The sequence below is a fragment of the Mytilus galloprovincialis genome, chromosome 10 (genome assembly GCF_965363235.1).
Source record: "Mytilus galloprovincialis chromosome 10, xbMytGall1.hap1.1, whole genome shotgun sequence".
Lineage (NCBI taxonomy): Eukaryota > Metazoa > Mollusca > Bivalvia > Mytilida > Mytilidae > Mytilus > Mytilus galloprovincialis.
The window spans coordinates 5,902,787-6,012,483 of NC_134847.1; the positions used below are offsets into that span (position 1 = coordinate 5,902,787).

The 109,697-nt window shown below is 32.5% G+C and overlaps 2 protein-coding genes and 1 long non-coding RNA gene across 13 annotated transcripts; 2 read left to right on the top strand and 1 right to left on the bottom strand.

Annotated features, from left to right (window-relative positions):
* Positions 1-12,237: 12,237 nt before the first annotated feature.
* Positions 12,238-17,882, top strand: LOC143049720 (uncharacterized). Its single transcript, XR_012970297.1, has 3 exons — positions 12,238-12,385; positions 12,836-12,937; positions 17,458-17,882. It is a non-coding gene; the product is annotated as an uncharacterized LOC143049720 (long non-coding RNA).
* A 1,094-nt stretch (positions 17,883-18,976) lies between these two features.
* On the bottom strand, positions 18,977-32,461 carry LOC143049718 (histone-binding protein RBBP4). Its single transcript, XM_076223394.1, has 16 exons — positions 32,338-32,461; positions 30,832-30,979; positions 29,988-30,038; positions 28,852-28,857; positions 28,479-28,573; positions 27,646-27,819; positions 26,234-26,288; positions 25,171-25,231; positions 24,120-24,212; positions 23,712-23,779; positions 22,588-22,714; positions 21,973-22,050; positions 21,151-21,227; positions 20,870-20,927; positions 19,749-19,859; positions 18,977-19,147 (listed from the first exon to the last, which is right to left on the bottom strand). The coding sequence occupies exons 1-16, from the start codon at positions 32,399-32,401 to the stop codon at positions 19,079-19,081; spliced, it is 1,335 nt and encodes a 444-aa protein (XP_076079509.1). The 5' UTR covers positions 32,402-32,461; the 3' UTR covers positions 18,977-19,078.
* Positions 32,462-32,760: 299 nt separating this feature from the next.
* On the top strand, positions 32,761-83,414 carry LOC143049721 (ralBP1-associated Eps domain-containing protein 1-like). Of its 11 annotated transcripts, none has more exons than XM_076223396.1 (19): positions 32,761-33,033; positions 47,374-47,497; positions 53,318-53,362; positions 55,071-55,122; positions 56,284-56,482; positions 56,939-57,176; positions 58,048-58,224; positions 59,157-59,220; positions 60,352-60,497; positions 61,296-61,564; positions 64,704-64,791; positions 67,668-67,784; positions 69,839-69,976; positions 71,064-71,110; positions 71,572-71,769; positions 72,966-72,999; positions 77,093-77,130; positions 77,847-77,926; positions 79,309-83,414. In XM_076223396.1, the coding sequence occupies exons 1-19, from the start codon at positions 32,884-32,886 to the stop codon at positions 79,478-79,480; spliced, it is 2,376 nt and encodes a 791-aa protein (XP_076079511.1). In that variant the 5' UTR covers positions 32,761-32,883; the 3' UTR covers positions 79,481-83,414. The 11 variants fall into 11 exon arrangements, with proteins under 11 accessions (XP_076079511.1, XP_076079512.1, XP_076079513.1 ...); XM_076223397.1 differs by having other exon boundaries at positions 64,704-64,764; XM_076223398.1 differs by having other exon boundaries at positions 61,296-61,528.
* Positions 83,415-109,697: the final 26,283 nt, after the last annotated feature.

The window sequence follows — 109,697 nt, forward strand, 5'->3', positions numbered from 1 at the left end:
TGTCTGACTTATATACCTTTTGTCTTTTCCAGAAATAGTGCTATCATCAGCAAAAAGATCAAGATTATGATTAGGATTACACAAAGGCAAATCATTAATAAATATTAAAAATAATATAGGACCTAAAACGGACCCTTGAGGTACACCTGCTTTTAATGTAGATACATCTGAAAAAGTATTTGAAATTGATACGAATTGATGTCTATCAGCTAAATACGAAGTAAACCAATGAATTGAATTATAAGAACATTTATATTTTTGTAATTTTTGAAGGAGCAGTTTGTGATTTAGAAGATCAAAAGCTTTACATAGATCTAAAAATACTGTCTGGGACATCCTTTTGATACAACCATCAAATATCAAGAGTCTATCATTTCCTGCAATTTTAGGGACATTGAAAGACCAGGGGTATAATAGTCATTTCAGCGATCACAGGTAGGTATTTTGAGCTTTCCATAAATATTTATATTTAAAAAAAATCTTACGACGGTTTTCGGAAATAAATAACTTACTTTTCCGCGAAAATATGTAGTAACGATTCCGGAAAAAATAAATTATTATTTTGTCGAGAAAATAATTAAAGAGTATCTTGAACTTTGTCCTAAATGAAACCTGGAACAACCGTTGATGTAGTATCATGAAATATTTGTAACATCAGTATGGATTGCACATTGAAAGTCAATATGATCTACCTCGGGCTGGTGATTTAGTCACACATCAATAAGCAAATCCAACATTTTGATAAAAAAAAAAGTGGAAGTAACACAAAAGGATTGAAGACAATGGCAACACATATTTGTCAGCATACAAATCTAATTCTAACTCTGTTGGATTTAATTTTAAGAGTGAAACTATTCTAGGGGGAAAGATTGGCATGGGGGAAAAGTGACAATATGTATACATATTGCAAAATTTCCTCTGGGGAAAAAATGGGGATGGGGAATGACTATATAACACCGGTTGTTAAGTTCAAGTGACCCCAATGGCCATGTGGGCAACTTGCAATAATTTGGAGTACAACTGATGTCCAAACAATACTCTGCTTAACCTTCAAGATAAATTCAACCAAACTTAGACTGTATGATTCTTATATAGGTTACCTCGCATAAAGTGTGTGTTCCTAACAGTCAACCAAAATGGTCACAATGGCCTTACTGGTATCGACCTAGAAAAAACTTTAAACAAAAGTTTGAAAGTAGTTTGATTTTTAAACTAAAGCTAATAAATAAGTCTATAAGTATAAATGCCATATCTTGATTGGTGAGTAGTTTAAGCTATTATGAGCCTCTTGTTCCAGTAAAATAAGTAGATGATCACTATTGTAAGAGAGATAACTCTTGTAAAGGGCAAATCAGCTTTATTTTTAGAATGGGAAGGAATGATTAACACTGATATAAGTTTGAGGTCATATGTCTTTATTTGGTCAAAGTTTCCTCCTGGCAGTTACCCTAAGCTGGAGGAATATAACCCTTCAAAATACACTTGATGAAAATATAAAAAAACAAATCTGAAAAGGTAAGTTTCATGTTTTTGTTTTCAATATTTATTTAAAACCAGAGAAACTTAAACTTACAGTACTATTTTATATCAATAATCAAACAAAATTGATCATTTTTTTATGTTAAGAAAAGTTTAGAGTAGACAGTAAGTAAATCAAGATGAATGGTTTGTTTGCTATAAATAAACCTGATAAAAAAGGAGGGATGAATTTATTTTGTTATTTTAAATTTAACTGCAACATGTGCAAAAAATTAACTTCCAAGATGTATAATTTGCTTAAATCTAATAAGAAGTTGTATGTGTTCCAGACCATATGAGTATTTGGACCTTACGCGTATGGTCGGACCATATGAGTATATACCCGTTTGGTTATTAACTGGCCGAACCATATGATAGGTATTTTTCGAATAAATGCAAAATAGAGGGTAATGCTTTACGCAATTACTGTTCAACGTTCGTCGTATTAAAAATACTCAATACATGTACATATGGTCTGGAATATATATAATATACTGAGTGGCAATAAACAAGCAACATATCATATTTGAAGTTTGGATTGGATGCATCCAGATTTGTTTGAAACGGACATTGCTTTAATAACCTAATATTTTATATTTGTATTCATTTCTGAAACATTTTGAAATACTGCTAGGGATACATTAATCGTTGCTGAGATTTTCTCCGATTCAGTGTTATGTTAAATTTCAGGGGCGGATTCAGACATTTTAAAAGGGGTTTCCCAACCCAGAATAGAGGGAGAAAGGGGGTGTTCCAACTATATGTTTCCATTCAAATGCATTGATCGTCCTTAAAATGGGGATTGTAACCTCTAAACCCACTGAATCCAGATCTGCCACTGAGTTAAGTATTATAGTATGCAAATGATTTTATGTTTGTGTTCGCTTTACCATTATATTAAGAGCTGTAAGATTGCAACACTTCTACTAGTATTAGGAAAACCAACCTCCTGAGTATGTATATAGGTTATTTATCTGTTGTTTGCAATGTTTTTGTTTGGGTTTAATAGGTAAAATCTTTAACCTTCTGTCAACCCCTAATTTATTTCCAGTTTAAATAAAAGAACAAGTATGGCTTCTCTGGCAGAAACCGAAATAGACGCAACAATGAAGAGACTGGAACAGTTAGAATCATTAACAGTTAAATCAGCTGATGAAGAGCAGTCTGCACAATATAGAGATGAAATAAAAGTTACTAACTATCTCAGGGATATTAAACGTAAAATGGTAGACGAATGGAAACAGAAGTTCAGAAAATATGAAGATAGGGTGAAGGTATTACAGTGAAATCTGTGTATAAATAGAAGATAGGGTCAAGGTATTACAGTAAAATCTGTGTATAAAATAGAAATAAATAGATGATGTATGGAAAACATCAATGAAAGAAAGAAACGTATGTTTTGCATTTTTCAATTCCAATTTAAAGAAATTATAGAAATTTCACCAAAAAAATAAAAAATCATGAATCTATCAGTATCCATTTAAATGAATGAATCTTTAGTATTTGTATAAAACTAGTTTTAATACGACCGCAAAAATAAAAAAAAAATGTTGGTCGTATATTGGTATCACGTCGCCGTCGTCAGCGTCGTCCGAAGACGGATGGTTTCCGGATAATAACGTTTAAATAAGTAAAAAGAAATCGATTAAATTTTAACACAATGTTCATAAACACAAAACGAAGCTTGGGATTGATTTTGGGGGTTATGGTCTCAAAGGTTTAGGAATTAAGGGCCCAAAAGGGCCAAAAACAGCATTTATCTAGTTTCAGGACAATAAGTTGTAAATTAGTATTTCAATTCCTCTGAAATTGTACCAAGCATTTTTCTTATTTCCGGACAATGACTTGTGTCAATTATGTGGTCATTTTTATAAATTTCCTGTTTACAAAACTTTTGAATTTTTCGAAAAACTAAGGATTTTCTTATCCCAGGCATAGATTACCTTAGCCGTATTTGGCACAACTTATTTGGAATTTTGGATCGTCAATGCTCTTCAACTTTGTATTTGTTTGGGTTATAACTATTTTGATATGAGCGTCACTGATGAGTCTTATGTAGACGAAACGCGCGTCTGGCGTACTAAATTATAATCCTGGTACCTTTGATAATTATTGTGTGTAACTGTATGGATCTCTCGGACATTGTACTACAAGGTTCCATGTAAAACAGGGAAGGCTGGGATTCAGTTTGTGGTTATTTTTCTCAAATATGTAGGAATAAAGGGCCAAAAAAGGGCGAAAAAGAAGCATTTTTCAAGTTTACAGACAATAATTTGTGTTGAAGTGCATGGATTTCTATAGATTTTTACTAGTAGGTTCAATACCACTAAAGGAAGGTTGAGATTATTTTGGGGGTTATGTTCCCAATAGTTTAGGAATTAGGGGCCAAAAAGGGGGCCAAAATAATCATTTTTGTAGTTTTCAAACAATAACTTGTGTTTGGGTGTATAAATCTCTCTGAAATTAAACCACAAGTTTCCATACCATGAAGGGATTGATAGTATTAACGTTTGGAGGTTATGGTTCAAAACGTTTAAGAATTAGGTGCAAAAAAAGGGGGGAAAACTAGGTATTTCTGATCAATGGACAATTAAGACAATTCAAAAGCAGTGTAATTGGGGTAATTCTAAAACATTTAACATACAATGTTGGGTATGTTAGGATCTAGATCCTTTACACTACTTGCATATTATTTATAAAAAATTGTCAGGTTTTGGACTAATTGCAAAAAAAGGGGGGTGGAAGTAGTTTTCAATTATTTTTTTTCAAATTTCTCAAATTCCAAATTTTTTAAAAGTTAAAAGAAGAAATCTTTAATTGCACAATATTGCGCAATAGATTTGTCAGATCTTGACATCTGTTTTGTGTCAAAAACTTATATTATGTCAAAAATTTGATTGCAATCCAAATTCAGAGCTGTATCAAGCTTAAATATTGTGTCAATACTTGCCCCAACTGTTCAGGGTTCGCCTTCTGCACTCATATAAAGCTGGACCTTGCGGAGCACCTGGTTAATACATATTATTGGTTCTGCTACTATATAAAGAATAGAAACAAATGACCTATAAAATTAAAGAATACAGAAACCAGGCAGAAAACCTGCTTCATTCTTTTCTAACCAGAGTCGTGAGCTTGCTTATCCCCCTGTAATTGGTTTCAATGAAGAAGTACCTGTCGGTACAGGGTTGCTTTCGATATCGTAGAATCTATACATAGGACTACGTAGATTTTTGACTTCTGAACATGCATCTAGCCTAGCTGCTAAATAGTTTTTATTTATATTTCAGTCTACAGAGGGTGATATATTTGTTGGTGCTCCTGTAATAGATTTTACCATTAAAGTAGTACCTGTCGGTACAGTTATTGTGTTTTATATTTCAGTCTACAGAGGGTGATATATTTGTTGGTACTCCTGTAATAGATTTTACCATTAAAGTAGTACCTGTAGGTACAGTTATTGTGTTTTATATTTCAGTCTACAGAGGGTGATATATTTGTTGGTACTCCTGTCATAGATTTCACCATTAAAGTAGTACCTGTCTATGGCAAGCCGTTCTCGTCAAAACTATGCTTAAACCCTTTTTTCGACAAAAATACACACTGAGATTTAAAAACCTAAAATAACACACTGAGAAATCGAAATTACACACGGAGATTTAAAAAAAATAAAAAACACACACTGAGAATTCAAAATTACACACTGAGATTTTAAAAAGACACACTGAGATGAAATAAATTGAAAAACACACACTGAGAATTGTTAATTACACACTGATATTTCAAAAATACACACTAAGATTAATATGCAAATTACTAATGAATATTCATGAGATGAATAATTCAACAGATTAATATCTTGATCTCAAGAACTCTTGTCATTATAATGAAATGCGATTCCTTCAACCAACATTCGTAATAAATTTCAAGACTTAACATCGCTCATATTCATAAGTTTGTTGCCTATAATTTAGATCATTACTACTACCAGTAATTAAACATGGGTCCCTTTTCAAAAGTCTTCCAACTGTTTCCTTGATTTCGCTAGTTAATCTTTTATATTTTTGTTACGTTTATATGCTATAATAGACACTTGGGTAAAAATTTCACTGCATTCTTTTGCAGATTGTTCCAATGTTTTCTTATAATTTTAATAAAGTTTTTCACCATTTGGTTATATTTTGTAATAAGAGTAAGTGGGTATTTTTCTTGTTCTTGTATTTCTAAAGTTTTTTTTATTAATAAGGCCCAAGACCACAATTAATGACCCCGCTTTAGTTCCTTTTAATTAGAGTGTATTTTTCCTTATTTTTTTTTCTTTCCTTTCCTCACTCATTCCTTAAATCTTTTTGGGTGGAAATGAAAGAAGAGAGGTCAAATAAATTTTTGGAGGTTGTATTTTAACTGATTTTGATATGGAATGAGTGATTAGGTCAAGTGCAAAAAGGTGATATTTACAGTTTTCGGAACATCTCTTGACTTGTCAATAGGGGTATGGATGTGTATTGGCTAAATTTGTAAAAGTGATTGCTTTAATCTTTCTGAATTTTGGATATATATTTGGACTAGGACAATACATTACACACACAAAAAATTGGACAAAAGTGTATGGTGCAATTTTTTTAATGATGCAAAAGGTTATAAAGAACTGATAGAGGAATTAATTGTGGTCTGTGGCCATAATTTGGAACCAAATCGAAGGATTAACGAGTTCTGTCCCCTTGTTGTTTTAAGCTTGTAATAGATTCAGATTAAGTATGCTAATTAGATATGTGCGCATAAAAAGTGCGCACAAATCTCAGTGTGTAATTTTAAATTCTCAGTGTGTAATATCAAATTCTCAGTGTGTGCTTTCAGTTTATTTATTCTCAGTGTGTCTTTTTGAAATCTCAGTGTGTAATTTTCAATTCTCAGTGTGTAATATTCAATTCTCAGTGTGCATTTTTCATTTTTGTAATCTCAGTGCGTCTTTATGAAATCTCAGTGTGTAATTTTTAATTCTCAGTGTGTAATTTTCAATTCTCAGTGTGTAATTTTCAATTTTCAGTGTGCGTATTGAGGTTTTTAAATCTCAGTGTGCTTTGTTGTAATTCTCAGTGTGTAAATTTTTCGAAAAATGGTTTAAACGTAGTTTTGACGAGAACGGCTTGCCATCCTGTCGGTATAGTTATTGTGTTTTATATTTCAGTCTACAGAGGGTGATATATTTGTTGGTACTCCTGTAATAGATTTCACCATTAAAGTAGTACCTGTCGAGACAGTTATTGTGTTTTATATTTCAGTCTACAGAGGGTGATATATAATTATTTGTTGGTACTCCTGTAATAGATTTCACCATTAAAGTAGTACCTGTTGGTACAGTTATTGTGTTTTATATTTCAGTCTACAGAGGGTGATATATTTGTTGGTACTCCTGTTATAGATTTCACCATTAAAGTAGTACCTGTCGGTACATTTATTGTGTTTTATATTTCAGTCTACAGAGGGTAATATATTTGTTGGTACTCCTGTAATAGATTTCACCATTAAAGTAGTACCTGTCGGTACAGTTATTGTGTTTTATATTTCAGTCTACAGAGGGTGATATATTTGTTGGTACTCCTGTAATAGATTTCACCATTAAAGTAGTACCTGTTGGTACAGTTATTGTGTTTTATATTTCAGTCTACAGAGGGTTTGTTGGTACTCCTGTAATATATTTTACCATTAAAGTAGTACCTGTCGGTACAGTTATTGTGTTTTATATTTCAGTCTACAGAGGGTAATATATTTGTTGGTACTCCTGTAATAGATTTCACCATTAAAGTAGTACCTGTCGGTACAGTTATTGTGTTTTATATTTCAGTCTACAGAGGGTAATATATTTGTTGGTACTCCTGTAATAGATTTCACCATTAAAGTAGTACCTGTCGGTACAGTTATTGTGTTTTATATTTCAGTCTACAGAGGGTGATATATTTGTTGGTACTCCTGAAGTGGATGCTGTTGTGAGTTCTAATACTAATCGGAATATATATTACTTTGGTTTGTGATGTATCGGTTATGTTCCTTCACATGCATATGTCTTCCATTTTTCAATATAACTTACATTTTGTATCAAACCATTTCAGTGTAAGGAAGCAAATGATTATTGGTTGCTCATTTATAATTAAAGGATATGATGTATCAATTTAAAACAGTCACTATGCATATTAAAAACACAAAAGTCACAAGTTCAGTGAGGCCTTTAACATGGAGCAAAACCGCTCACCTCAGTGGAAATTCAAGGAGTCCCACGCAAGTACATATTTAAGGATATTTTTGCTTGAAGTGCACTCGCCTCACAAAAAAGAAAGAAAAAATTGGTAAACATAGCTACGTAGAGCTTTTTTTTATGGAAACAGCTGTGCATGAATATTTAAAGACAGCTAAGTTTAAATTTCTCAGTGCCGAAAGGTTGATTCCAGTGGTGCATATTAATTTCCGTTCTAATTCAATAGGTCTCTCCAGCAAATGCCTTTGGATTTATGGATGGAGGGATAGATCGAGTGTTTTCTGAGCTGTTTGGATGGCAAATGTGAGTCTGGATGCATTTTCCTTCATTTACGACAACGTATTGTCAAATATTTACTTCTAAATTTTAGTCAAAATCAATTTTAACAAAAAAAAAATGGCATACATTTAAGTCGTGAAATTGAGAATGGAAATGGGGAATGTGTCAAAGAGACAACAACCCGACCACAAAACAGACAACAGCAGAGGATCACCAATAAGTCATGAATGCAGCGAGACATTCCCGCACCCGGAGGCGTCCTTTGGCTGGTCCCTTCACACATATATATACTAGTTGAGTGATAATGAACGCCATACTACACTCCAAATTATACGCAAGGAACTAAAATTAAAAACAATACCAGACTAATAAAGGCCAGAGACTCCTGACTTGGGACAGGCGCAAAAATGCGGCGGGGTTAAACATGTTTATGAGATCTCAACCCTCCCCCTATACCTCTAGCCAATGTAGAAAAGTAAACGTATATTAATACGCACATTGAAATTCAGTTCAAGAGAAGTCCAAGTCTGATGTCAGAAGATGTAACAAAAGAAAATAAACAAAATGACAATAATACATAAATAACAACAGACTACTAGCAGTTAACTGACATGCCAGCTTCAGACTTCAATTAAACTGATTGAAAGATTATGTCTTCATCATATGAATATAAGGTACAATCCCTCCGGTTAGGGGTTTAGTATCATACCATCATAACATATATGAGAAACTGCATGAACTGGACAATAAAAGACTGCCACCGTATGCTTAGAAAATTATTATGGCCTTCAATTTGTTTCTACGAGTTAAAATTAAGTTCTATGCTCGTTTCATATTCAATCGAGGTGAATTCCTAAAAATATAACGAATATAAAATTATAGGTGCAGGATTGATTGATTTTTGGTTGCTTAACGTCCAGTGGCAAATATTCCATCCATGTTCAGGGCGATATAAAGGTGCAGAATAAACTGCAATCATGCTATAAGGTATTTAAGAAGATTTCAATGGTTGATATCTGCCGGAAATCCGCATCATATTAAAGGAGTGAATATAATATGACTGAATTTAAGACAGCAACCCGATGATTCATCCTTTGTTTGGGAAGAGGTTGGCTAATTTTTTCTCAAGACAAACAATATTTTCATTAGTTTTCAATGTTGTGTCATGTGTATTATTATTGGTCTGTTTGTCTGTTTCATTTTTAGCCATGGCGATGTAAGTTTATTTTTGATTTATGAGTTTGACTCTGGTATCTTTCGCTCCTCTTTTTCAATAATAAACAAGAGAAAGACATTTTTTCTATCTATATTTAAATTTTTATGTGTCTAATTTTAAAAAGAAACAAACTTTTTTTTTACCATTCTTTCAGAAGTATTCATTTCAAGAAGATTTAGAATAAAAAAGGTTTAAATCAAAAAAAAAATTTAAAAAAAACAACAACAATGTGGCTCTCGCTTCTTGAAGATGAATGGGCAGTGCCAAAGCTCTTTACCCGTCATAATATACTGCTATCTTATGATAGGTTTACTCGGGAGACAATTAGGGGCCCGTTAGTATAACTTTCATTACTGAGTAGCTGTGAATTATACATGTTTACCCTAATTCAATTAATACATTGGAACAGGTTTTTTTTTATCGTTTCAGCCCATAATATTACTGACCATTGATATAATTTAAAATATTCTGTTTCTAACGTTTCCTTGAATCAAACTACATGTCAAGTTCGTTAAAAACTTCCATCATCGTCATATACATTAGTTGTTATATATGTATACATGTGTATATGACAGTTGATTAATGGCTAATATTTTACCTTTTCTTCAGGCAAGAACGGATACAGAAAGTAATAAGGGATCAGTATGATGGAGAAAACTTTGTGGTTAGTAGAAATCAACTTTGTTAGAATTATTTCATTATATACGACAAGCGGATCCAGAGGGGGGGGAGGTCCGGGGTTGGAACCCCCCTCTTTTTGGACGATCAATGCATTTGAATGAGGACATATAATTGGAACCCCCCCCTTTTTGTCCTGAGTTAGGACCCCCCCTTTTTAAAATGGCTGGATCCGCCCCTGATGAAGGACAATGGGAAAGATGCCCCCGCTTGAAATATGTACCACAAATTCTACATTTTTTAAAATTTACAAATGCTAGTTTAAATGGACATCTACACGGGAACCTTAGTTTATTCAAATTTTGAATTTTGTAGGGAAACGCAATCATTATTCCAGCCTATGACAAAGATCCAGACAAGGAACACATTCAGAAGTTAAAGACCATTATATAAGTAATGGTAAACCAATCAAGTACCTCATACACGTCCCTACTATGAGAGTACCAAAAGATGTCATTAACTCCACTAATGCTTATCTGTCTTTTAGAGGAGTCATTTTGGCAGGTATTAACATATCTATGTAAATCATTTCTGATTCTATTACTTTGATTATTATGCTTTTCTTTTTTTAGTACGTTAACACGGATTACTTTTCATATGTTATGATGGTATGATACTAAACCCCTATCGGGAAGGATTGTGCCTGATATTCATATGATGAAATCATAATCTTTAAATCAGTTTAATTGAAGTCTGGAGCTGGCATGTCAGTTATCTGCTAGTAGTCTGTTGTTATTTATGTATAATTGTCATTTTGTTAATTTTCTTTGGTTACATCTTCTGACATCAGACTCGGACTTCTCTTGAACTGAATTTTAATGTGCGTATTGTTATGCGTTTACTTTTCTACATTAGCTAGAGGTATAGGGGGAGGGGTGAGATCTCATAAACATGTTTAACCCCGCCGCATGTTTGCATCTGTCCCAAGTCAGGAGCCTCTGGCCTCTGTTAGTCTTGTATTATTTTTAATTTTAGTTTCTTGTGTATAATTCGGAGTTTAGTATGACGTCCATTATTACTGAACTTGTATACATATTTTTAAGGGGCCAGCTGAAGGACGCCTCCGGCTGCGGGAATTTCCCGCTACATTGAAGACCTATTGGTGGCCTTCGGCTGTTGTCTTTTCTATGGTCCGGTTGTTATCTCTTTGACACATTCCCCATTACCATTCAAAATTTTAGCATATTTTAATACATCCAGTGAGCTGATAAAGGTTATGACCCTTTAATTCACCCAATCATCTTCTGAGACCACACGTTGATTAAATTTTGTTATACAATAGGTTCAGAAAAGTAACCAGGTGCTCCGCAGGGCGCAGCTTTATACGACCCCAGTGGTCGAACCGAGAACAGTTGGGGCAATTTTGGTCACAATATTCAAGCTTGATACTGTCTGAATTTTGATTGTGATCAAATTTTTGACATAATATAGGTTTTTGCCACAAAATTAATGTGGTTCAAGATCTAACACATCTATTGCACAAAACTGTGCAATTGAATATTTCTTATTGAGACTTTTCAAAATTTGAAATTTGAAAAATGTTGAAAAAAAAATCCCTTAAAAAAATGGTAAACTGAGATCCCCCTCCAAATTATTGAAACCCCCCTTGGAGCAATAACCCTTAAACTCAATCCCATGCTTTCCTTTGTAATATTGAACCTTGTAGTACGATTTCAGAGAGATCCATACACTTAAACACAAGTTATTGTCATGATTGTTTGGAAACTAGAAACATGCTTCTTTTTGGCCCTTTTTTCCTACATATTTTGGGCAATTAGCACAAAACTTAATCCCAGCCTCCCCTTTGTTATATGGTACATTGTGGTACAATTTCAGAGAGATCCATGCAATTACACACAAGGTATTGTCTGGAAACTAGAAAAATGCTTGTTTTGGCCCCTTTTTGGCCGTTAATTCCTAAACTTTGGAAACCCCATAACCCCTTAAATGAATCCAAACCTTCTACTTGTGATTTTAAACATTGCAGTATACTTTCAGAGCAATTGAAATACTGGTAAACAAGTTATTATCCTGAAACTAGAAAAATGCTTGTTTTGGCCCCTTTTGGGCCCCTAATTCCTAAACGGTTCGGACCATCATCCCCAAAATAAATCCCAACCTTCCTTTTGTGGTATTGAACCTGAAAAAATTTCATTAAGATCTATTCACTTAAACTAAAGTTATTATCCGGAAACCAAAGTCTCTTCGGACGACGCTGACGACGCAGACGACGACATCATACCATTATACGAACCCAAAATTTTTTTGGGGTCGTATACAAATGACCATAGAATTAGAGAAATACATCTACTCATGAGTTTGTATATTCCATTGCAGTACAGAAGCACAACAGAAAACCAGAAAATCAGCCAATCAGAAGGGTTCTTTGTCCTGGTCTTGGGACTGCTGTTGGTAGAATGCCATTTAACAGATGTGCTTTTCAGGTTTATATAATTACATTTTGTACTTCATATGCAAGAATTGAACTCAATTTGTAAGACCCTACAGGGCATGGTCAATACAATTGGATTCACACGAGCAGGGCCTGTAAAATATAACTGATATTTTCCTATATGCTTGTTTTTGAAGAAAATATTTCCTCTAAAATGTCAAGTTTGACTTTTAATTAAGTGTTAATTACAAAAAGAAATAATATATGTCTACAATAAACCAACTTTTGTTCAAATTTATCCATTTCTATCTAAGTTTTCATGATTTCTTAACTTTGCTGATGATCCAAGAGTTAAATGAAATAAAATGAATGTGTTTACCTGCAGAAAGCTTGTTTTGATATAAAGTTTAAAATTGGTAGAAAAACTTTGTTTTAATGGTGTAGAAAAATAATTGAACAAGACAGAAAATATCAAGGTATAATAAAATTAATCTTTTTCCAGATGGTTCAAGCTTTTGAAATATTCGACTTGAGATTGAATGACAAACTTATGAAACCAGACAAGTTATGGGATGTAAGAGCACATGACAAAATGATGCAGGAGGTATGTGGAGTTAAAATTTACTTTATTAGGTATTGGCTTTCCTAAATTAAATCTAAGGCAGCAACCATTTGATTTTCTGGGGGGGGGGGGGGGGCTATGGTTTTTTTTCTGTACAAACTTTTTTCGCGACAAGTCAATTTTAGCATTACATATAGTGGCAGCTGAGGGTGAAACAAACAATTTTTTTTTCTCAGAATCAAAAACAAATTATTTTTTTCTCCAAAAACTGGAAACAAACTTTTTTTTCCAAAAAAAACCATAGCCCCCCCCCCCCCAGAAAATCAAATGGTTGCTGACTAATGGGGATTATTATAATACTATTAAAGGGAAACTTCGCAAAATAATCAAAAATTGATATTATGTCCATTCTGTATAGAAATGCTCAAATTTATAGATATTAAAGTTTTATTCCGCTAGATAAGAGATCACCATCGATTTTAAATTTAGAGTATCAATTCTCTGCGTTCCGCCATTTTGTCGTCTTCCCCGATTAAAAATCATGATGTGTCTATAAACCACAAAGGACTCAAACTACAGTAACCGATGTAGTCGTAATTACGTGTCGATATCTTGTCAATCGTACGGTTGTTTTATCTGACAAACTAACTTGATACGGAAAATGTTCTTATTTTTTTTAAATAACCATAGTCTGTTATTTTTAAACTGTTAATATTGGAATTAGTTAAAAAGTCAAAGTTTAAATCATAAATAAGTGTTCCGTGAAAATTTCGTAAATCTAATTCGTTTATAATTCTTTAAAGTAATAAATTTTATTCAAATAAATTCGGATCTTCCCTCTGATCACCAGAATGACTAAAGGTATTACTCCCAAAGGTATTGTGAGGGGTGTGAGGTGACACGTCCAGGTATTCAAGCGATTTCCTGTCGGGCTTGCAAGTTCATGCATCGTTTCACTTCCGTAGGTATTGATCAGTGTACACAGCCGGTAACTTATAACTCTCCATTTTGAACTATCAGGTGTATAAAATACATCTCTGTCTTGCGTGTCCGAAAGTGATATGATATACTAGTCATTACTAAACTCATACGCTTGTTTATAAATAACATTACTGGTGTAAAGAATATTATTTATAAAAATATAAATAATATCAAAAAAAAAAAAGATTTGATGAAATAAAAATCTATTTACATTTTTTTTCCAAGGTTTAATTTGGGAAAATGTAATATATACTCGTTGTCAATAGTAAAGGACAGATTGGAACATACCAGAAATATTGATTTAAAAAAAATGTACGCACTTGTCGACGATTCGTTTCTACGCCTGGATAGAAAGTTACGGAGCTATATCGCAATTTAAAATATATACATGTATACATTGAACATAAGAAAGAAACATACATTTTGTGTAAATTGGGGTAACAGTTTTATAAATAGACTAGTCCACGTATGCCAACAGTATGTAATCATCGAATTTGATAGACTATTGTATACCAAAAGAAGAAGAAGAAGAAGAAGAAGAAGAGGACCAATTTGATTTAAATACAGGTCGATATAATAACTTGCTTCAGTTCATCGAAGTTATGAACATAGTAAATCACAAATTTATATATCAATTAGATCGTTCTCCAATAAAGGAAGAAATTCGACATCATCACAATTGTTCCGACATTCATGTAAAACATAAGCAACTGGACGTACACTAATAAACCCCAAGGGATGTGAATATTTTCTAGGAAAACTTTTGAGTATTAAAGTTTCAAATTGATTTCGGGATTTATTTTCTTTCTTGATATTCAATGACAGTAATTTAAAGAATAAACTGCTTGTCCGCTTTAGGGGTATTCTTGCCAGTTGAACATACTTATAATTACATTCAAAAATAGGGAAATTAAGATGACATTAAATTCGTTGTCTTTTTTTTTTAAACATCGTTGGTCAAATAGCTAAAGTATTATTCGTTGTGAGAAGAAGACTATTTTAATAAGGACGCTCCCGATTATGAATAAATTTGGTTGACGTTTTTCACACTTGAAAAGAATATCTATTCGTAATTTTTCGATTCCATTCCAAGAGGATCCTTAAATTTCCTGTCAATTTTTTAAAACATCTTTTTTTTTCAAATATCTGAAGAATTCATGCGTTGTGAGATTTAAAATATTTTGATGAGAACATTAATTCCTAAATAGGTAAATAAAGATCGCTTTGGATGGACTAAATTATATAATTGCAATCTGTTTGAAATATTAAAGGTTGGCGATTTTAATTTAAAAAAGTACAATTTTTAGTTCATACACTCGTGTTTAGAAGGCTATTTTTATTTATAAATTTATTCAATTAAAATAATTCAGTATTTGATCGTTACAAAACTAATCAGAAGTCATAATTCATTTAAAAGTGAGCTTATGCAAAATATATAAAAATATACAACAGCTATCCAGTTATTGTGCGACCTTATTTCATAAATTCATTTTAATTCCTTTTCTTACATTTCTGTGTCTAAAACTATAACTGACTCCCGTATCATTCATACGAAATGTTGTTCGCACCTGAAATGCTGAATCGTGACGCCTAGGTGTCACTGAATGAAGATCAAAAGATTAGAATTACATAAGGCTAATCTTTTAATTACCTTGAGTTTAACTACGCATTCAACATTCACTAAGTGTCACAAATTAATACACATTTAATTTCCATAGTACAAGCAAGTGAAAATGTTTTCTGGAATGAAGCAAAAAGTTCAGAATACAAACATGTATTTTTTAATACACTATCGATCGTGTCAGTTTCATATGTTTGTTTAAAGTATTTGAAGAAAAAAAAATCATAAAAATGTTCTATTGTATTATTTACTTTAATTACTAGAACTTGTATAAAAAATCCACACATGAATCCTACAATCTAATTTAAAAAGTTGCATGGCTATCACTTACTTTTCGTTGGTTAATAACTACACCAAAAGTCGTCGATGCGCTTTAAATAGCGTTATTAGATGGTTAAAGAACAAGACTTAAGGTTGCATTTCTGTAAATATTGACAATGCAATTTCCCATAGGAACTTCTTTTACGGCTAAAACTGTACCACTTTTACTATGAAGTTTTGAAAAAAATCTTATCCTAGAATTGAAAGTTCATATGCACCACAATTTTTTTCAAAGGTCAAAATATAGGGCTGTGCGGCATATTTTCAACGTTTATATGCCATGAACTTCTCAGAGTTTAAACTTACACTAATTTTCTTAAATACTCCTACCTCGAATGAAAGGTTACCACAGATTTCAATGTAAACAATATGCACGTGTTTATTTACTGGTAACATTCCCAAGTTCTGTCTCTGCGTTGTTCTACATGCCTTAACGGTGTGGTTGTCCTACAAAGGATGTGAAGATTTGGAAGAAGAAGAAGATATGGAACACAGAGAGCATAGCTGGGAACCAGTATGTAAACAAAATTAATTTTCTATGAATATTCAATTACTCCCCAGAAGAGGCGTGTTTTGAGAAACAGCTGTATTTAGACTCCCCAAAAGAGGCGTGTTTTGAGAAACAGCTGTATTTACAAAGTGCAACCTTAAATGAGATTAATTTCACTCCTGGCATGCTCAAAGATTTAAACTACGTCACATAAGTCAGGAAGTTTGATAAAATAAAATTAAAAATTCCCAATTTTCTTCTTTGTTACTTTTCATATCGAAATAAAACTTGGTGAATATGTTTTTTATGGTATTATGAACATAATATGAAAAGTGAAAAATCGCGAATTATCCCTTTAAAGAACTTTTAAAAATTGATTCAGTTTCCCACTTAACCCTACCCCCATACAATTCAAGTGCCAATATGTCCAAGAATCAGGCTTGGTGAAAACCTGACGAAAACAAAAATTCTACTCAAGTTGACATTAATTTATGTTCAAATTGTAGTGTTTCTATGAAAACTAAATTGTTTCCTATGATTGTTCTAGTAAATCAAGATATAATTCGGTTGAAAGCACTAAAAAATTACAATTAAGGGGAGATAACTAAGTATTTGCTAACATTCAAGCTAAAAGTTATATAGAGATTTCTTGATTTACCAGATGTCCGTTTTAGCTCAAGGTGTAACATTTTTTAGACAACAGTTTTTTAACATGCAAAATAATACTGAACTTTCTAAACAAATTTCATATTGATGGACTAAAGATAAAAGTATGTTTTTCAAATTGTAATGCCGTTTTATCAGAAATGCCAAATTTAATATTCTAGTTAATTTCCTGAGTATGACATTAAAATAGTTTAGGTACTTTATGTAATTTACCATATTCAGAAAAAATATATTGACATCAAATGAAAGAATTCTTGTAATCAACATAGTAACCAACATTAGAAAAGTGTGCAAGAACTTAAATTTGCCTTACAAAGTAAATATTTATCAGGGGCGGATCCAGCCATTTTAAAAAGGGGGTTCCAACTATATGTCCCCATTCAAATGCATTGATCGTCCAAAAAAAAGGGGGGTTCCAAACCCCGGAACCTTCCCCTGGATCCGCCACTGTTTATGATTTAATCAGATTATTTGCCATTTCAGTACAATGAATGAATACATCCCAACTGAATGAAAAGGAGGCACCTTTGTTCTAGCTTATTGGGAACAACTAACCCGAAAGGGCAAAGATCTTCATACAGACTACTTATTTATTAGATTGATATGCTATGGAGACCAAACCAAATGAGTTTTTATACAGACACTTCAAATATAAGTGTTGAAAATAGTTGACGCAATTTTAACACCCAATACAATTTATAAACGCTGAAGGACAAGACAGCTATTACTAGTCCAATGCCAAAACATTGTCAGGAACATTATAATCGAACCTTTTTTTTTTAGTTTGTATTCTTTGTTTTACCCAAATATATATGTAATGGTTTTTTTTATAATTTGTATTTAATACATTTCTATACAAATACATACACACATGTTATTTTTACCAATAAAGAGGAAGGTATAAGTGAGATGTCAAATTCTTATCATGTTGAGCCAGATCTTTGAACATGCTAAATCCCAAGGCAACAGTCCTCAGGAAGACATGTCACCTTATACTAGACGCATTATTCCAGGTCAACCAGTCTTTGATGCAGAGAAGCAGCAAACACTAATTTTCTTTTCAAGTCATTAGTTTACCCACCATAGGTTCAAACCTTACACTTGATACCAATATTGTGTCAACCATCATGGAGGTTATAACTATAAATGTTCCATGAAAAAATGGTCAAATATAGATGACCCTGGTAAAATAAAATCAGTACCTTACTTAATCCTTTTATGCAAAGTGTTCAAGTCAAAAGATCACAAGCTTTGTTGTGTTAAGCATATGCAACTCATAATTTAAAGTATCAGAGTGTAGGGAGTATGTGTTTTAATAATAAGAAAAGCCCTCACAATACATTTCATCATTGCAAAGCTGAAAATATGAGGTTCAGTTGTACTTTAGAAAAGTGACAAAAAAATTTAAGTATCAACAAACAGAAAGGAATCCAACATATACAGAAAGTCCTTACATTTAACAGTCACAACATATACAGAAAGTCCTTACATTTAACAGTCAAACTACTAACAAAAGTGTGACTAAAATATTTGTTTGAAGGACAAAAGGACACATGAATAATTCAACATGGCCCCCAAACTTATGTGTAATAACAAACATATAAACCAAGAATGAAGTTTTCTGGCAAAAAGTCTTGTTGAATTTACATTTATAAAACATTTTTATCTGAATGTTTCAAATAATAAATGGTCCAAGTTCATTAACTCTGGCAGAAATGATAGAATCCAAATGACAGTATAGTATGGTTAACATTTTTGAGTCCATCTACCGGTAAAGTGATGTTGGATCGACAAAAACTATGAATCAGTCCCCCACTGTGGGAGATATAAGCAAGGTTTGAGGATAACATTACACAACAAAACATTGTTTTACAACCACAAGGTATTTTATATACAAAACATAGATGATTTTATTTTACTTTTAGTAGAATGAAACTAAATGTAAAACTTATTTGATGTTTAACCATGGAATACCATGTCTAGTCTTCTACAATAAGACTGGTAAAAATGTAGTTTTAATGACAAGATTTACATGAATAATTTATCAGCACTGCTATCTAAAGTCAGTATGTTATAATGTTTTATGATTCTGAAGTCCTACACATCATGATGCAGTGGCCTCTAATTCTGTTGCTGGAGTATCAGGCTCTTCATCATTGTAGATATTCTCAGCCTGACAAATAAAAAACAGCAAATATTTAATGACGAGTTACAATAGAAAAAAACATTATACAAAGACAGCTCTATGCTAAATGTGTAGATATGAAACCAAAACCCATACAAAACTCAATCTGTAAGTGGCCACCATCAAAATCTGCCAGTACAAGGAAACAAAAATCAAACATTTATCTAAATTTAGAATGACTATGTTGTAAGAGCATCAAATTAACAACTCAAAGGACAAACAGTGAAATCTTGTTAATTGTTCAGTCATGTCTTCCAAATCTTTACAAAGTTGCTGATCTCGTCAGATAGTCTGTTAAATTTATTTACTCCCTTGCCCCTTGGGTAAATTAAGTGTATTACGTGTTGTACAGACACTTGAAGAATGTAAACTTAAATCTTTTTCCAACTTTAATTTCTAGTTAGGTTTTCTATGTTGTGTTTTGTGCATTATTGTTCTTCAATGGTCTTTTTCTTTTCTAGCCATGGCGTGGTCAGTATATTTTTGACTTATGAGTTTGAATGTCACTCTGGTCTTTCGCCTCTCTTTTATAATCCTTGTATTCCACCTTTCTGTTAATTTATTTTATACAATAATTTATTAGACTTACCATTTGCCAGACCTGCATAATGTTATCTTCTGATACAGAACATATTACCCAGGGTTCATTTGGGTTCCAAGAGAAGTCTGAGATCTTTGCTGTATGTCCTCCATGTATAAACTAAAATAAGCAGGTCATAAAATATAATTATGTCACTATTTGTGCAAACAAAACAACCTCACTTTCAGTAACTGTATTTGTATATCTGTACTTTGCATGTCTTAAGTATTATTTCTAAGTTGTTTTATGACAACTGTAACCACATATCCTTATTTAAATATATTATTCCTAAAAATTCATTTTAAGTATGAATAATATTCACAAAAAATTTGTTTTTATCAAAAGAAATATTTAGTCAAATGCAGTTCAGAACTGCAACTCAATACAGAGTACAAAATTACATTTCTTGTAGTGGCAATATAAACTTACTTGTTGCAATATTCACAAATAAATCCTTCTATATATATAACAATTCATGTTTGAGAAAAGAATGGACAATAGCCTGTAATTCAGTGGTTGTCGTTTGTTTATGTTTTACATATTTGTTTTTCATTCAATTTTTTAAAAATAAATAAGGCCGTTAGTTTTCTGGTTTGAATTGTTTTACATTGTCTTATCGGGGTCTTTTATAGCTGACTTTGTGGTATGGGCTTTGCTCATTGTTGAAGGCCGTACAGTGACCTATAGTTGTTAATGTCTGTTTCATTTTGGTCTTTTGTGGATAGTTGTCTCATTGGCAATCATACCACATCTTCTTTTTTATAATACCTAAAGTTTTTTAACAAGAGGCATAAAACAAATTTTGTTTCTATATGTCTCCAGTTGCATTTGTTGTGACATTGAAAATTTACACACTGAATTGTCTCCCCTGGTTTGTTGATTAAACTGAAACTGAATTTGATGTTGAATATCCTGGAAGTCTTACTGCAGGTGTCATATAAACTTTTTTCAATAATCTATCAGAAAAAAATGTCAGAGGGACTTGTCAAACAACATGTATATCTTAAATGTCAAGTGTTTCAGCAATATTGGCTCAATGTTGTGGCCAGTTTTCATTGGTAGTGTGAGCAGTATAAACCACCATACGTAAGTGAGGTCATCAGTCCAATAAATTAAGAAAATAAACATACCAATAATTCTGGTGGTCCATCTTCAGCATCCTCTGCCGACTGCTCTTCTCCTATTTTACTGTAAATATATAAATTAATATGTCTCAACTGAGTTTTGATTTTAAAACAAGCATAGTCAATTTTTAAACAATTCTTTAATTATCAATTTGTTAAACAAAATATTAACAACCCTATCAATAAAAGAAAAGAAAATATATGTCTATTCCATAGGAGGATAGATACAGGGTGAATGCAATATAGCCCCAACTTTTAAGAGCTATAATAAGTAAAATAACACCAACCTGAGATCCCATACATGGAGTCTTCTATCTGTTCCACTGGAGGCTAGAATTGTCTCATTATGTGGGGACCATTGAACCTGTTATCAAATACAATAGTTTTATTAATGACAAAGAAATAAACGGGTTTAAGTCAAAAGCACCAAAATTTTTCTCTTCAATTTGTTATAAATTCTTTTCTAGACTTCATTTTTTTTGTAACTTTTAGTTTACAGTATTTCAGTTACTCCCTTTATGTGCCTCTCCATAAAAGTGACTAGCAGTTCTAATGTATCAGTTGATTGATTGGTGTTAGATTTACACTGCATGAGTGCTTAAGAGCTAATTTAAATAAAGTTTATTTTTAAAATCAGACAAAAGGTCCTCCAATAATGATGTGATATATTAATTTGAACATAGTTTCACTCATACAGTTTTTTAGTTTCAAGTTTGATTATTTGATTGATTGATGATTGCTTTAGCTGAATCAGATTTCAAGTTGGAGGTTTTAATGCAGTTACATTCAACTAGACATAGAATTATCGTATCCAAAACTTAAAGCTATATGGAAATAACTTTTTTTCAATTTAGCATATCAAAGAGGGCGAGTGGTATCGATTTCCATACCAGTAATCTTTCGACTACTTTTTGGGACAAGAATATTTAGAAAAGATTGATAACACTGAGAAGACGTTATTCTATACAAAATTGTTGAAAAATAATTTCTTGATGTAATTTTAGACGTCTCAATTTTCCAGGCAATTAATTTTTGAATTTAATGTTTTCTCGGCCAGGAATCAAGTGTGTTGTCAGAATTCATCCTCAAAGGTCAAGGGTTATACTCACCTGGAATATTTCATCTTTGTGCGACTCAAATGAATGTAACTTTAACTTTAGATTTCGCAAATCCCATAATGCAACAGTCTACAAAAACAAGATGGTTATCAATTATTAACTTTTTGTAGCAGTAATAGTTAACCTTATATTTCCATGTAGAACTATTATTATAATTTAATAATTCACTGATATTTCATTCTATATAGGATTATATGTCCAACTGTCTTGGAGAAAAATACAAAAGAGTATTTCTTTTCAATATTCAAGATACAAAACTGTTGCTTTTCAAGGAAGTAAAAAAAAATATTCTCATTAAATAATTATGAAAAGTTTAAGTGTTTTCCAGATTTCAGTTTTTATTTTCTCAAATTTAAATCTGTTGACTGTTTTGAAATGGTATTCTACAATTATAAAGTATTGAAAACATTTGACCAATTTCCTTGTTTTCCAAGGACACATTTCTTGACCACATTGTCCTCTGTATATGAAATTCAGGCAATGTTTATATTTGATTGCCAATGAGACAAATCTCCAGGAGAAAAAAAAACAATCGAACAATGATATAAACCACTGCAGGTCACTGTTAAACCTTTATATGATCAGTAAAAAGCACATTTAACTTACTTTATCAGCAGAACCTGTGGCAAGGATATATTCACTGTAAGGATTAAACGACAAACAGTTGACTTCAGCTGTGTGGGCGTCCACTGTGTGACTGGGTTTAGATGTGCTTTTAGATCTGGTATCCCAACTGAAAACAACGAGAACACATTTAAATGAACATAAACTACAGTCATATTAAAGCATGGTATGTAACATCCATCATTACTTCAATCATTGAAAATTTTTCCTTTCAGGAACAGCAGAAAACAAGTTGTTTGTCAAGTTTAGTGAATTCCAATAATATTAGAAAATTAAATTTCTAATGCATTAACAAATAATAGGAAATAACTACATGACTGAAATTTTATATTTCAACAATTCTGTGTTCATCATTTTGACTACTATTGGAACGAAACTAAGCACATCTCTGGTGGATTGACCAAGTTTTATAATCAAACAAGAATGTGTCCTCAGTACACGAATGCCCCACTTGCACTATCATTTTCTATGTTCAGTGGACCGTGAAATTGGGGTAAAATCTCTAATTTGGCATTAAAATGAGAAAGATCATATCATAGGGAACATGTGTACCAAGTTTGAAGTCGATTGAACTTTAACTTCATCAAAAACTACCTTGACCAAAAACTTTAACCTGAAGCGGGCCAGACGGACGAACGAACGAATGGACGGACGAACGAACGGACGCAGACCAGAAAACATAATGCCCCTCTACTATCGTAGGTGGGGCATAAAAACATTCAGAAAATCTGGTACAGGCTACTAATTTTTTTACAATGTTTTTATTAAAATTACAAGGAAATTTTTTGCAAAAAAATGGGAACTACTTTTGATAGCATTTATTGTATACAACAATTCCTACAATCCTTTTTTAATCTCACATTGTTCAACAATAACAATTAAAAAGAAAATCAAAAAGGTATCAATTTGCAGTCTACTAATTTAAACAGGTGGAAGTAAAGGACTTTCAATATTCCCCTACAACCAAAACAAGGAGTAAGTAATGATATACAACCATTTATATGACTCAAAACCCATGTTCACATATAAAACTGTCTTTCTTTTCTAACATATCATTTAAATGGTTTACATTTCATTTTCCTGTGATACAAAATAGTAAAACTTACATCAGCAATTTTTGATCATCTGCTACTGAACCAAAAAGACTTTCATGTAATAAATGCCAAGCTACATCCTATAAGGACAAAATGTTTATTATTTCTTCATAATATGCTATAGGTTTGAAACTTTTCAAACACATTCTTTAAGCATCCATGTAAGTGTAATTTTCATATTGTTCCAACTTTATCAGCAGTTTTTTTTTAAATTTATTTCTTGTTTTCATGTGCTTAGAAATGTGAAACTTAGATGACCAAAGTGATCAGAAAATAACAGACAGAACAAAACTTCTGATTTTATGAGTAAGATTTATGAATGCATAAAGAGTTTTAGTGTATTGACCTTGTAGTATTGTCCTTTAAGCATAATTTTCATAAACAATTTGTAGTTTTTTTAAACATTTATTAGTTACTTACTTCAACAACTGAAGTGTGTCCTGTAAAAATTGTCTGTGCATCAACTAATTTTGTATCTCTAGGTGTGGCATTAATATCCCATAAACAAATTGTCTGAAATAAATAAACAGGTAAAATATACAACACTAATGAATTATAAGGGCTATTCCATTACAAGGTGACCTACACAGGCAAGTTTTGTTCACGTTTCACATGAAATTCACCTAAATCAAGCTTATACATGAAACTCACGTGAAAATTTTCATGTGAATTTCACTTAAATTGAAATTCACATGAATCTGATGTGAATTTTTTCACATGAATTTCACATGAAATATACAACAACAAAATTTTAATATTTTTCATGATTTTAATTCAATTTGAAAATATAGATGTTATTTGAATTACTTTATTTTAAAAATTCATGTGAATTTCACACGAGTTTTACATAAGATTCACGTAAAACTCGCAAAAACTGATTTCACATGAATTTCACAAACAAGCTGGTGAAATTGATGTGAGGGCTATTCCAGAAAAAAATGTATGGGGGGTGGGTTGGAAGGCAGTTTTTGTCAGCAACCGCCACCGAGACAATTGTAATTGAGAATTATAGTGCATTATAGTGTAAAAAGTTGCTCTGATACCCATCACCCATGTATTATTAATATAATGTGCCTTCCAATCCCCCCCATACATTTTTTTCTGGAATAGCCCTGAGTGAAATTTGCCTGTGATATAGCTGTTAATTTTTGTGTCATTTGGTCTCTGGACTCTGGAGGAGAGTTGTCTCATAAGCAATCATACCACATCTTCTTATTTTCATATTAACAATTATAGTATACATAAAATTGAGAATGGAAATGGGGAATGTGTCAAAGAGACAACAATCCGACCATAGAGCAGACAACAGCAGAAGGTCACCAACAGGTCTTCAATGCAGCGAGAAATTCCCTCACCCGGAGGCGTCCTTCAGCTGTCCCATATATATATGTTGAAATCTTGCTTTTATAGAATTCAAGGTAATATCTTTCAAAAGCTGGAAGTTTTTTTCCTTGATACTATATTAACTTACATGGTCATCTGATGCACTGAGTAAATGTCCATTTAAATTGGGGTTCCATGACAAACCATATCTACAATCATATAATTTACACAATTTATGAAGGTCAAATACAAATTTCAGAGTAGAATAATCAATTTATAGAAATAACTGATGACTTCAGTAGAAAATGAAATAGCAAGATTCAAATCTGCCCAAATAACTAGGGCCTATGGACAGTTCCCTTAAAACATAAATGGCGGTAGTAAAAATGTAAGTGAAATTGGGTAGAGGAGGGGAGGTTGCGCATTGCACAACAAATTGAATATCTACAACTAATCCCACATTTTAAGTGTACACTTTTAAATATTACCTATAATACAATGTAATACATTAGATCCTGAAAGAGATGGGAAAGGTATCAAAGGGATATTTTAATGCAATTTGTATGTAACAATATTTTTTATTGGCTAAAAGTTGCCGTCAAATCCACAGTTGACCAGGCGTAACTAAGGATAGACCCGCCATTTTGAATTGTTGAATCAACAAATGTTCGATTACTACTATATAATCGAAAATAAAACAACACCTACCTCAAATATGACGTTTTAATGTAATTCTATCCGAATTTGAATCGTACAGGTACGCGTAATAACCTCTAGTTTGTAAGTTTTCATTTATATGACGTCACTTTTAACCATGACGTCTTTGCGCCTAAATCATTCATGAAGTTTCGCGGATTTTTTTTATTTGTTAAATTTAGACCTTTTTTCAAGTTTTATCGTATTATTTCTTTTTGTAATGCATTAGAATCGGAATAACAGTACTGTAGTTGAAGAGTTGCCACCGTCAAATTTACAATTGACGGTGGCAACTCTTCAACTACAGTACTGTTATTCCTGAATTCAAACTCATAAGTTGGGGGAAAAAAAACACCTGATAATGTCATGGACTTTATTTTAAACGAAGAAAAAGACAAACAAAACATGCAAAATGTCTTTTTTCATAAGGTTGGAAAGCTTTCAAACCAAAAAGCTGATCCTCCATTTCACTGTCAGAACAATTTTACATAACATAAATTATTAAAGATTCTTACCCTTCTTTTTGGTGACCTTTTAATCTCAATTCTGGATTGCACTCTCCACTGGGATCTACAAAATAAAATTAAGCTTATTAAAATATACTATCAATATGCAAACTGCTTGACAAGGCTATCTAGATGATTTAAATAATGTCCACCTTGCTGCACTATCTTGTGTACTCACAAAATGCAATCAGTGAAGAGGTTGATATAAAACTTGCAATCTAATAAAATAAGGTGATATATAACATTTGAGCAGTCTTTACCTGACAGTAAGGGGTACTATTTGTACAAGTAATCTTTGTCTACTTGAAGTAAATAATACTTATACAAGTTAATTATAATATTTGAATAATCTCCCCTTAATTTTCTTAAAAGTACTTTTTTTTACAATCCTACAAAAATTCTCAAGTGTTGACACGTAAAAACATGCCCTTTACAACTTTTCTCAGGTTAGCTGATAATTCTTTATTAAATTTCAATGTTTCATTAATTCAACAAAGAAACTGATTGTGCAAAGATCTTAAGTATTTGTGCACAGTCTTCAAAAAATTGTCCCTTGTGGGCTTGTAAAGTTCCTTGTGTGCTTGTAAACGAGCAGTGCTATGAAGATAACAAACAAATGAGTATTTCATTGTCCATAAAATTACACTTAAATGTAAAAGAAATTCAAGCTTTATATAATTATTGTACAAAATATTAAACTTAAAAATTGTTCCCCTTCTTTCTTTACTATATAGTTTCTGAATGAACTTGACTTTTGCCCTTAATACCAATGCAAGATATCAATAAATTGTATCTTTGCAATTCTAACCAAATTTCTATGGGCTTGAAATATTAAAACCTAATTTTTTTTTCTCTTATAAACAAAATTAATACATGTATATGAATTTACTGTCAGAATGATTTTGGTAGCATGGTCAAATAACTAGAAATATCTTATAAAACAAGAATGTGTCCATAGTACACGAATGCCCCACTCGCACTATCATTTTCTATGTTAAGTGGACCATGAAATTGGGGTCAAAACTTTAATTTGGAATTAAAATTAGAAAGATCATATCATAGGGAACATGTGTACTAAGTGTCAAATTGATTGGACTTCAACTTCTTCAAAAACTACCTCAACCAAAAACTTTAACCTGAACTTCACACTATTATTTTCTATGTTCAGTGGACCATGAAATTGGGGTCAAAACTATAATTTGGCATTAAAATTAAAAAGATCATATCATGGGGAACATGTGTACTAAGTTTCAAGTTGATTGGACTTCAACTTCTTCAAAAACTACCTTGACCAAAAACTTTAACCTGAAGCGAACGGACGAACGGAGGCACAGACCAGAAAACATAATGCCCCTCTACTATCGTAGGTGGGGCATAAAAATGTTGGAATTTGTTTCTATGGCTACAAGCATGTTACAAACCTGGTTTTGAAGGGTGTTTTGTGTAGTCAAAAACCAAGACATCGCTGGACGGCGTCTTTGTGGCTATTATACAGGGATTCTGTGGCATATATCTGGCTCTGTTCACCTCGCCTTCATGATTTATTTTTATTTCTATTTCAATTTTTCCACTAACAGATCCAAATCCACCAAATTCTGAAAAAAATATAAAACATTTTAATTTTTGAGATTAGATATTTCTGTACTGCCTATTGCAATTGATTTTCATGGCTTCTGAATTCAAAGCAAAGGAACATGTGTCAAACTAAATGTTAGTACATAATACATAGCAATACGTCTAATTTGGTCTAAATCACGTATTATGTCTTTGACTCATATTCGATGCAATTAGTTTAAAATTAACATTGACCTATATTTCCCTATATCCACATCCACATCATTTGGACTCATTCACCATCTTATTTTTTTTCTTGCATACTGTGCAGGTATAAATTTTAAACTACCCCTAGTCAGATAATCAAGCACATGAAGCAGTGCTGAAACCAACTGTAATTCCCCAATCCAACTGCAATAACCATGATAACAGTCTGCTTCTTTGTTAGTTTTGTATTATTTTTAATTTTAGTTTCTTGTGTACAATTTGGAGTTTAGTATGGCATTCATTATCACTGAACTAGTATATATATTTGTTTAGGGGCCAGCTGAAGGACGCTTTTGGGTGCAGGAATTTCTCGCTGCATTTAAGACCTGTTGGCGACCTTCTGCTGTTGTTTGCTCTATGGTCGAGTTGTTGTCTCTTTGACACATTCCACATTTCCATTCTCAATTTTATTCTGTTCTCATAAGATAATTACCTCCTTTTTCACTGTCGTAATGTGATGCATCAAACTGTGCGTTGTCGTTGGGTAGCTGTACACTGGCTATGAGTAAATGATTCTGTTCGTCTGAGCTGTAAAAGTAAAGGCCAAGGTACCGCCACATTTAATTTAACAAAAAGGTCTGGTCAATTTTGAATATAAAATGCCAAAAACACTTGAAAAATATGAAACTGGTTAAATTCATTATCTTTAAATTTGTAAAATTAGCAGGGTAAAAAGATTTAACAGGAATGAATTGAAAAGCTGAACAAATAAATTAAAACTATGATACCCTCTCATTAATGGATTTCTATTTCTTTTTTTTATCTATTTAATTTTCATTTTCTTTTTATTATGTGGAAATTTTTACCTTGTCCTTTAAGTAAAAGAAAAAAAGAAAAAGACATCATTAATATTTATTTTCATAATAATCAATAAATTTCTTAAGTGGTTTATAGTCAAGTCCTTAAGACGAGACAATAAACCACTCTTTATAAGATGGCATGTATTCATTAATTAGTATAGTGTTAAATTTAATGTACCAACACAAGTCTCGTACAATTCCACCAGGTAGGGGTTTACCATAAACAGAAAATAAAATCTACACTAATCATCTGAAAAAGAGGAATAATTTAAGGCAACTGGTATTTGGGATGACTGGTCCCCTCCTTGTTACAGATTTTTTATTACTTCACTGCCATCCTACAAACAATAGATAACTTGATAATTCGAATTATCTCCGTCCAAAAAAATAATAGGTCTTATTTTTCAATTCTTTGTATTTCTTCTGAAATAAAAAATAAATAAATATTATACAGGTCTATTATTCCAAGATCGATACATATTACAAGATCAAGTAACAATATCCAAGGAGCAACATGTAAATAATACCTGAAATAACCCTATCAGGCTATATTAATCAGAAATTACAATTTTTATTGAAAGGGAGGCAACTCATACAAATTTTAATAGTAAAGTTTTCAGTATATCTGTCAATGTATACTCAAATTAGCCTGATGTGTGAAACATTGCAATGATACTTTGGATGTGTATTCATGGTATTAGTTAAATATTTTGGCATTGTAAAAGGTAATTTTTTTCTCGTAAAAGTTGCTCATGTCTTTACACTTAAATATACTTCATGTGGACTTATTGATTTCTAGTAACATTTGAAACCTGATTTTTTTATTATTTGCATTTGGACCTTAAACATGGTGAATTAGCTTACAGTACAAACAGCAAGTACTCTAAGATCAGTACTCAGTCTTGTTTGAATGTGTATTTCTTTTTTTTCTCATTGTGCTGATCTGATAAAATTTGCCTAGATTGCAACTAATTTTCACAGTTTTCTATATGTTGTGCAGTTACATCACTCTGTCTTTAAGATCAAAATTATCATCCAATAATAAGTTGTGACATAATCATGAATTGAAAAGATTCTAAGACAGAGTGTCCTTTCTGGACAATTCTCATGGCACCATTTAATATTTACAATCGCATACTTACGTGTGTGTTCCTAAAATTAATCTGTGAAGAGAATAATCTTTTCCTTCTGGCCTGAAAAAAAAAGAGGAAAAATATCTTCAATTTCCATGGCTACAAATGTACATATACATGAAGTAAAGGTATATCTATACATCTATACAAATCAACCAGACAAACAAAAGAAATATGTTCTCACATGTGTACTAATAACACTTCTGATTCATATTCTGATTTCTTCCATAAGTATCATACATAGTTATTATTAGTAAAGGCAACAGTAGTATACCGCTGCTCATAACTCGTAAATGGATGGACAAAAAACAAAATCAGGGTAACAAACTAAAACTGAGGGAAACGCTAAGGCTACACTTGTTCATTATTTTTGTTCAAATTTGGCAAATCAATTTAAAAGAGACATATCAAGGGAACTAATAAAAGTCAAGGGAATAAACTTGAATGAACTCCAAAAGGATTGAGACAGTGTGCATCAACATAGTAACAGTTCTAATAATAAATTTGTGTTGGTGTTTTAATAAAAGTGTCACATTTGGCTCCATTGACTTAATCAGTTTTTATAGACAGAGGAAGCTGGAGATCACAATATTACCACATGTATCAGCAGAAAAGCAAGCATACATTATAAATTAAGATCAGAGTCTAAAGAGCCCCACAGTCGCAGAGAGCAGTTTTTACACATAGCCTCAGAATTGACATGTTAATGATCTTTGTATCATAACAAGATCCAACTCACAACAAGCAGGGTTCAAACTCGCAAACCCATAATTGACAGACTGGTCATCACTATATATAGACTACTTAAGACTAATCAAACACCAAGGTCCCTTGAATATAATGAAAATCTTACCTTGTGACATCAGGTAACCATTGTGCTGTAAGACTGGGCCATTCTAAAGCATGTGTCATTACCAAATCATACAAAAAAGGGGTGTTTTTCTTCCATATTTTATATTCTTCATTGATAACTCTTTCTTCTACAGCATCATCAAATCCTTCTACAATAAAAAGTATTTTTGTTTGTAGACACTCAAAAAGTAGATCAAAAATGATTTGTTTAGGTGATTGCCTTTTACAAAAATGTACATCTTATATCAAAAATTGTATTATTTCCTCTACTCTTAATTATTCTATTTAGTGCCATTGGTTTGCTACCTCAAGCCTAATAAAAATACATGTGTGATTCCAGTTACCCGACTGTCCCTAGTTTGAACCCAGCGATCAAATTTTGAGGATTTTGAAATTAAATAACTAAATTCAAAGACTTCTATCATCTGCATTTCCATCAGAAGTATCCACTTTGGCTAAAATTCATCAAATTCAGAATAGAATGAATCAAAATTAACTAAAAAAGTAACATGACTGTTTATTTTTCAACTAAAACATGTAAAATGACGAACTTCCGGTTTTGGCTTATATAATATCGGAATCAATTTCCAAAAAAAAAAATTGCCGACCTATTTTTTAAAAGGATGTAACTGGAACCACATTTATATTTTTATTTGGCCTCAGATGTATACAAGTACTCCTCAGTTTCTTTCATATTTTGGCAGGTTCAGTCCTGGATGCAAAAAGTTATTTTTTTACCCCTGTATATATATAAATTTCTGTTATCAATTCATTTGTATTTCGCTTTGATAAAAGCCAAAGCACAGAATACTGCCAATTAATAATCATTTGATTAATTAACAAACAAACAAAAAAATTCTGGAACAAAATTTTTAAAATGAAAATGAAAATAACAGAAATATAAATTTTAGTGCCTTCAAAGTTTTATCAAGAATAAACATAAACAAGAATTTTGAATTATTCCTGGACTTATATCTTATCTTATATCTTCTGTATTATGAAAAATAATGGGATCCCTCTTTTACAAAAGTTGATCCAAATATAATGACCCCCCCCCCCCCCACTTTTCAAGTTTAAGAACTTTAAGTTTTTCTGTATTCTTTTCTGCAACATTAAAATGCCTGCTTAAATGTGTGCAAATATTGCTTGGAGTCTGGGAACCACAAAATTATTTGTCAAACAATTTCCTGAATGCATGCCATTGACATTGTGTAATACTAGTCACTGGACATTCATTCCATCCAAAATTATAAGAATATAAGGTAGGTCCAGATAGCTACAGTTCTATAGCTAAACAAATGACTGTCGAGAGCTCTTGTCAGAGACTTTAAGGTCACCTCCCATTGTTTGTTAATGTTTTGTAGACCGGCCGGTCATTCCCCCTTTTTTGTTTGTTTCCTTGTGTCAAGGGTAGTTGCAGTCTCACTTAATAGCAGAAATAAGTAAACAGCTTATGAAAGGTATAATAAAAATAGCTCATTTAAGGCTTCTGACAGACAATGTTTACCACCGTCTTTTTCTGTCATTTTCTTTCTTTCTGTTGATCTTTCGGCACAAAGACTCATGCGCATCAATGGCGCCAAATTTTTAATAATTTACTGCGATTCATTTTCTATAGTAAAAAAAATAAATTAAAGAAGCTAGCAGTTTTTACTGATAACTATTGTAATATGATAAGTAATTATTTTAACTTTATTTCAATATGATTATATAGATAGCTTATTTCGAAATCCAAGTAAATAAAGACAATATCGAAATATATTTAATTGATGCGCCACAGATTATTTTTTTAATTATATTTTCTATTAATTCCGAAATGATCGTTTTGTACTCTGAATATTATATGCTAAACTTTGCATTATTTAAAAATATTTTATTCATATTATTTCATTTCTAATTTTGTAAAGTGTGTATCACACTTGTAATAAATTTCCAACATGGTGGATAATCGTTGAAAACTTCCTGACTAAGTCTGTTTCACAAAATCTACTTAATTGTAGACAACTGACACTGTTAACATTTTGACATAGTACATATATGTGTTTATTCTGGCATGGAAGTGCTCAAACTAAGCCAGCAAGAACAACGAAATTATGGGGAGTTGTTTCAATTATGTGATGTTGATGGGACTGGCAGGATAACTGGGATAAAAGCATCTGAATTATTTCTGTCATCTGGTTTAGGACAGGATGCACTGTTGCAAGTAAATATACAATAGTATAAAATGTTAGCTGATACATTTAGATAAAGATGTTGCTAAGAACTAAAAAACTTGCTTTAGCCTGATTGTGTGACAAACATTATTTCATAAGTCATATGCTATGCCCATGGCCATGGTCAAGATTCACAGACATAGTGATACTGATATAGCCTCAGTCATAGTGTAGGATTTAATAATGTCTCCCATGAAAAAATGTCCACCGGACACATTTTCATAGTAAATACTGTCCATGGACACAATTTCCTATAAAAATATGTCCTCAGGTATGAAAAAGTGTCCATGAACATTGACAGTATTCACTACCATAATATTGTCCAGGTGGACATTTCTTCACAGGACATTGTGTCCACCATTGCATTTTTTTTTATATGATTAAAGTATTTAATGATTTCCTTTGCCTTGTTATTACTGGACGCATTTTAACTTTAATTGCAAACTTTAACAGTTTAATTAATTGTTACTTTGACATAGAGTTGTCTCGCTGGTACTCATACCATCCTTATCTTCATATCTATATCTTTTAATATAATATATACATGTATAACTCAAACACAAATACATTTTAAGTAACAGGTGCTGTTCAGTATTATTTTCCTTGGAGGACACAATTTTATAACATTCACTACAAAAAAAATTGTACTGTAGATGGACCCTATTTCATAACTGTTGCTGTAAAATGCTGTCCACTTAGGAGACAATATTTCATGGCAATGGACATTATTTATTTTCTATTGCCTTCTTCTCTGACATAATAAATAAAGTAAAAATCTTCAGATTTGATTTGACATTCCTTCTTATTGTTATTCTTTCATTGACATTACCATTTGCTGGGGATTTCTTAGAACTTAAATTTCTCTATATTCACTTCCATCCATTATTTGTTTGTTTAGATTTGTATATTAATCAATTTCTCATCAATCCTTCATATTTTAATAAAAATTCAAGTATAATAAAACTTTTTAATGACCTTTGTATTACTTCCCTTAGAGGACACAATTTAATAGCAACTATTATGAAAATTTGTCCTATTGGTGGACACTATTTCCAATCTTTTGCAGTAAAAATCTGTCAATTTGAGGGACACTATTCCATGGCAATGGACATTATTAAATACCAAAATTCTATGAAAAACTGTCCATGTGGACACTTTTTCACAGGACACTATTATGTCTTACAATAGAATACTCCGTCTGATCATTCTGATGCATCAAATCTTCTGGGCTCCAACTAGTTCCAGCTTCATTATAATAAGAATAAGAAAGTTCTAGGTGATTGCATAGTGAGAATTCACATCTGTCTTTTAATACCATGTTTACTCTTGTTATCAATTCTGGTAGACTTCTTTCTACTCAATTTCATTTAAATAATACCCCCCTAACGAACACAAAAAATTATACCTACTTGGGTGTCAAATTTAGTATTAATGGCAAATTTACAGATGCCCAACATGAAATGTATAATAAAGGGTTAAAGGCCTTATTTAAACTAAAAAAATGTTTCTCAGGTCATAAACCAAAAATAAAAACTCTCATTCATGTTTTTGACCATACAGTTAAATCCGTCTTAATGTATGGCAGTGAAATATGGGGTGACATTAACTTTCACAAACTAAACACTCAAGGGGATAACTATTTCAAAAAACTATGTGGAGACCTGGCAGTAGAGAAGGCTCATTTAAGCTTTTGTAAATTTATACTTGGAGTAAGTAAAACAGCAACAAATATTGCAGTTATGGGTGAACTGGGCAGATATCCTCTATTTTTGGAGGTTTTGTTAAATATGTTTAAATATTATATACGTTTAAAAAATCTGATGACTTATTATTAAAAGAGGCTTTCAACCTCTCAAAATCTCTACATGATGAGCAGAAAAAGAGCTGGTATACCAGTATTCAAACTTTATTTAAATACTTTAGCATCAATGAAAATTATGTACTTAATTTAAAGACGAAGTTAAAAAACTATTTATGCAAAAAGATGCAATCAAAATATGATTTAATATGGCAAACTGAGCTTAATAATGATTTCAGAGGCAATAAACTATATGGTAACAAGCTCAGATCTTATAGACTTTTTAAAAGCAGATTTTGCTTAGAAAATTACCTTTTGCAGAAAATTTTTAGATATAGACATTATTTAACAAAATTCCGTATCAGTGCTCACGATTTAGAGATTGAGAGGGGAAGGTACAAAAATCTGACAGTGTCAGAACGTATCTGTAAATTGTGCGGTACTGAGGTTGAGGATGAAATTCATTTTATTCTTCAGTGCCCCAAACTTTCAAATATTCGTTTCAACTTTTTAAATGAAATAAAACAACAGTTTAAAAATTTTAGTGGTTTAGATATTAAATCACAATTTATTTGGCTAATGTCCTCTGAAGATACTTTCATACTCCAGAAACTCGGAGAATTATTGGAAAATTTATCCTCATATATATAGGAAAGTTTCCTTAAATGATATATAGATATAGAAATGCCCATTGACCCCCCTTATATTGTTAAACACTGTACTTGTTGTATTCTTGTACTTATCTTAATAAATATTTTTTGGTTTGGTTATTTTTTTTTTTTTTTTTTTATAACATTGTGTCTTAATCATATTGAATCACTTGTAATCATTTGTATGTAATTAATGTTGATTGTTCTGCTCCTTGTGGGCGCTTTGATTAGCAATAAAATATATTTGAATTTGAATTTGAATTTGTTATATTTGCCTACTAGAGTAGAGATGATAATTGTTGTGAAAATCCATGAATGGAACAAGCAGGATATGAACCCTCAATCTCGGGGTCTTAAGGCAGCGCTCTTACCAATTGAGCCAAAGAAGATCCTCCCTTAGGGAACTACCATTTGATTTTTATGGGGGGGCTAGGATGAAATTTGAAAAAATAGGCAGGACAGGAGTTTTGAGTAAAAAAAAGGCAGGATGAGACACTTGCAAAAAAAAAAAAGTCAGGACGACAATTTAGATAAAAAAAAGTCAGGATAAACTAAAAAAAAAAAGGCAGGACCGAACAGAGTGAAAAATAAAAAGGCAGGACAGAGATTACAGCTAAAAAAAAATGCAGGACAAAATTTTTCATCCTAGCCCCCCCATAAAAATCAAATGGTAGCTCCCTTACACAAAAACACCTTATCACTATTCCCGGCTGACCTAACTTTTCCATTGTGGTGTCAGATATTTTGTATTGGGCCGTCAAAATTTTAAGGGAACCTGTGTGATGTCCAGAAATGGTGGACAAATAGTGATAAGGTGTATTGTTCATGCATGTAGTTAGACTACCTTTATACATTTGTATCTCCAGGTCTTCGACATTCTTCCCCCTTTTCTTTTTTCGGGCTGTGTTCAATTCATCCGAGTTAACAGATCTCCACTACTGTACAACCCCGAGACATCTACTCAGAACTCCTCTTACCAGTTCCCTGCATGTCACCTAGACATGTACATGTATCTGTCATCCTATGACCTGGTCAACCCTCATGACCAAACCAAACTGCCAGGCACTTTATATATACTTTTATGTACACATAGTAATTCACCTTTTCAGAATCCTAAGGACTATGGGCAGTGATTGGTAATCTCATTGTTTTTACACCAGAATGAAAATAATGTTACGTCATTAGTTGAATTTCTATTGTTTATCATGTTTTTTAAAACTAATCGCAATGTTTTGGTGTATTCTTCTGGAAATATTACCTAGCATTCTCCTTGCATTAGATTTTGAAACAGCGAATTGCTCGCAGTACCATTGTTGTGAAAATTGATGAATGGTAGCTATATAGTAGTGGAATCAAACCAACGATATCAGGATCTTAAGGCAGCACTCCAACCAATTGAGCCAAAGAAGATCTTTTCTAACTCAACTACAATGTCATGAATGTAGTTAGACTACGTATACATGTACCTTTGTCATGTTTATATCTCCAGGTCTACAACATAATTATAAGAATATGAATATTTTATTTCCAATTAAAGGGCCCTATAAAGAGCTTTCATCACATTACATACAAATACAAAAGTTCTAAATAAGAATTAAACATGTCAAATGGTAAATTATTTCCATAACATGATTAACACTGTGTGCAGGGATATCTGGTCAGTTCGCGCCAAATACACTTTTGCGTCCTACACATACCCCTCTTGCAATTGGTCTGTTTCTGCCCTACATCATTTTTTGGAAAGTTTGCTATAGCTTGCTATAGCAATAAACTTTCTTTAGGCATTGGCCTCTAACCGGAAAAGAGACAGACTATCTTACTTTAGGAAGTGTGTCCTTTTTCTTGATAATGTAGTACTGATGTTTGAAAACTAATAATAAAAAGATGCTTTTGAAATTTTGAGCTCTTCTATACAGCTTGAATTAAAATGTACTGAGTTTTCATCAATATATCAAATAATTCAACTTCTTTTCGAAAATGACGAACAAACACTACTTCGCGGATCTACGCTACGCCGGGAAAGTAAAATCAATACACACACGAGACAGCAGTTTCTACGTTATGATTTTATCGGTATTCTCCAGACATGCGTCAGATCCATATATGTGTGCCTCCAAACGGGAGTACTATCATCCCGGTTTCAAAGGTTTCCTACCTTCCTCCGGTTGAAGAGAAAAATTAATACAGTGTTTGAAATATTTCATGAATGAACATTTTTCGTCGCTTACTACGATTTTTACAAAAGTTTGTTCAATAGGTAAAAGCCCAAGAGTATCGGGAGTATCATGGTATCTCATCTTATCTCGGCCCACAACAAACTCGAACTATAATAAACTCGGCCTTTTACATATTCGGCATTAGAAATCGAACTATATATTAAGACTCCTAAACAAAGTTTTTGCTCAGTTCTTATTATTTTTCTTCTTGGGGTCTATTTAGTTGTATTTTGAGGGGCCATCAGAAGGGAGGAATTTGCTATAGAACCCTATGGGATTTTTTTTTTAATTTTCAATAACAATAATAAATTTTATAACTTAAAAACAGTAAGTGACAGACACATCTGGTTTTCAGTAATGATCACAGGACCATAAAACAAGTCAAATTAATTAAATTTAGGTTGAATCCATGGTGTCACTCCCAACCCCTCATGTTTGAGAACTTAAAAACAGTCAGATCCCCACACCTAAACCATATATTCTTATACGTTACGATAAAACAAATCAAATGAAATAAAAGGCGAGCCCCTGGGGTCACTCTCACCCCCTGGTTGTTTGAGAACTTGTTGATAGTATATACCATATGTATTATTGTATGGGACAATGAAATAAACCAAATGACATATATAACTCCAGAGGGGTCAGTCACCCCAGCCCTGTCTTTTTGAAAACTTGTAAACAGTTGAGATCCCCACCCCTAAACCATATATATTTTTGCATGTGGCAACAAAACAAATCAAATGAAATAAAGTGGGTGTCCGTTTGGGTCAGCCCCCACCCCTCATGTTTGTGAACTTGGAAACGGTCAAGATCTCCACCCATAAACCATATATATTTTTGTATGGGGCAACAAAACAAATCAAAAAAATAAAGTGGGAGTCCCTTTAGGTCAGCCCCACCCCCCTCATGTTTGAGAATTTGTAAACAGTTGTGATCCCCACCAACAAACCATATATATTTTTTTATGTGACAATAAAATAAATCAAATGAATATAGAAGAAGTCCACAGGGGTGACCCCACCCCCTTCTTTTTGAAAACTTGTAAACCGTCGAGATCCCCACCAACAAACCATATAAATTCTTTTATGGGACAACAAAACAAAACAAATGAAATATAGTGGGAGTCCCTCTGGTCATCCCTTACCCCTCATGTTTGAGAACTTGTAAACGGTTGAGATCCCCAACCCTTAACCATAAATATTCTTGTATTGGACAATATAACGAATCAAATGAAATATAAGGAGAGTCTCTCGTTGTAACCCCACCCATCCTGTTTTGAGAACTTGTAAACAGTCAAGATCATGCACCCCCTACTTTTCGAAAACTGAAAAACTGTCGAAATCTCCACACTGAAACAACATGTATTCTTGTACCGAATAATAAAACAAATCCGATGAAATAAAAGGCTAGTCCCCTAGGGTCACTATTACCCCTACCACCTGTCTGTTTGAAAACTTGTAAACTGTCTAGATCCCCACACCGAAGTCATGAATATTACTGTACCATACATGATTTCAAGAAGATTTGAATGACATACAGGTGTAATACCTAGACGTCACTTGTGCATATCACTTTAGTAGAGACCAGACGAATTTGTATTGGACTTTGCCTAATGTCAGGCGACCGTGGGAATGACTAATTTTGAGAGCTTTGTTTGGGAGACTTCGTAGCAGCATTCTGTTACAATTATTTCTTGATAAAGTTTTTTTTTCTTTTTTTTAAAAGTAGGAAAAAAAATTAACCATGCAATCTACACATTTACAATCTATTTAAAATATTACAATCTACCGTTGCAAACTTTCTACAGGTGCTATCCAGCACTTTGATTGTACATGTTCGCATCAAATTTTTATTCCAACTCCAATTCAATTATTAGATATTTTTTTATATGTACATGTATAACAATGTCTGATTTTAGCTGCGGGACTGAGATTTGGTGAAAATGAATATGAATTCACTAAACAACATTAATGATACCAAGAAGGATAGATAAATTTCATCTTTGCTAAAAATAAAGAGGTGGAAAAACCATAGATATAGTATATATATAGCTCAATGAGCAAACTTCACACTCACCTGAAGATAATCTTAAACGTCTTATCACTTAGATGACTTAGATTTACATAATGCACATTTGTACCTGTGACAATTTAGAATGATATGGATATAGGTAAAATATATACATAGACATACTATTGTAGGTTAGTTACATTAATATATATCCTCATTTACATGCATGTCTGTATGAATAATCATGATAATGAGATCCTGGCAATGAATCAAAGAAGTTTTGAATTGGAATTAGCAAATAAATGAACAATTTGTAAATGAAAAGTGTAAAGGATTAAAAGGCACAATTGGAGTTATTGCCCTTTGACAAAAAAATATGTTCATCGTCAGATGCTAATACAAGGGACCTTTGAAATGCACCAGACAACCTTTATTGATATCTACTTTTGAAACATATCAACAATTGCCCTGTAAAGATCTGTTTTCTTAACTACAATAAGCATATGACAGTATTATACAGTTGTTATGATATTGTAATTATTATGTTTATTTATGTTGGCCTAATTTGTGTTGTACGGCCTGATAGTTGTTTACCAAATAATCTTATAACTGTGCAGTTTAGGAATCACTGGAACAATCACAGAATGATTGGAACTTTCTAGAATGATCCTTATAAAAGATGCGTAATTTAAACTTCTACGTTATTCCAGAAACTTCCGTTGTAACTTTCCAGGATTTTCCACAATGTTCCATTATAGAGTGTTCCAGAATTTTCCATGACAACACTATATATACAGACACTAAAGTTAAACTCTCATAATTAAACTTGGACATAGACATTGATAGACATTAGTATTCACAGCATTTGGATTGACACTTTTATTCTACAAACAACATCATACTGGATTGTGACATTAGTAGTGAACGTAATATTCAAATTGGATTCCGAAAGATTTCCGGATACAGATAAAGATAACAGATTGGACTCATATTTTGACAGTTAAGTTAACAGTAATATTTGTGTAATACCTTTTGTAAACTTTTGTATATTAAATATTGTTAAATTTTACTATTGATTTGTGTCTTTTGTTGGCTACAATTTAAAGGCGATTTCTGGCCGTAACAGAAATTGGGGGCTCGTCCGGGATACTGAATTATATTATTCAAAATTTGTTTAGTAATTTTTATTATAACTAGCCAACAAAATTCTACAAAATGGCATTTGATGCCGGTAAATTTTTGAAAACGCCTGACCTGGAGGGGTTTGATAATTTAAAGAAAGAGGAATTAGTGTTGCTTGCTAAACATCTGAAATTAGATTTTAAAGTATCTATGAGAAAACAAATTATAAAAAATTTGGTTATAGACAAATTAGTTGACGCAGAAATTTTAGGTGAAGAGGCTCTTGAACTTAAGGTCGAAAATATTGACGCCTTTAAATTTAAACAGCTTGAATTAGAACATGAACTCAAATTAAAAGAACTTGAGATAAGAAAAGAAGATGAACTTAAATTAAAAGAAGATGAACTTAAATTAAAACAAGATGAATTAAAGTTAAAACAGGCAGAACTTGAAATGAGGGAAAGACTAGAGATGGAGAAACTAAAACTTGAAATGGTCAAAGAAGAAAGCAACACTATAGTCCAGTCAAAATCAGAATATTTTGATGCAGCAAAAAATATACGTTTGGTTCCCAGATTTTGTGAAAAAACAGTCGATAAATATTTTCCACAGTTTGAGAAAATTGCTCATAATTTGAATTGGCCAAAGCCATATTGGACTACAATGCTACAAAGTGTTTTGGAGGGCAAGGCCGCTGAAATATACTCCGCACTTCCATCAGAAAAAAGTTCTGATTATGACACGGTGAAACAGGAAGTTTTGAAAGCTTATGAGCTAGTACCAGAAGCATATAGACAGAAATTTAGATCTTATAAAAAGTTTGATTCGCAAACCTATGTGGAATTTGCTCGGGAAAAAGAAGATCTATTTGATAAATGGCTTACTTCAAAGAAAACAGATAACAATTTTGATAACCTAAGACAATTGATGTTATTAGAAGAGTTCAAACAATGTGTTCATTTAGACTTAAAAACACATTTAGACGACAAAACTGTTGGGACAATACATGATGCAGCTGTAATTTCAGATAATTATACCCTTTCACATAAAAGAAGTTTCAAGGGTCAAAATGTTAATACTCCAAGTGGAAATTACAAAAACCAAAGCACTGAGCGTACTGATAGTAAGCCTGTTCCACAGAATAAGAGTCAGTCCAGTTATAATATGTCTAGTCCAAAATTTGATACTTTTGAGAAGAAGTCACTGACTTGTGCTTATTGTAAGAAGATTGGTCACCTGATGGCTGATTGTTTTAGACTCCAGAAGAAGAATGAACGAGATAATAAGCCGAAGACCAGTGCTTGTACGACACCTTATATTACCAGTACATTGGAATGCCCTGCGCGTCAGGCTTTTAAGTCCAGTTTTTGTGATTACATGGAGGAATACAAACCCTTTATGTCTGATGGGTTTGTTTCTATTGTTGATGATACCACTCTTCAGCCTATTAAGATTTTACGGGACACTGGAGCTTCTCAGACTTTATTGTTAGAAGGTGTGTTGCCTTTGTCCGAGAATACTTCTGTTGGTGCCTCCGTTTTGTTACAAGGTGTAGAGTTAGGTTGTATAGATGTTCCTCTCCATCGTATTTATCTGAAGTCAGATTTGATAACTGGACCAGTTGTTGTAGGTGTTCGTCCTAATCTCCCTGTTGAGGGTGTTACCTTATTGCTAGGAAATGATCTAGCTAGGAACAAAGTGGTTGCTGAACCAATTGTTACCAGTGAACCGGTGGTGGATGTTAAATCACCTGAAGATGATGCTGAATTGTATCCAGCTTGTGTTGTTACTAGGGCGATGGCTAGAAAACAACAAAATGAGAATTTGCAAGAAGACAAGTTTGATTACATGGACCTTTCTGACACTTTTATAGCTGATATTGAAGATCCTGGTAACTCAGAAAAGGCTATTATAAAACCACCTAGTGTTAACAAAAATGTTATTATGCCATGGCCAGATGTAAACAGCCATTCATTAGACCGAAATAATTTACTCGAAGAACAACATAAAGACCCTGAGGTTCTTCAGCTCAGCCAGAGGGCTCAACCACAGGAGGAAGCAGACAAAGTGGCCGAATGCTTTTACCATCAGGACAGTATTTTAATGAGGAAGTGGAGGCCTCCTGATGCTACCCCAGAGGAGGAATGGAGAGTGCTATACCAAGTGGTGGTGCCTAAAGTTTATAGACAAGAAATTATTGGTCTTGCCCATGACACCCCCTTGGCTGGACACTTAGGTATAAGGAAGACTTGCCTTAAGATCTTGCAGCATTTTTACTGGCCTAAACTTAGAAATGATGTTGCAGAATACTGCAAATCATGTCATATATGCCAGGTTGTTGGTAAACCTAACCAGAAAATACCACCAGCACCACTTCTGCCTATTCCAGCCTTTGACGAACCCTTCAGCAGAGTTCTAATTGACTGCGTTGGACCTTTATCAAAGACCAAAACTGGAAATGCGTATTTATTGACAATCATGTGTACATCCACACGCTTTCCTGAGGCTATTCCGCTAAGAAATATCAAGACACCTACTATTGTCAAAGCTCTTATCAAATTTTTCACGTTAGTAGGACTTCCTAAGTCTATACAGTCCGACCAGGGATCAAATTTCATGTCAGGTCTATTTCAGCAAGTCGTGTACCAGTTAGGGATTGCTCAGTATAGATCAAGTGCGTACCATCCAGAATCTCAAGGTGCCTTAGAACGTTTTCATCAAACATTGAAGAACATGATTAGAACTTTTTGTCTTCAATTTGACAGAGACTGGGATGATGGAGTTCACTTTCTACTTTTTGCAGTTCGAGAGGCTGTTCAAGAATCCCTTGGATTTAGTCCCTTTGAATTGGTATTTGGCCATACTGTAAGGGGACCGTTAAAATTGATTAAGGAAAAATGGCTAACTGAACATACTGACTTGAATCTTTTAGACTATGTATCTAGATTTAAAGAAAAATTGTATACTGCTTGTCAAATTGCTCAGAAAAACTTAAAAAATGTACAGAACAAGATGAAAATATGGTATGATAAAGATGCCAGGGACAGAGTTTTTGAGCCTGGTGATAGGGTACTTGTATTTTTGCCAGTCCCTGGACATCCTTTACAGGCTAAATATTGTGGTCCTTATACAAAAGAGAGTAAAATCAATGATTTGAATTATATTGTAAAAACTCCAGGTCGGCGTAAACAAAACAGAGTGTGTCATATTAATATGTTAAAACCATATTTTGAGCGTATTAATGAATGTGAGAGTAAACCAGTTGCCACTTTAGGCATGGTTAAATTTGAGAACAATCATGACAAACCAGATGTAATTGAATCACCTTTGAGTTCTAAAACTATGGAAGAGACAGTTAGATTGAAAAATTCAGAAATTTTGTCAAATTTAGACTCAAAACTTGCACATTTGTCTTTTGATCGTAGAGAAGAAATAAAAACTTTGGTATTTTCTTTTACAAATCTTTTTCCAGATGTGCCAAACAAAACCACTGCTGTTTGTCATGATGTTGATGTAGGAGATGCTTCTCCAATTAAGCAACATCCTTACAGGCTCAATCCACTCAAACTTGAAGTTATGAGAAAAGAAATTAAATATATGCTTGACAATGATATTATTGAGCCGAGTAACAGTGAATGGAGCTCTCCTTGTCTCCTTGTGCCAAAACCAGATAAAACCTTTCGTTTCGTGACTGATTTCAGAAAAGTAAATTCAGTCTCAAAATCTGATTCCTATCCGATTCCAAGGATAGACGATTGTATTGACAACATTGGTCAAGCAAAATTTGTGAGCAAATTTGATTTGTTGAAAGGTTATTGGCAAGTTCCATTGACACAGAGAGCTCGTGAAATATCAGCTTTTGTTACACCAGATGGCTTATTTCAATATACTGTAATGCCATTTGGCATGAAAAGTGCACCAGCTACATTTCAAAGAATGATCAATAATGTTATAAAAGATTTAGACTGTTGTTATGCTTATATTGATGATCTTATTGTATGTAGTGATAGCTGGGAACAACATTTAACACATTTGTATGATACTTTTGATAGATTGTCACATTCAAATTTGACTGTTAATCTTGGTAAAAGTGAATTTTGTCAGGCCACTGTTGATTATTTAGGGCATACAGTTGGCCAAGGTCAAGTAAAACCTATTATGGCTAAAGTGGAAGCTATTTCCAAATTTCCACCTCCTACAAATAGAAAACAACTTATGAGATATTTAGGCATGATAGGATTTTACAGGAAATTCTGTTCAAATTTTGCTACTGTTGTTCAACCATTGACTCATCTTTTACGAAAAGATTCTAAATTTATCTGGAGTGAAAATTGTCAAAAAGCTTTTGAAAATAGCAAATCACTTTTAATTAATAGTCCAGTTCTGATTACTCCAGACTTTGAAAAACAATTTAAACTTGCCGTTGATGCAAGCGATGTAGGAATAGGAGCTGTTTTATATCAAGAGACAGATGATAATGTTGAAAAACCTATATCATATTTTTCTAAGAAATTAGATAAACATCAGAAAAATTATTCAACTATTGAAAAAGAGTGTTTTGCAATGTTGTCAGCACTTCAACATTTTGATGTATATTTGAATCCCACTGTATATCCTATTCTTGTTTATACTGATCATAATCCTCTCACCTTCATGCATAAAATGAGAAACAAGAATCAGAGGTTGACTAGGTGGAGTTTATTGTTACAGGAATATGATGTAATTATTAAACATATTAAGGGTAAAGATAATGTAATAGCTGATACTTTATCTAGAGCTTATTAAATCACTTTGTATATATTATGTATTTTTGTTCATATTATTCATGATAAGTTTTTGTTACACTAAAACTTCTTTTAAGGGGGGAGGTGTTATGATATTGTAATTATTATGTTTATTTATGTTGGCCTAATTTGTGTTGTACGGCCTGATAGTTGTTTACCAAATAATCTTATAACTGTGCAGTTTAGGAATCACTGGAACAATCACAGAATGATTGGAACTTTCTAGAATGATCCTTATAAAAGATGCGTAATTTAAACTTCTACGTTATTCCAGAAACTTCCGTTGTAACTTTCCAGGATTTTCCACAATGTTCCATTATAGAGTGTTCCAGAATTTTCCATGACAACACTATATATACAGACACTAAAGTTAAACTCTCATAATTAAACTTGGACATAGACATTGATAGACATTAGTATTCACAGCATTTGGATTGACACTTTTATTCTACAAACAACATCATACTGGATTGTGACATTAGTAGTGAACGTAATATTCAAATTGGATTCCGAAAGATTTCCGGATACAGATAAAGATAACAGATTGGACTCATATTTTGACAGTTAAGTTAACAGTAATATTTGTGTAATACCTTTTGTAAACTTTTGTATATTAAATATTGTTAAATTTTACTATTGATTTGTGTCTTTTGTTGGCTACAATTTAAAGGCGATTTCTGGCCGTAACACAGTTTTAATACTACAGTAATGACAGGTTTTTTTAATCTATAATACAAAATTTAGTAGACCTATCAAAATCTAACTCACTGCACGAGTTGCTTAATCTATTTATATTTATGTTTATATTTACATCGCGTATATGGTCATAGAAGGTCAACTCGAAATTTAATTAGATGGCGTCATTGCTAAAATTCACACGAAACGAAGCTAAATCTTATTGAGACCATGGCCTGTAAATTGTTTATTTTATACTTTTGATAGTTTGGAAAATGCTTTACATTGTTATAGATAAATAAAATATGAGAATTTGAGTCAATTTGGTGAACATGAATTTGACAGCTAGTGCCCCTTTAACAACAAATTAATGTAATTAAAAGATTTGAAAAACTTATAGGTTACTCACATCACTCACAGGTAAATTTGCTCTTTCTGCTAGCTCTCCATTGTAAATAAAAATTAATGTCCCTCTTAAGGTGTCACACCACCAATTACTCCCTCCAATTTAGAATGCATGTAAAAGTAGCCCTACTCTGAAACAAATAGTGCTTTTGATGTCCTTGTTAACTTGAACTAACCAACAAATTTGCAGAAATGAAACTTTTGGTGAAAGAGAAATATATCTAGACCATTTTGAGCCAAAATTTACTTGTCTATGAGTTTGCATTAAAAATTGAGGATTAATGCGCTCCATAGTAAACTAATTTAAGATTTCCAGAAAACCAGGGGTAATTTTTGGAGTACCTCTGTTCGAAGGTCAGTTATTTTGTTAGAAGGCTTTAAAGGTATAGGGAAAATTGGCATGTAGAAAGCTGATACATGTACAATTCAGGATATACCTGGTTTCTATGAAGGTAAAATATTTAGAAAGCTGTGAAAATTGCAAAATTTGGTTGACAGATAGTGATTTTTAATTGGTGGTCTTGACACCTTAAAAGGCATTTAAGGGAGACAACTAAAAAACTGATCTCTAAATTTATACAGGGTCAAGTATGGGAATTGGCAAACAGTAATTCTAGTTAACAAAGTTATGAGCATGCTACATACAGATATGTTTGTTTGACCATTTCAGATATCAGAACTCTGTGGAGCCAAAAGACTTGGACATTTTGGAAGGAGTCAGTTTTATATTGCTTTGAAGTTAATAGCAGCTGCACAACAGGGAATGCCTTTGAAATTGGATAGCTTAAACTCTGGTGAGTTCATTTAGTTAATAAAGCAATTATAAAGGTCACAGAATTTAATACTCCCTTCAATGGTGGTATTGCAGGTACAGGAGCGGATCCAGCCATTTTAAAAAGGGGGGGTTCCTAACCCAGGACAAAGGAGGGGGTTCCAATTACATGTCCCCAAATGCATTGATCGTCCAAAAAAAAGGGGGGTTCCAACCCCCGGAACCACCCCCCCCCCCTCTGGATCTGCGCCTGATGTAGCAAAATCATGTGCATGCTTGACCTAGATTGAACATAGTGTTTGAGGTCAATGGATTTATAATAGGTCAAACTATAAACTTTAGGATGAGTATTTACTGCTTCATCATAAGGCACACAGATTTGAAAGCTCAGATAGGTAGGTTTGGGTTCTGAATACATGCTGAATATTATATTTAGAAAGATTTACATGTCTTGCAAAGTTTCTGTTGCAGTTTCCTTGTTAGCTAATATCTAAATTTTGATAAAAGTAAGTAGTGTAATATAAAAAAAGATGTGGTACAATTGTCAATGAGACAACTCTCCACAAGAGACCAAAATAACACAGAAATTAACTTCTATAGGTCACTGTACAGTCTTCAACAATGAGCAAAGCCCATACCGCATAGTCAAGCTATAAAAGGCCCGGAAATGACAATGTAAATTTAAAAACAATTCAAACTAGAAAACTAACGACCTAATTTATGTACAAAAATTGAAGGAAAAACAAATATGTAACACATAAACAAACGACAGCCACTGAATTAAATTCATTTCTGATTCACAAGTTATCATCCTAAATGTTAGTCATTATGTAATACTTGCCACGGGCCATTAAGCATCCATACATCAAGAATTATTGGAAATTGGGTCTAGTCTATGTTTAACAACAATATGTTATACTGGGTAATAGACATTTCATGGTATACAGTCACTTGGTACAATCTTTTGTGGCTATGGTTATTTCACAATGAAGATTCAGTATCCTCCTTCCAAACTAACATATTGTGTATTTATGCTGCATGATCTTCTAAATAGGCCCCTTTCCATCAGCATGGTTGTAACTGCCATTCAGGAAAAGATATATATATTATGTATATGACAAGAAGTAAAAATTATAGAATTAAAAACCAATTGTTCAGAGAACCATTGATGGTCTTTCCACCAGTAATGATTTTTTTTATATGAAAATATTAAAATTTGATTTTAAATGTCAATTTCAGCGTCAAATGACAACTTATTGTACGCTGATTCCAAAAATATAAGGTTTATATACAAAAAGATATAAATAAGGGAGATAATTTTCTACTTCCGGTTCAAAATATGTTACTTCCGGTACTGTCCTATAGATTACTTGACGCTGATTCCAAAAATATATGGTTTTACATACTTTTACAATAATTTATTACAAAAATTAGCTACTTCCGGTTTGCAAAAGGTCACTTCCGGTTAGCTTTTTCAACATCATATGCTTGCAACCTAATGCAAAAAGTCTAATAGCTTTAACATGAATACATATGAGATAAAAGCAAAGGTCAAAATCTTGAATGTTAAATTAACATATGACCTTGAGCTCAATTTCAAGGTCATAAACCAAGGACCTCAAATCAACTTTATATTGAGTTATATTACCATACGACTGATATTAGATTTAAAAGGGTGAAAAACTAACATCAAATGTTTACGTACCCTTTTGACTAAAATTTATGTGTAACTACATGTTGCGACTAACAATTGTGTGAAAATATTTTGTCGATATCTTATAAGATTTCTGAAAATGAGAGCGATAACAAGCCAAAGTCAAAATTTTGAACATGACCTTGACCTTTGACCTTGACCTCCTTTTCATTTTTTTGAACCAAGGACCTCAAATCAAAAGACCCTAGACCTATGTCACTTATCGTTTACCAGTTAGAAATGCAAATCAGTTATATCATATACAAAAGGGGGGATAACTCTCATATGGAGTCTCCGGATAGCTTCGACTAAAATTATTCATTTCATCCTGAGGATATAACGAGCAATTTGGTAAATAAATTTGTCGGTTTCTTATACGGTTGCGACATATAAGTGATAACAAGAAAAACAGTGTTGGGGAGATAACTCTTACATGGAAAAGATTTTTGTTACGCGGTGTCAGTTTCAAAAGCGTATTAACTCTTCGATATCATATACAAAATATCTAAGTGACATCTTGTGAAACAAAAAGTTAGCGAAGGAAAGAAAATTAGGCGGAAGAAAAAAAATAATAATCAAGAAAACCAATAGGTCTTTCCATGGAAAAGTGGAAAGACCTAATTATTAGATTTTCTTTACAAGAAGAACTAAACCATTCCAATTATAATATAAATAAATGGAATTGTCAATGTCAAATTTTTTGCTGTAGGGTATGTTTATTGTTTAGATCATGGTTTTAGGGGTATCCAGGCAACACTTTGACTCTTTACAAATAGTATGTGATTTAGAGGTTTAGGTGTTTTTGAAGAGTTAACTCCCTTATGTATTATGTACAAACCTTTATTTTAAGGAAGGGATTGTATTATTTCGAGTGAAATGAGGAACAACTGTTAAAGTGAAGAACCATGTTTCCTATTTATCATCTTTTACTTTAGTTATGTGTTTGATTGTCCCTTTGGGACTTTATTAATTTTTTTTACTAAATGATTTGGAGACCCGGCTCCTCAAAGATTATTAATTTGTTACAAGTTGGCATGCTGTTTTGGGATATGTGCTGGGCACAACACTGTCAGAAAAGTTCCTGTTAAGGTGGCTCGGGACTATTCGACTGCGCATAATTTCATGCATGAATTACAAAAATATTTGTCGGAATATTTTTTAATACTTTGATTGATTAGAAATATTAAATCATTGTAGTTATGTGACTAATAGAATATTTTCGTTATTATCGGTATTTTTTAAAGGGTCAAAATGACATTTCACCCATTTTTTACTATTTTCCCGCCAAAATTTGGGTTGTAAGGCAAAATTATTTTTTTTCCTTATCGGTGACCTATGTTTTTTATTGGCTCATTCTTTGAAGCTGTATTCCAGCTTTTCATATTACAGATTTGGAACAGTTGTCATAGAACGTTTTTTTGATATTCCGAAAAAAAATATGTCAACACCTCCATTTCCCCTATCATTTCATTGAAAAATGGTCCCTTTTACATACCTGTTAAAAAGTAAAATTTTGAGCTTAAATGGTCCTTGACCCCCTATTTTTTTTCGACCAATTTGATTCATTTTCTTTAAAGAATAAAATAACCAAAAATACGGCACTTCTGAAGTTCTGATAGAAACTTCGAATACGCCCGAGCCACCTTAAGTGGCTATGATGTAAACAATGGAAATACAATGTACATGATATATACAGTATATAAAATTATCATTTAGCCAAAAGATATTCTTAATTCTTATTGATTTCGAAATGCAACAAAAAATTACAGGAAAAAAATCCTGAAACTTGTGATATTAGCCACTATAAAATGATACTTGCTCCATACATTTTTTCTGTAAATAAGATTATCACTTTATAAGTTTGACATCTTCCCCTGTACTGTACATCACATGTTTATTGTCAACATGATTAAAAGAATAATGTGATGGCCTTTAAGGTAGAAACTGATCAAGCAATCTTACATCGTAAATTATTTAATCTGAACTCAGATGAGAAAATATCAGCTGTATAATTAATTATGAAGGAAGAATGGAAAACATTGGGTAATTGTATTGTGGCGTGGGTTGAGAGTTGTCTCATTGGCATTCATACCACATCTTCTTATATCTATGTATAGCCCTAATAAGTAGTGATGAGTAAATAGATGGATAAATAAACACAAACAATATTTTTTAGGACAGACGACCTTTTAATTGGTTTTAAGTGGTTTTATCTGGAAAACAATCCAGTTTTACAATTACTGTAAACACCATCGTCATGTTAGATAGGCTGTATAGAATGGGAAAATCTAGGATTTTTAAGAGAGAGAGAAAGATGGGGGGGGGGGGGGTCATAATTCCGAAAAAGTGAAAAGAATTTTGACAATTTTATGCAAAAAAATATATGCATTCCAATCAAAGGGTGCCATGCCTTCTATACCCATTGTTGATATATATCCATGAATATATATTATTTATAGCTATTAAGATTAGAACTGCTAAAAAGAATCAAACATGTACATCATTATTAAAGCAATCCATTTACCAGTACTTGTAGAAACAAAAGAACTATAAGATCTATCTTGTTTAATTGCCTTGTTTATTTAAGATTGTCTCTATCTCAATAACGGATATCATCTTGATCATTGAGATCAACACTTTAGTATCAGCAGCTAAAAATCAATGTATGAACCAAATCTTTCTGTGGTCAAATAGTTTTCATAATCAATTTGTGTGTGAGATGTTTGACATTTTATCATATGAAGAGATATTTACATATTTTTACATATGATTGGTGTAGATCAATGGATAGATCATTGAATTATTTTGTGTGGTGTAGATCATGGAAAATAGCAACTACATATTGGTGGATTATGAGACGGGAATTTAAGAAGTTTTATAAATGTTTGAATTCAAAATGGGGATGGCTAAATTTTAAACACATACATGTACAAGATATGTAAATTTTATAAAGATTTTTAAAATTAGAAATAACCCCTGTATGTTGGACTATAGGCCCCTTTTATAAAATATTACACTGTTCGTTGGACCATACCCCTTATTGCTAGTTAGATGTTACTAAGAACAAGGATTTTCAGAAATTATATGTTTCCTGGAATGTCAATATTTTAACTCCCTTTGACACTCATTTCCCTCCCTGCTTCCCGCCTTCTCATTCCCATGTTAACTTTTCCATGTACACCACTCATAAGAGGTCTTATAGTCTATATTATTTTACTTTCATCTCAAGAACCCAATGTTTAGCCTAACAATGTAAGGGGCCTAAAATGGATTACTGTAAATACCCTTTTTCATTTTTTTTTCTAACTGATTTGGTTAATTCATGATCAAGTCAAAAATTTACAAATCTTAGTTCTCATACCAACAAATTTTTAACCCTGTTTAATTGAAATGGCTGAGAGTTTACTGATCTTCACTGTATACCATTATTAATTAAACATTTTTATACATTTAAACACCAACCCATCCTTTGGCTATTGTAATGTCACATTATAGACTAAATATTTCTCTTGATGAAAGTCAATAGCTGGCGGCTTTAAAATATTGTAGCGACTAGACTGTTAAAATATCTACATTGTTCAGTTGTATGGTCGAGAAAAAATTTACACACTTAAAACATGAGGTATAATTATTGTTTTTTCTTGTTATAGTTTCTTGACTCTTTATGCTGAAGAGTTTTTATCTATTTTTCTACCACATACATTTATCTTTTGTTTTTGACCTCTTATTCATGGTTCATTGGTGATCCCAAAGATTATATTATGCCCCTGCAGCGGCAGGGGTGCATTTAAAAAAGTGATAGCCTTGTATGCATGTCCCAAAATTAGTTTTCATTCTCTAGAAATTAGCTTACTTCAAACAAATGTAATGAAACTTATTCACAATGCTTATAACCATAAAAAAAACAAGTTGATTTTCCACTTAATCTGTGATAATTATTAGAAATAAGAAGATGTGATATGAGTGCCAATGATTCAACTGCTTCATCCAAGTCACAATGTGTAAAAAGTAAATTCAATTACAGGTCAAAGTACCGTCGTCAACATGGAGCAATGGCTCACACCAAACAGCAAGCTGTAAAGGACCCCAAAAATGACTAGTGTAAAACCATAATTTAAATTTTCATTATTTTCTCTCATTTAATTTCAGGAAAAGACATGCCATTACCAAAGTTTACAAGGTTACCAGAGCAAGGTACAGTTAATAATTTCCCCCTTTAAAAAAAATGACTGAGGTTTTGACAGTGCTGAGTGCATTTTCCCTGGTTAGCTTTATGAAGCTTACACATGCACAATTAAAGATGATTAATATATGTGAAAAAAGTTTTTTTTTTATTGGATGCTATTACTACTAATTTATAACATTATCAATTATTTTAAAATTATCACAATGGAATTAAGTGTTTTTCTAGTCTTTATTCTGTGTATTTCTTCTAAAAAAAAAACAGGTGACTACTATTTGCAAGAAAATAGCTATAAGGATGTCTATGCTGTATTGAAACTAATCAGAAAGACAATATATTGTTACGTACATCCAATATTTAGTCAGCCTTGAAGTGAACAAAATGCTATTAACTTATGATTGTCAATTGCAATAGCGTTACATTTAGTGAAAAATATGATTATAATTATATGTAGATTCCAGAGAAATATAGATTTTTGTTTGGTAGTAGGCCTGGCTCGTAGATTATATAACAGAGGTCAAGTTAGCATTACATTAAATTTGAAAGAAGGCTGTTTCAACATTTAAATCAATTATTATGATTAATGGAATAGATAGTTTTGTTAGCTTTTTCTCCGATGATTTTCTGAAATAAATTTAATTGCATGAATCAAAATTGATAAATCCTTGTGCATGTCTGATTAAGATAATTACAATTTGTAATAGTACAAATAATTCATAAGATGAATTGTGGATTCATTATTATTCCTCAGAGGCAGATTTAGGGGGAGCCTTTTCTGGGATAAATTTGGTTGATTATATAGGGAATCACTGAAGCATGACCTTAGCGGCCCCTTTTTAGGCAGTCAGTGGCCCCCCACATTTCTGGATCCACCACTTGTTCCTCAATTTTCCTTGATTTCCTGGTTACTAAGGACAGTTGATTACAAATTTCCTATTAGAATGTATGAAGACTTTAGCAAATCCCCAAAATTAAATATCCAAGAAAAGGCAAGTTTGCCACAATCAATGAAAATTGGTTCTTACTAAAATAAATGAATTCACCAAATGATGGGGCAGGACATTACAAGAATGATGGATTGTTGATTGCTAATTAGTGAATGTCTAGTGGCAATTATTTCACGCATATTCAGAAGAAGAAATAAATTTACAATAAGAGGTCCAAATTGGCAATGGTTAGGTTTTGAAAGGATACCAAGATCAATTGGTATTTGAACAGAAGTTTTTCTACCACAGTCAGTGAGTGACCAGTAAATTTGGGTGTAGTGGTTATTAGATACAAAATAGTTGTGTTACATCAGGTCATCTATGGACCCATTAGAGAATGGTTCCAAGTTTTTTTAAGTGCTAGAGATCTTTGCACTCCCCTACACAGTGCTTGCTTGGGAGTTAACATCAACATTCTGAATGGATGTTATTGTGTACAGGTATCTGTATGTCCCACAAAAGCAAAAGGTTGGAAAGGTGTAATTCACGTACATTTGTATTTCTATATTCCAGTGGAAATCCTTTGGTCTCTGATTTTACATGTTGCTTTATATTTCAATTTCTTAAGCTATGTAAGATTTTGTGTTCCAAGCAAATGTCAGTTCTTTCATAAGTCTGGTACTCTGGTATCAGGTTGAAGATGAGAACTTTAAAATTATGAGATCCTTATGAAAAATTTACCTATTAAATGTAATTATTTTCAAACTAATGTAAAAACTTTATTTTTTTGTAGAAAATATTGGAGCCTCGTATAATTCCCAAACAGATGGAGTCCCTATAGAAAGGTATGTCAGTTTAATTGAGTGAACAATCTGATAGATAATCAGAAATAACTCAGTATTTTAAGAGAAAGTAAATTGATTAGTGTGTAATAACAAAATGATTTATTGAAACAATTTCTCAATTTCAATGGTTTAAACTATTCAATTAAAACACAAACGCTGCTTATTTAACAAATTTAATGATTTATATCTTAAAATTATTTTTAAAATGATTTCAGTACATATTGTCATAATTTTGTTTCTTTATCATGTTTATTGGATTTTGTCGAAACTTGATGGTAAGGGTTCATGGTGTTTATTGGTTATTGGTTGGAGTGTCCTTGGATAAATCAATGTTCTTCAACTAATTTCTGACTAACTTTTCACATATCATTAAGTAATGATCACTTTGTATTTTGTTTAAGCGACTGAAGAGGCAATAAACTTAAAGTGACCTCCACAAATAGATATGGTCCCATTAGTCCAACCACTGATATACAGTGGCGGATTTAGAGGGTTTTTCAGTGGGCATGGGCCCCCCTTATGAGGGAAAAAAAATTGTTGATTATATAGGGAATGACTGGAGGGGTCCCCCCTCTTAGGCACTCAGTCCCCCAACCCCCACCCCCCAACCCCATGAAAGTTTCTGGATCCGCCACTGATATAGATCAAATTGCCACAAGGTGTCTGACTATGACTATATAATTATAAACAGACAACCTGTTCTCATTAAGCATCAATGTATACTAACCTGTGAACAATCATAAACTTTCTACAGCCTTCATCAATGAGCAAAATCTATAACTTATTGTCAGCTCTAATAGGCACTGATATGAAAAGCTGAAAACATTCAATATATATGAAGAAGAAAAAAAACCAATAGCTTGATTTATGACTAAGCAACTTGAACAAGACAAAATATGATATACAGCAACAAAAGACTACAACTGAATTACAGGCTCCTGACTTGGAACATATGTCTATGTTAAATGTGTGTGGTAGCTCAACCCTTTTGTAAGGAAATAAATGGTTTTCTTTCATATTTTTCCTCTCAAACAATTATGAACATTTTTGTTCTCCTTTAACATCAAAATAAAGCACTTTAACAGTATTAAGAAAAATTATTTTATCATACAAAATATTGAATAAAATACATCTATCATGTTTATTTTTTCTTGTATTTAGATCTGGTCAGGCGATTCCTTTACAGCAACACCCTCCTGCTGGTCAACTCCCACCCCCTCCAGTTACACGGAAAACACATACTCGAAGAGATTCTGGTCAACAAAGGGCATTAGTTGATAGGGACCCTGGACCTGCTGGACCGCCTGGGCCAACTGGGCCATTACCTGCTCAGCAACAGACACAACAATCAGTAACTCAGGTAAAATATCAGTTAACAGATTAAGTTTGGTTTTGTTTTCCTGCAGTAAAATCAGGATAAACTAGCAAATGATTTACCTCTGGTTATGGCAATACTATTGTTAAAAAAAATATATCTTTTTTAATGTTAAATTTTAAAATTTATTGAAGTGGATTTAAACTGTCATTTCAGAAATTTTTGTGTGCATTTGTTTATGCAAATAAACAATTGATTTTTGTGATAATGAGATTTAAAATGCAAAACCAATCATACAAAAACACAACCAGAGCAACAATTGACAGGTGTTGGTTAAATATGTCAAACTCTAAATTACTCTGAATGTAGGTGTGTGACTGTGTATCCAATTTTTGTGTGAGATGTACACTTATATACATGATATTTTTTTAAATCAAAAAACTAGTTGTAGGCTTTTGTAGCTATTAATTCAAACAATTATGTATTGATTTTCTTTTTCAGACACTTACTAGAGAAGAATCTCCGTTAAATCCCAGATCACCAACTCAAAAAACATCCCCTCCCCCTCCATCATCCCCACCCCCTGCTCATCAGCCAAGCATTCCAACCGTTTCCATCACTAATCAGGTTAATCCACAGAAGCCAACACAAGGAACAGCTCCCCATCATGGAAGTTTTAATTCAATAAATTCAACACATGATGTCGGCTGGGCATCCTTTGAAGATGAGGAAAGTCATGGTAAGAATATGTGTTAATATGACCTGAAATATTGTTCAAACTTAGATATATATATAGTAATACTTTTTAATTTTGTTATAAAGGGTCAAGCTAAGGTCAGGATAACCAAATTAGTTTAAAAGGTAAACGTTCAAAGGTAAAAATAAAATCATTTTCAGCATGAAACAGGCTACCTTTTATTAATTTTTAATCAGATTTTTTAAGTGAATGCCAATGAAGAGAAGAAAGTCGAACTTTTTCAGGTTTTATTTTGAATTTTTCTTGTCCCTGTTTCTTATTTTCTTAAAAGTAAAATTTACACTAACAATAACTAATCGAAGAATCCAAATAGAGAAAAATATTCACCAAATGAACAAACAATACATAAATTCACGAATGCGCGTAGCACATGAGTTAATTATCAGTGTTGTTCGGTCACGAGTTGAATATTTTTTGATATTTGAATTCTTTAATTAGTTATTCTTTTATTACATTGGCAAATGGCTTCTTTTTTTTTTAAATAATGTAAAACATGTAAAGATCTATATCTTTTTTCTACGCATTCACAATTTGTTTTGATCCGCCATTATGGACGTCTTGACAACGCCTATTGTTGTATGATTTCAGAGAGTGAAGTAAAACTGGGAAATCAATATAATGTAATAATAAAGGATATTTTCATAATTTTATCTTATTTTTGTAATTAGCAAAAAAGAATCCTTTCAACTATTTTTCATTTTACAACATATGATAGAATAAATCATGACCCTTCAGTACTTTTAATTTACCTGTATTCATGGTCAAATGATAACAAATGGGTCAGAGCATAAGATTTTAGAGTGAAAAATAAGTCCTCAGACATCATCATTAACATTATTTTCTATTATTTTAGGTTTATTAGGAACTGGTCCAAAGAAATATAGTTTAGAGCCCCCTGGTTTTGATTCATCATCCATTAGTTCAGACCCAGAGAGTGTGGATGACGTTTGGGCCATCAGTGACGAACAAAAAGAATATTACATCAAACAATTCCAAAGCATGCAACCAGACTTACAAGGGGTTATAATAGGTAAGAATTCCAGAGCATGCAACCAGACTAAAATGGGGTTATAATAGGTAAGAATTCCAGACCTTTAAATGGATGTGGAAAGGGGGTGGGGGGTTGTAGTCAAGCAGACATTACAATTGATTGATTGGGTTTTGTTTGATATATGTCAAGTGGCAAATATTGGATAAATATGTAGTTCTAGTATTAGTATTAAAGAAAAAGCCCCAAAAAGTGGTTTCTATAAATGGGATGAATTAGGTTTATCAGGAGTTCTTATATCCTCCATGGGAGACAACTCAGATATATTAGATATTTTATGCAGATAGAGAACTAGAAATTGTAACTTCAATTCAAAGATCAGAATATTTGTGAACAAGATGCAGAATTAATATATGGTACATTGAAAAGTGTAGACAAAACAGTGACACAATATTCCACATAAACCTCTACAGGTTAGAAACAGTAACTCCCTGAAAATTTGTCAAAGGGACAGTTAAAATCATATTTTGAAAAAGTAACAAAACAAAAACATTGCTTTTAACCTAGGAACAGGAAACAACAGTTTAAAAAGTATTACACAGACATGACAGAAGACTCCCCCCCCCCCCTGAAAAAAAGAAAGAGAAGTGTAAACCAGTATGAATTTAAATAGGTGATACAGAAGTGTTATTAGTAGCATGGACAATGTTAAATCAGGGGTTGAAGTCATAAAACTGCTCAGTGCTTGGAGCACAAAAATCATGCTCCAAACATGAAATCCAGCATTTTGATTTGTTGATTTTCGAGTATGAGTACAAAAAACTGACTCAGAAGTTTTATGACCGCAAGGCCAGTTATTAACTGTTGATGTACATTGTTTATATTTCAGGTGGATAGCATACAGGAATTATTTGTAAAGTCTAAAAATCTGTTCATAATTATTATGCATAATTATTAACATGTAAAATTTTTAGGTGGAGTAGCTAAAGAATTTTTTGAGAAGTCCAAATTACCGGTCAGAGAATTATCACAGATCTGGTAAGCTGTTCTGTTTCTACAAATATTTACAAGTAGAATATCATCAATCATTTTTGAACCCCTTTGCTGATCTTCACCATATAAGTTTGAAATTTAATCATATTTTTTCGTAGAAGTTATAAAACTTGAAAACTGTGAAAACCTTTTGAAATTATTAAGTTTTCAATGAGCCTGTGCAGTAGAGAAAATGTGCGTAATCTGTTTACGAACTGGTTACTTGATAGGATCTATAGACAAATTCTATATGTATATGATATACCAGGAACCAGTCTATTCATCTCCGTCATTCAGTCACTTGACCAAAACAGATTCATTAACATGTTTATGTGATCTTTTTTTCTCAAGCAAAAATGAATTGATTTTATCTGGACATGCATTTCAACAACAAAAATCTCAATATAAGTTATCTACGTTCATATCCGTAACAAACATCTCAATATAAGTTATCTACGTTCATATCCGTAGATATGGATAACACCCTGAAGTACCCCCAGGCCCGTAGCTAGGAATTTCCAAGGGGGGGTTCGTTGGACTCATGAACTCGACTTTAACAGTCACAATTTGAACAAAACGTTGACTTTAACAGTGCTTATTTGATTTCAAAAGGGGGGGGGGGGGGGTTTCGTCCGAACGGTATGACCCCAGTACACCATGAGGCGTACATAGATCAACAAGAAAGAAGAAAACATTAAAAAAGATTTACTAATCATGATTTAATTGCCAAATAAACCTAAAATATTTCATTGGTCATTTAAATGTATTGAACAAGGCTTGGAAGAGGAATAATAAAGACAACCAAGGTTTAAATATAGATTCTAAGAAGATGTGGTATTAGTGCCAATGAGACAACTCTCTGTGCAAGTCACAATTAATAAAAGTAAACCATTATAGGTCAAAGTACGGTCTTCTACACAGAGCCTAAGGCCTACAGCATAAACGAAACCTGAAATGAAAATAACCCTATTTAATGTACTTTCAATTTCAGTCAGAAATTGTAGAGTATCAGGTATTAGTATGCCTGTGGTCTTCATTTTAGTGTAATTTGTGTTTTATAAAGTAAGTTATTCATAACCAGATTGCATGTAGGGTATGCTCAATTTGCTATAACATTTATATATTTTATAATTACAGGAATTTATCTGACATCAATAAAGATGGTGCTCTGTCATTAGAAGAGTTCTGTATAGCTATGCATCTGGTCGTGTTACGAAGACATGAGATAGAACTCCCAGAACGACTACCTCTCTCTTTGATGCCCTATACAGCATTCACAGATGGTAAGATAAACATGCTAACATCAAATCTGAGAGATTCCTTTTACTTGCAAGGACACAGAGATGTTATATCTGAAAATTCTACTTTTATTTATTGTAAATTCAGAAATTATTGCGAGCATTTATTATTGGGATTTTGTCATTTAAGACTTAATGCGATTTTAATTTTTGCAATATTGAGAAAAATCCTGCTAATTCATATAAAAAGATTCAGAATGGGAGTTTAAATTATTGCGATTATACCCTTGTCATATTTCCTGCAATAATAAAAACATTGCAATAATTTCTGAATTTACAGTACTTTGTCCGAAAACATTTGTGAGCTCTTGCCAGGTTCCTCTCCAAAGCAGTATAACAATATTGCAGAATCTTGCAACTGATTAAAACATAGGTACTGTGTCCAAGTTTTCCTAACTTTGTTATTGATGTGAAATTAAAGTTAAGTTTATTTAATTTATATTTATATGTGTTGATTGTTTAGCTTTAAAAGCTATCCAGAGTGTCGATGTTGTTTGTGATGTAAATATACATTCTTGCATATTTAATCAGATTGTTTCAGCTGCAATATAAGAAGGACTGACTATCTATCTTTATATTCCTGCAATAAATGTTTCAAGATGTATTCCCAAAAATATCTAATAAATGTAATACTATATCATTGTATATTGATGTATTTCATAACTGCATTACATCAAAAAATAAAACTAAGTACGAGTTTCATTTCAAAAGAAAACAAGCTTCCATCTTGAAAAAGTAAATAATGATTATTTATATTTTACAATTTTGTTTTCTGTATTGTAGAAGAACCATTCAGTGCAGACCTTCCTAAAGGAAGTACATTGAAGAGGGCCAATTCTCCTGATCAGTCAACATCGCCACAGGCACAACCACAGTGGGCACAGTCATTAATCCAAGAGTCCCCCAGGGTGCCCAGTGATATGTCATCACCTAATCAACCTGTACAGTTTGATTTCTCTAAACCGGTTCCTTCAGATCCAGTAAGTCAATCTACTGGACTGGTTTCTTCAGATCCAGTAAGTCATTCTACTAGGCCGGTTCCTTCAGATCCAGTAAGTCATTGTTATGGACTGGTTCCTTCAGATCCAGTAAGTCAATCTACTGGACTGGTTCCTTCAGATCCAGTAAGTCATTATACTGGACTGGTTTCTTCAGATCCAGTTAATTTATCTTCTGGACTGGTTCCTTCAGATCCAGTAAATTAATCTTCTGGACTGGTTCCTTCAGATCCAGTCAGTTATTTTCTAATCTGGTTCCTTCAGATCCATTCAGTCAATCTTCTGGACTGGACCAGACTGGTTATTTCAGATAAAGTTAGTCAGTGTTCCTTCAAATCCAATTAGTAAATCTTCTGAACTGGTTCCTTCTGATCCAGTAAATCCTTGGTCTGGACTTCTTTCTTCCAATCAAGTAAGTCGTTCTGGACTGGTTCCTTCAAATTCAGAAAAACATTATTCTTGACTGATTCCTCAAGATTCAGTAAGTATTTAGATATAGGAAGATGTGGTGTGAGTGCCAATGAGACAACTCTCCATACAAATAACAATTTAAACCATTATAGGTTAAAGTACGGCCTTCAACACGGAGCCTTGGCTCACACCGAACAACAAGCTATAAAGGGCCCCAAAATTACTAGTGTAAAACCATTCAAACGGGAAAACCAACGGTCTAATCTATATAAACAAAACGAGAAACGAGAAACACGTATATATTACATAAACAAACGACAACTACTGTTGTTCATTTATTCATTTATTGATATCAATTTTATCATACAGTTCTTTCAAATATTTGCAAAAGTATTTGAAAAAACAAATGTTTGATTTTTATACGACCGCAAAATTTGAAATTTTTTTTGTCGTATATTGCTATCACGTTGGCGTCGTCGTCGTCGTCCGAATACTTTTAGTTTTCGCACTCTAACTTTAGTAAAAGTGAATGGAAATCTATGAAATTTTAACACAAGGTTTATGACCACAAAAGGAAGGTTGGTATTGATTTTGGGAGTTTTGGTCCCAACATTTTAGGAATTAGGGGCCAAAAAGGGCCCAAATAAGCATTTTCTTGGTTTTCGCACTATAACTTTAGTTTAAGTTAATAGAAATCTATGAAATTTTGACACAAGGTTTATGACCACAAAAGAATGGTTGGGATTGATTTTGGGAGTTTTGGTTTCAACAGTTTAGGAATTAGGGGCCAAAAAAGGGCCCAAATAAGCATTATTCTTGGTTTTCGCACAATAACTTTAGTTTAAGTAAATAGAAATCAATGAAATTTAAACACAATGTTAATGACTAAAAAAGGAAGGTTGGTATTGATTTTGGGAGTTTAGGTCCCAACAGTTTAGGATTAGGGGCCAAAAAGGGACCCAAATAAGCATTTTTCTTGGTTTTCGCACCATAACGTTAGTATAAGTAAATAGAAATCTATGAAATTTAAACACAAGGTTTATGACCATAAAAGGAAGGTTGGGATTGATTTTGGGAGTTTTGGTCCCAACAGAATAAGGGGCCCAAAGGGTCCAAAATTAAACTTTGTTTGATTTCATCAAAATTGAATAATTGGGGTTCTTTGATATGCCGAATCTAACTGTCATGACTGTGTATGTAGATTTTTAACTTTTGGTCCCGTTTTCAAATTGGTCTACATTAAGGTCCAAAGGGTCCAAAATTAAACTTAGTTTGATTTTGACAAAAAATGAATCAGTTAGGTTCTTTGATATGCTGAATCTAAAAATGTACTTAGATTCTTGATTATTGGCCCAGTTTTCAAGTTGGTCCAAATCGGGGTCCAAAATTAAACTTTGTTTGATTTCATCAAAAATTGAATAAATGGGGTTCTTTGATATACCAAATCTAACTGTGTATGTAGATTCTTCATTTTTGATCCTGTTTTCAAATTGGTCTACACTAAAGTCCAAAGGGTCCAAAATTAAACTTAGTCTGATTTTAACAAAAATTGAAATCTTGGGGTTATTTGATATGCTGAATCCAAAAATGTACTTAGATTTTTTTATTATGGGCCCAGTTTTCAAGTTGGTCCAAATCAGGATCTAAAATTATTATATTAAGTATTGTGCAATAGCAAGTCTTTTCAATTGCACAGTATTGCGCAATGGCAAGAATTATCTAATTGCACAATATTGTGAAATAGCAATTTTTTTTTTAATTAGAGTTATCTTTCTTTGTCCAGAATAGTAAGCAAGAAATATCTAATTGCAAAATATTGTGCAATAGCAAGATTTTTTTTTAATTGGAGTTATCTTTCTTTGTCCAGAATCAACTTAAATCTTTGTTATATACATTTGTACAATATACAATGTATATTCACTTTTTACTACCAACTGATAAATTAAAATAATCTTTACCATTCAGTGATAACAAGCAGTTTTTTTACATCTTATTTCCTTATCTTATCTAAAATGTTTTTAGATATGTATGTTGGACATTTGCCAGACATGACTATGATGTCATTTTCTATTTTTATTTGCCAATAACTTTATGTAAATAACTTCATTGGAAATTTGCCAATATAAAATGTTGCTGATGAAGTTTTTTTTATTGTTTTATACAATAAACAATGTATATTCACTTTTACTACCAACCAATCTTTACCATTCAGTGATAACAAGCACTTTATTTTACATTTTAATATTTTATGATGTATTTAAAAGAGTAGTTATTGTTGCAAACTCCATTAGAAATTTGAATTGATATCAGTTTTGGAAAAAGGGAAACAGGGATGTGAAAAAAAGGGGGGGGTTAAATTTTTCTCATTTCAGATTTCATAAATAAAAAGAAAATTTCTTCAAACATTTTTTTGAGAGGATTAATATTCAACAGCATAGTGAATTGCTAAAAGGCAAAAACAAACTTTTAAGTTCATTAGACCACATTCATTCTGTGTCAGAAACCTATGCTGTGTCAACTATTTAATTTTAGATTTAAAAAGTTTGAAGAAGAAATCTTTAATTGTAAAATTTGTAAAATCTTGACATTTGTTTTGTGTAAAAAAAACCCATGTAATGTCAAAAATTTGATCACAATCCAAATTCAGAGCTGTATCACGCTAGAATGTTTTGTCCATACTTGCCCCAACTGTTCAGGGTTCGACCTCTGCGGTCGTATAAAGCTGCGCCCTGCGGAGCACCTGGTTAGAATTTTAAACTTTACTCAAATATTTGTTTTGCAGGAAGCTGTCATAGTTCATCCTGTGCCTATGAGAGCATCACCAGAGACATTAAAGAAAGATGGTAGGGAAAGGGTTAGGGCGTTCTCAGGTAGAGCTAATAGCATGCTTACTAACGCATCTTGGTCATCATGGGATATCAAGTCAAATACCTTTATCCAGTCACATGACTGTCATGTGCTGAAAAAAAATTTAACCGTGTGATTGATTGTAAACTTTGTTTGTTTTGTTTCAATTTGAAAAAAAAGAATTATTGAAATTTTCTGTTGAAAGTTTTATTTATTTTTTTAAATTAAACTGATTTTAATGTAAGTGATGTTTTGTTCCACAACATTTGACATCTGAACCAAATTTCAATAGAATTATAAGTGTTGATAAATTTTAACAGCTGAAGGGAACCTTGCCAGTGCTTTGCAATTACTTGTAACTTTTTAGGAGAAATGAAATTATGAATTAACTATGTAATATATCCCATGATGTCAAGATCTTTTCTGTGAAGTTTATGGTAACATTGCAATTGGGAGTTTGCAGTTTATTTTTCACTTTACCAGCTATTAAAAAAAAATTTAAAATAGATTTTGTGAATTAAAATTTTCTGACTAGACTGTTAATGAACTGGAAACTCTCAAATAAAGCTTTGGTATTAATTATAAAGTGAAATCAGTTGTATGTAGAGTAAAATATTAACACAGTATATTTTTAACATGAACTATCACTAACACTTAAAAAACTTGTTTATATGATGAAATTTTAGTTTAAGGAAAAGATATTAAAACTATTTACTTTAATTATGACCTTGTATACATGATTAGAAATTTCAACAAAGATCAAGAGTTGTATTCTCTTCTTTTCTTTTTTTTATTTTAATTTGTTTTGTGAATTTTTATTGAAAATCCCAAATATTTTTTTCAATTTCAGTTATATTTTTTTTTACATATTTTACTTTATCTAGACACATTCTAAAACACACTTTCATGTTTGTAACAAAAATAAAGCTAAGGGTATTCTTATGTTAACTGCATGTGTGAATGGCATGAGTGTTTATGATCATGTGATATACTAGCATGTCAGAATACAAAACATGTCTACCATGTATCTATCCTACTCAGCTTCTGCATCTTAAATTTATCATATGCATGATCAGGGCTGTTCCAGAAAATTACTATGTCCCCCCCTCCTTTTGCCTCAGGGACAGCACTTTTTGTTAACCCCCACCACCCACAGAAATAAAATAAACTAGAACAAAACTCCCTTTGCATTCTGGTATTTCAAATCAAACCGCCCTCAGAAAATTAAAAAAATAATACCTTCCCTAAGAGGGGACATAGTATTTTCTGGAACAGCCCTCAGAAAACTTTTAACATTCTTGTTTATATGCATATTCATAATGTGAACTCATACAAAATTGAACACAACACAAAAGACACCTTAGTTACCTGCCCTAAATTGTACTTTGCACAAATTGAATTGAATTGTCTCCCTTGAGCTCTTTTCATAAACAATATACATCAAACAAATAATTATCAGTTGGTTGTACCTTCTGAAAATAGGAAGATTCTGTTTCAATTGAATAAATGAAAACTTTGATCATGTCTCCTAATTAGTCAATCCTTTTTTTTATAACATTGGTTGCATGCATTAAAGATGAAAGCCCTCTGCTTACAAAAATTTGTTTCATCTTGAAAATAATTTTAATTTCAAATTATATTTCATCATCATAAAACTTTGAAGATTGGATTTTAATAAAAAAAAAATTAGTTAATCATTCTTTAATTATCTAGCATGTAATGATATTTACTTGAATTGTTTACATTTAGCATGACCATTATTGATTGAGTTTTTATGTTCAAAATAATAGGAGATACAGTTTATCTCTTGATATTGTACCACAAGGTTCCATATCTCAACAGGCAGGCTGGACCACATTTATTTTGTGTCAGAAACCTCTATTTATATGTCAAAAATTTGATCACAATCCAAATTCAAATAGTTTCAAGCTTGAATATTGTGTCCAAATTTGCCGCAACTGTTCAGGGTTTCAACCTTTGCAGTTGTATCAGGCTGCGCTCAGCGAAGAATTTTTTTATTTCTTGTGGTATAAATGTAGAGTAATTTGAATGTGAATCATAAGATGAATCTGTTGTATGTGTATATTAGATATAAACACATATATCTTTGTCATTGCATTAAAAAGTAGAAGATCTTGCATTGTATTTGCATTAAAATAATTAAATATACTAAATTCTAAATAACAACATTAAAAGATTGTTGTAAACCTCACTTTTAATGTAAAGTGGTTATTCATCACTATCTGCAATCCATTTACTGTAGATACAATGCAAGTTATTTATAGAAGAGGCTATTTTGATAGTAATGGGTTGAAGGCACTCCAGGAAAATATTCAAAAGTGGTGAATCTGAAAGTTTAATGTCGATTAAACCCATATTCTTCCTCCCTTTGTATAAACTTTGGATTCAGTTTTATAATTGGGATACCAATTATCCTGGATTTCAATGTTCAATGACTTATTATTATTTTGTAGACTTTAAGTTAAGAAAATCAAATTACTAGGATTTTTTCTCAATCCAGGAAAATTGGTACACACTGAAATAATTGAATCCACAGTATAATGTTAATTCAGAAATTATTGGGAAATTTTTATTATTGCGAAAAATGCGAAGGAGTTGTAAAGGCAATTATTAAAACTCGCATTTTGAAATATTTTATATGAATTAAACGGGATTTTCTAAAAATCCTTAAAAATCGCATTTAAGTCCAAAATGATAAAATCGCAATAATAAATGCACGCAATGATTTCTGAATTTACAGCTGAGAGTAATTAAATTAAAAATAACAAGCATAAATGACTACTACACTTTGCAAAGAGGAGTGCCTTATAATCTGCTATATAACATTCCTAGAATAGCCACATAGTAATGGCTGCATCAATGTTGCTTATGTTTACAGAGCCTGCACCTTTAGTAGACACCTCAATACCTGTACAGCCATCCTCGCCTAGTCCTCCAGTGTCTGTTGAAACCAGAAATCTAGGTCCTTCTCCCATACCAAATAGACCAGCACCAGGTATACAGAAGATGTGTGTGGTTATCTCCCTTGATTGAGTTTTACTAATTATCTCCCCTGATAGATGTTACTTATTACCTCCCCTTATAAATTGTCTCAAAGGAAATAGTTGCTGCCAGTCTCCCATTTTTAACATGTTTTAAAAACTCAAGAAGTTGGAATTAAAAATAATGCCCTTGTTGGGTTTAATATATTCAGTTCATATAAATGTTAGGGTTCAAATGTAGGCAAATGAAATGGAATATTTTGTAATGACCTGGTTTCTTTACTCTTTTTATCTTATTTACTGGTATTCTCTTTTTTACAAATTTTCATTTTAACATTATAATGACATAAAAGATGTTGGGATTATAATAGTAAGAAATTATCTAGGGGAATTATGTTTTTCAGTCTGTGAATTCATTCCTCTATCCATCTGTGTTTTTCCTGATGTCTGTCCTGCTTCAGGTTAAAGTTTTTGGTCAATGTATTTTTTTTTAAGTTGAAGACCTATTCAACTTGAAACTTATCACACATTTTCTTTTTGATCTTTCTAATTTTTATGCCAAATAAGAGTTTTGACCTCCATTTCACAGTCCACTAAACATAGAAAATGATGGTGCGAATGGGGCATCTGTTTACAATGGACCCATTCTTGTTTATTAAAAAACATGCCTGTTTAGTCCCTTTTTTAGGCTCATTGATTTTTGGAGACTGGCTGTTACTTATGACTTAACAAATATATCTCTAATCAAAAAATTAATTATTAACAATCACTAGAATTTAGTTACATGTTATACATATTTATGAACTTTCATTATAATAAGCATTGCATACACTGAAGTTTCTTGATGCTCATTTTTTATATCACATGATTTAGTACCCTGTTTTATGATTTATATTGAATCTTCGTCCTGATATTGTAAAGTAACCTACTCACAATTACCAGTACATGTATTCATGTTAAGTTCACCTGAATTATCCCTTGTTTTTTGTATAACTTCAGCTTTAATGGAGCCTGTCAGAAAATTTACATAATATTAATTTGAAAAAGCACACATCATAATAGAACATTGAAACATAAACATTGTAAAAGAACATTGAAACATAAACATCATAAAAGAACATTTAAACAATAAAGTAGAGGAAACTTCATTTAGTTGGAAGTGAAATCAACAGTCATATAAAACATTATCATTGCTGCATTGGTAATTTCTGAATCTAAAAACAATCGGGGGATTTATTAAAAGCGTAAACCAAATTGTTTTGATTTGTAAACAGATTTTAACCAAATTGATATTCAATAGTGGTATTCCTTTATTTTGGTGTATAAACAGTTGAATTACCCATAAGTCTTTAGATTCTGAAATGGGAAATATATATGTGCATGTTTAAGGGGCATGCTGTGGTGAAATGTTGTAAATGTACCTGTAAGATATTATAGGAAATAATACCTGATGTATTTCTATATACTGTAAATTCAGAAATTATTGCGTTCATTTATTATTGCGATTTTGTCATTTTAAATTAAATGCGATTTTAATTATTACGATTTTGAGAAAAGTCATGCTTAATTAAGTTAAGATATTACAAAATGCGAGTTTTAATTATTGCGTTTACAACTCTGTCGCATTATTCGCAATAATAAAAACCTCGCAATAATTTCTGAATTTACAGTATATGTTTATTGTTAAATTTTGTTTGTATCATTGGATGCCAATTTTATGGATTTAATCTTAAAGTTAAAAAAAACATACTTACAAAATTATCATTGAATTAGAAAAGTCTATTATATTATATATTCAGTTTAAAAAACAAAAGAGAATTTAATAAAATAGATTTTTTTTGACGGAATCATAAAGTCTGGCTTCAAGAGAAAAACTCCTGTTATATGTATAGATATAAGCATGCTTGTATATTTGTCGATATAAAATTCTTATCTGAGTCTTTTTTACATGCAATTTACAAACATTAAGCTGAAAATTTGAAACCACTGTTTTCATCTAGTAAAATATGTGACCAAGCTGTAAAATCCACAGTACATCATGCTTATCATGTGACAATGTTGTTTTAAGTTCCAGGAACAGTAACAGGATTATTAATTCCAGTTCAAGCCTCTAGTCAAGCTGATGGTATGGGACAGGAAGAACCCCCTGCTCCACCACCAAGACCCCCACAGCAACATGGTCGTAGTCTTTCTGTTGATCTCCAAGGTAGGTCCAAGCATTACTTTATTTTGTAAGATTCTCCAACAAAATTCTACTGAGACTTAGATCTATCCAGACATCCGCTAAAAATAGATGGTCTAAAGGTAAACAACCATCCACAGAACAGCGAGTAAAAAAAAGATGACCTGGTTTTAATTCTCACTTAGTTTCTTAGGGTGTCATAACGATTTATGACTGTCAACCGCGTGACCATGACCCACATATTGTCTTATTTGTACATCCTGTGAAGCATAATACTTCTTGGAACAAAACTGCAATGTACCAAGCATGTAGCACTTTAATAGGATTAAGAGCAAAGAATGGTGAGCATATAGATTAACATTGTCCAGGTTTGGGCGACATGTTTTCCTTCAGGCTGTTACCCTGTGAGCTGGCTTGTCAAAAATGTGCATCAGCACTCCAGTGAAGTATAATATTGTGTGCATGATCATAACATTTTCTCATCCTGAATATGCATTTAACCATCCAACATTATGCCCTTTTCCATAGATAGTTTGATTATCTAATTTTAACATGTAAGGCTCCCTAACAGTTTTAGATACATGTATTTGAAAATTTACAGATAATCAAGTTTTCTGAATTACATGTACTTTATATTATATGATATAGTAAAATCTGTTGAATACAGTTGAACCTTGTGTTGAACTCTATTGTTGATTCGAAACCTGGGTTTAATCAATTTTGTTTTATAATTCTCTTGAAGCAAATGCAAATGAATTATATAAAACCTGACGTGTTGAAGTATGAAGAACAAGAGAAAAATCGAAGGAAATAAAACTTTGAAGTTCGAAAGTCTGATTCAATTATTAAATTTACTTGCTTAAATGAAAACTTTATATATAGCTTAGACCATTAGTTTTCCCTTTTTGTATAGTTTTACACTAGTAATTTTTTGGGGCCCTTTATAGCGTGCTGTTTGGTGTTAGGCAAGGCTCCATGTTGAAGACTGTACTCTGACCTATAATGGTTTACATTTACATATAAAAACTTCAATGGAGAGTTGTCTCATTGGCACTCATACCACATCTTCTTATATCTATTTATTTGTAAAAATGCTATTATTTATTTGTAGGTCTTTCACAGCCACCAGCTGTTCCTCCCCGTGCTTCTCCGAAAGACGTAAGTCAAACTGAAATTTTTAAAACAAAAATATTTGAAGCTTGCTGCATCTGTTCATGCTCTGGAATTTCTTAAATAGTTGTCTTTTGTTATATCCTTATAATCAAATTTTTGGTGTAACACTTCTTCTGATTGGAAAAAAGTTTTTGTCTATCAGCTCATAATTTTGTCATGTGACCTTGACATCATTAATATTTTTCATGTTTACTCCTTAAAAACTGGAATTTAGAATTAAATAATAAGGAAAGAATGTAATATTTTTTCTGCATGCTACTTTTACAAATTTACAAATATTTTTGTATTTTGTAGTTTTATTTTCAATTGAAAGTGGTTAATGCTAGTTTTGGGGAAGTAGGGGTATAGGAAAGTGCACTTTTTGCAAAATCTGGGAAATTTTTGACAATTATTTAAGATCCTGAAGCTACTATGTTTGTTCTTAATGATTTTGTTTTAAATTTTAGAGCCCAGCTGTCAAAAGAGGAAACATTACTTTTAGTGCAATAGGTTCAGAAAAAATAAACAAATTTAATAAGTTTGAGCCGATTCCTTCACAAGAAGCTCTAAACACCATGGTACCTGCTGAGGTAGATAATCGTTTATCTCAAAGTGATGGACTAGATAAACACAGGAGAGCTTACTCATTAGATTATAATAATTTGGTAAGTTTATCTTCACACAGGAGAGCTTACTCATTAGATTATAATAATTTGGTAAGTTTATCTTCACACAGGAGAGCTTACTCATTAGATTATAATAATTTGGTAAGTTTATCTTCACACAGGAGAGCTTACTCATTAGATTATAATAACTTGGTAAGTTTATCTTCACACAGGAGAGCTTACTCATTAGGTTATAATAATTTGGTAAGTTTATCTTCACACAGGAGAGCTTATTCATTAGGTTATAATAATTTGGTAAGTTTATCTTCACACAGGAGAGCTTATTCATTAGGTTATAATAATTTGGTAAGTTTATCTTCACACAGGACTCATTAGGTTATAATAATTTGGTAAGTTTATCTTCACACAGGAGAGCTTATTCATTAGGATTTAATAATTTGGTAAGTTTATCTTCACATAGGAGAGCTTACTCATTACAATTAATAGTAAGACTAGATAAGCACATTTTTTTTCTTCAAACAATTCTCATCAATCCAATAGACAGTCAAAGACTTGTAGTAAGTGAACCCACAATTCAATGTGATGGTTTTAACTGAAGCATACTTCCAGGTATGAGATTTTATGGCTGTATTGATTGGTGGCCTGCTGTTTTCTGCTTTTAATTACATTCAAAAATTTTGTAAGTTTATCTTCACATAGGATGATGTGATGGTTTTAACTGAAGCACACTTCCGGGTATGAGATTTTATGGCTGTATTGATTGGTGACCTTCTGCTGTTTTCTGCTCTTAATTATATTCAATAATGTGATGGTTTTAACTGAAGCACACTCAAGTCGGGTTGTTGTCTCTTTGATACATTCCCCATTTCCATTCTCAATTTTATTTGTTGTACATCAAAGGTGGGAGCAGTTCTGGTAGCAGTCTACATGTCCGAAACAAATAGGAGATATATAGCATGTATCATCTTTAACTACAACAGCTTCCCTCCAACTATATTCAAACTATACATGGTGAACAATCAAATATTGAAGAAATGCTATCGAATTGTTTATCCTAGATTTTCCATGTGTGTGAGATTTTATTTGATGGAAGTGACAATAAAATCTTTAACCTCTTAAAATATGTAATGCTTGTATGCATTAATGTTAAACAAGTATATCTTTGATGCATGTTTTTTTCATTTCTTAACTTGTATTTGTTGTTTTTTAACCATCAGTGTATTTTATAATTTCAGGGACCAAGCAAAAGTGTAGGTGCTGAAGCTGGAGGTAAGTTTAGCTCACCTGGACATAAGAGATTGTGTTTAGCTCACCTGGACATAAGAGATTGTGTTCAGCTCACCTGGACATAAGAGATTGTGTTCAGCTCATCTGTCTTGTGATGGCATGCTTCTCTCATGATAGGGAGGTCTTCATGCCATTTACAGTAGTGTAAAATGTAAATCTTAAAATCAATATTTCCTGATTCTATGCCCACCTCAGAGTATTTAGATTTTAAGAGTGAAGATTATTTTATGCTGATTGGACAATAATGTGTGTTCCTATAGACTACTGTAAATTCAGAAATTATTGCGAGGTTTTTTAGCTCACCTGTCCCGAAGGGACAAGTGAGCTTATGCCATCACTTGGCGTCCGTCGTCCTCCGTCGTCCGTCGTCGTCTGTCGTCGTCTGTTGTCGTCGTAAACTATTTCAAGAATCTTCTCCTCTGAAACTACTGGGCCAAATACTTTCAAACTTTAACTGAATGTTCTTTAGGGTATCTAATTTATAAATTGTATCCGAAGTTTTGATCTATCAACAAACATGGTCGCCATTGCTAAAAATAGAACATAGGTGTCAAATGCAGTTTTTGGCTTATAACTCAAAAACCAAAGCATTTAGAGCAAATCTGACATGGGGTAAATATGTTTATCAGGTCAAGATCTATCTGCCCTGAAATTTTCAGATGAATCGGTCAATCGGTTGTTGGGTTGCTGCCCCTGAATTGGTAATTTTGAGGAAATTTTGCTGTTTTTGGTTATTATCTTGAATATTATTATAGATAGAGATAAACTGTAAACAGCAATAATGTTCAGCAAAGTAAGATCTACAAATAAGTCAACATGACCAAAATGGTCAGTTGACCCGTTTAGGAGTTATTGCCCTTTATAGTCAATTTTTAACCATTTTTCGTAAATTAAAGTAATCTTTTACAAAAATCTTCTCCTCTGAAACTACTAGGCCAAATTAATCCAAACTTGGCCACAATCATCTTTGGGGTATCTAGTTTAAAAAATGTGTGGCGTGACCTGGTCAACCAACCAAGATGGCCGCCACCGCTAAAAATAGAACATAGGGGTAAAATGCAGTTTTTGGCTTATAACTCAAAAACCAAAGCATTTTGAGGAAATCTGACATCGGATAAAAATGTTTATCAGGTCAAGATCCATCTGCCCTGAAATTTTCAGATGAATCGGTCAATCGGTTGTTGGGTTGCTGCCCCTGAATTGGTAATTTTGAGAAAATTTTGCTGTTTTTGGTTATTATCTTGAATATTATTATAGATAGAGATAAATTGTAAACAGCAATAATGTTCAGCAAAGTAAGATCTACAAATAAGTCAACATGACCAAAATGGTCAGTTGACCCCTTTAGGAGTTATTGCCCTTTATAGTCAATCTTTAACCATTTTTCATAAATCTAAGTAATCTTTTACAAAATCTCCACTGAAACTACTAGGCCACAATCATCTTTGGGGTATCTAGTTTGAAAAATGTGTCCGATGACCTGGCCATTCAACCAAGATGGCCGCCACGGCTAAAAATAGAACATAGGGGTAAAATGCAGTTTTTGGCTTATAACTATGAAACCAAAGCATCTAGAGCAAATCTGACAAGAAGTTAAATTGTTAATTAAGTCAATATCTATCTGCCCTGAATTTTTCAGATGAATTGGACAACTGGTTGTTGGGTTGCTGCCCTCCAATTGGTAATTTTTAAAGAAATTTTGCCGTTTTTGGTTATCTTGAATACTATTATAGATAGCGATAAACTGTAAACAGCAATAATGTTCAGCAAAGTAAGATCTACAAATAAGTCAACATGACCTAAATGGTCAATTGACCCCTTAAGGAGTTATTGTCCTTTATAGTCAATTTTTAACAATTTTCATTAATTTGGTAAATTTATGTAAATTTTTACCAAATATAGTTCTCTGTTACTAATGGGCAAAGTTCATTATAGATATAATTGTAAGAAGCAAAATCGTTCAGTAAAGTAAGAACTTCAAACACATCACCATCACCAAAATAGAATTTTGTCATGAATCCATTTGTGTCCTTTGTTTAATATGCACATAGACCAAGGTGAGCGACACAGGCTCTTTAGAGCCTCTAGTTCGTAAATCTTAGTAATCTTTTACAAAAATCTTCTCCTCTGAAACTACTGGGCCAAATACTTCCAAACTTTAACTGAATGTTCCTTAGGGTATCTAGTTTGTAAATTGTATCGGAAGTTGTGATCTATCAACAAACATGGTCGCCATTGCTAAAAATAGAACATAGGGGTCAAATGCAGTTTTTGGCTTATAACTCAAAAACCAAAGTATTTAGAGCAAATCTGACATGGAATAATATTGTTTATCAGGTCAAGATCTATCTGCCCTGAAATTTTCAGATGAATCAGACAACCTGTTGTTGGGTTACTGCCCCTGAATTGGTAATTTTAAAGAAATTTTGCTGTTTTTGGTTATTATCTTGAATATTATTATAGATAGAGATAAACTGTAAACAGCAATAATGTTCAGCAAAGTAAGATTTACAAATAAGTCAGCATGACGGAAATGGTCAGTTGACCCCTTTAGGAGTTATTGCCCTTTATGGTCAATTTTTAACCATTTTTCGTAAATCTTAGTAATCTTTTACAAAAATCTTCTCCTCTGAAACTACTGGGCCAAATACTTCCAAACTTTAACTGAATATTCCTTAGGGTATCTAGTTTGTAAATTGTATCCGAAGTTATGATCTATCAACAAACATGGTCGCCATTGCTAAAAATAGAACATAGGGGTCAAATGCAGTTTTTGGCTTATAATTCAAAAACCAAAGCATTTAGAGCAAATCTGACGTTGGGTAATATTGTTTATCAGGTCAAGATCTATCTGCCCTGAAATTTTCAGATGAATCAGACAACCTGTTGTTGGGTTGCTGCCCCTGAATTGATAATTTTAAGGAAATTTTGCTGTTTTTGTTTATTATCTTGAATATAATTATAGATAGAAATAAACTGTAAACAGCAATAATGTTCAGGAAAGTAAGATCTTCAATTAAGTCAATTTGACCAAAATTGTCAATTGACCCCTTAAGGAGTCATTGCCCTTTAAAGACTTTTTTCACAATTTGTTCATCATGTTGACTTACTTTAAAAAATCTTCTCCTTTGAAACTGCTGTATCAATTTCAGCCAAACTTAGGCTAAATGAGTTTCAGAGTATCTAGTATAAATTTTATATTTTATTTCCTTGTATGTCAAGAAACATAGCTCCTATGGCTAAAATAGAACATAGGAGAAAATGATTATTTTTTTTGGCTTTTGAAGAAAATAGGACGATCCAAAAAACATTTAAATAAATTGAAAAGCCAAAATAATCATTGATGAGAGATTTAACCAAAAGAATTAAGGTGAGCGATTCAGGCTCTTGAGAGCCTCTTGTTATTAATGCAAATATTGTGTCTGGTTGAGTATCGCTATAATAAGAAATTGCATTCTCTTAGCTGCAACATTGATTAGGTTTAATGAACTATGTATGTATATTTCTTTCTATTTTGTTCACCATTGTAAATTATTATTTGTATCATTTGTCTACCTTTTGTTACAGTGTAAACTGTCAAGAGTGTTAATTAAGTTCTAAGATATGTATGCAATTTTTTTCAAAATCACAATAATTTAACTCGTATTTTTCTTCATTCTTTAAAAATCGCAATAATAAATGCACACAATAATTTCTTAATTTACAGTACTTCCTGATCATCTTTTTCTCCAATTTGCTGTTTTAGAATCTAATGCATCCTGGGTAATATTTTCAAAAGTGTACACCAAAACGTCCTGATTGGTTAAAAATGTCATAAACAATGGAAATTTAACAAATGACGTGATGTCATTTTCATTTTGGGGTACGAACAATGAAATTACCCATGATGCTTTAGATTCTGAAACGGCCAATTGGTATTCAGAGGGAGACAAAGTATTTTGTTCAGGAACTACTTTTATCAGAAACATTGACAGATATGTATTTATGATTTTCACAATCTGATGTAACATATGCTTGTTTGTTACAATTAAAAATCCTATGATAAACTGCAGATGGTTGTTTTATTTACTTACAGATGCTAGTCTAGTGATACCTGGGTCCTCAGATCCACAGGTAAGTCATATATTGTAACAAATTACGGCCAGGAGGATTTTGAAAATAAATAACTCAGCCTTGATAATCACAAAAATAAATGGTTTGTTCTGTGGTAGTTTGAAAATAAATTACCTGACTTGCAATGTATTGAAAATAAATAACTCAGCAGGTCTAATCGAAAGTATGAGATGGCACCAGATTCTTCATAAATTCATCTTTTTTCCCAAAAAAAATCGGGAAACACTTCCCAAATTTTTTAATAACAAAAGTATAAATATTATTTGAATATACTTGAAATGTCTGAAAATTGGTTTCATTTAACTTGAGGTATATTGTCTCAGGAAACCTTACCTCACTTTTATTTTAACAGGGCCGTAACTACATGTAGGAAATTTCAAAACCAAACGCTTGTCTCCATATCAAATTGTGTTCACGGCCTTGCAAGAAGAAAGTTCTGTTTTCCCTCAGACTTATTATATAATAAATTTGCCATTATGCAAGTTTGACCATTACAAGTTATATAAAGTCTGGGAGAAAGATAATTCAAAAATTAAATGTGTGCAAACAGGTTTAAAATATGCATGTCAATGAGATCTTGAAAAATTGTATATGTCATCTGACAAATTTCTTTAATATTTTATGTTGACCAACAATTTGCCTAATTGGGATTTTATTAGTTTTATATATAACCAGATAACCTTTGACTTGATTTGTGATATTTTATATTTTTACAGACGATATCACCGACGGTGACTTTTGATATACCTGAAAATCAGGAAGAAGGTGCTGGGGAGAAACAAAAATTACCTTACAGGTAAACAATTTTAATGACATGTATACATATATACACTGCATTCAGGTATTTTCGTTGGTACCAAAACAAAAGATATTGGGTATCCATTCATGACACAAAATCAGGACATGCTCAGTGAAAAAACTTAAAAAGCAAAGGAACATAGCTGGTCTGCATCTCAATGTCACAGAAAAAAAACCTGTCATATTACTGCAAGTTTAAGATGACTCCAAGCACTGACTTGAGGAGAATGCTTTGCAAAATTAATTTGGATAGACCTTGTAAGATGTGACACCATGAAATCAGGCCTGATAAAAAAAGAGCATGCTTATAACAGGGATAGACTTTGGCAATGGTAGCCCACAGCTTAAATTTTGTAGCCCACATATATAGTCCTATACAAGAAAAGCAGAAATTTAAGTAGCCCACACCAGATTTTAGGGGCCATTGGCCTGTGCTTATAAGTTGAAAGCTGTTTGTTGACTCAAAGATGTTTACACTGTTCTGCTTTGATTGGTTATGATTGGTGGTGGCAAATATTAAATGCACATCAGGACAGAACATATTAGTTAGAGTTAAATAGGGATCCTGCTTTGTACTAGACCTATCAGCTGAGCAGGATTTTTATCATGAGAGTTAACAAGTGTACAGGAAGACATGTCACCATAACCAGACATAATACTCTGACCAAGAGACAACCAATCTTTACGCCTCCTCCTGGGGGGTTACTGACTATCCTTTCAGGTATAACTGTGCCGACTGCACTTGCCAAATCATACCCTGTTCTAACCAGAAAACATTGAAAAACATACCCTGTTCTAAACAGAAATATTGAAAAAACATACCCTGTTCTAGACATGCTCAGAAAATGTATCCAGTTCTAGACCGTACAAAAAAGAGTTGCTGTTCTAGACCCGGGTCCTAGACTGTACCTTAAACAATTAAATAAGCAATCCTGTTCTCGACAAATACTTTGTTTAAAAAAAGACCCTGTTCTCACCAGCAGGACATGAAAAGGGGACCCTGTTCTAACCAACAGGGCATGAAAAAGTGACACTGTTTTGTGGCACACTCATAAAAATATAGGAAGTAACCCCCCTCCCCAGGCTCTTCCTGTACTGTATATTCCCCTTTGGTCTTCAGGCTATCAAACGAAATTCTGGCTGAGCAGTTGTATGAATAAAAGAAATTGTAAGCCATATGTCAATGAGATAGCAACCCCCCCCCCCCCAAAAAAAAATAAAAGCCAAATACATCCATATCTCATTTCTAGTACTAGCAGTACAAAGTTGGATTCACATTCATATCACATTTACATGTCGTCAATGAATACTGATGAAAATAACCCCTTAGCCTTTCAGTCAAAGTTTCAAAAATTTTTATATAAACTGTTTTATTTTTAGACAAGTTAGTAGAGATAAAAAAGATTTACAGATGGCAATAAGAACTCATAAAGAAAGGAATTCCATGTTAGAACGATTAAGTAGTGAATTAAATCAAGAATTACAAGAAGTTATGGAGCAAAGGATAGCATTAGAGATTCAGTTGGAACATTTGAGACCAGTTTACAGCTAGTGAACTGATACCTGGAATTGATTTTTAAACATAAGGAACCAGTCAACAGCCATCAAAGTATCAACTGGTACCCAAAAACTAGAAATTTTGGGGACCAGTCTATAGCTAATATAGTTTGAACTGGGCCCCTGTTATGATGTGATATTTTAAACAGCGATCCCCATGTAGTCATTTATCAGTTAATTTATGAATTTGAAGCTTAGTTGTAAAACCATGATGCAGTTGTATAGATATCTGAGTGTCTAACTTGCCTATCAGCTGAAAATGAGGGAAATTGTATTTGAAATACATGAAAATTTGTTTCATACTAGTATCTGTATGCCATGCACTGTAAAGATGGGCAATTTTTGTGAGGATTTTTTTTTTACTGATTTCGCAATTTTTATCACAAAAAAAATCTCTTTGTTTTAGGTTGATCATTAAGGATGATCAGAATCTAAGACCTGAAAATGAAAGAATAGATATGAACAACTTTCAGTCCAAAAACTGTAAAATTTAAATTGTTCAAAAATATAAAGAATTTCCAATATAGATGATACATCATAAGGGGTATATCTAGTCTTGTATATACACCAAAAATTAAGTAATTTAGATAACATCTAATTGTATTTAACATCAAATAGTCTATTGAATGTGTCAAGCTTTTAATTTCCAGAATAGACTTGTGTAGGAAAGGGAAGGCGGGTCTGAAGGGCAATCAAAAAAAATAAAGTCTGGAAAGACAGACAAAATAATGATCAGAAGGAAAACACTACACAGAAAACTGAATATTAAGCAACATGAATTATGTCAAAAGGAGGGACGAAACACTAAGTGCTGAAGGAGGGTCAGCAATTCATGCTCCAATAATAGAATCATTCCACAAAAAAAAAATCTGTGCTAAGTATCACATATTATATTAGATTTGTGAATTGTGATGATTCAATATTTAAATATTTGCATAATAATTTCTGTCTGTTGAAATAATGAATGTAGATTCATTGCCAGTGTCATTCTTTTAACAAAACATAATTTCATGTAATGGGAGTTAAAATGAATCATACTGTATGTAGTATGAAGTTACATGTAATAGAATTTATGTCTAAATTTATTAAAAATGCATGTTTTTGACATATGACTGTTTCATTTAAAACATACATGGTACCCAGGGAGGCATATTGAAAACGGGACAACCACCTATTGAGGTAATTTTCTGATCTCTTATACTTTCTCTTTTGTGCTAATGTGCCATTAAGTGAATTAGGAAATCTTTTTCAATTGTAAAGCCTGCTTGTTGAAGTTTAAACTAATATAGTCATACATTTTCTTTAAACTCATTTCTGGCTAAACATTAAAAATAGAGGTTTGGTTTTACCTAGTCAGGTGAGAGATGTTGAATAACACCTCATTAATGAATTGTTTACTCTGTTTTACCCAGTCAGGTGAGAGATGTTTAATAACACCTCATTAATGAATTGTTTACACTGTTTTAGCCCTTGCTTGGTTTGAATTAAGTATTACTTTTACTACAATGTTTCCTGTCTGCACCATTACCTTTTTTGTGTCTCTCTTCTACTGTCATGCTTTAATTGCTTTGAAATTTTGGCTTTGCTGTTACTCTCTTTTTCTGCTCCCAGAAAATATTTTTGACTCAGTGTAAGGGTTTGTTTTTACGAGTTAGTTAGGTGAAGCATTATAACAATTTGAACGTAGGCAATTTATTAATGGCATTAATGGTGCATTTTACACTTAATCTAAAAATACCATTGAAAGTTCCTTATCTGATAACAGAATGTGGAAACATATTATATTAACATATTTTATCTTACATTCATTGTGAGAAACATTGTTGGATAAAAAGATAAAAATCTTTTAATGTGTTAAGTACCACTGTAATCAGATGGTGATCTTTTTGATGGAATTTTTAAACATGGTGTAAAATATATTTATCATTCCTATTAAGCATTTTTGTGTAAAGATGAGACATTTTTTAATACAGTGGGTTCATTTATTTTAGTGATACCATACATTAAAGGGCATTATAAGTTAATTTTAGTATTGTATTGCAGTACAATTCTGCACGCCATTCCAATGCAAATGTAAATACAATGTATAAAATAAAGGAAAGTGTATGTAAAAGATAATTTGTATGAGTAATAAATAAGGTTAAAAATTCTATGAAATAATATATGTACGGTGTTCTGAAGACATCATTATTCATTCAGATATCATTCATGATTTATAAAATGTATCATTTATTTTCTGTCATCATTTAACTTCTTTTCTGTAAGCGAAATAGCTGTTTCTAAGATATAACATTTTTGTGATGATGTGGCGTAAAGCAATCACAGATCAATCAATCTTTTATGTAAGTAAAAAGTACCAAAAAGCCAGAATTGCCTCATTTTGAAATCCTTACATTCATATTTAGATATTGATTAATTGATGGGTGGTTCATGCCTTTTTCAACACTATCCTGAAAAAAAGTTATTTGAAAGACATGATTTATACAAGTTCTACAATTTTTTATCCGAAGGAGTTAAATACCAACCTTTTTCGTATGCAGACAAAGTTAGTATTCTAATCTGATGGTAAAATTCCAATTGTTGGTTTTATTCAAGTTATAGAAATTTAAACACATGCCAATATGACGGATCATTATGGATTCATCCAAAACAAACTGGTACCTTACTAAAATAAAATATTCTAAATCCAGTCTACAATCAGGTTTTACCAAAGAGAACATTTATGCTAGTAAGTGGCAGAATAGTTTATATTCCTTTAAAAAAAGTGACAAGTTTTTTGCCAATTTGTTCACATTGATTTTCACAATATGCAATCTCATTAAAATCCGATGTTCTGATACGCTACCCTCCACTAGTGGAGTTTAGCGTATCAGAAAATCGGATTTTAATGAGATTGCACAATATGGCTCCTTTGGGTGCTTTTGAATCCACAGAAATAAAGATCCTGATTGGCACAGACTCCTATGTCTGTTATATGTGTTGTTAGTTTTCTTTAGTTGTGTTATACTGGTTGGTTAGTAGAAATTTGGTGTTTTTGTCTGTTTTGTTGTGTAGTGTCCCCATTAAATGAGTCTTGAAGTCGAGAATGAAGTTTGCTTACAATACCTACCAACAAGTCCACCACATATTTGGATAAGAAGAATGTGTTTGTATTATGCCTATTATATATGAAGGATGGTTGAACATTCTGAATTCAGGTTACACCAACATTGTTATTTTGTAAACTTAAGAACTTTAAGCTGTAAGATTCTTGGTTTGTGCAAGTCCTGAATCAAAATCAAAATCTTGAGGATATTTTTCTATAAAGAAACAGCAACCCCCTACCCCAGTAAAACCAAAACAGATAAGTCATGGTTGTTGTTTATTTGCAGTGTAGGGGAATAACCAATCTGTAAATCATTAACTTTGTCCAATCAGAATTACAGAGTACATGTAAAATATGAAATTTGTACTCTAGTGTTCACTCCCCTGTAGTCTGTATCATAATTGTAAAATTTACCATCAGTTTTTATTTATTTCCACACTATCATCATTTGAAGGTTAAAAGTGACTTTTAAGTCATACTTCGTTTCGTGTTATTGCAGTTTCATGATTACAATTCAAAATACCTTACTTATTATCATATGGTGTATGTGTGTATATTTATATAGTGAGCATTTAGCTAAAATATCACTGGCAATTTATATATACAGGGTAAATTTAGACTGGTACCATGACAAAATTCAGAAGAACATGGTACCAGGCTGAAGCCTCAGTTTTGTGATTTTGCGTGCTTTAAAATGAATAAAAAATGCTATGTTGGGGCATGGTGTATCATATTGTTATGGGGATTTTAACGGGGCATATTGATTGATACAAATATTGTTAATTCTGTATTTATAAACTGTACAACAGCTATCATGGTCAACAATAAATTATGCTTATATTGATGACTGCTTTATATTTCTTGACATTTAGGGAGCTACCATTTGATTTTTATGGGGGGGGCTAGGATGAAAAATTTTGTCCTGCATTTTTTTTTAGCTGTAATCTCTGTCCTGCCTTTTTATTTTTCACTCTGTTCGGTCCTGCCTTTTTTTTTTTTAGTTTATCTTGACTTTTTTTACCTAAATTGTCGTCCTGACTTTTTTTTTTTGCAAGTGTCTCATCCTGCCTGTTTTTTTACTCAAAACTCCTGTCCTGCCTATTTTTTTCAAATTACATCCTAGCCCCCCCATAAAAATCAAATGGTAGCTCCCTTATTTACAATAACGAATGCCCACATTCCTTCAGATGTAAAGAAGAATAGCTAAAATACCAAACTCCAAGGGAAAACTCAAATCAGAAAGGCCTTTATCAAATGGCAGATTGAAAGCTCAAAAACCTCAAACAAATGGAAAACAACTGTCAATTCCTGATTTGGTTCAGGAATTTTCTTATGTGGAAAATGGTTGATTAAACCTGGTTTTATTGGTAGCTAAACCTCTCAAGTGAAAAATATTGGGCAGCTGGGCACTGACTAGTACCTGTGAGGTGCAATTGTCTTACAGTTCAGACTACAGCCTTTAAATGAATGCAAATTTATTTACACATTCAAGATTTGCACCACACTTTAGTATTCAATTAGAAAAAAAAAGATTTTCCAGGTTTAAATGCAGGGGAACAATATTCTCAATGAGAAGTACCCACGATGGATCACTATGTGTGCAATCAGCTCCCATTGTAGTGTTCAAGTCATAGCATTCAAACTTTGGTTAATCTAGATTGAATGAGCTCTCTTGCCTAAACACCTGAAGAATATTTTGCATTTTTCCTCTCAAAACTCCCTGGAGAATATACTTTTCTACAGAAATCAGGTGAGCAGTAGATAGTGCACAATAAGAAACTTTAAAACTAGCGACTTGGAATATGATAGAAATAAGAAGATGTGGTAGGAGTGCCAATGACACAGCTCTCCATCCAAGTCACAATGTGAAAAATTATATTCGAAGTACTGCTTTCAGCATGCAGCCTTGACTGTCATCAAACTGCAGGCTATAAATGGCATCAAAAAGACTTGTGTAAAACAATTCAATCAGAAAAGCCATAGGTTTTATCTATATATATATATCACGATATCACAGTAGCATGGGTTCGAATCCCGGCGAGGGAAGAACCAAAAATTTGCGAAAGCAAATTTACAGATCTAACATTGTTGGGTTGATATTTAGACAAGTTGTATATACATTATGTACACAGCCATGTATCACCATCATTGATGGCGATCCGATGGATACATCTGTTGTAGAGTTGTCACTGACTCAGACGTACTTATAAATATAATTATTTTCTGTGACTGTATATTACATTAATTTGTAGGATCCTTTACTATAGATAATTTAGCTGATCTGTAACAATAACATCTTCATGCCTTATATATCATGTACTGTAGTACGCCGCTAGATTAAAACTGACGTGGAAAGGTAACACACGGCCAGCGAAAGCTCTTTTTTCAGAGCCCAGGTGGTCGTGTGGTCTAGCGGGACGGCTGCAGTGCAGGCGATTTGGTGTCACGATATCACAGTAGCATGGGTTCGAATCCCGGCGAGGGAAGAACCAAAAATTTGATCTAACATTGTTGGGTTGATGTTTAGACGAGTTGTATATATATATATATACAAAAAAAGTTTCTTTTCAAGCAGTGTACAGAATTATATATTAAAAATTAAATACACAAAAAGAGTTTTAAAAGCAGCATTGTCTAGCGCTTTCATCCATCTTGGGACTTTTCAAGACTATGAACGTCGTTTCTTTGTCCCCATAACGACGTTCATAGTCTTCAAAAGTCCCAAGATGGATGAAAGCGCTAGACAATGCTGCTTTTAAAACTCTTTTTGTGTATTTAATTTTTAATATAACCAGAGACATATAATACAATTGTATTATATGTCTCTGATATAACATATATATAAAAAAAAAAACGAGAAACAGTTATAAACCACATTAACATACGACAACCACTGAACAACATTTTCCAGTTTTGAAAAAAAAATGCTGTTAATAACAACATATTAACCAAGGAACAAGTTGAAGCAAGACCTGAACTTTTAACTGCCTCTTGTTATGACTCAATTGTAAACATTGATTTAATTAAAAAGTATTATCATAAAGACGCATGGGTAGCTATTCAGAGCGTGTTTAAAGAGAAGAAAACGAATTCTATCTACATATGTAACTTAAACATATATGCACACATGAGGCAGATTCAAAAGAAGCCAGTGTAATGTGTATTATAGTTCCTGTTTGGAGTGGCAACATTTATCTTGTGCTACTCTAAAACAACTTCCAAAGACAAAGAATTGGTTTTGTAACAAATGCAAATGTTAAATCATGTGTCCATTTGAAATGTGTAGCAAACAACATATAATTGTCTGTTTTGTGGTGTAGCTTTAGTACTATTTTTATACGACCGCAAAATTTGAAAAAATTTTCGTCGTATATTGCTATCACGTTGGCGTCGTCGTCTGCGTCGTCGTCGTCCGAATACTTTTAGTTTTCGCACTCTAACTTTAGTAAAAGTGAATGGAAATCTATGAAATTTTAACACAAGGTTTATGACCACAAAAGGAAGGTTGGTATTGATTTTGGGAGTTTTGGTCCCAACATTTTAGGAATTATGGGCCAAAAAAGGCCCAAATAAGCATTTTCTTGGTTTTCGCACTATAACTGGGTTACACTAATGACTGGACCGAATGACTGGACCGAATGACAGGACCAAATGAAAAATGCTAATAACTTTTTCATTTCTCAAAGGATTGATCTCAAATTTGAAATATAATAAGATTTCATCATTTGATATATAGATTTTAGAAAAAAATTTAAAAAAATTTGTAAGAAACTTTAGAAAACGTGACATGACCAACTCTGATAATGACAGGACCAACATCGACAATGACAGGACCAAATAAAAATGCTAATAACTTTTTTATTTTTCAAAGGAATTATCTCAAATTTAAAATATAAAATGATATGTCATATTTTGAAAGCTAAAGGTTATAAAAAATGTAGATTTTATTTCAAAAACATTCGAAAACGTGACATGACCATCGCTGACTGACAGAACCAACCTCGACAATGACAGGACCAAATGAAATTGCTAATAACTCTTTTAGTTCTCAAAATATTTTTCTGAAATTTGAAATATAATAAGATTTCATCATTTGATATATAGATTTAAGAAAAAAAATTAAAAAACTTTGTAAGAAACTTTAGAAAACGTGACATGACCATTTCTGATAATGTCAGGACCAACATCGACAATGACAGGACCATATAAAAATGCTTGTAACTTTTTTTATTTTTCAAAGGTTTTATCTCAGATTTGAAACATAAAATGATATGTCATATTTTTAACCTAAATGTTACAAAAAATATAGATATTGTCTCAAAAACTTTCGAAAATGTGACATGACCATCGCTGACTGACAGGACCAATTTAACCTCGACAATGACGTACAGGACCAAATGAAATTACCAATTACTCTTTTATTTCTTAGAATACTTCTCTGAAATTTGAAATATTAGAAAATTATACCATTTTATACATGAATATAATAAAAAAAAAAAAAGAGTATTTAAAGCTTGCTGTAATGTGACCTGGTCAACGTTGTCAATGACAGGACAATCCTCGACAATGACAGGACCAAATAAAATTACTTATTTATGCTTTATTATTTGTCAGAATATTCCTCTCAAATTTTAAATAATAACAATTTAGACCATTTCGCACATCATATAAGAAAAATATAGAAGAAAAAAAAGTATTGAAAGTTGTTGCGGTTATGTGACCTGACCAACATCGGCTATGTCCTGGCCGATGAAAAATCATAACTTTGATTCTTATTTTACTAAAATTTTTCAATTCTGATACATAATTAGTAACTTGGGAAATCTTGACATAGCTGCAAAACGTATGTTGGCGTACAGAGAGTCACAGGACAAAAAGACACGAATGATCAGTATATCTGAGGGGGAGGACAGGGGGTACCCTTCTCCCTTCTCCCACCCCTCTTCTCCTTTCTCCTACCCCCGTTCTCCTTTCTCCCATTAGAATAAAACATCTCCTTTTGAGATATTTTTTCTTGAAATATTAGATCATTTTTTAAAAGGAGAGATATTTTATTTTTTCTCCTTTCTCCAACTTTTTCTCCTTTCTCCCAGCCTTCCTCTCCTTTCTCCTTTCTCCTACTGTTGAGAATAGTTCGAAGTTATAACGTTACGTTTCCCGTATTTACGTTCACATGTTTGTGACGTTTCTTACACCTTGTATGGGCTTCGCCATTGTAAATATTATACGCAAAGTAAACACAACGCAAAGTACATATACGACTTATTTAGTTTATTCCACACATTTATGGTGCCGTGACCAGGATAAGATGGACAGCAAGCCAAAAGCAGTCAGAGCTGGTCACAAAAGTGCAGTAAAGAGACTTTTACGGAAAACAGAAGATGATTCAAACTTGGACAATGAAGAAAGTGCTGAACTTTTAGAAACATTAATTCAAAAACAGAAAATTATTAGTGCATTGGACGAAGATATTATGAATTCTTTAAAGGAGGAGGACATCGAGGAAGAAATTCTAAATGCAGATGAGTACAAATTCTTTTTGAACACCAAAATACGACATTTACGGAAAACATTCGCAAACAAATTATGTACTGATAATGATATCCCACAGCATGATCACGCATTACCTTCTCACACTTTTGAAAACATTAATCAACACAGTTCTGTTCCGTACACAACACAAATGTATCCCGTTCAGCAACCTAACAACCAAAATCACCATTTGCCGAAACTTACACTACCCATGTTTAACGGAGAAATTCTGACTTGGCAAACATTTTGGGACTCTTTTGAATCTTCCGTCCATTACAATGTAACACTCACAGACGTACAGAAATTTAGTTATTTAAAATCCCAACTTGTTAATGATGCTGCAAGAACTATTGACGGGTTACCGCTCACAAACTCAAATTACATGGAAGCTATTAAACTTTTAAAGGAGCGTTTCGGACAATCGCATAAGATTACAAATGCTTATATGCAAGCTATGCTAGAACTTAGAGCACCACAAAACAACCTACTCAGTCTAAGGGGTTATTACGACAAGTTAGAGGCATACATAAGAGGTCTTGAATCGTTAGGCCGCTCCGGAGAATCGTATGGTGCATTACTTATTCCGATAATACTGAACAAGCTTCCGTCAGAAATACGACAACACTTAGCTCGTGAAAACGGTTCCGATAATTGGGAATTGATTGATTTGAGACGTGGAATTTTGAAAGAAATCACTATAATTGAAGCTGGACAACGCTCGTCGTCGTTTATGGATTCAATGCAGCCTACTGCAATGACCGCATCGTTTTTGACAAGCGCTAATAGAAAAGGTACACCGAGTAAAGAAGTTACATTCGATAACCGTGAGAGACAAACACAAAATATTCGACAAAAACCTTGCATATTCTGCCAGAATTTACATGACCCTGCAAAATGCCCAAATGTTACAGATAACGACACACGCCTATCAATCGTCAAAGAAAAGAAGTTATGTTTTAACTGCTTAGGATCACACCGTTCCGTAGATTGTAAATCGAAATTTCGTTGCCGCCAGTGCCATAAAAAGCACCACACAAGTCTCTGCCATGAAAATACATGTACTAATGATAAGCAAACGTCAGTAAATGCCGTCGTTGATGATAGCGAAAATACATTGATCGCCGCAAGTTTTCATTCGTCTGAAGAAAAATTCCGTTCGAACGTGCTTCTAAAAACTGCCGTTGCACCAGTTGGGGGAAATCGATATGTTGATACGCACATTTTGTTTGATGAAGGAGCACAGCGCTCTTTTGTTACCGAGGAGTTAGCGTCGAAAATAGATTTAGAAATACTAGGAACAGAAACCATACATTTATCGGCATTTGGAAGTACCGACAGCAAAGTCCGTCATTTGTCAAGAGCACGCGTATACGTAGAGTCGATAAATAGAACGAAAATTCCAGTTGAGGTTCTAGTAGTACCGAACATCGCCAGCCCGTTAAGCAATTACATCGGTAATGGCATACGAGAATTCAAGTACCTGAAAGGATTACGTTTAGCTCATCCGTTTACAGAAGACAACTCTTCTTTTGAAATTTCCTTGCTCATCGGAGCTGATTTCTATTGGGATTTCGTAGAGGATACAATATTAAGAGGAAATGGTCCAACCGCCGTAAAATCCAAACTTGGTTATTTGTTGTCTGGTCCAATTCCGACGTCTAATCGTCAACAGAGTAATGTAGGTTTGTACAACATATTGACATCGCACAAACCAGAGGAGTTCAATTTAGAAAGATTTTGGAAATTAGAGTCGTTAGGAATAGATAGCAACACGACAGATGTTGAAACGGTAGACTATATGGGAACATATCAAAAGTCAGCAATCGAATTTCGAGAAAATAAGTACATAGCAAAGTTGCCATGGAAACCAGATCATGAACCCTTGCCTACCAACTTCTTCGTTACGAAACGAAGAACTGAAAACGTCATTCGAAAATTAAGTCAAGATCCCAAAATGCTTAAGGTATATGGACAGATAATCAATGATCAAGAACGCAGAGGATTTATTGAGAAGGTTAAGGATCCCGATATTAGTAAAGGTATTGTACATTATATCCCACACCATCCCGTTAAAAAAGATTCAACAACTACACCAATAAGGATAGTTTACGATTGTAGCTGCCGACAGTCATCCCAGTTTCCGAGTCTTAATGATTGCTTAATGAACACACCCCCGATTTTAAACGACCTTACAAAGATTTTAATCAGATTTCGATTGAACCCGGTTGCCATAGTAACTGACATTGAGAAGGCATTTTTACATGTCGGACTGCACGAACAGGACCGTGATGTCACACGATTTTTATGGTTAGATAACCCTGTTGATCCACAAAGTGATTTAGCGACATATAGGTTCAAGTCTGTACTATTTGGAGCGACGTGTTCGCCGTTTATCTTAAACGCTGTCCTGCTAAAACACTTACAGCAAACAGAAAATGAAACTACTAAAATACTGACAAGGGATTTATATGTTGACAACATTTTATCTAGCATTTGCAATGAAACTCAAGCCGTAACTTATTTCAAAGAAGCGCGACAATTGATGTTAAATGCAGGATTTAATCTTCGCTCATGGACCTCAAACAACGAAAATGTGAGAAATCTAGCTATCAAGGAGGACGTGTTAGATACCGACAAAGAAGCAAAAATATTGGGAATGCGTTGGAATGTCGAAACGGATGAATTATCTTACGCAAAACGAGTTTTACCGTCTGTATCGTCAAATATTACAAAACGAGAAATTGCGGAAGGCATCAATTCGTGCAAAGGAAAGAATAAAATCATGGACTCGTTAAAGTTTAATTCAAATTCCTATTTTTGTGTTTTGAAGAGACAGTAATTCCTGCAAGTGTAAAAATTTCTTTTTTTCTTTATTGATGAACATTTAAAGTAATATTCTATTGTTTTGTACATAAATACACTTTGCGGGCCCCAGTATGTTGAGAATAGTTCGAAGTTATAACGTTACGTTTCCCGTATTTACGTTCACATGTTTGTGACGTTTCTTACACCTTGTATGGGCTTCGCCATTGTAAATATTATACGCAAAGTAAACACAACGCAAAGTACATATACGACTTATTTAGTTTATTCCACACACCTACCCCCTGTCTCCCTTACCCCTGTCCTCCCCCTCATATCTAAGAAAGAGATCTTGAAATATTTACATGTTATTACATATAATCATTGTATAGTTTAAGAGATAGTTCATTAAACTATAGATAAATTAAGATTTATTGAATTATCATCATAATATTTCTTGACATCATGCAACTTTGGAAAGGTATCAAACCTTTTAAAGTAGTCGGTGGAAATGTGTGCTTCAGTATATTTTATGAACAAATATTTAAAACTAAAAAGAAATCATGCATGGAAGGGTCGGACATACTTCAAGAAATGGTTATTTGTTACTATACTATATATAAAAATATTAATTTTCGCGAACCATTTAGGTCACGGAAATTCCAAAATATGGCATCAGTAAGGAGAGTTGTGCAAATAATGTGAATACACAGAACCCCCATCCAAATTATCTTTAGCTAAAAGTATTCATCATTTTCTATTTTATATTTTCTAACAACATTCCATTTTTCTATAATTTCGATTAAAATATTCCAAAATCTGAGTTAAAAAAAGTCAAATGCCCAAAATAAACATTGTCTGATTGGTTGAAGTACTGTGGCGTCAATGATAAGCATAGCAAGCCTCGATGTAAAGCACACGCTTCACATGAATAAGGAGAGTTTTACAAATAATGTGAATACACAGATCCTCCATCCTATTTATATTTTGCTGAAAATGTTGCAATGTTCATCATTTCTGTTTTGATTCTGCTAACAACATTCCATTTTTTCTTTAATTCCGATTTATATATGTGGAACCCGCAATAAAAATAGATGGCCTCAATCGTTGACCCTGAATTCAACGGATCGATAATAGCATCATCACCATCAACAAAATGTTTACCGTTATCTTTGTGAAATTTCAGTTATATAGTTCTTTAATTAGAGAAATTTTGGTAAGTATTACTTATTAATGTTAAGGTTCTACTGATGTGCTCCTCTAGACCTTTTTGACGGTCCGTTTTATCCCATTTATCTCAATATTATCTCCGATGACAGTAATGTCAACCCGACCTATTCGTGTCAAAAGTGAAAATCGCATCGATTTATTGAACTAATTTCTTCTTAAACTGTGCATGCATTATTTCTGTATTATATGATAACCAATCACATTCACGTTGCATGTTTGCATGAAAATGGTCATGTATTAGTGAATTGTAAGGGCGATGCAACTTGAGGTCAGTGCGCGATCACGTGACATTATTATTTGTAAACAAATTTAAAACATGCTCCCCGCGTAACACGTGTCTGAATTATCCTTTCAAAGTGTTATGAATCTTTCAATCACTATTTTATGAAATATTTCTAGGTTTGCATATCAGTAGTCAAAGTGAATTAAACGTAGTTCTTAGTTGTGTTTTTTTTATATAGAATTAGAAGGTAAATCTACATAAGGGGGTCTCATTGGGGGAGGGGGGGGGGGTGTTCTGATCCCAGATCCCACTTACTGTTTTGTCAGATTCCCATATCCCGCTTACACTATGTACATGAGCAATTTTCATTTTTTTGTCATTTCCGGGGTCCTGCAGAACCCCATTTCCCGTTTTCACGACAGACCTCATTTCCCGTTTTCATGACACAATAATTTGACTTTCACGTTTCACGCTTGCGAAAAATTGTCAATATTGGTCACGCTTAGACCCAATGAGAACCACACACTAGTCAGTATTTAACTTCACCCAAAAAGATGACTCAACTTCCCTCTATATTTAAAACCTGCATACTAATTTAAATAGCATTTGCTCCCCTTGAACACTATTTGGCCCCTTCCGTGTCATTTCCCTTTAAATTTGCTGAAAAGTCATACTTTAAGTCCATTTACAGTAATGGCTAATATTTGATTTTACCATCTTAATTTCAATTTTCATATTGAACACATTTGACCATTCAATATGAGTTCCCATGTATATTTGTCATATATGAAGGAGGTTTTAGGTCATGTTTTCCTAAACACCTTATTGCTATTTGTCTGTCTGGATTGTTAAAACCACAAAATCAACTATTGATGAATATGCAAGTTTTCAACAATCCCGGAACATTAACAAAGATGTGTGTGAGAGGGTGAAAATTACCCTTCTGATGTACTGATATTTTTAGCACCCCAAGTGAGAATCTAACTCAGGACTTTCAGCACTGTAGCCATCAGTCTTAACCACAAGATCACGAACTCACATTTGATGAACTAATTTCTTCTATATTAACTGTACGTGCATAAATTCTGTATTATTTGATAACCAATCACATTCACGTTGCATGTTTGCATGATAATGGGTTCTGTATGAGTGAACTGTAGTGTATTGCAAAATTAATGCAAATTGTGACGTCAGTGCGCCTTCACGTGACATAATTATTTGTAACCAAACCGGCTTCTCATGTAATGTAACGGTTTATTTCGTCCTCTGTGATATTTTATCCTGAGGATAATTTGTCCCGGTAATTTTTTTCCAGGCATGGTATTTCATTTCACAGGTTGATTTTTCCCAGAGGAGTGAAAATCTATCAGATTTCTGTGTTATGCGGATAGTATGTACAGGTATATATTTGCCGTATTATATTTCACAGAACCGTGTGAAAAAGAGTCCCATTAACTACTATGTAAGTTACTCTCAATCAATATATACCTGACTATAATTATAAAATGTTTACAAAGGTAAGCAACTGTCTAGGGCCAGGTAAGGGAGGGGAAAAATTAGTATTAGTACTATTTCGCAGAACGATAAACAGATGCATAGACAGACCAAGGGGGTGGGGGAAATTTAGCTTATGACATATATGTAAGAAATCATTGAAGCTTGATGGGAGTGGGCAACCCTCTGGTCCATCAGAGCCCCCACACCTTTTTGAAAAGTTCTGGATCTGCCACTGAGATTTGCAGGTTTTCTTAGTAAAGATACCTTAAAATTTCACAAACTGTGTGCTTTCCAGACCATAGTTTACATTTTTTTTCATATTTTGCCGTGTCAAAATGACCTAAATTTAAAGGACAGTATATAGACCCAAAAATGGTATATCACATTCTACACATCAAGATTTTAGCAGGAAAGACTGCCATTGGAGTTTTTAACCATTGTGACTTTTTAATTTGATCTACTCCACTAATTAAAGTCGTTGAAGTAGAATATTTAATGTAGGTTTGTCCACATTTTGGTATATATTAATACATGTTTAGAAATAATGTTGAGCCTGTTCCTAGATGCCTGTTATAGACTTCAATATTTATTGTTTATTGAAAATAAATGGAATTAATTCTTTCAGAAAAGTTTAATTCTATGGAAATGTATCCCCCCTTTTATAAGTTGAAAAGGCTACATAGAGGTCAATATACAGTCTCCAACAGAAAACCAAAAAAGGAAAAATAAAGTGAATTTTGGAGAATTATTAAATGTACATGCATTTGAAATATTTAAGATATATTGTTTCAATTTTTTTAGTTCTAGGTTCCACATAAGGGAGCTACCATTTGATTTTTATGGGGGGGCTAGGATGAAAAATTTTGTCCTGCATTTTTTTTAGCTGTAATCTCTGTCCTGCCTTTTTATTTTTCACTTTGTTCGGTCCTGCCTTTTTTTTAAAAAGTTTATCCTGACTTTTTTTTACCTAAATTGTCGTCCTGACTTTTTTTTTTTGCAAGTGTCTCATCCTGCCTTTTTTTTTTACTCAAAACTCCTGTCCTGCCTATTTTTTTCAAATTTCATCCTAGCCCCCCCCCCCCCCCCCCCCCCCATAATATCAAATGGTAGCTCCCTAACTACCATTTTAGAAAACGATTTCAATGCTAAGTCTATTAGAGGGATATTTGATTTTCATTGGTTGTAAATATGGAATCTTATTCAGTGGCAAAGGAAATAGACACTGACAAGTCTTAGATAACATTTTATATAGTTTTGAATTTTTCTTCGTCAGTTGACTAAAATTAGATGGAGGTGTGTTCTAATTTCCAACAGAGGAGCAATCAACCTATATCAATATGTGCATGAAGCAAATTGATAGTTGCTAGATACTGAATGATTATATCCACAATAAAGGTTTAACCTGTGCATATATACTTAAAACAAGATAAAAAAAGTCATGTCTTTTTCAGGACTTCTGAATCCAATCATGTAGTATGGAATGTTATTGAGATATGGTTTGGGTGGATGGATGGTCATGAAGGACCTGTAGTACAAAGTATATCACTGGATTTAGCTCTTTGTCTAAGTGTATTATTAAAGTACTTTGCTTTGAGCTCAGTTCATTGTTATGCAATTCATTCTTTGTGAAATTAAGATTTGACAGACAACTCTAATGGACAAGGATTTGTCAAAGTAGTATCATCTCTATGTACAATGTAAGTATTCAGGAGATAAAAGCATTCTATTTTGATTTGAACCATACATTTTATAAAAAAAAGTGGGAACAAATTTACCGGACAATGCTACTCCCACTACTAGCAATATGATGCTAGGTTGTTTTAATACATCTGTATTGCCTGCTGATGACTCGGCCCTGAGTGTAAACGGTCCTTCAATTAGGAGGGAAAAAAATTATAAGGCCTATCCAGTCTAAGGGAGCTACCATTTGATTTTTATGGGGGGAGCTAGGATGAAATTTGAAAAAAAAGGCAGGACAGGATTTTGAGTAAAAAAAAAAGGCAGGATGAGTAACTTGGCAAAAAAAAAAAAGGCAGGATGACAATTGTTGTAAAAAAGTCAGGATAAGCTAAGAAAAAAAGAGGCAGGACCGAATAGACTGAAAAATAAAAAGGCAAGACAGAGATTACAACTAAAAAAAAGGCAGGACAAAATTTTTCATCCTAGCCCCCCCCCCCCCCCCCCCCCATAAAAATCAAATGGTAGCTCCCTAATCGATTTCTAAAACTATACTTCATTGCACATGTTCAACATTTTTATACAACCACAAAAAATTTGGGGTCGTAAATTGGTATCCTGTCCGAAAGATGGTTTCTGGATAATAACTTTATTATAAGTCAACAGAAATCAACAAAATTATAACACAACGTTTATAACCACAAAAGGAAGCTTGGGATTGATTTTGGGGGTTATGGTCCCTAAGGTTTAGGAATAAGGGGTACAAAGGTGCCCAAAACAAGCTTTAATCTAGTGTCGGTTTAAAAGTTGTGTATAAGTATTTCAATTGTTCTGAAATTGTACCACAATGTTTAATACCATAAGTAGAAGGTTCGGATATATTGTGTGGGTTATGGGACAAACAGTCTAATAATTACGGACCAAAAACAAACATTTTTGTAAATTCAAGACCCTTAATTGGAGTTTGTCCAGAATGGTTCTTGAATTACCTAATACCAATGCTTTATGAAATCTTCTTTGAAAATTGGAGTTATCTTTCTTTGTTCAGTCAACTTAAATCAATTATACAATATACAATGCAATATTCACTTTATTACCAACTGATAAATTAAAGCAGTCATTAATAACCATTCAGTGATTGCAAGCACTTTCTAGGGTATGCCCTTTTACAAATGGAAAAATTATACATTTTTTTTAGTTTCTGATCTCTTAACTGAAGTTTGTCTCCTCTACATGTTTCTCATTTCAGAAATTAAAAAGAAAATTTCTTTAGATATTTTTGTTTGAAAGGATTAATATTCAGCAGCATAGTGAATTGCTCCTAACACAAAAGCAAAACAAATATTTAAGTTCATTAGACCACATTCATTCTGTGTCAGAAACCTAAGCTGTGTCATCTATTTAATCACAATTCAAACTCAGAGCTGTTTCCAGCTTGAATGTTGTGTCAATACTAGCCCCAACTGTTCAGGCTTCGACCTCTGCAGTCGTATAAAGCTGGGCTCTGCGGAGCATCTGGTCCATTCATTTGTTTATTTTTCAATTTGTGTGAATTAACATAGTTACAGTAAATGCTAATTACTGCACTTTCATACCACAACAAATATTGTATTGGTACATGTATCACTCAAATGTGTATCCATATAACAAAAAAAAATGAAAAGGAATAATTTTGCATTACCTTTTGAATACTATGACTTTTTAGATATGTAGACATATTAAGACTCATTAGTAGATGTTGATAATATTGGCTTAAAATGCTTGAAATTCTATCAGATTACTTTTGGAGCAGTTATGAGTTTTGAAATTAGAAAGATCATATCATATGCAACAAGTGTAGTAAGTTTCAAGTTGATTGGAATTCAGCTTCATCAAAAACTACTTTGACCAAAAACTTTAACCTGAAACTCCCACTTCCATTTTCTATGTTCAATGGACCGTGAAATTGGGGTCAAAAGTCTAATTTGGCTTTAAAATTAGAAAGATCATATCATAATGAACATGTGTACTAAGTTTCGAGTTGATTGGACTTCAGCTTCATCAAAAACTACCTTGACCAAAAACTTTAACCTAAAGCGGGACAAACGAACGAACGGACCCACAGACCAGAAAACATAATGCTTATCTACTATTGTAGGTGGGGGCATAAAAAATTTAATAAATCACACTCATAATGCTCAGATTTGGTTGTCATCGTGCAACATAGTTAATAACACCATATAGAAAAAACATAGAACTCATTTTGTCATAAGACACTGTCAAACATCCATACATACTATCCACACTCATCTGTGTCCACACTTGTTCATTATTAGAAAAAAAATAATCAAGATATACCCTGCATATACTCGAACATTCCTTAAGTCATACATGGAAATAATTATTTTCTGTTTTGAAAATAATAATAAAACACTACATGAACAATTATGTGATTTTAATTACTGTCATAACAATCTTTATTGAATTTATCAACTTATTTATGGCTTATGTCACACCTTTTGTTTGTTACCTTATAATTGTTACCAGAGGTGTCAGATTATGAACGGTAATTAATATACAAAAAATGTTGATTGAATGAATGAATTATCTTTATTCTCTCAAACCAAATACATATAAAGTTACAGAGAAGATATAACAATGATATATATAAGATATACACGTGTGAAATATCAATCAATTTGATAAATATTTACACAAAAGATAAATAAAAATTTAGATGTACTAACCAGGAGGATAGACTTTCACATATATAGATTTTATAAATACAATATTTCTACAACTTTTAATACGTTTAATACAGACTAACGTTTTTTCCAATGTTAGTTTTTTCCCTTATTTGCTAAAAACTTAAATCATTCAATGTGTGTTTTTTATTTTATTATTTTTAACCAGGATTTATATTGTAGGAACTATGGTCATTTCACGTTTTCGCAATAAAAATAAATCTAGATTTTTTTCTTTAATTCATATATTAAAAGATGAGATCTTATTATATTTTAATTCTGAGAACATTCCCGTTAGGCAGCAATGGTCATTTCACGTTTTCGCAATTAAAAATCTAGATTTTTCTTTAATTGATGTATTAAAAGATAAGATCTTATTATATTCTAAATCTGAGATAATTCCCTTTTAAAATAAAAAAGTGAATATCATTTTTATTTGTCGAGGTTTGTCCAGTCACTGTAAGTGTTGGTCAGGTCACTTTACAGCAAGCTTTTAATATTTTTTCTATAATTATTTCTATGTTTATGTATAAAATGGTTAAATCTAATTATATCTCAAATTTCAAAATAATATTTCTTAGAAATAAAAGAGTAATTAGCAATTTCATCTAGTACTGTCATTATCGAGGATGGTCATGTCAGTCAGCGATGGTCATGTCACGTTTTCGAAAGTTTTTGAGACAATATCTATATTTTTTGTAACATTTAGGTTAAAAATATGACATATCATTATATATTTCAAATCTGAGATAATTACTTTGAAAAATAAAAAAGTTACAAGCATTTTTATATGGTCCTGTCATTGTCGTTGTTGGTCCTGTCATTATCAGAAATGGTCATGTCACATTTTCTAAAGTTTCTTACAAATTTTTTCAATTTTCTTTTAAAATCTATATTTCAAATGATAAAATCTTATTATGTTTCAAATTTCAGAAAAATATTTTGAGAAATAAAAAAGTTATTAGCAATTTCATTTGGTCCTGTCATTGTCGAGGTTGGTCCTGTCAGTCAGCGATGGTCATGTCACGTTTTCGAATGTTTTTGAAATAAAATCTATATTTTTTATAACCTTTAGCTTTCAAAATATGACATATCATTTTATATTTTAAATTTGAGATAATTCCTTTGAAAAATAAAAAAGTTATTAGCATTTTTATTTGGTCCTGTCATTGTCGATGTTGGTCCTGTCATTATCAGAGTTGGTCATGTCACGTTTTCTAAAGTTTCTTACAAATTTTTTTAATTTTTTTTTCTTAAATCTATATATCAAATGATGAAATCTTATTATATTTCAAATTTGAGATCAATCCTTTGAGAAATGAAAAAGTTATTAGCATTTTTCATTTGGTCCTGTCATTCGGTCCAGTCATTCGGTCCAGTCATTAGTGTAACCCACTATAACTTGAGTTCAAGTTAATAGAAATCTATGAAATTTTGACACAAGGTTTATGACCACAAAAGAACGGTTGGGATTGATTTTGGGAGTTTTGGTTTCAACAGTTTAGGAATTAGGGGCCAAAAAAGGGCCCAAATAAGCATTATTCTTGGTTTTCGCACAATAACTTTAGTTTAAGTAAATAGAAATCAATGAAATTTAAACACAATGTTAATGACTACAAAAGGAAGGTTGGTATTGATTTTGGGAGTTTAGGTCCCAACAGTTTAGGAATTAGGGGCCAAAAAGGGACCCAAATAAGCATTTTTCTTGGTTTTCGCACCATAACGTTAGTATAAGTAAATAGAAATCTATGATATTTAAACACAAGGTTTATGACCATAAAAGGAAGGTTGGTATTGATTTTGGGAGTTTTGGTCCCAACAGAATAAGGGGCCCAAAGGGTCCAAAATTAAACTTTGTTTGATTTCATCAAAATTGAATAATTGGGGTTCTTTGATATGCCGAATCTAACTGTGTATGTAGATTCTTAACTTTTGGTCCCGTTTTCAAATTGGTCTACATTAAGGTCCAAAGGGTCCAAAATTAAACTTAGTTTGATTTTGACAAAAAATGAATCAGTTAGGTTCTTTGATATGCTGAATCTAAAAATGTACTTAGATTCTTAATTATTGGCCCAGTTTTCAAGTTGGTCCAATTCGGGGTCCAAAATTAAACTTTGTTTGATTTCATAAAAAATTGAATAAATGGGGTTCTTTGATATACCAAATCTAACTGTGTATGTAGATTCTTCATTTTTGGTCCTGTTTTCAAATTGGTCTACACTAAAGTCCAAAGGGTCCAAAATTAAACTTAGTCTGATTTTAACAAAAATTGAAATCTTGGGGTTCTTTGATATGCTGAATCCAAAAATGTACTTAGATTTTTTATTATGGGCCCAGTTTTCAAGTTGGTCCTAATCAGGATCTAAAATTATTATATTAAGTATTGTGCAATAGCAAGTCTTTTCAATTGCACAGTATTTCGCAATGGCAAGAAATATCTAATTGCACAATATTGTGAAATAGTAATTTTTTTTTTAATTAGAGTTATCTTTCTTTGTCCAGAATAGTTAGCAAGAAATATCTAATTGCAAAATATTGTGCAATAGCAAGATTTTTTTTTAATTGGAGTTATCTTTCTTTGTCCAGAATCAACTTAAATCTTTGTTATATACAATATACAATGTATATTCACTTTTTACTACCAACTGATAAATTAAAATAATCTTAACCATTCAGTGATAACAAGCAGTTTTTTTACATCTTAATATTTTATGATGTATTTAAATGAGTAGTTATTGTTGCAAACTCCATTAGAAATTTTAATTGAGATTAGTTTTGGAATAAGGGAAAGGGGGGTGTGATTAAAAAAATTGGGTTCAATTTTTCTCATTTGAAATTTCATAAATAAAAAAGAAATTGTCTTTTTGAGAGGATTAATATTCAACAGCATAGTGAATTGCTCTAAGAGAAAACAAAAATTTTAAGTTCATTAGAACACATTCATTCTGTTTCAGAAACCTATGCAGTGTCAACTATTTAATCACAATCCAAATTTAGAGCTGAATCCAGCTTGAATGTTGTGTCCATACTTGCCCCAACCGTTCAGGGTTCAACCTCTGCGGTCGTATAAAGCTACGCCCTGCGGAGCATCTGGTTGTCACATGGCAGGATATATTTTAACCATAGATTTTACACAGATTTGAAAATCATCTTTTTCATAACTATAGTCGAAAAAATATAGTTAATAATATTGTATATACAAATATGTTTTCATGCTTTTTGTCGAGCCTTCGACTTTAGTCAAAAAAGCGAGACTAAGCGATCCTACATTCCGTCGTCGTTGTCGGCGGCGTCCACAAATATTCACTCTGTGGTACCGGTTAAAGTTTTTGAAATTTTAATAACTTTCTTAAACTATCCTGGATTTCTACCAAACTTGGACAGAAGCTTGTTTATGATCATAAGATAGTATTTAGAAGTAAATTTTGTAAAATCAAAATTCCATTTTTTCCGTATTTTACTTATAAATGGATTTAGTTTTTCTGCGTGAAAACATTACATTCACTCTGTGGTTAAAGTTTTTAAAATTTTAAGAACTTTCTTTAACTGTCCTTGGTTTGTACAAAACTTGGACAGAAGCTTGTTTAGGATGATAAGATAGTATCCAGAAGTAAATTTTGTAAAACGGATAAACCATTTTTGCCGTATTTTACTTTAAATGGACATACATTTTCTGTAATCACTCTGTGGTTAAATTTAAAAATTTTTTTAATAACTTTCTTATACTATTTTTAATTTGTACCAAACTTGGACAGAAGCTTGTTTATGATCAAAAGCTAGTATCTAGAAGGAAATTCTGTTAATACTTTGTACCTGTGTATCTGTAGTTTACTTATAAATGGACTTAGTTTTTTCTTCCAGTTAACATTACATACAGCCTGCATTTAATTGTTAAATTATTTATTAGATTCATAAACTATCCTGGATTTTTACCAAACTTGGACAGAAGCTTCTTACAATCAAAAGATAGTATCAAGCGGAATATTTTTTTGATTTTTTTCCCTCATTTTTGTTGCCTGCAATTTACAGCAAAAGTAGGCGAGACACTGGGTTCCGCGGAACCCTTACGAATTTTAATTAATATTATAAAGCTATAAATTATCTATTTATAAATATCTCCGGGTACAGGAGTTTCTCGCTCCATTGAAGACCTATTGGTGTCCTTCTGCTGTTGTCTGTTCTATGGTCGGGTTGTTGTCTCTTTTCAATTCAGGCTCCTATGCGAGCCTCTAGTTTAATTTGTTCTATTCCTGAAGTCCGTGAAATAGATTACACACGTTAAACACATGTAATAATATATTAATCATATTGTGAAAATTCCTCCTTTTGAACAACAATAGTCTAGTATACATATACGTGTTCTAGACCGGTAATGTTAAGGGTTGCCGACCGTGCGAAGGCTTTATAGCCAGTTAAGGTCCGTTAAAAACCCCTTCACCACTTTGGGGTTTGATGTATAAGTTTATTGACGAACGCCAAAATGTGTTGTCGTATAATGGTATATAGCGATTTCTGTTTATTATTTTAAAAATTAAGTAAAATTCATTTGCAAGTTAAATTAAAGTAAGCTCTTTATTCCATAATAATTTACCCTCTCACTCAAATACTACCGTAACCCCTATCTGCAAAAAAGTTCTACTAAAGCCGAAGTTAGAATGGAAATTTAGCTACAGTAAAGTCAGAGCGTCATGACCCCAAGTAACTCTGGCTCTTGCCTGGTTCAATCCAAATTATTGTAATCACTGTTTCAATGGATTGATGCGAACACTTGTGTGTATTTGTAATATTATTGCTCCTGTACATGCATCAATGCCTGTTTTTTTTTCATTTTCTCGGATCGTTGGAGCGTTATTGAAAAACGTTTTACGAATTAAATCCCAATATAAATAACAAAGTTATCAATGTGTGGTTTTACATCCTTCATACCGTTAATATATTGTTTGAACTTGTCTGATTTTTCTTTATATATGTTTATACCATAGATATGTATATTAGATCTCCGACTTATATTAAAACGCCAGTACAATACCATACTCTGTGGATCGTTGCTTCTTTACACCGCGTCCGTATTGACGTTTGAAATTAAATATACGTTCAAGGCTTCGGCAGTAGACACTCTATCAGGTAAACAGTGCAGCACTGAATGGCCGAGTTGAAAATGTTGTTTCCTTGTACATATTTATTTAGCAAGTAAAAATATGCCGACTTTAAATAGCATTGCACCAAAAGTAATGTTTTTTCTGTGATGCTGGAGACGATTTTTTTTTATCAAAGTTTTATGAAACTGTCGCCGTTTCCAACCTTTTAAGAAGGGCCAAAGGTAACTGGAATGAAAGCTATGCCACGAGAGAGCGATTTCTTTGGTTTCCTTGACCCCTTTTATGACACCAAACCTCAATCAACAATATCCGTATTCAGCTATTTCAAAAGGATTTGCGGATTAATGCACAACTAGAGAATGCGTTACAGAGCCAATGGTCACGGTTTATCTATAATTTACAAGTTTATGGTAAATAATATAATTTATGCTTATGAGATATCTTATTACATTGTAGATTGTTGCAGTCTTGTAGAAACACGTATCCACTTCCTAAGCCGAAATTTATCTTATCCATGTCGTTGGCATCACAAGTTTGATTTAAATCTTCAATTGAACGGACTGTAATCGACAGAGGTTACCCAATCTGTAGTAACTTGTGAAGTGCTCTATTGATCCGATGTAGATTTTGGATCTTTTCAGTATTAAATTTCTAATTGGAAAAGATCTAATTAAATTTTAATGATAACAATTTGATATTAATAAGGAACTATTTGTTTTTTTGGATTATAACGACTCATGAGGAATGTATGTGTTGATTTAATGGATTAATATATAGCGCCAAAAAAAAGTATGTATTATTCAAGATTTATGTAATGTTTTAAAAAGTAATTTTACATTCCATACAATTTACCAACTGGCAAGTTTATCTATACAAATCTTTAAAGTCGTGTAACTCCTATTCAATTTGGTGCATGTACTGTTTGGATATATGCAATTAATCACCTGAATTAGAATTATTTAAAATTAAATACATTTACATGTACATACCTTAAATTTTGAATATAAGGTATTTTCCAAGCTTTTTTTTTATATTCGCCTGTATTTTTGTCATTTGATTTCATTATAAATGATAACACAGATAATTTTCATGTTGAAAAGAAATGTTAAAAACTACAAATGGTTCCTGCTTCTAGCTACACCCCCTCCTAAACCAACACTCACATCCATACACAATAACTAGCGTTGGCAGACCTTTATTAAATTTAGCATCACTGATGCATCCTTTATTTAACAGACAAAACAAGTATTTCATTTACCTAGAGAGAGAGAAAGAGTGCATAAAAAGTAAAGCAAAGAGAAAGTCTAATGGTGAAAATAAACTATAAATGATAGAACGAACGACAGAAAGTAAAATAATAGAGGGAAAACACTTTGGTCTGATTGGTATTTGCATTTTAGAAACAGAGTCACAAAACCCTGGCAACTAATTCCATTACATTCAACTGATTGTTTATCATACACAAATATTATCTGTCAACGAAAATGACGTCCGAGCTTGTTTGAAATTTACATTTATATTAATTCTACTGTCAAACTTTTTCATTTCATACAAAATTGTAGAACATTTAACCAAATACGTTCAAGTAGAAGTTATTTAATATGATTACATGTTACAGATAAGGCAAATATTTTTATTCCCACCTTAACTATATAAAGATTTTTAACATTATTCGTGCGACTTTCTTATAGTGTTCGTTTAAATATATTAAAAGCTTGGAATAATTGTTTAAATTTCCTTTTGTATGATTATATACAACTTTCATCATATCAGTACATTTAATCGGAGTGTATCCTGGATTTTCAATGAACTAGTGAAGACATTTGTTTGCACGAGTTAAAAAGTCAGTTTCTATCAAACAGGTCTTAGTTTTCGTAGGATATTTAGAAATGGGAGATGGAATTTCGTTTCATGAATAGTTAATGAAACTAAAGCAAACAAGGTTAGTCCGTGAAATTAGTACTTGAATAATTTATACGTATATATATATACAGATCTTTTGTTTTATAACCTATTTTCTATTTATAAAATGCCTTTGTGTTATTTGTTTAGTTTTTTAATCATTAATTGTTAGAATAGGCGCATGTTCATACAAATCTTAGAGGACTGCCATACAAATTTCAAACTATTGACTTGTTAATTTCTTTGTCATGTTGGTCTCTTGTGGACAGTTGTCTCATTGGCAATCATACCACATCTTCTTTATATATATATATATATATATGATGAGTTCATTCAACATTTAACGGTCTATAAAAGAAAATAACATCGTAGGAGGGTCTCAATCTATGTAATATATAGAACTCTGATTTCGTTTTACTCCATACGTAATATGGAGTATTACTAAATCGATCAGAGCTCTTATATTTGAATTAGAATTGTGAGCTTCGGGATCGGGTCCTCATTTTTTGTATTCCGTTTATATTGTTTCGGCCAATTTCTCTTTATTTTCTGTATCTTTTTACCATTATTTTTTTTTCTCTTTGTATTCTTTGGTTGTTATTCTCTATTTTGGTCCGATATTAAAGCAAGATAGCCTACACCTCCATAACATAAGGGTTCTGGCTAGTCAAGTAAGTTCTTGAGATCATACTATTTCTATAACACACGAGTGCTACATCATACTTTTACGTGAAAGCTTTTTTTTATAACAAAAAATCTTTTTTAAAATCAAACGAAAAAGATTGATAAAATAACTATGGTAGCTGTTTAAGGGCTAATGTTGCATACCTACAGTACATATGCATATTCTAGTATACAATTTATAACCGCTTTCCGCGTAACAACGCATTTTTGGTAATCAGTTCGTGTTCAGACTGTGATAATGATTCGATTTTAATGCTATTTGGTTATATGTAATCCACTTTCAAACATCTTGATAATCTGTTTCAAGATCAACTTTATATTCGATCAATTCAAAAACATGTAGGTGTGTGTATTTCAATAAATAAAATCGTGCAGATTTGTGATTACGAATGTAGTTTCTAGGTAATTTGCAGAAGTATGTTCCCGTTTTGAAGGTTTTAGGTCGGTTGTAATAATATAGTAGCAAACACGTATTGATTGTATTTGGCTATACGCACTCGTCCGATTTGATCTCAGCATGATGTTGAGACCTAAAATTCAGTAAATGTATACACAGTTGCTATATATCCTACCGGCTGAATGGGAAGGCTGATGATCATTTCTATATTCTCCATTATTAATGTCATTTTCTCTTTTTTCCTTTGTTTTGTTAATTATTGTCTATTCTTTGTGTATAGCATCCCAGTTTACTTAATTCTTAATATTTTGGCCTATAACCAAAATCTTTATTATTTTCTCAATATTCTATAACCCCTAAATCTCACAAAAATAGGTAAAAACCAAGCTTGCAATCAAACTTGAAAATCAAATAGTTAGTCTTAAAAGTACAGTCATAATGATGGTTTACTTTAATAAATTCTTACTTGGATGGAGAGTTGTCTTATTTGCACTCATACCACATCTTCTTATATCTAGACACCACTATAGGCTAACTATAGCCAAAGACAATTATTAAATAGCAGTGGCGGATTCAGAAATTTTCAAAAGATGACAGCTGAAGAGAGTTCCCGCTCCAGTTATGCTTCAGTTATATCCTATTTAAGCAACCAAATTTTTCCGAAAAAAGGGGGGAGGATGGGGCTCCCTACTCCCCCTCTAGGTCTGCCTCCGAAGAATTATATCAACACCAGTCTATCAAAAATTACATTGAAACAAGAATGTTTCCATAGTACACGGATGGCCCACTCACAGTATCATTTTACATGTTCATGGGACTGTGAAATTGGTGCCAATACTTTAATTTGGCATTGACATTAGAAAGATCATATCATATAGGGAACATGTGTACTAAGTTTCAAGTTGATTGGACTTCAACTTCATCAAAAACTACCTTGACCAGAAACTTTAACCTGAGCTTCGCACTATCTTTTTCTTTGTTCAGTGGACCGTGAAATTAGGGTCAAAACTTTAATATGGCTTTACAATTAGAAAGATCATTTCATAGGGAACATGTGTACTAAGTTTCAAGTTGATTGGACTTCAACTTCATCAAAAACTACCTTGACCAGAAACTTTAACCTGAGCTTCGCACTATCTTTTTCTTTGTTCAGTGGACCGTGAAATTAGGGTCAATACTTTAATTTGGCTTTACAATTAGAAAGATCATTTCATAGGGAACATGTGTACTAAGTTTCAAGTTGATTGGACTTCAACTTCATCAAAAACTACCTTGACCAGAAACTTTAACCTGAGCTTCGCACTATCTTTTTCTTTGTTCAGTGGACCGTGAAATTAGGGTCAAAACTTTAATTTGGCTTTACAATTAGAAAGATCATATCATAGGGAACATGTGTACTAAGTTTCAAGTTGATTGGACTTCAACTTCATCAAAAACTACCTTGACCAAAATTTTAACCTGCAGCGGGAGGAACGGATGCACGGACGAACGAACGAACGAACGGACGGACGGACGAACGAACGGACGAACGAACGAACGAACGAACGAACGAACGAACGAACGAACGAACGAACGAACGAACGAACGAACGAACGAGCGAACGAGCGAGCGAACGAACAAACGAACGAACGAACGGACGGACGAACGAACGGAGGCACAGACCAGAAAACATAATGCCCCTCTACTATCGTAGGTCGGGTATAAAAATAAAGACTGAAACACTCTAATTATAAAAATACGTATTAACTCGGATATTCCAGAAGATTACAACTCGAGTTTTAGCTTCAATGGTAGCGTCTGTCACTATGCGAAGTAAATCTTCCTTGTATAAAAAGCCCTCTATCAAGGAAATCATTAAAAAGAAAATCAATCCATGTAATGTCACACCAACTTGGAGCTATATTATTAGTACTCAATATGCAGGTGCAGCTTGAATATTGGTTCATATATATAAAGTTCACAATCATATATGGTCGAACCAGAACGGGTAATATTATATTTGAATCAGATGCGAATGAATGGATTATTCTGTGTAATACTTGTTGTTTTGTAGTTTTTCTTTTGTGCTGCTGCTTTTTCTTTTTTGTAATAGTGTTGTCTATTTTTGTTAGATTCGATTTTCAATTGCCCACTCGCTTCTTTTCTCTATTTTCATGATAGCGTACAACGGCCTGTTTTTAACTTTTACAAACTTGAACTTCGACTTATTTTGCATGTCAAATCGACAAATTTGTCGACAGTATATACTTTTATTTCGTATGTCATATCGACCTGTATGTCAACAGTCTGTAGATATTTAATAATTACACGTGTTATATTTATTACGTTCATATTTGAAAGCAAGGAATGTCTTTTCTGTAATATTTACACTGGGTAAGAAGTTTATTTAACAATTGGCGTACTGTTTGTTCACGTAACACGAAGTGAAATACAGCTAAAGATCTCGTATCTTAGTAAATTTGTGGCTTTTATTCCGTGCATGTAAAAGGTAAGATTAAAATCTACAAATTTCAAGTTCACGCATAGTTACAACTTAGTAATATTTTTTTTTTCAAATAAGGTCTACGGCACTAGTGGAATTATTTACTTTTGGAGTGTCAAAAATTCGTTGGTATACTCAAATTGGTGCATTAGAATCTTTTCAAAGTTTTGAATTTTCTACCCTATATACCACTTTACCTCATTATCTCATTCAGAAAAAATCACAATCCCAATTAAGTGGGCATTCAAAAAGAATATGAATATATACGTTCAACTTCTTTTGTGTCATTTTTAGTTACAACAAAATAAAAGAACTATGTCAATTGGTCCACCTTTATTATGATAATAGCACTTGAGCTTTTTCTATATATAGTATTTCCGTTTGCTATGGAGATTCCTTATATCGCCAAGTTATCGGAATTCCAATGGGAACTTACTGTGCACCACTTCATTGCGGACCGTTTCTGTGTTGTCGCAAAACTCAAACGTATGTCTAAAATCAGCCACGAACCGTCGAACAACAAAAATTGTATAACTCTTTTAGATATTTGGATGATATTTTGGCGCCTATCTGATTTTAGTTCAAATCTATATAATATATCAATTTGCGTGCTCGTATATATGTAAATCATATGAGGATAACGAAATCAGAGATATATAGATTAATTATATTTTGGCTTTCTTTGATGAAGAATTATGTAAGAATTCATTACACTAAAGAGATTTGTCATGTTAATCTATATGATAGCAACAAACACTGCCCTTTCCTGTTTCCCTTTGTAATGTTGTATCATCGGTACACGCAAGGGCATGATCCGTTATGATATAAATCAACGCGCATACATATTCAAGTATCTTGTATTCCATCGATATATCGTTT

Excerpts from the sequence above, each read along its gene's own strand:
- LOC143049721 (XM_076223396.1), top strand. The coding sequence starts at position 32,884 with ATGGAAGTGCTCAAACTAAGCCAGCAAGAACAACGAAATTATGGGGAG. Across the intron at positions 71,111-71,571 it reads CCCGTGCTTCTCCGAAAGAC|AGCCCAGCTGTCAAAAGAGG; the intron begins GTAAGTCAAACT and ends TTTAAATTTTAG. Across the intron at positions 77,131-77,846 it reads CTGGGTCCTCAGATCCACAG|ACGATATCACCGACGGTGAC; the intron begins GTAAGTCATATA and ends ATATTTTTACAG.
- LOC143049718 (XM_076223394.1), bottom strand. The coding sequence starts at position 32,401 with ATGCGCATGAGTCTTTGTGCCGAAAGATCAACAGAAAGAAAGAAAATG. Across the intron at positions 30,980-32,337 it reads AATGACAGAAAAAGACGGTG|AAGGATTTGATGATGCTGTA; the intron begins GTAAACATTGTC and ends TTTTTATTGTAG. Across the intron at positions 22,715-23,711 it reads GATGATCAAAAATTGCTGAT|TTGGGATACCAGATCTAAAA; the intron begins GTAAGTTTTACT and ends CGTTGTTTTCAG.